At 40.0% G+C, this 108258-nt stretch overlaps 6 protein-coding genes and 1 long non-coding RNA gene across 8 annotated transcripts; 3 read left to right on the top strand and 4 right to left on the bottom strand.

Moving 5' to 3' along the window:
* Positions 1–30876: 30876 nt before the first annotated feature.
* On the bottom strand, positions 30877–37499 carry LOC121760677 (zinc finger MYM-type protein 1-like). Its single transcript, XM_042156313.1, has 6 exons — positions 37470–37499; positions 37377–37386; positions 36038–36135; positions 35947–35951; positions 31499–33353; positions 30877–31422 (listed from the first exon to the last, which is right to left on the bottom strand). The coding sequence occupies exons 1-6, from the start codon at positions 37497–37499 to the stop codon at positions 30877–30879; spliced, it is 2544 nt and encodes an 847-aa protein (XP_042012247.1).
* On the bottom strand, positions 37333–39596 carry LOC121763022 (chloroplast envelope quinone oxidoreductase homolog). The gene is made up of 4 exons (XM_042159069.1): positions 39376–39596; positions 38909–39050; positions 38275–38366; positions 37333–38186 (listed from the first exon to the last, which is right to left on the bottom strand). Exons 1-4 carry the CDS (start codon positions 39439–39441, stop codon positions 37500–37502), a joined length of 987 nt encoding a protein of 328 aa, XP_042015003.1. The 5' UTR covers positions 39442–39596; the 3' UTR covers positions 37333–37499.
* Positions 39597–53126: 13530 nt separating this feature from the next.
* LOC121763042 (60S ribosomal protein L32-1-like) lies at positions 53127–54711 on the top strand. The gene is made up of 4 exons (XM_042159100.1): positions 53127–53263; positions 53661–53755; positions 54123–54304; positions 54424–54711. The coding sequence occupies exons 2-4, from the start codon at positions 53666–53668 to the stop codon at positions 54551–54553; spliced, it is 402 nt and encodes a 133-aa protein (XP_042015034.1). The 5' UTR covers positions 53127–53263; positions 53661–53665; the 3' UTR covers positions 54554–54711.
* Positions 54712–55728: 1017 nt separating this feature from the next.
* Positions 55729–59462, top strand: LOC121763039 (adenylylsulfatase HINT3-like). Of its 2 annotated transcripts, XM_042159094.1 has the most exons (8): positions 55729–56425; positions 57451–57506; positions 57629–57686; positions 58230–58296; positions 58631–58686; positions 58809–58862; positions 58937–59068; positions 59219–59462. In XM_042159094.1, exons 1-7 carry the CDS (start codon positions 56237–56239, stop codon positions 59066–59068), a joined length of 612 nt encoding a protein of 203 aa, XP_042015028.1. In that variant the 5' UTR covers positions 55729–56236; the 3' UTR covers positions 59219–59462. The 2 variants fall into 2 exon arrangements, with proteins under 2 accessions (XP_042015028.1, XP_042015027.1); XM_042159093.1 differs by having other exon boundaries at positions 55763–56425; positions 58937–59462.
* Positions 59463–60866: 1404 nt separating this feature from the next.
* LOC121763030 (E3 ubiquitin-protein ligase CHIP-like) lies at positions 60867–63974 on the top strand. Its single transcript, XM_042159082.1, has 8 exons — positions 60867–61083; positions 61172–61239; positions 61323–61386; positions 62421–62492; positions 62732–62865; positions 63025–63178; positions 63256–63366; positions 63448–63974. Exons 1-8 carry the CDS (start codon positions 60979–60981, stop codon positions 63571–63573), a joined length of 834 nt encoding a protein of 277 aa, XP_042015016.1. The 5' UTR covers positions 60867–60978; the 3' UTR covers positions 63574–63974.
* A 2770-nt stretch (positions 63975–66744) lies between these two features.
* Positions 66745–68900, bottom strand: LOC121763010 (U-box domain-containing protein 9-like). Its single transcript, XM_042159052.1, has 2 exons — positions 68438–68900; positions 66745–68006 (listed from the first exon to the last, which is right to left on the bottom strand). The coding sequence occupies exons 1-2, from the start codon at positions 68714–68716 to the stop codon at positions 66915–66917; spliced, it is 1371 nt and encodes a 456-aa protein (XP_042014986.1). The 5' UTR covers positions 68717–68900; the 3' UTR covers positions 66745–66914.
* A 27289-nt stretch (positions 68901–96189) lies between these two features.
* LOC121761413 lies at positions 96190–98203 on the bottom strand. Its single transcript, XR_006041980.1, has 3 exons — positions 96832–98203; positions 96619–96751; positions 96190–96475 (listed from the first exon to the last, which is right to left on the bottom strand). It is a non-coding gene; the product is annotated as an uncharacterized LOC121761413 (long non-coding RNA).
* Positions 98204–108258: the final 10055 nt, after the last annotated feature.

Consider the following 108258-nt stretch of genomic DNA (forward strand, 5'->3'; position numbering starts at 1 on the left):
TTGGATTTGGGAAGGGATTTTACCTCGACAACACGGTATTGATTGTGAAATTGTAGGACCGAAAGGAGTTGCCCACTGGATTTTGCAGATTCAGCTTCTGTCACAAATATGCATAACGGTTGGTTTCCGGAAAAGGTACGAAATTATGCTATGAACGGAGGAATACGAATTACCTGTAATTCAGTTGAGTAAGCTCTCAATTTCTAGAGTAGAAGTTAAAAGAATGGGTTTTGTTTTTCTTGCTGCAGAGATACGGCTCGTTGCACAGATGTGAAAATAGGGGAATTCTGATTTAGGAAAAAAATATATATTAGGGAGAAGATTGGCTGATAGGTAGTTTTGGTTTGGGGAGAGATTTATGGGAGAGAGGGGATGAACGGTTTTTAGTAGTGGGAAAGGAGAGTAAATTTAGAATTCTGCTCTTTTTTTTATTTTTGATAAATTTGAATTTATTTGGTATTTATTTGCAGATCACGGAGGAGGAAAATCCCATCACAGAGGAGGAAATATCTCCGAAAAATCTTTAATTAAATTGAATTATCGACTTGATGACCAAGTCAACAGGAAGATGATTTGATTTGTTTAATTCACAGTCCTTTGTATTTTAATTAAATTATGCAGCCCACAATTTATTTATCACGGACTGGATTTTTATATTATTTGATTTATCGGATCCAACACGGAATCGATTCCAATAATTATCCCTCACGAAAAGGAATTATTTACATCAGCATTGTGATTACTTCACAATTTCTAGCTCTAGTAATAATTTATTAATTATTCACAAACATTTAATTTCACCCCACATCGATTATTCAAAGCAGCCACGTCACATATTCAACAAAGTTGACCCAGTCAAAAATTCCAACTTAAAATTAGGTCACGGAAAGTATCCAACAACAATTCCACTCGACAATTAAATCACGAACTTCGAAATATTAATAGCATTAAATACAAGTACTTTATGGTTCAAAAATTAGGTTCATAAAAACGGGGCGTTACATCCTACCACCCTTAACAGAAATTTCATCCCGAAATTTGTTACCCTCAAGTAAAGAGTTCTGGGTACAATTCCATCATCTTGTCCTCATTCTCCCACGTGGCTTCTTCATGTCTGTGATTTTCCCATAGCACTTTCACACAAGCAACAGATTTATTCCTCACATTTTGGATCTTCCGGTCCAAACTGGATCGGGGTCTCTCCTCATAGCTCAAGTCTGGATTCAACGCGACTTCCTCAAAACAGATCACGTGCTTTGGGTCGAATACGTATTTTCGTAACTGCGACACATGGAAAACGTTGTGAACATTTCCAAGGTTTGGTGGTAGCGCCAAACGATATGCGACAGGGCCCACTCCTTCAAAAATTTCGTAAGGCCAATAAATAGCGGCTTCTATTTGACCTTGACGCCAAAGCGTGTTATCCCTTTTGACGGAGAGACTTTCAGGAAAACTTTGTCGTGAGCTTGGAATTGTAAGTCAGTTCGTCAGACATCCGTGTATGATTTATGTCTGTCCTGAGCTTCTTTTATCCATTCACGAATTTCAACGATTACCACCATTTCTTCAACTGCAGCGTGTCCAAGTATTCTTCTCTTGCCAACTTCGTCCCAGTAGAGCGGCGATCTACACTTTCTTCCGTATAGTGCCTCATACGGCGCCATATTTATCTCTGCCTGAAAATTGTTGTTGTAGGCAAACTAAATCAGTGGTAGTACTGTCTCCCAACTTCCTCCTCAGTCGAGTACCACGACTCCCAACTTATCCTTGAGAGTTTGGATTGTTCTTTCGGATTGTCCATCGGTTTGCGGGTGAAACGCTGTACTGAAATTCAATTTGGTTCCAAGCTCCTTCTGTAGACTTACCCAAAATCTTGAGGTGAATTTCGGGTCACGGTCGGACGTGATAGTCACTGGGACTTCATGCAATCGAACTATCTCCCTATGTAGATTTGAGCCAGTTTGTTGGACCCATAGCTTATGAGAATCGGTATGAAATGCGCACTCTTGGTAAGTCGATCTATAATTACCCAAATGGCGGTGTTCCCTCCCAGAGTCCTTGGCAAACCTGTCACGAAATCCATGGCTATGTGCTCCCATTTCCACTCAGGAATTTCTAGTGGTTGTAACTTCCCATACGGTCACTGATGTAGAATCTTCACTTGCTGGCAGACTAAACATCTCTCGACGAATGACGCTATATCCCTCTTCATACCATTCCACCAAAAGGACTTCTTCAGATCTTGATACATTTTCGTACTTCCTGGGTGAGCGGTATAAGGAGTCTCATGGGCTTCACTCATAACCTCATTTTTTAGCCCCTCGTTATCCGGCATGCATAATCTTCCTTCGAAAGTAAGGGCATTGTCACCTTCTTCACTAAAATTCCCAGATTCGCCAGTTCGCACTTCTATACGAATTTCCTCCAATTTCACATTCATCCGTTGTGCTTCAATAATCCTCGACCTTAGATCAGGTTCAACAGCTAGAGTGGCGATTCGTGCATCCACTGTTTCAAGTGTCCTCACCACTTCCAAACGCATCTTGCTGAACCCGCGAATCAGGCTTTCCTCTTTGGTGAGAAAAGTGGCCAGTTGAGAATGGTCCTTCCGGCTCAATGCATCTGCCACTACATTTGCTTTGCCAGGGTGGTAGTTGATGCCACAATCATAGTCTTTCACCACTCGAGCCATCTTCGTTGCCGCATGTTCAAATCTTTCTGCTCGAAGAAATACTTCAGGCTTTTGTGATCCGTAAAGATATCACATCGAACTCCATAGAGGTGATGTCTCCAAATCTTTAAGGCGTGCACTACCGCTGCTAGCTCCAAGTCGTGGGTTGGGTAGTTCAACTCGTCTAGCCTCAATTGTCGTGACGCTTAAGCAATCACCTTGTTATTTTGCATCAATACGCATCGAAGTCCCACCTTCGATGCGTCAGTGTATACCACGCAGTTCACTCCAGGCTCTGGCACAGCTAGAATCGGTGCACTGGTTAGCTTCTCCTTCAACAATTGGAAACTTGCCTCACACTCTGGGGTCCATTTGACTTTTACCCCCTTCTTGAGTTGTTGGGTCATGTGTCTCGCTATCTTGGAGAATCCCTCTATAAACCTTCGGTAGTATCCGGCCAAGCCTAGGAAACTCCAAATCTCGTTTGGCGTTGAGGGTGCTTTCCATTGTTGTACCGCCTCAACCTTGGCGGGGTCCACTCGGATTCCCTCTGCTGACACAACGTGACCAAGAAAGTTCACTTCCTTAAGCCAAAACTCGCACTTGCTGAATTTGGCATACAGTTTCTCACTCCTCAACGTCTCCAACGAGATTCGCAGGTGTTCCTCATGTTCCTTCTCGTCCTTCGAGTAGACAAGTACATCATCTATGAACACCAAAACGAATTTATCCAAATATGGATGGAACACTCGATTCATCAAATCCATGAATACCGCAGGTGCATTTGTCAATCCAAACGGCATTACCACAAACTCATAGTGACCATATCTAGTTCGGAAAGCAGTCTTCGGTATGTCTTCTTTTCGGACTCTCAATTGGTGGTATTCGGACCTTAAGTCCATCTTTGAGAACACATCGGCTCCTCGAAGTCGATTGAATAGGTCATCTATCCTCGGCAGTAGATAATTGTTCTTGAGAGTCATCTTGTTCAACTCTCTATAATCGATGCACATTCTCATCAATCCAACCTTTTTCTTCACAAAAAGCACAGGCGTGCCCCACGGTGAAACACTGGGTCTAATGAAACCCAAGTCCATGAGCTCCTGTAGTTGTATCTAGAGTTCTTCTAACTCTTTAGGCGTCATTCGATATGGGGCCTTGGACACCGGTGCCGACCCTAGCTCTAGGTCGATTGTGAACTCCAATTGTCGATCTGGCGGTGGGCCAGGTATAGCTTCAGGAAAGACGTCTGGAAATTTTCGTACCACAGCGACATCCTCCACTTTCCTTTCCTCCTTCTCGTCTCCTTATAGATAGACCAGATAGGCAGGGCGCCCTTTTCTTAACATCGTAGTGGCTTGGAGTGCGGAGATGATAGACGTTTTTCTGTTCATCGTGATTCCATGATACACGATTGGTTCCTTTCCCGGGGCTTGTGATGATATTTGTTTCCCCTTACAACGATTAGTGGCAAAATACAAGGGTAATCAATTTATTCCCAAAATTATATCAATATCCCCTCTTAACTGCTAACGGGGTCCTTGATTGTTCTCCCTTAACTCCGTCCCCACATTTTTGCTTGGACACCCTCTAGAAAAGTGATTATATCTACTACAGTTAAAAAAAAACTTGATAGTATTATGAATTCCACACTTCCCAAAATGATAGTATGAGCAAACAATGCATTGAGGGGGTTTGGGTTGAAAATCACCCATCTGACTCGGTGTAGCCTGTACTCCCCTATACTTTGGTTGGTTTTGGGTGGGCTGGTATCCCTTGTTTTCATAGGGAGCCTTATTCTCATCCCACTTTCTCTTCTCTCGAGAAGAATGTGGTGGAGGCAGTGCCAGTGTAGTGTTTCACATCGCCCGCTCCTTGGGCATAGCTTCCTCCACGTCTAGTACGCAGGTCAACGATCCAGCGCATGTAAGTCTTCCACGACTGGCTAATGACATCTTTATCTCATGCCTTAGACCCTCACGGAACTTTTCGGCCAGTTTCTACTCAGTGTCAACTTGTTCAAGTGCATACTGGGTCATATCGCAGAGCGCGCGATCATATTCCGTCACCGACATGCGTCCTTGGGTTAAGTTGTAAAGCTCAGCCGCCTTTGCCTTTCAGTAACTTTTTAGGACATACTTGTTGAATATCTCCGCCTTAATGTCCTCCCATGTCAGTGTATCCACTTGCTTAGTGGTCATGGTCCTTTGCTTGTCCCACCAAAAGTCGGCCGAATCCGTGAGTTGGTAGGTTACACAAATCAAACACTCATCCTTAGTGCACTTGAAGAATTCGAAGATCCTCTACATTGCGCGTATCTAAGTCTCGGCCTTTACTGGCTCTCCTATCCCATCGAAGATAGGAGGATTTTGCTTTAGCAAAAACTATTCAATATGCCATTCTGGCTTAGGTGGAGGAGGTGATGGTGATGGTGCTTGCACGCGTTTCTCCTTTCGATTGTTTCACATTTTAGTTGATTCAATTTCGCCACTTGCTGGATGATTTCCTCTCGTCGACGACCTTCATTTGTATATCTTAATCTATCAGGGTGCTCGTACTTTCATTCCAATACTATCGTACAGTGATGCTCTTATGCGATGATCTTGAATACTCCGACTCACAACTTTCTGTTGTTATCCGTATATCCCTTGATCAACCACTTACATAAATTCTGAGCCCCAAAACGTGATAATTTGGTGTACACGACTTCTCTCAACTTTCTATTTCTCAAGACCTAATATCTAGGTATGGCATAATGTTTGATTCTTCGGCCACTTGCTACAACTAAGCATAGATGCAAAAATATTCAACTCCTCGTGTTGTTGGTGTATCATCTTTTTGTATGTGTCTCTTGAAACTTATTCCTCATATGTGTTTGTAGAGATCGAGCCATTGTCTTTCTTGAGAGTCTTGTATCAAGAATTTAGAAATCTATTTAACAGTCTTACTTGGATCAGAACGAGTTTCAACATGAGGAGCACTATTGAAATTGCCCTCGAGTAGAATGGCTCCGAAAATGACTCAAGAGGAATAAGAAAGAGTCACTACTTTCGTTAAAAGGAAACAGTGATGCATCACTTGCGAATTGCAGGTCAATCAAAAGTTTTAAATGCACGAAAAGAATACCATTGTTATGGAGCTTCATAGAAAGAAATTTCTGAGAATCCAAGTAAGTGCTGTCAATTAAATTCATCCATTCTAGCTACAAAGGTGGCACTCCGTCATTTCCCGAACATAATAGAAGCGTTCTCGAATACTCTAGATTCTAAGTCAAGATTCTTGGTGTCGTTACAGCAATTAACTGTCCTTGAAGGTCACATCTTCATACTGTTTTTGGCACGCCATAGCCGGTCATTCTCATTAGAACATGGTAATAACCCTCGTGGCCTTAACGTGTCATAAATGTTGTCTTATTTGTAACGCGTTGTCGCATTAACATGTTATGCACGATTGCATTCACTTTATCTGATGGCATGCACTATTTCTCGTCGTTGTAAGGATACATCACCTAACATTTCTTCTTGTCCTGATCTCGTTAGAAATTTCCTTTCGTTTTGTCCTTATCATCCAGGGAAAACAATAGGCAGCTATAAAAAAAAATACGTCTAATTCAAAGTATATGTTTTCGTTTGTCCCATCACTCAGGAAAGTGATATTGTAGTTATCAGTTTACAACTATGTTCGAGCACGTTCAGCCTAGCATACTTCTTAGGCACTCTATGTTTTCCAGACATAGTTCATAGTCTCATACTTCAACATATATTCTATCGTTGCTTAATTCAAGCTCCATATGGACTACGTTTGCAACAAAGTTCAAAATTCCATATTTCACCTTCATAATGATTCTATACGATACCTCGTACTTCATTAATCATGAATTATCATCACATAAAACGTCAATCATATATTGCGCAGTCAAACATGTTCATCCATATAAACCATTTGGCATTCCATAGCATTTCATCCAGCGTATATTAATATTTAAAATAGTAACTCAGTCAATCCATCGTCCATGGAATCACATTTCGTAAATCATACAGTTCATGGACATCTTTATCACAATCACAAAATTGCAACTTTGCACTCATCATGCTTTGCATTCACAGTTTCGTAATCATGCAATTTCGACCACATAGGCATAAAAAAATAATTTGTCGTTCAAGTAATCAACATGTATGTCCTTCAAGTTAAATTCGCAGTTCAAACATGTAATAACAAGTCTCCACCTCAAGCATGCGATTCATATTCACACTTCAATATCCATAACCTTCAACACCTTCAATCACATACTCTCATAGTGTCTCACGCCTCGTATGACCACAACATTTTCCAAGAGCCATAGCATTTACTTTAAATTTCCAATAGGCCCAAAATTGTCATTTTCCCAAGGAACCATTTTTTTCCATCGAATTTAAAAAAATTTAGTAATTCATTTTAAAAAAGTCACCAAAATATTCTTACCTCTTCTTTCGCGGTTGGGCGTGACGAGTTGTGGTGTTGAGCCTTCGACGTTTAACAGTTTAGTCTATCAATACAAGGGTAGACGATAACTCAAAAGACTCTTGGGTCCAGAGCGGAAAGAAACTGAGGCTCTGATACCAAACTATCACGACCGCCCTTAAGGGTTAATAAATACGGGCGATCGTGAGTAAAAGAACTTAGTAAACAGACGAAGGAAACTAGGGTTTCAATAAAGAGTTTGACCAAAAATTAATATTTAATAAAAAGGGGCCAAGAGGTTGACATTATCCAAATAATTAGGTTCAAAGCTAAAAGATTTATGAGTAAAAACAATGTCTCAGCGGAAGCGTTCAAGAGAAAGAGTGGTGTCATGTGTGGAGACACAACGACACTCGTAGTTCACAACTAACCAAACCATGCTTCAATTTTAAATTGCTCAACACCACCAATTGCTCGTCGCCGCTCAACCTGCACATAGGGAAAACACATGCAGGGCTGAGTACTTAACATACTCAGTGGGCTCATGCCGAAAATATTTTCAATAAAAATATTATTTATCTTGCCATACATAAGTAACCATCGGGGTTTAGCTTTAGAAATGCCCGAGGCACTCAAAATCATTTCCCATTGTAAAAGTCAACTGATCAGACATTTTCCCATAAACGTTAGCCATATCTGCCAATACATGACTTGGAATGTGGCCACAAACCAAGCCACTAGACCGGCCAGCCCGTACGCTAGCACACGATCTACCATAGGTGTACACTAGTCCAAGTAGGGTTTGCGGCCCTACGAGGACCCGAATTCGATTTATATAACAATGGCGCATAGCCACATCAGATAGGCACGTTAAAATCAAATAAGGCATGATAAACACGATTTCATTTTCATCGATAAAAACATTTAGGACATCGTCCTTATTTAAACGAAAGCCCACCTCGAGTGCTTAATCCGAAATTACGTTCTTTCCCTTGCGATCACGATTCCCTTGCGAGGTATCACCTTAGAATTAAAATAACACATAAATCAACACACTTTCAAATTAAATAAATAAGATGCATGCATCCTAAGCGAAGTTATTTATCTCGTTTTATCTCGGTTTTCGATTATTCAGCAGCCGCTTACGCCCCTAATTCCTCCGTTGGCTCCTCGTATTTTTCCTCAACGATATCGAAATAAAATCCCCAAAATTATAAAAGCGCATAACTGAATTATCGCAACTATTTCTCTTTGTTAAGAAAATTATGTATATATTCCGGGATTGAGATAAATTATCCATACTTCATAATTAATTCGGGATTTAATTAAATAATTTCATCACGATTAATTATCGGCCCAAAGATTTATTTAAAAGCCCCAAAGCTTAAATATTTCCCCCACCTTATATCTCCAATTAAAACTTAAAGCCCAAACAATTTATTTGGAGCCCACTTTAATAATTCAACCTATGTCAATTAAAATAAGCCCAATTCCATTTTAAAGAAAACAAAAGCCCATCCTCCCATCGTCTCCTTCGTCCCTCACTCCTTCTCTCTCAATCTCTTTAATTTCTCTCTCTACCGAATTTGCAGAAGCGCTCAATCCGTCGCCGCCGCCTCTCTTTTCAGTGTTGCTCGCCGCCGTCTACTGCTCACCGTCGGCTACTGCTCCGATTCACCGCCGTCTGTCATCACCGATAGAACGGAGGTGACCCAGCCGCCGCGATTCCCGCTGCTGCTGCCGCTGGTTGCCGTTGATGCGGTATCTCAGCCGCCAAACTCTCTGACCTCAGGTACGTGCTGACGGGAAGTCATCCAGGCGCGCCGGCTCTGTTTCTCCGTCATCACCGACTGCTCGCACAGGCCGATGTGTTCGACAACCACCGTTTCTCATCGCTTCAGCCCCAAACAACTCCGAACAGCCTCGGAACAACCCCGATTCAGCCGAAAGATAAGTTCTCTTTTTTTTCAATTATGCTCTTTCGTTTCAGTTTACAATTCGCAGCTAGAGGGTTTCAATTCGTGATGTTCGATTGGTTTTGATTGTGTCATTGTTCGAGTTATGTTTGATTGTTGATTTAATTCCGAGTTCAGCGTGGGAGTGGTGTATGATGATATGCTGTGAAGGGTATACTAAAAGTTCATGACTTGGATTTGGGAAGGGATTTTACCTCGACAACACGGTATTGATTGTGAAATTGTAGGACCGAAAGGAGTAGCCCACTGGATTTTGCAGATTCAGCTTCTGTCACAAATATGCATAACGGTTGGTTTCCGGAAAAGGTACGAAATTATGCTATGAACGGAGGAATGCGAATTACCTGTAATTCAATTGAGTAAGCTCTCAATTTCTATAGTAGAAGTTGAAAGAATGGGTTTTGTTTTTCTTGCTGCAGAGATACGGCTCGTTGCACAGATGTGAAAATAGGGGAGTTCTGATTTAGGAAGAAAATATATATTAGGGAGAAGATTGGCTGATGGGTAGTTTTGGTTTGGGGAGAGATTTATGGGAGAGGGGAGGAACGGTTTTTAGTAGTGGGAAAGGAGAGTAAATTTCGAATTCTGCTCTTTTTTTTATTTTGGATAAATTTGAATTTATTTGGTATTTATTTGCAGATCACGGAGGAGGAAAATCCCATCACAGAGGAGGAAATATCTCCGAAAAATCTTTAATTAAATTGAATTATCGACTTGATGACCAAGTCAACAGGAAGAGGATTTGATTTGTTTAATTCACAGTCCTTGTATTTTAATTAAATTATGCAGCCCACAATTTATTTATCACGAACTGGATTTTTATATTATTTGATTTATCGGATCCAACACGGAATCGATTCCAATAATTATCCCTCACGAAAAGGAATTATTTACATCAGCATTGTGATTACTTCACAATTTCTAGCTCTAGTAATAATTTATTAATTATTCACAAACATTTAATTTCACCCCACATCGATTATTCAAAGCAGCCACGTCACATATTCAACAAAGTTGACCCAGTAAAAAATTTCAACTTAAAATTAGGTCACGGAAAGTATCCAACAACAATTCCACTCGACAATTAAATCACGAACTTTGAAATATTAATAGCATTAAATACAAGTACTTTAGGGTTCAAAAATTAGGTTCATAAAAACGGGGCGTTACAAGAATACATGAGAGAAGATAGATACATTGGTTCCCAATGATTTTTCATGAAAAGTAGAAAAATATAAAAGATGAAAAAATTAATAAAGAGGAATTATAACCTTGGACACTATAATGATCAAACCATCTTATATATAAATATACATAAATTATAACTAGTACACACTACTTTTTTTATAATAATTGAAGAAAAATTTTAACTTTTCAAATTAAATATCTATAAATTTTATTAAACATTATATCTCTATTTCCAATTGATTTCAAAATCATGTACGGATCTTTTTATAAAAACTTCAGATGATTCGTTCCTACCTTTAATAAAATAATATAGTTAAAATAAAACTAATTTATATTAATTGTAAATATAATTCAATTTAAAGTTAAAGGGTATTATGAATGTACACAGGTCATTGCCTTGACCAAAGAGGCCATCTGTGTACTCAAATTGTAGATTTGAGTATCCATAGTACTCATCATTGATTGGATTGTACCAATTTCTCTTAGGCTCTATTTTGGGAACATGGAATTCTATTATGCTTAATTTGATTCCTGAAAATGAGTTGTCTACCTTTTTGATGATTTGAAATTAGAACTACACCGATATAATCCGTAGAATACATTCTTTTACAGTTAAAAAATCTAACTCAATTTAGAGTCATGCTATTAGGTCTTCTTTATCCCCAGAAATGAATTATGAGTATTTTGGGGGTAGGAGGTTAGGAACTTTGGACACCTAGAAGCCCATTGTTGGGAACTATTAGGTCTTCTTTATCCCCAAAAAAATCTAACTCAATTTAGGAACTTTGAACTTCTTGGGGTAGCAGCTGGACTGTTAATTGGTTTTCATGGGAACGACTTTATTTAGTTAATTTGTTTACAGTGACAGCCCATTGTTGGCATTAGAAAAACATTATAGATTAAATTTTAAATTAATTATATAAATATCAATTATAAAATTAATTTATTAATTAAGTTAATACTCCCTACGTCCACCATTTAGAGCACTCACAATAGCAATGCCCTAGCCAAAGCCCAACCACAATCTACCCTAAACTTCCTCCTGCCATATCATCACGCAATTCCAAAGTCTAGCTAATGCCCTAGCCTTCCCACAGTCAAGCCACATGCCTATCCCTCCCATTTAATTCATTTTATCAAATTAATAATAAATAAAAAATTAATTGGACAAAAAACTGAGAAAATTTGAACATACTTCAATAAAATAAAAATAAAAATAAAATAAAATAACTTCTATGGTGGGACCGCGGAAGATGAATAGCGTGGATCAAGTTATATGGAAGATAACTGAATCGTATGGACCAGTTAGCAAATGTTGTTGCCACTTGACCAAAGCATTCACGCTCTCGCTAGCCAACCAATGTAATTTATAACTCCTAATTTTGCACTACTTTAACAGTAAAGCGGCAAGTTCGGGGTTGATCCCACAGAAAAACCGGTGTATCAAGTGTATGAGTAGTGAACAGGGGTTGGCTGCTGCCACACTTTTAATTTTGGGAGTTTTTAACTACTGGTTTTACCTTAGGCAGAAAGTAAATTATCTACTGGATCAAGGTACTGCTAACTACTGGATCAAGTAAGTGACATGCTGGAATAAAACTGACTACCTAGGCATGCGGCGAAAACACAAACACTTTGCTATTCAACATGATTAAACACTGGATCAAAGTCTAAAGCGAAATTAAACTAGAACAGTGAGCAAGCGAATGAAAACAAAACAACTCCAAATTTATATCCAGAACTCAGAACAGTGTTGCAAGCATGCGGAATACATAAAGATTGATTCTTTAACTACAGAACAACTCGAAATCAAACTATACTAACAACTTCGGGAAATAAGAAAACAAGTAAAGCTGAGAAACTCTAGGAGGGAAATTCGAGACAACGCCGAACAGATATCGAGTACTCTGTTGCGATCCCTCTCTCTAGCTAACCATTTCTCTAACTTATCTGGAGAACTAAACTAAAATGTAAACTAAACTAAAAAGGAAAATTGCTTAAGGTGGAAGAAGATGATAAAAAGAAAATAAGCAAATCCCCTAATTGTGGTGGCACATCCTCCATTTGTAGGCACTTCACACAACCTCCAGCTGGATAACGGTCTTGGCAGAGGATATTAGCTCACGCTGTGAGCGAGCGACTCATCGATTGCTATGTGCCTTCCTTCTAGAATGACGTCGTTTTTCAATAACAGATTGATGACTCAGCTCCGTCCTTACGTCTCATGTACCAGCACGTGTTCCTCTTCTAGACCGTCATCCTTGCTAACAGAATGATGACCACCGTCCAGCTCATTAGCCTCACGTGTCCTCCTTCTAGAAAACAGTGGTCCCCGCCTAGCTGCTTGATCACCCCCCTTTGATCAGTTCACCCGATTTTTGGTCTTTTTCGCCTTTTGTACTAACTTGATCAACTTGGCCTTGTTGCCTTGGTCAAGCAACATTCCTGCACATTTAACAATTGTTTAGTGCGATAACTGACCAAGTATAGTACGTTTTACCTCCTAAACCGATGCATGAAATAGGCCTTATCAAACTGTTCACACTTAAAACATACTTGTCCCCAAGTATAAAGAAAAAGAAAAGAAAAAAGATAAGGCAAATTTCATGCATGATTTACTCATTTCAAGAAAGTAAAGGAAGACGAAAAGGAAAAACAGACTTAAAACAAAAACACTTATTCACATAGATGCATTTAGACCGAATAAACTTCCAACAATCATACCCGAGGTTGAGGTTAATCCATTTGCCAGCAGCTTATGTTTCTTCCCTTTCGCATATATTTGATCAAGGTGTCAGTTTGTCAAGATTTCTCAATTTAAAACAACTGTTGGATTCACTCAGTCACTCATTTCTCACCAGAGATGTTAGGACTGTTCAATCGGTATCGCCACAAGTTTAATACCTCAAATCAGACTGCACAAGATAGCTCCTTAAGGTCTTTGTTTCGGCTGTAATGGGGCTTAAGGGGAGTAATGTGTTAGGGTAGGGTCTTAGGGGTTCTAAGTTAAAAATATAAACTGTAAAAAAGAAAAACACACGAGTCAAGAGACCAAAGATTTGAACAAATTTTGATGAGTCAGACGAAATTTATTAATTCTGCCTCTAGATATTTCACTGGGTCAAGTCGCGACCTCTAGCCTTTAATTTTTTGCTTATTCCCTAACTTCCGACATACTGGGTCAGGTTACAACTTTTTTCCTGCCCTCTTTTTCTCAATTTTTTCTCAACTCTTTTTCCCGACATATATTTTCCAACACATTTTTTTTACTTGATGTCTGACTTGATCAACCTGATTGACTAACCTGCTCAACCCGACTACCTTTTTATTTCAACTTTCTACCGTCATCCCCCCTTTCTTGTGAAATGATTCATCTCTCGACCCCTTTACTCACGTGTTTGTAAAAAAAGTATAAGTCGTGGGTTTCAGTTTCAAAAGAACGGGTAAGAGTGTATGTGGCTCAACTTGTTTAACTAGGGGGTGCCTTGTTTGATGAGGCGGGTTTTTGGACCGAAAGAAAAAAAAGGTTCAAATGGTTAAGTCCTAATGCCTTTAGTCCTTACTACTTGTGCAATTTTCATCTTAATATTAAAAAGTAGCCTCTCGTAAGTTATTTTGTTTGTAAAAATAATAGAAAGTGTTCTACTTTGGCTTATAACTCACATATAGAGAGGCTTCACAGATGATTTTAAAATTGAGCATTTCCATCATACTTGTGTCGTTCAAACTGATCAAGTTTTAGTAATCAAGTTTCTACTTGTAAACATACTGATTCCTTTTTCTTACTCTTCCCAAAGCAATCAAGTCTTTCATTTATCAAATTTCATGCATGCTGCTTTAATTACTACTAACTGCTATTTTGTATTTTCACAACTTGACATGTATGACTTTACTGGAACTAACCCTCCCCCCTCCCACTGCATATGAACTCGTCCTCGAGGGACTGGATGCAGTGGAAAAAGGGTTAGGCACAAGCAAACAAACCAAGGAAAATTTCTCACACTTAGACCAGACAATGGGCTAAGTGGGAGATAGTGACAACAATCAAAACATGCCGATAAACACAGAAAACAATAACCAACACACAAAGGCAATCAGAAACGGGCAATTCAAGCATAACCTTCTCACACTTAGACCTAACAAAGGTCTAAGTGTAAGAGTAAACAAAAATATCAAATTTTTACACACCAAAGTAAAGCATAAAAAAACAAATGTTTGAAATTGAAATGAGTTCAGGGGGAAATACTAATGCTGCCTTGAGGGTTAACCGGGAGATGCCGAAGGATACCTGGAGGATGATGGGCGCCGAGTTGGAGGAGATCTTGTAGAGGGAGGTGGTGGTTGCCTGGCAGGGGTCTGATTGCGGATAGCCTCAAGAATCCTGGCCAGTGCGACCAGTTGCGCATGTGAGTTCTCCACCAGCTGCGTTAGCATCTGCTCCATGTGGAGCTTCCATTCGTGGTCAGCACGTGCAGCCTCCTCTGGCTTTGTCCTTGCAGTGGGCACCATCTCCAGCCTATGCCTCTGCTGCCTCTCGAGGCTCGCCGGCCGATCAGTCGTCATTCTCATCTCCTCCTGCCTTTCCTGCTGCTGCTCCTTCTGCCTCTCCTGCTGTTGCTTCTTCTGCCTCTCCTGCCGAGCTTTCGAGTAGAAGCGAAGTTTCCCGCCGCGCATCCATTCAAGTACCTGAATTCTTACAAAGAAATCAAGGACAAACAATTCAGGTTTGGGGCACCGGTTGGGAAGCTCTGCATCCTCCTGGAACACCAGGGTCCAATTGCGCCTCAAGTAGGCTCCAAGCAGATGGCAGACATTGAGGTGGCGGCGGGGTGAGTGGCAATCTTATTGATCGAGTAAGCGATCCAGAAACCAAGGTGCACATTCATTTGCTCCCTCATGCTCCACATAAAGTAGAGCTCGGCCAAGGTAATGAAAGCCATTGTGTTGGCTTGACCGAGGAGGTTGCACCCGAGGTAGACTTGGGCGAGGCGGAGGGCTGGATCAGCAATATGGGTTCCTCTGGACTCAGAGGCTTTAAAATCTGGGGCACGTCCATTGCACAAGGCCGGCCAGACGGCCTGCTGATCAAAATCCGGCTCCTCTGAGGAAGGCCAATGTTGCGCCCGAACCACTCTCCATTGGCGACCTGGGCCTCTATGTAGAGTCCCATCCTGATGGAGAACTCGTTCAGGCTCATCTCCTGGGCACGGCCGAACACCCTAAAGGAGACACTCCTGGCCTCCAAGTTCGTGCTCCTGGTAAACCGGAAGGTCATGAAAATTCCTTGCCCAGGGCCTCCGGAACGAAGGTCTCCTCAATCTCCAGTAGCCAGTCAAAACCAATGTCGGTAATATACTCGGCAAATTTCACCTCAACCCGGATAGTTTCTAGGGCAAGCTAGTGGAGTTTCTTCCCGGCTTTTAGCCGCTTCTCGGTTGTCACCCTCTGGTGGACCTCCTCCTGCCACTTGGGGTTATCAAATTCCAGCATCCGCTGGAGAAGGCCCGTGGTCAACACCACAGTAGGTTTGGAATAGTCGGCGGGATGTTCGGGTCCATCGGAGGTCTCCCCCCTCAGTTTCACTGCCCTCATCCCCCTCCTGTGGGGCGGCAGGTTGGTCTGCGTCAGCAATCACAACGCCCTGGGTGGTAGGGCGCATCCTCTTAGGAGGAGGAAGAACACTCTTCCCATTCCTCTTCTTCTCTTTCTCAGCCCTTACTTGGTTGTCCTCAACAGCTGCACTCTCCTCAACGGCCTCTCTGGCCCCTTGGTTCTCCGGTTCCTCCTCATCCACCAGCCGCCGCACTATGCGGGGCCTTCGCTCCGGTTTCTCCTCTGTCCTCATCAGATTGGCCCTCCTGGACTCTATCTCCTCTATCATGCGCTCCACGTTCATCCGGCGCGTCTGTCGGCGCAGCGGCTGCTCGTCCCTCTCCTCTGGCTCATTCTCCACTGCTTGGTGAAAACCCAGTCAGCCTCCCTCGGCTGCAGTAGGATGTCGCTGTGAAGCGGCTGAAAGTCCTCCGTGGAGTCGTCGTCGACGTTCACAACCTCTATCGGTTGCGGCGACCCTAGGAGGGGGGAGGTAGAGCTCCCATCACTCGGTGGTGACGGGGCGTTTGGAGCAGATGTGCCCTCTGCATGTGGTGGAGGCCCGGATTCTGCTTCGTCGGCCGGAGTGGCAACAGGCTGCGCCCCTCCCTCTTCTTCGTCAGAGTCCTCACTCTACTATACCAGTGGGAAGAATGGTGTAGGTTCAGGTGCATGAAGGGGGGCTTGTGTTTGGGGAGGAGATGGAGGGTTTTGGGGAGGATTTGGGGTGCGGAGATTGTAACGGGGTCCCTCGACCGGGAAATTCCAAGTCGGGATTTTAGGGTGGCGTAGACCGCCGCATTATCCATATCAGAGGGTATACTCCGGAGGATTCTATCCAGGCGCCGTAAAGCCTCTTCGTCCACTTCAGGAAGTGGAGCGGTGGCGCTGTTTTGTAGTCGAGGGACGGTGGTTGGTGTAGACGGGCCGGGAGTTTCTGTTTGGGTTTGGGGCGAGGTCCTCCGGTCACTACTGTCGGTGCCAGCCTCGGAGGATGATGATGAAGTGCTAATTTGAGTGATGTGCATTTTTACTGGTGATGGTGGTGAGTGATTTCGTGGGGAAGACGATAATTTGGGAGAAAGGTTTGAATCTTTGGAGAAATCGGATGAGAGCAAATGTAATGTACTGTAGACGGTTTAGATAAAAGTGATATACGGATCTGAAAGCTGCCTTTTATAGTGATATCCCGGCTGTTGTGATACCCGACGGTTGAGATCTCTGCGACTCTTCACATACAGGCGCGCTTTTTCAGAGTGTCAGCTGGCTTAGCTTCTCCGATACGCCTCTTCTCTCCAGTACTATTTTGTCCAATGCAGTAGTTAGCTCTTCCTAACACCTTTCCCATGACTGCACACGTTCTATCATCACCTGCCCTGATCAATGCAAACACTGTACCCACAAATTAAATTCAAATTCTATGATCAAGTGGTCAATTAATTCCATATGAAAACTCAAATATTACCACTTGATCAGTTTCTTCCTCCTTTTCAACTTTTATTTTCCTTAAAAACTAACTTACGAAAATTATTTACACTAATTACTAAGGACTTGGTCGGGTTCCCCTAGGATGTCACTTGATCAGTTTAATAGATTAAGAAATTGTCACTTGATCAAGCAGGCTACCTATGAGTACCCAGTCACTCCTTTTACCTGCTCACTGGCGAGAGTTAGACATGAGTAGTGGAATGTCGTCCGCCACAAACGCCTCCTTTCCATCCCTATACGGCTTTACCCTGTGACCATTCACCATAAAGGTGGGCGAGTCTGGATCGCTCCCCTGGAGTTCGACTGCTCCATTTGCTCTGATGGCGACAATGGTAAAAGGGCCTATCCACCTCGACCGCAGCTTCCCGGGCATCAATTTGAGTCTGGACTGGAAGAGAAGCACTCTCTTTTCCACCTTGAGTTCCTTCTTACGAAGGTTCTTATCATGCCACATCTTGGTTTTCTCTTTGTACCACATGGCAAAATCATAGGCATCAAGGCGGAGCTCTTCAAGCTCCTGCAGCTGCAACTTCCTCTCCTCTATGCCAGCTTTGGCATTCAAATTCATTTCTTTTACTGCCCAAAAAGCTTGGTGCTCCACTCCCACCGGCAGATGGCATATTTTCCCAAATACCAACCGGTATGGGGACATTCCGATAGGCGTTTTAAAGGCGGTCCTGTAAGCCCAGAGTGCGTCCTCCAGACGACCGCTCCAGTCTTTCCTCGTGGGATTGACCGTCTTTTCTAAATTTGCCTTGATTTCTCTGTTTGATACTTCGGCTTGGCCACTGGACTGTGGGTGGTAGGGTGTGGACAAGCTGTGGTGGACTCCATACTTTCGTATCAAGGCTTCGATGGTTCCATTGACGAAATGAGTTCCCTGGTCAGAGATTATAGCCCGTGGCACTCCATATCGGGTAAAGATGTTTGATTTTAAGAATTTCACCACTTCTCTGGACTCACACGTCCTCATCGCCTTTACCTCAATCCACTTGGACACATAGTCCACCGCCACTAGGATGTAGAGATTACCCTCAGAAGATGTGAAGGGTCCCATGAAATCTATCCCCCATACATCAAATATTTCACATACAATTATGGGGACCTGAGGCATCTCGTCTCTTGTAGAAATTCCCCCAGTAAGCTGGCATCGAGGGCACCTTTTGCAGAACTCGTAAGCGTCTCTGTGGATGGGGGGCCAGTAGAAGCCGCTGTCAAGTACTTTCCTTGTTGTTTTCTTTTGCCCGAAGTGACCGCCACAAGCTAGTGAGTGGCAGTGGACCAGTACGTCCTCTTGCTCCCATTCAGATATACAGCGTTGGATTACTTGATCCGCCCCCATCTTCCATAGGTAAGGGTCATCCCAATAGAAGTATCGGGAGTCCCTCTAGAGCTTCAGCTTCTGCGCTCTCGTAATCTCATAACTTCCGGGCAACTTGCGCGTTACCAGATAATTGGCCATATCAGCAAGCCATGGCTCCCTCTGCGTGTGTTGTCCCTTTCCTTGGTTGGTTTGATCAACCCTCTCTGCCCGGTTGATCCACTGAGGTTCAGAAGCTGACTTGATCAGATAGAGATGCTTCTCGGAGAAAGCATATTAGATAGCCTCTCCGTTATCTTCTTGCAAGATTTGGCTCAAATGATCTGCTACTCTGTTCTCGCTCCCCTTTTTATAGACCACCTCCCAGTCAAATTCTTATAAGAGGAGGACCCATCTAATAAGTTGCGGCTTTGATTCCTTCTTTGCCAGTAGGTATTTAATGGTCGCATGGTCAGTATACACAATCACCTTTGAGCCTAGCAGATAAGGCCTGGACTTTTCAAAGGCGTAGACCACCGACAATATCTCCTTTTCGGTCGTGTCGTAATTCTTATGTGCTTGATTTAGAGTTTTGGAAGCATAGAAGATTACGTAACTCTCTCTTTCAATCTTCTGACCTAACACTGCCCCCATAACATAGTCACTGGTGTCGCACATCACCTCAAAGGGGTGACTCCAGTCGGGGGCGCGTATAATTGGGGAGCTTATCAGTCTATCTTTCAGCAGTTGGAACGTGACCTTGCAGTTATCGTAGAATTCAAATTCCACCTCATTCTGGAGTAGCCTCGTCAGGGGCTGGGCTATCTTTGCGAAATCTTTGATAAATCTTCTATAAAACCCAGCGTGGCCTAAAAAGGCTCTGATCTCCTTCTGGTTGGTGGGGTATGGGAGTTTTGTAATGACCACTACCTTCGCCTGGTCGACCTATTCCCCTGCTCGACACTATATGGCCCAGGACAATTCCTTCAGTAACCATAAAATGGCATTTTTCGAAGTTTAGAACCAAGTCCTTCTGGCGGCATCTTTCCGATACTCTGTTCAGGCTATGTAGCCCTTGATCGAATAAGTCTCCATAGACAGTGAAGTCGTCCATGAAAATCTCTATGCAATCTTCCAATAGATCAGAGAAGATGCTCATCATGCATCTCTGGAAAGTGCCTGGGGCGTTACAGAGGCCAAATGGCATCCTCCTGTAAGCGTATGTGCCGAAAGGGCAGGTGAACGTCGTCTTCTCTTGGTCTTCCGGATTCACCGCGATCTGGAAGTAGCCACTATAACCATCCAGGAAGCTGAAGTACTGCTTCCCTGCCAACTTCTCTAACATCTGGTCAATAAAGGGCAGAGGGAAGTGATCCTTCTTCGTAGCTGTGTTCAGCTTCCTATAGTCAATGCACATTCTCCACCCCGTGACTGGCCTCGTCGCAATCAATTCATTTTTCTCATTCTTTACGACTTTCCTTTCTTCGACACCATGTGCACTGGGCTGGCCCAACTGCTGTCCAGAATGGAGTAGATAATTCCGATCGAGACCAGCTTGACAATTTCCATAAGCACCTCTTCCCTCATGTTGGGTTTGAGCTTTCGTTGTTGGTCGCGGTGTAGTTTGGCTCCTTCCTCCAGTTGGATATGATGCATGCACAAGTCTGGGCTGATGCCCACTAAGTCTGTCAGTTTCCAACCGATGGCCTTCTGATTCCTTCTCAACACTTCCAGCAATCTTTCTTCCTGCCCCTGGGTCAAGTGACTGTTGATGATGACAAGCTTTGTTTCTTCCTCCCCCAGGTAGGCGTACTTTAGATGTGCCGGAAGTGGCTTCAATTCCTTTGCTGGCTTTGGCTCTTCAGTGGACAAAGGGTTTTCTGCCGCTTCTCTTTCCAATGGCTTGCCTTGATCAAGCCGCTTCTCTAGGCTGGATACTTGAGCCTTCCCACTTGACCCAGCTGGTCGCGGGTGCTCACAAAAATCCATCATCGCTTTCGCGATGGATTGGTCGTCCATTTCTCCTACTTTCATGGTACCACTCTGCAACCTCCCTCTCGACTTCTTCATCAGCAGCGGAGTCAGTGAACTGCCTTTATAAGAATTCCTTCTCTAAGTACTTCTGCACTAAAGGCTCAGTCAAGTCTACTGAGTACACGTTCTCGCTGTCTGCTGGCTTTTTCATAGCTTCATCAATATTGAACGTGAACTGCTCTCCATTGAAGTCCAAGCTGATCGTCCCATTACGGACGTCTATTATGTTGCTGACAGTAGATAGGAACGGCCTTCCCAGTAGGACTCCACTCGACTCTCTTGCTGCCGGCTCTGTCATCTTGATTACAAAAAAATCGGCTGGGTACAGAAAGTTATTCACCTTCACGATCACGTCTTCCAAAAATCCTTCTGGGTGAATACACGATCTGTCGGCCAGCTGTATCATTATATCAGTATTAATTAGCTTGGCCTCCCCCAGCTTCTTGCAAATCGAGTATGGCAGAACATTAATCGACGCCCCGAGATCGCACATCGCGTGCTCCACTTGGATATCTCCGATTGAAATTGGGAGGGTAAACATTCCCGGATCGATCTTCTTTGAGGGGAGGTCGCTCCTCTGGATCACGGCAGAGACGTTCTCCTCTGCAATTAGTCTTCCCTCCCCGTTGATCTTCCCTGCCAGGTAGTCCTTGATGAATTTGCTAATCGGGGGGCATCATCAAGGCCGTCAAGAGCGGCACCTTAACCTTCACATCTTTGAACATACTTGCCACGTCAATCGTGACATCTTTCTTCCTGGTCACCATTCCTCGGTATGGATATGGCTTGACCTTCTCTTCTCCGGCTTCTTGGCTTTCTTCTGAGGATTCACCTCCCACTTTCGCCTTGCCCTTGTCTCTCCCTTTTGCTTGATCAGGGGAACTAGACTCTCGTTCCTCATTCTGGCTTTGTTCGGGTATACACATTAGGGGTACTGTAGGTGGGCTAGGGTTTTGGTAAACCTTCCCTGACCTCAGGGACACTTCACTGTTGTTTTCATGACCAAGTGGCTGCACAGTGGCAGGGATTTTTCCTTCTGAGCAACTTGAGACATTTGCTTCGTGAGCATATCCAACGCCGGCCTTTGCTCCTTCTGAGCCTCCTGAATTTCCCGCATCGCATCGTTGGGATGATGCGGGATTATCATATCTCCTTGACCTTCATTGGGGTGCCGATTATATCGTTGATTCGGCAGCCCCCTACCATGGTTGGGTTGTGGGTAGTCGGGTTGCCCAGAGTGATCTTGCTGGTATTGCGACTGGTTGTGCTGTTGGTTGCCTCTCTGGTGTGGCGGGACATAACTTACCATCTGGTTGTTCGGTTGCCTTCCCTGATTGCTTGTCTGGGGGCCTTGATTTCTCTACCCCCAGTTTACTTCATTCTGTCTGCTTGACCAGTTGGGCTGTCCTCCACTGGACCAGTTCGCTTGAGGTCCACTTGACCAACTTGCCTGTCCTCCCTGCATTCGGTTTCCTCCATTGTTGGATCTTTCTTGGTGAAGAGCGGCCCAGTTGGGCTGCCCTTCAGAGGATTGCATCTGCGTGCCTCTGCTGCGTACCCTGCACCTCTTCTGTACTGGCCCTGGGATGTCTCGTACGATCGCTTGGCTTCGATCAACCTCTCTAGTATACTCTTTACTTGGCTGAATGGGGTTTTAGAGAAATCCCCTTGAGCTGCTAGGTTGAGATCGTTCATGCTATCCACGGTGAGTCTGCCGTAAAAGGTGGAGTAGATCTCCCTCTCTCCCATCTTGTGGTTGGGGCATGCTTGGAGCAACCCTTGGAATCTATCCCAGTACTGGCCGAGGGGCTCATCGTACTCCTGTCTGGCCTCGGTAATCAACCGCCTAAGGCCACTCGTCTTCGACGCTGGGAAGAAGCGATCTAAAAATATCATCCGGAAGTCGGCCCAGGTTCTGATGGATCCTTCTGGCAACCTCGAAAGCCAGACTCTCGCATCGCCCTTCAAAACGAAGGGAATAGCCTTCAGCCTATAATCTTCAGAAGTACATCCAGCCGGCACAGGTTGGATGTCACAGTATCTGCAGAATTCTTCCAGAAAGGCGTAAGGACACTCCTTCGAGAGACCATAGAAATTGGACAAAATTGCCAGCACTCCTGATTTGATAGCGTTGGTCCGCATCCCAGGAGTAATAGCAATGGCATGGGTGGGCTCCTTCTCGTCATGAGCGTGCAGGGAGCCAATTCTTGAGTCGTTGTCAACGAGGGCCATCTTTGCTTCTGCTTATTCAAGTGGTGGTGGCTGGGGTGGTGCGTTCTGTTCTCCTTCTTCTTCGTTGGTCAATTGATCAGCGGCCGCTGCTGCTGCTAATGCAGCTCTGTATCACGTGGTAACAACACCGGCTTCCTGGATTCTCCAATGAGCGTTAGTGTCTTTTTATATATGATGATGATTCCAGTGTCCACCGCGTTGGTACCTTCTCATAAAAGGAAAGAAAAACGAATGAGAAAAGAAAGAAACAAAAACTATTTACACTTATGCACTACACACAAACATAGAATAACACCATGCTTCCCCGTCAATGGCACCATTTTGGAGGGACCACGGAAGATGAATTGCATGGATCAAGTTATATGGAAGATAACTGAACCGGATGGACCAGTTAGCAAATGTCGTTGCCACTTGATCAAAGCATTCACGCTCTCGCTAGCCAACCAATGTAATTTATAACTCCTAATTTTGCACTACTTTAACAGTAAAGCGGCAAGTTCGGGTCGATCCCACAGAGAAATCAGTGTATCAAGTGTATGAGTAGTGAACAGGGGTCGGCTGCTGCCACGCTTTTAATTTTGGGAGTTTTTAACTACTGGTTTTACCTTAGGCAGAAAGTAAACTATCTACTGGATCAAGGTACTGCTAACTACTGGATCAAGTAAGTGACATGCTGGAATAAAACTGACTACCTAGGCATGCGGCGAAAACACAAACACTTTGCTATTCAACATGATTAAACACTGGATCAAAGTCTAAAGCGAAATTAAACTAGAACAGTGAGCAAGCGAATGAAAACAAAACAACTCCAAATTTATATCCAGAACTCAGAACAGTGTTGCAAGCATGCAGAATACAGAAAGATTGATTCTTTAACTACATAACAACTCGAAATCAAACTATACTAACAACTTCGGGAAATAAGAAAACAAGTAAAGCTGAGAAACTCTCGGAGGGAAATTCGAGACAACGCCGAACAGATATCGAGTACTCTGTTGCGCTCCCTCTCTCTAGCTAACCATTTCTCTAACTTATCTGGAGAACTAAACTAAAAAGGAAAATTGCTGAAGGCGGAAGAAGATGGTAAAAAGAAAAGAAGCAGATCCCCTGATTGTGGTGGCACATCCTCTATTTATAGGCACTACACACAACCTCCAGCTGGATAACGGTCTTGGCAGAGGATATTCGCTCACGCTGTGAGCGAGCGACTCATCGATTGCTACATGCCTTTCTTCTAGAACGACGTCGCTTTTCAATAACAGATTGATGACTCAGCTCCATCCTTGCGTCTCATGTACCAGCACGTGTTCCTCTTCTAGAACGTCATCCATGCTAACAGAATGATGACCACCGTCCAGCTCATTAGCCTCACGTGTCCTCCTTCTAGAAACCAGTGGTCCCCGCCTAGCTGCTTGATCACCCCCCTTTGATCAGTTCACCCGATTTTTGGTCTTTTTCGCCTTTTGTACTAACTTGATCAACTTGGCCTTGTTGCATTGGTCAAGCAACATTCTTGCACATTTAACACTTGTTTCACGCAATAACTGACCAAGTATAGTACGTTTTACCCCCTAAACCGATGCATGAAATAAGTCTTATCATTCTACTACAATTCATAAAAGAAATCCTTCTTCAAGCTTCAACACGCGACCCGGCTCACTCGTCGGAGACCTCTCCACCATCTCCAGCGGCACCCCCATCCCCATTCTCATTGTCATCGCATGGCATCCCCATGTTGCGCTTCATCTGATTCATCGGGAGATACAACTCTCTCTTGTATATGGGGTTGGTAGCCTAGTTTCAGTCTCTGACGACATCGTACAGGTGCTTCGTCACTTGGATCTTGAGGCCATCGGTCAGCTCTGGAGTTTGAGCTCTCGAGACGCATACCCACTGGAAGTTCCCCTCGACATCCGCATCACCGTTTTCTGTCCCATCAGACGACGGTGGTGGGGAACTGGGGTAGGCACCTCATCGACATCGTCGTTTATGTCGAACAAACCGCCGCTGCTACTGTAGTCACCGGAGACAACGAGCATCTTCCACTTTGGGAAGCCTGCAACCATCCCTTACAGGAATTTGGATGAATCCTTCAGGACCACACAGGCATCCCAATACTTAAAACGCGTGAATTGCCTGAGCTCGGGGAACTGTTGGTACGACAACTCTTTTATGTCGTCCATGGTCTGCCCACTGGTCATCGAGCGAACGTTGTTGTCGTGGATGTCGTTGAATCTGAAGACGGAGGACTTTATCCGGTCCCATTGCTTCCGGAGTTCGTCATGCATGTGGAACTTCGCACCATCCGGCTTAAATTGTTGATAGCTTAGCTGGATACGATTCCAAAGCCCATCATTTGTCTGATTATTCGACCAAATGGGATAATCTATAAAGAGACCCACACTTTCGCAATAGAAGTGTACACCTCTGCACTGTAAACTGTCCTCTTGTCCTCTGCACCCTCCCTCGCTGCCTGCGACGACTCGCCGGCAATGTCCCCCCATTCCCCTCCCAGTCCCAGTGCCCCTCCACGCCGGCTAAGGAGTCTCTCCCATGTACGAAGGTAGACCTAACTCCTCCAGCGAGAAAGAATAGTTGTCGAAGAAAGGCTTATTGCTCCGCAGAGTGGGATAATCCGCTTAATCGGCCAACCCTCCAAGTTGGGCCGATAGACATTGTCCCCAAACGGCGATTGGGGGTACAAGTCTTCCGTCTTCAGCGTTGCCACCGCTAATGGAAGGGAACCCTCTGAAGATGCCAGGAACCCCTGCCCCCCCAGAAATTGGTTGTCGCCGCCTCCGCCGCTATCGTCGGTGTTTCCCACATCTGTCAGCATTAAATCATCTACCACTGCAGCCGGTGTTTCCCAATCCTCCGGTGTTTCCCCCATATTTCCCACTGGGAACTGCGTCCCGCACAAGGGATATTGTGATTTGTTGGTGTTGGGGAAGTCGCTATCGTGATTCATTATCTAGAGAGAATGAGCGGGGAATAAAATTTTACTCGGTAGAACGAGTAGTGTGAATAAAATGAAATGCGACAAACCGTATATATAGAGTTGAAATAATAAATAAATTAAAAAAAATTATGGCACGGCGGACGCTCCACATGAAGTAGTGCCGAGCGCTTCTCGGCCATGCCCGACCTCATGGGCGCCACTCTCTTCCCCTCTCAGCTCGCCGGACACAATAGCTCCCAGCCCGACCGCCGAGCCACACGGCAGTGGCTAGGCGGTGGGTTGGGCGCCTATTGCTAGTGCTCTTAAAGAGTCATTTTGTCATTTTGGATTGTCTATGTTTGAAAGAGTCATTTACTTTTCCTCCTTTTTGATATGCGGATCCATATTCCACTATTTTTTTTCACCCATAATCTATTATAAAACTAATATTAACTATAGATCTCACGTTCCATTTAGTTTATCTAGACACACTTTTTTCATATAGTCGCAGAATTTATTAAAACTTGAGTCATAGTGATTTTTAAAAGATGGATTGAGAGAATAAATTTAATGCACATGCTACATAGTGAAGTGTGTATAGTCCAAGAAATAAGCCACACAAGTTTTAATAAAAGTAGTTTATCACTTGATTGTACTAGGAGTAGAGAGTACATAGTGTGGTATTTAAAGAGTAGTGATTAGAGGTAATACGACTATATTGTTTAGAAATAAAAATTGACTACTTTGTACACCTAATTAGCAAAAATGAACGAAGAGAATGAATAAAAATACAGAATAGAATCTCATTAATCAAGACAACATAAGTAATCATTAATCACACAAAAAACCTAACAGAAATTAATTCTTATTCTAGTATGATTTCAGTTTTATCTCTTCAATTTTATTCTCAATTTTTCAACTTTTCAACAGCTTTTATTTCCGACTTTTGCTTAAAAATTACTCCATGTCTAAACAGTACAATTATTGTATACCTATTTTGGATATAAATAAATTATTGTTCCTGTTTTTATTAGTATAATTTTCCTCTTGTTTCAGATTTTGTTATTCAATTTGAATAAAAATATTTCCACAAAATTAAAATGCATTAAAAATATCCGGAATACTATTACAAATTACAAAAAAATTAAAAATTACATAATTAAAATCCTAAAAATTAAAAAGTACATAATTAAAATCCTAAAAATTAAAAATTACATAATTAAATTGATAAAATAAAAAAAACCCACTACTTGTGGCCAAATTTCGCCCAAATGTGTTTGATTAGGTCTTCTTGTAGCTCAATGTGGGCTCGGGTATCGCGCATTGTGTTCCTTGTTTCGATCCTCTCGTCCACCGTTGTATGCACCCCTCGGCGTGGGGGAGACCTCGCGGTTGAGCTTCTGGCTTCATCCTCGTCGTAAAAGCTAGCCGTCATCGGTCCTTCGTCAGCTATAATCATGTTGTGCAAGATAATACACATGTACATGATGTCGGTGATATTTTTCACGTATCACAGCCGAGACGGGGCCTTCACAATGTTGAATCGGGCTTGAAGGACCCCAAAAGCTCTTTCGACGTCTTTCCGAACGGACTCGATAGGCGGCACGGTATTGTTCATAGTATTCTTGTTCTTCGCGCTCCGCTTCCGTAATGAGATTGGTGAAATCCATTTGAGAGGGTTTGAGTGAGAGAGGAAGATGTAGATAAGTTGTATGAAAAAATATGAATGGGAGATGATTTGATGTGAAAAATAGATGATAAATGTGTGTATTTATAGATGATTTTTGGAATAAAAAAATAAATCAATCAATCAAAAAAATTTCAGAAAAACTGTAGAAAATGGCCATATTTTTTGGAATCTGGAAATATTTTTTTTTAATTTTTGGTATTATTTTTCAATTTAAAAAAAATAAATTTCCAACAGAAATGTCGTTGGCCAATCAGAACGCGCCACGTTAGCTGCTCGCTGGCACGGACGTGCTCGATGCATCGATCAGCGTCACGCCAGCGGCAAGAGCGCAGTGGCGAGCAGGCGGTGCCGCGCCGCTGGCACGGACGGATGTCAACTCACCACTGTGGATGCTCTAATAGAGTCAATGGCTACAATTAAATTCGCTAATGCTTTGGTAAATCAACCAAATTAATAACGCGAATCCTAAGAGTAGTGAGTAAAAGTGGGTCCGGGCCCACATCCGTGCTCGTTGGCAAGAGCACGGATGGGGATGCTCTTACCTAATTAAAGATATTGTGTTATGTAAACAAACCCAACTAAACATTAATACTATTTTTTTTATTAATAAATAAATATAAATTTAAAGATCACACTACGGAGAACTCGAAATGGAGATTTTTGTCTAATGCATTACCTTTCTAGCTTGACCAACTCACACACAACACAACTAAACACTAATAATAATATAGAACGCACAATCCAGTAACTATTTCAATAGTATTTTTTTATTTCTCTCTCTTATCTGTGTATTAAAATCCATGCTTGATATTTTTATGGAGGAGTATTCAATCTTTGTTGATACTAATATGCTAGTAGGGTTCAGTTATTTGGTTAGATTTGAGGACCTAGGATTTTATCAAGTTAGATTATTATATTTATCTTATTTTTTGAAGGACTATCAATTGTTGGAAGTTGGAACTTATACAAGTAAAGTAATTAAAGTTGTAAAAAAAATAAACTTGAGCATGAATGAGATAAAATACGAGTAACGGGACAACCTAATCAAATTTGAATTTTATTTTGTCTGATCGTAAGTTGGCCGGCAGCATGGTATATATTACGTCCATGTCATTATCTGACCTAAGAAAAGAGCTACATTCATTTTTAAATTTTACTATTACAATTATAACAGTATTACTAAAAAACCTAGTAGGAGTACAATTTTTTTTTCGTAATTACAAGTACATTGGAAGCTATTTTTATTTGAAATCGAATGAACATATTTCAATATTTCTCAAACGTGAAATCGAACCATAAACTTTTGTTCATCTACACAAAGGTTGAAAAATAGAACAGAAACAGAAAAAGACAAAATAAATGCCAGACTCTAATTTGTGTCAATATCAAGTAAATTGAAATAAATATATACGGAGTATATTTTAAACTTTATTACTTCATCCATCTGCTATTATTTGTTGCTAATTTTTTTTTATCCATACGCCAATACTTACACTTGATACTAATACTTATTAGTAATAAATTCTACATTCCATATTTTCACTAACTCATTTATACTCATATTTCAGAATTATTAATTTATAAAAATAAAATTTATATTCCATTAATTTTTTTCAATCAAATTCACATTACATTTTTAAAAATGTGCTAAATCAATATGTCACTATTAATATAGGACGAAAGAAGTATAATATTTGACCAAAATATATACTAATTATTTTACTTCCATCAAAGAGCATAGCTTTGATTGCGTGTCTATATAAATGTATCAAGTTGTAATTAATTGAAATATAACTCGATTTATAGTATTTGTTTTTGAAAAATAGCCTTAATTGAAATAAATAACTGAGCTTCAAAAGAACATAATTCAAATTATAAGGGTTTTAGCAGGGGAAGGATTCACAGCACTCCATGATGTGCGACAAAACGTATGCGTTTTCTAATGAGACGACACAAACATTTAATATTCAATTCATCCCACCATCCACACCATTTAAATGTTTGTGTCGTTTTATTAGAAAACGCATGCGTTTTGTGGCACAGCATGGGTCGTGTTGTGGTTTTAACCATAGCAGAGGATCCTTCCCCGTTTTAGCATCTACTTCCCCGTGTTGTGGCTGGGAAGGTGATGCATGCGGTTCAGTTCGAAAGCTATGGCGGTGGAGCAGCCGGTTTAAAGGTGAATTTCACTCCCTGCTAACTTTTTTAGTGTCGTGGTGCCTTGGATCAATGATTACTCAATTGGAATTCGAATTTTGAGGAAGGAGCTTTACCTCTATTAAACTGCCAATTTATACTCTTCTTTCTGTAATCATTTGTTCATTTGTGCGTGATTTCATGCTTTGAGAAATAAATTAGCTGTACATCATTGCTGCTTGGAATGCGATTGAAACAAATCCTTGTTAGATATAGAAATCAACATGAAGTAATTTTTTTTACTGAAATTGATGTTAGTGCTTTCAATTTTGGGGTCAAATTAATGAGTGTGATTTATAGGCTGATTCGTGGGAGAATTGATTAGATCATATGATAGCAAGGATTTTCGTAGCATTGGGTGAATTTTTATAAGTTTAATTGGCAAATTAATTTGATAGGATCTAATGACAACTGCCTATGATATTCAGCATGTAAGAAGTGAATGCTAAATGAAGATCTAGAGCTCAAGTCATTTTGAGCTCAAGGACAGCCGCAGGAAGAAGATTAGTATGATGGATGGTTTCTCAGCCATCCGATTAGTTTTTAGTTGATGAGTTGTTGTATAAATAGTTAGTTTTGAGCTACAGTTAGAGTTGTAACATCTTAGCTCATTTTCAGTGCGATTGAAATATACATTCTATTTCTCTCCCAAATTCTTCTTCATCTACTTCCAGTTCATATTGCAGTGCGGGTGTGTGTAATCGTTTCTTCAGCTCCGTTCTTCCAACACAGCAGAACTGATTTCTCTTCTTTCACAAGGATTCTTCATTCTAATTTGCTGAGTTAAGAATGTTTGTTTGTGCTGTAGGTTTTCTTGATACATATAGTTGCTTGTTCTCGAGCATGCCTGTTGATAGCTATTTGTGCACAACACACAATGTTGTTTGTTGAAGTGTAGTTTGAGGTTGGATTTTAGTTATTCATCTACTCATAGATATAGTTTACCTACTTGCAGCATATTGAAGTTCCGATTCCCACTCCGAGCAAGGGTGAAGTACTGCTAAAGTTTGAAGCTATAACCAGTGGCGGATCCAGGAATCAAAAATCGTGGAGTCGAACCGATCAAGATTATAAATATATTTTAATAAATATCTCTAAACAAAAATACGTAAAAATATAAATACCACAATCTTATGCTATGCGAGATAGTTGGCTTCTTCGAGTATCCATTTTCTGAAAACGACTCAAAATCCTTTCATTGGGAATAGTTGCAAACACCTCCTTCTCGCTATATACCGTCAAACTGTCGTTCAACCAGTCATCTCCCATCCTATTTCTCAGCTCTGACTTCACAAATTTCATTGCAGAAAACACTCTTTCAACGGATGCTGTAGCTACTGGTAAAAGTAAGACCAATTTTATCAATCGATAAACCAATTGAAAAATCTTATCTTTCATCGTTTCAACCATCTTCTTTGAAAGAGTTCCCAAATCTTCAACATCTGAAAAACGTGTATCTCTTCTTACATCACTCACGAAACTTTGAAGTTGTTTAGTTAACAAGTTAAGCTCCATGGATGAAAAGTCTTCCGGATAAAGGGTGGCAAGATGAACAAGTTTATCGACATTGAAATTGGAGAAATGATTTCTTGGATCAAGACATGCCATACACTCGAGTAGGTCTGTGCTGGACTCAGAAAAACGATTCCTCATTTCTTGGCTAATTAAATCAACAACCTGATTGTGAAAAAAAATTATGTTAGGAGTTAATATCAAAGTTTAAATAAATAAGAATATTAGTTATAAAAAATACCTGATAAAAAATTTCAACACGATAATAATGATAGTTTGTAATACTTTGTCCATCATTCTTCATACGAATTCTTCTTGGAACAATTTTATCCATGTTAGGAACATCAATTTCATTTGCCCGGCAAAATGCTTCCACTTCTTGCAAGAAATCATCCCATCCAGATTCTCGAAATGCTTGCAAGTCCTCTTTCACAGTCACTATCAAATTTATTGCATTCAAAATATTTTGATCTCTGTATTGCAACGCACAAGATAGTGGATCAATCATACCCAACAAATGTTTCATCAACATCATGAGAAACACAAAATCAAAGCTTTCCATCTTTTGAAGCAACCCTTTAGATTTGCCACTTGTTTCTTGATCAACCCCATCTTCGAATACAGTTTCAAGTACTATGACTATCGAGGGCCACATAGATGCAAGACGAGTTAAAGTAAGATAATGAGATCCCCATCGAGTGTCACCCGGTCTAAGCAAAGAAGTTTCTTGATTTAGACCTTTACCTGAAGTGATTTCCCCTTTCTCAATCCTTTCAACCATTCTTTCATATTCAATTTGTCGGAGTTTATCTGCCCTTTTGCAAGAAGATCCACATACTGTAACAATCGGGCTAACATATCCGAAAAAATCAGAAACATGTCGATTTGTCTTACATACCGCCACACATACCAATTGAAGCTGATGGGCAAAACAATGGACATACCATGCCGATGGATTTTCTTTTAAAATAAGTGCTTTAAGTCCATTAAATTCACCCCTCATATTTGAAGCCCCATCATATACCTGACCCCTCAATCTTGACAAAGATAATTCCATCTTAGAAAATACAAAATCAATTGTCATTTTCAAGCATCTTGATGAAGTCTCTTTAACATGAACTAAGGCTAAAAATCTTTCTATTATCTCTCCATTTTTATTCATGTATCTAATAACAATAGCCATTTGCTCCTTCACCGAGCAATCTCGAGACTCATCAACCATTATGGAAAATAATCCATCACCAAGTTCCTTCATTATTTCAAGTGTAGTTTCAAATGCACACGCATTAACGATATCTTTTTGAACTGATGGAGCAATCATTTGATTATTTCCGGGAGCATTCTTCAATACAACTTGACCAACTTCATCATTCCTTAAACTATACCAATATAATAACTCCAGAAAGTTGCCCCTATTTGAAGAAGTTGATGTCTCATCATGTCCTCTAAAAGCCAAACCTTGATTCAAAAGGAATCGAATAACATCAAGAGTTGCAGTCAAACGAATCCTATATTCCTTCTCTTGTTTTGAACCAACTCTACTAACGATATAAGGCACACTCTGCTTTTGATTTACAAAATTTTCATATTCAATTCTAGCTTTGTGGTGTGCACTACCCGTTGATCCAACATGAGCTCTAAATCTTTCATTAGCCTTCTTCCAATTAGAGAAACCACCACTAACAAATGCTTCATCTCCTGGAGCTAAATAACCACGCTTGAAAAGAAAACACCAAAAACAATACGCAGCATCTGTTGTCGTACTATATTCAAGCCAAATATAATCTTTATACCAAACATCCCTAAAACCTCTCTTATCTTTCCCATATGTTTTTTTTGGAAAGTCATGGCCTTTTGGTTGACAAGGACCTTTGGCAACATATTCTCTACGAATTCGATCACGAATATTCACATCAAAACTATCTATAGGGTCTCGTAATCCGACGGCTTTGATTTTCTCTTTATCAATTTCAATCTCGTCCGGATTATTTTCAACTACCACATGATTTTCCAATTGTTGTGGTTCTTGCTCAACATTAGCACTTGAAGAACCGATAGAAACTCGAGGTCTTTTCTTTTGAAATTTATCCATTAACCTAAAAACAATGTAACACAAATTTAAAATTTATATTTAATCAATTATCATATACTATGAAACTTTCTAATCTAATCTCGGACAAGGTAAACAAAATCAATGAATATTCAAAAGCAATTAAGCAAAGTTGCAAAAATAATTGCTATATCTACTTAAATTAGAGAATATAATAATTATTGATCAATTTTATAGCACTATAATGTGAATTGTAAAAACAGAAAAAAAAAAAAACAAAAACAAATAATAGTACCAACTTAAACTTGAATGATGATTTTAAATACCTCAATAAGTGATAAGATACAAGAAACTCTCACAAAATAATTGTTGATGCCAATTTTGGGTAGAGAATGAAAGGGTTTTCTTTTCCTGTTATAAATTCGCCCTAGTCTGTGTAAGTTAACAGCTTTTGCATTCTCTATATTTAAATAGGTTAAAATTATTGGAAGTTGGGCTTATTTAATTATGGTATCAATTAATACAAGTTAAGCCCATTTGTAAAGCCCTAAGTACTAAAATATTGGAAATTGTGTCTTCTTCTTCAGCCAGAGGCGGCGACGTTTGCTGCCATTGCTGCCTGGGCCAGAACTTCGGTGGCGTGGGGTCGGCGGCTGAGGGAGGGCATTATCCGGCGATTCTCCGGGGACAGCGGTGGGGTCGGCCGACCCCCCCGACCCCACCTAGATCCGCCGATGGCTATAACCTTAAATCCTGTTGATTGGAAAATTCAGAAAGGCATGGTTCGGCCTTTTCTTCCTCGGAAGTTCCCTCACATTCCTGGTAGGCCTTCCTAGTTGTGATTCTTGAAATCTTGTTTGGCTTATAGTATTTACTTTGAGGCATAGGACAGTAGATAGTGATTTTACGAAGCTGGAAACATATCATTAATTCATTTCAGCAGTGATCGTTTTCTTAACCTATTTCTGTTTTACTGAGCAGCCACTGATGTTGCTGGAGAGGTAACAGAGGTTGGACCTGGAGTGACAAACTTCAAACCGGGTGACAAATTGTCGCGTTGCTGAATCACCTCGTAAGTTTGTTGTATTATTTTGCATGCGAGTCTGTTGCTGATGTCGGACATAGTTTATTTGCTGCTATTGTCGGACATAGTTTATTTGTAGCTGTTGTCAGTGGTTGGTCTGAGGTCGATCGCGATTACTTCGGATTTGATCAAGTTATATAGAAGATAACCGATCGGATGGATCAGTTTGCAAGTGTCGTTGCCACTTAATCAAGGCGTTTTTGCTCTCACTCACAGCCAATGTAATTTGTAACTCCCAAACTTGCACAACTTTAATAGTAAAGCGGCAAGAACGAGGTCGATCCCACAGAGAAACCGGTGTATCGAGTGTGTGAGTAGTGAACGGGGTTCGACTGCTGCCACGCTTTAGTTTGGGAGTTTCTAAGCTACTGGAATTACGCTAGACAAAATGTAAACTATCTACTTGATCAAGCTACTCATCATGCTGACACAATTTAATGGATCAAGTAAGCGACAGGCGGAAATAAGGACATAACTACCTAGGCATGCTACGCAAAACACAAACACTTTGCCATTCAACATAATAAAGATTCGGACAATTAATCTTAAAAGCGAAACTGAACTGGAATAGTAAACAAGATGACGAAAACAAAACAACTTCGACTTTTATAGCTCAGAACAGTGCGCTGAACATGCGAAATACAAAAAGATCGATTCTTTAACTACGGAATTAAACTAAGCTATCGACTTCGGAAAATAAGAAAGCGAGTAAAGCCGAGGAGTTCTCGGTTGGAAACTTGGGACGGCGCCGAACAGATATTGAGTATTCTGTCGCGCTCCCTCGGTCCCTCTCTTTCTAACTGAACCTTTCTCTAACTAAGCTAACTAAAGTAGAAGGAAAAAGCTAAAAAGGTAGATACTAAAAACAACGATGTAAAGAGAAGAAGCTCCTTAATTATGGTGATACATCACCTATTTATAAGCTCGTTGTGACGACCTCCAGCTGGATAGCGATCTCGGAAGAGGATATTCGCTCACGCTGTGATCGAGCGTATCATCGATTGATATGTGCCTTCCTTCTAGAATGATGTCGCTCCTCAATAACAGAATGATGACCCAGCTCCGTCCTTGCGTCTTGCGTATCAGCATGTGTCCCCTTCTAGAACGTTGTCCTTGATAACAGAATGATGCTTGCCATCTAGCTCATTAGTCTTACGTATCCTCCTTCTAGAAACCAGTGGTCCCCGCCTAACTGCTTGATCACCCCATTTGATCAGTTCACCTGATTTTTGGTCTTTTTCGCCCTTTGTACCAGCTTGATCAACTTGGCCTTGTTACCTCGGTCAAACGGCATTCTTGCACATTTAACACTTGTTGTGCGCGATAAATTGATCAAGTAGCATACATTTTACCCCTAAACCGATGCATGAAATAGGCCTTATCAAACTACTCACACTTAAAACATACTTGTCCCCAAGTATAAAGAAAAAGAAAAGAAAAAAGATAAGACAAATTTCAGGCATGGTTTACTCATTTCAAGAAAGTAAAAGAAAATGAAAAGAAAACAAGACTCAAAACATACTTGTAACACCTCGATTGTTTGTTGTTCTAAAACCTTCTCTACAACAACAAAAACTAGTGTCCAATATATTGCCCATAACTGGATCTTTATGAGGAGCCATTTTGCGAGTTCCAAAACCTATTGCCTTAGCATATTTCATATAAGCATCATATGCTTCAACTTCTGTTTCGAACTCCATCCCTAGCTTCGGAATAATGTCATCAGATATGATTTCATCAATACCTACAAATATATGAGTAAAAAATAAATTAGATATTAAATCATACATGCTCATAATTTTTCCATCTACTTTCAAATCAAATAACAAATTGACAATAATAAAACTATCTCTGTACGTGATCATTTAATCTATTTCCAATACATAATCTCCTTATAATCTTCTTTTGAACATTTAAATTAAGTATATATATATGTATATATTATATGCATGGAACTTAATTTAAACAAATTCAAAGCACTCATTCCATTAAAATTTGGATAACAATTACTATAACAAATTGAAGCAAGTTCAAATTTACTTACCTAGTTGAATAAATGAAAACTTGGAGATCTTCTTTATTTGAACTTGGAGAATAAATGAAGACTTTTGTTCGGTGCTAAACTTTTACGTTTATGATTTTTAATGAGAATTGAATAAATGAAAGCTCTAGGGTTTAAATTTTAGGTTTTAGTTTTTCATTTCCTTTTTTTAAAGAATACCTACATGCCAGTAGTTAAACTACTGATGTATGAGAACGTGTATCATGATAATTAAACTTTAAGTCTTTTATTTTGTTAATTTAAAAATATATCCACATGTTATATTTTGTTAATTTAAAAATATATCCACATGTCATTATTTTATTAGTGTAGGATGAAATAGTGTAGCATTTGAATGAGGTATTTTATTAGTGTAGGATGAAATAGTGTAGCATTTGAATAAGGTCCGCTTAGAGATACCCAAGGTTTTCGGTTCCGGCGGTTAACCGCCGGTTCCGATTCCGAACCGGAACCGTGAGTTTTTTCTTGAACCGGAACCGCCATATTTTGAACCGCGGGCCGGTTCCGGTTCCAAATTTTACGAATCGAAACCGTGCCGGAACCGCCGATTCTAGACGGTTCCAAACCGAAACCGTGAAAAACCATCGGAAAACCGTGAAATCTAGCCGGAACCGCGAAAAACCGCCGGAAACTGGCGGTTCGGAACCGTGAAAAACCGTAAAAAAACCATCGGAAAACCGACGGTTCAGAACCGGAATCGGAACCGCCAGTTTTCGAACCAAAACCGGAACCGTGAAATAGCCTCACGGTTCGGTTCGGTTCTGGTTCCACATTTCTCGAAACCGGAAACTATGTCTAGGTCCTCTCTGAGATTTGTAGCTGCTATTATACTTAGATCAACTAAACGAAACACCGTAGTAAAATTTTGGGAACACATTATTTAAACTTAAAGAGTAATTTATTAGCAGTAGTAATACTAATACCTTTGTAGAACTGTACACAGCAAATCACTACAGCAATCCTTACACACACTGACACACACACATTCTTCAAGCAAGAGATCCTTTTCTTGTTACCTTTGTCACACCACTGAGGATCACCTCCATCTACTGCTCGACGGCGATCTTTCCAGTAGCGTGTCCGTCAATGCTCTTTGCCCACGCAGCTCCGACGTCGCTAAACGGGTGCTTGCAGTCGATCACCACCTTCAGCTTCCCCTGCTTCACCAACTCCGCGAGGTAGGCTAAGTTCTCCGCCTTGGGGGATGTGATGAACGGAACCAGCTGTTTCTTCGACAACGTGAGCTTCTTCATGGCGAAGGTCCACATGGTACTCAACCCAGGCGTGAGGTCGATCACCTTCCCATCCGGGCTCAGGTTTGGCTCGAACACCGACCACGGGATGGCCGACGCGCACTGGATCACCGCGTCGTACTTCTTGCCCGACGGGCTCTTGAGGGCCGCACCCTCTGGGGTCTTGTAGTCGAGCACCTCGTCCGCCCCGAGGCTCCTCACAAAGTCGAGGTTGCGGGCTCCACACGTAGCGGTGACGTGTGCGTTCCCCAGTTTTGCCAGCTGAACTGCCATGTGGCCGACGCCACCAGAGGCGGCAGTGATGAGGATGTTCTTCTGGGGACCGCTGCCGTCGAACTTGAGCCCGGCACAAATGAGGGCACCGTGAGCCGTCTGGCCAGCGATAGGAAGGCTTGCTCCTTCAGCAGCTGATACTTCAGCAGGCCTAGGAACTGTTACATCTATCTTAGCCACACAGTATTCTGCTAAACCACCTCCTATCTGTTTTATCAAGATTCACAACCACAATCAAAGGAAATCCATAGAAAAAGAAGCAAGACATTGTTAGAGAAACAACTCAAACACTTACACCGACATTCAAGCCAGCAATGACTTTATCACCAGGTTTGAAGTTTTCTACTCCGGGGCCGACCTCCACAACTTCTCCAGCTACGTCGGTACCTATTTCGAGGAAAAAAAAAGGAATCATATTATAAATTAAGATCACAGTACAAGTGAAGTGAAGGTCTAATCTGGCAAAATTGCAGGCAGTAATATAACAAACAGCATACGTAACAGAAGGTAGAGTGAATGGCCCAAAGCAAAGATTCTAACAGATTTTCCAGAGTCATGCCATGCCCCCTCAAATAAGATTAATTACAACAAGCTTGAACTAACGAATAATTTCAATAAACAAACAGGTGTAGTATATTCGACAAATCAACAAGTTAACTTTTAACAAATACGTGTGCACGAACTCGATATCTCCTTAACCAGGGTGTTAACTAATACTCTCCTGGATCCATATTAACCTTTGTCAGAACTACAATCCAGCACACACAGAGCAAATCTCCCTTTGATCAACTCATTATGCTTTCTAAAGAATTTGGAAAATCAAGCAATGGCAATGCAAACAATCAAGGGATCTTCCAGTCAAAAAGATAAGATTTGATGATGCAGAGCATATTGTAGTATACTTTGCCATTCTATTCCGAAAGTCTTACCAGGAATATAAGGAAACTTCTTAGGCATGAAGGGACGAAGCGCGCCTTTCTGAAGTTTCCAATCAATAGGATTTAAGGTTGTGGCTTCCACTTTCACCAGGACTTCACCCTTACTCGCCCTACCAACTGGAACTTCTACTTCCTGCAATACCACTATCAATCAACCTCAACTACAAAATTTACTTTCTCTTTCTATTTTCAGTCATCAACAAGCCTTGGGATCCCCCGCCAATTTTTTTTGAAAAAGGAATCTATATAATTAGGTCGTAATTTATAGTTTTCTCAATTCGTATATACTTCCACTGCTCATTTCTAAAATCCTAGATCTGTCACAAAGAAACTACTAACTCCTTAAAATTTGTAGCTAGATCAGTAAAGTAATTACGGCCAATAAAAAAAAGGACGAAAATTGAGCTTCTCCAACTCGGAATCAAATCAAATCAAATGATAGGCGCCAAGAAATTGACCTTCAAAGCAGCAGCTCCGCCGCCGTAGCTGTCGTACTGGACCGCGCGCATGAGTTTCCCCGCCATTCTGCCGAGATATGACCGACCGAATTTGCTGAAGTAATTTTCTTTCGAAACCTAGTCTCCACCTTTCTTTCCGTGAGATACTTATACGGAGTATATGAATACGTGTGTATATGGTGAGTTAATGAATGCGACGGCTTAGCTAGGAAGCTTCTGCCGCCTAGCCAAATGCAGACACCTAAGCTATATATTTTTTATTTCGTTATCGATGGTAACTTACGATAATGACGACCTCTATCATTAATGACGTGCTTCATTCACTTGATCATTAATTTATGGAATAGTATCTATTGCGTGTAATTTCACTTTACGTCATTTATAATCATTTTATGTTGTGTTTTTTATTAAGATTTCATTCTTGTTAAATCGTTGATTGCGACCAAGTAATAAGAATAAGAAAATCGTGTGCAAGTAGAATAAGAAAATCGTGTGCAAGTATCTTTTTGTTTAAATTTTTAATCGAAAAGCCCTACTTTTCTGATCTATAATTGATATTCTAACGAAATTTCTTAAACCCAAAACATGTTCGGAAATATTTATAGGAAAACTGAAATGGTCTCGGTTATTGTTGACATAGATCATTGACTCGATTTATGAAAATTTTACTTCAAATTTATATTGGTCGGTGATGAAGCGGCGAATTTTCGATGGTAATTAATGCACGTAAAAATAAATTACGACACAGAGGTTTTACGTGGTTCGATTTACTGAGGTAAATCTACGTCCACAGGGAGAAATGGGGGCAGGTTTGTATTGCTTGATCTGCGAAAATACAGCTTACAATACAGACTTGCTATATGCTATTTTATCTCTAGAGAGCTTTTTTAGAGTTTAAAAGAAGAAGCAGAAGACCTTATCTATCTGACCTAGGTTCTATTTATACAGTGAACTAAGATCGTGGCATGCAGCATTTATTAGGTAGTGGATGTCGTGGAGATCGTGGCGACCTTGCATGGGTCCACTATCCTGCATGAGTTAATGACTGCTTGACACCACTAAATAGATCGTCGGTGTAGTGGAGGTGGAAATCTTGTATGAGTCCACTATCTCCTAGTTCGGTCGAATACTGAGACCGAACTGCTGAATTATTGCCGAGCAGCTTTTGCCGATCTGAGAGTAGAGCTTGATGCCGACCTGAGAGCAGAGCTTGATGAGTTGGCTTTCACCGAGCTGTAGGCTGGGGCCGAACTCTTTGGATTAGGTAGTGGATGTCGTGGAGATCGTGGCGACCTTGCATGGGTCCACTATCCTGCATGAGTTAATGACTGCTTGACACCACTAAATAGATCGTCGGTGTAGTGGAGGTGGAAATCTTGTATGAGTCCACTATCTCCTAGTTCGGTCGAATACTGAGACCGAACTGCTGAATTATTGCCGAGCAGCTTTTGCCGATCTGAGAGTAGAGCTTGATGCCGACCTGAGAGCAGAGCTTGATGAGTTGGCTTTCACCGAGCTGTAGGCTGGGGCCGAACTCTTTGGTTGTACCGAACTGAACTCTTTAGTCACGCCGGACTGATACTCTTTAGTCATGCCGAACTGATACTCTGTCTTGGGCTTTACTGCTGTTGGGCTTGTTTAGTACGTACTCCATCACTACCCCCCCCCGAAAAGCGAAGTGAATCACTTCGGCATTCTGGAAAAAAGTATGGGGTAAGTTGATGTTTGTCCACAGTCTCATGAAGTGAACTCTTCTTTGACCGGACTTGGTTTGTGTCCTAATTTGGCGAGTTTTATCGCTCGGATCGGACTTTCCGTTGTCCTAATTTGGGGATCGGACTTTCCCTTGTCCTAATTTGGGGATCGGACTTTCCCTTGTCCTAATTCGGCGAGTTTTATCGCGTGGATCGGACTTTCCCTAGTCCTAATTCAGGCAAGTTTTATCGCGAGAATTGGACTTTTGTTGCAGTTCGTTTCAGACGAAGTGCTTGTTTAAGCTGAATTGTGGTCTTGTATCCTCTTTAGAAGCTTTGACGCACAATCGTGGGCTTGTTGCAGCTCGTTTCAGACGAACTGCTTGTTTAAGCTGAATTGTGGTCTTGTATCCTCTTTAGAAGCTTTGACTCACAATTGTTTAGCTTGTATATGTTCTAAGAAGGGGATCAGTCTTCGAAGAACAAGATACCTCAGTAACATTTGTAAGAGACGACACGCACAGAGACAGACAAAACACACAAACAAAACGCACAGAGACAAATAAAGACCAAGTAAACCAAATAAAGCACATTGAGCAAACAGGACTCAAGACTGACTGACCGGACTGTCTCTTACAAATGGAACTTTTTGAGGTTGGAAATGTGCCATGTTCGGGGTACCTGTTCTCCTGACATGTGAGCCAATTTGTAAGACCCTTTGCCGAGGACTTCTGATACCCGATACGGACCTTCCCATGTGGGTTCGAGTTTGCCCAGCTTTTCTGCTCGGCTTACTTCGTTGTTTCTCAGGACGAGATCTCCCACTTGAAATTGCAGCTTCTTCACCCTTTGGTTGTAATACCGGGCTACTTGCTCCTTGTACTTGGCTGCTTTTATGCATGCCAATTCTCTTCTTTCTTCGGCAAGATCTAGCTCGGCTCTCAGTCCGTCGTCATTCATTTCTGAGGAGAAATTTAGAGTTCGGGGACTGGGTACGCCGATCTCCACCGGAATTACGGCTTCAGTGCCGTACACCAGACTGTATGGAGTTTCACCATTGGAGGTTGTGGGTGTAGTTCGGTAGGACCATAGGACTTGAGGGAGATTTTCTACCCATTGTCCTTTGGCTTGTTCTAACCGAGCTTTTAACCCTTTCACCAGGATACGATTTGTTACCTCCGTTTGTCCGTTTGCTTGTGGATGAGAGACCGAAGTGAACCGCTGTTGAATATTCAGCTCTTGGCACCAATTCTTGAACGTCTTGTCGGTGAACTGAGTCCCGTTATCCGAGATGAGGATGTGGGGTATGCCAAATCGGCACACTATGTTCTTCCAGACGAAATCCAATGCCTTCGAGCTCGTTATCGTAGCTAATGGTTCAGCTTCTACCCACTTCGTAAAGTAATCCACGGCAACGACTAGGAACTTCATTTGCCGAGGAGCTTGAGGAAGTGGTCCCACTATGTCTATGCCCCATTGCATGAAAGGCCAAGGGCTTTGCATAGTGGATAGATCGGTCTGCGGCATTCTTGGGATATTTGCATGGATTTGGCACTTCGGGCATGTCTTGACGAGCTGCACTGCTTCTTGTACCAAGGTTGGCCAATAATATCCCCATCTTAGAACTTTTTTAGCTAAAGCTCTAGCTCCGATGTGGCTACCGCACGACCCTTCATGAACTTCTCTGAGGATGTAGTCCGTCTCTTCTGGTCCTACGCACCGCAATAACGGCTGGAGGTAAGACTTTCTAAAGAGGACTCCTTCATGAAGTTCGTACCGAAGTGCTCGGCACGTGATCTTCCGAGCTTCTCTCTTATCTTCGGGCAATTGTCCTTGATCCAGATATTGCAAGATCGGCGTCATCCAGTTCGGCGAGCTGGATATTGAATGTACCTCGGCTTCATCAATGCTTCGATGCATTAATTCTTCCGCCTTTGAGCTCGGATCTGAGGCCAACTTACTTAAGGTATCTGCTCGGCTATTTTCCGCTCTGGGAACGCGGATTATCCGAAAATAGGAGAAACTTCGGCTGATGCTTTGCGCTTTGTCCAAATACTTCTTCATTCTCTCGTCACGGGCTTCACTGGTACCCAACATGTGATTTACTATGACTTGTGAATCACAATGGACTTTGAGAGATTTGACGAGCAGACTTTGCGCTAACTGAAGTCCGGCCAGGAGGGCTTCGTACTCGGCTTCATTATTAGTAGTGGGGAATAGGAACCGAAGTGAGTAGGTTACCTCGTGTCCGTCGGGAGCGACGAGTAAAATACCAGCTCCACTTCCCATCTTGTTTGAAGCTCCATCTACGAATCCGCTCCAGCAGTCTGGCGGCTCTACTTCGGATTCCAAGGGCTGTGCAAGTTCGGCATTGGCAGACTTTTTCTGTTCGGCAATGACAGGGATTGCTTGATCGAACTTGGCCTCTGTAAGAAAATCTGCCAAGGCTTGTCCCTTGATGGCTTTCCGAGGTAGGTACTCGATCGAGTGTTCTCCCAGCTCTATGGCCCATTTGGCGATTCTGCCTGATGCTTCTGGCTTGGTCAAAACTTGCCGAAGAGGCAGATCGGTTAAGACACATACCTTGTGAGCATAGAAGTATGGCCGCAGTCTCCTTGCTGCATTTACTAACGCCAGAGCAATTTTTTCCAGAGGTTGATACCTTGTTTCTGGACCTCTTAATGCTCGGCTTGTAAAGTAGATGGGAAACTGCTTTAGGCCTTCTTCTCGTACAAGCACCGCGCTGATGGTTTGATCTGATGCCGCTAAGTATAAGAATATTACTTCGGCTTCGGTTGGAGCAGAGAGAATAGGAAGCTCGGCTAGATAACTTTTGAGCTCGTCAAAGGCCTTTTTCTGCTCGGCTCCCCACTCGAATTTTGGTGCTTTTTTCAACACTTTGAAGAACGGCAGTTGCTTTTCGGCTGCTTGGGAAAGGAATCGATTCAGTGCGGCTAGACATCCGGTTAGCCTTTGCACGTCATGTATGGACTTCGGCATTGCCATGTTTTGAATGACTTGGACTTTTGAAGGGTTTGCCTTGAGTCCGTCCTTTGAAACCCAACAACCCAGAAATTTTCCTGAATCTACCAAAAAGGTACATTTTTGGGGGTTGAGTTTGAGGTTGGCTTTCCGGAGCACGTCGAGAGTGGATTTGAGGTTGTCTTCGTACTCCGAAGTGCTTTTGCTTTTGACAACTATGTCGTCGACATACACTTCAACCTGTTTCCCGATTAGGTGCCGAAAAAGCTTGTCTACCATCCTTTGATAAGTGGCTCCGGCATTCTTTAAACCGAATGGCATCTTTTTATAAGCGAAAATGCCGAAATCGGTGATGAAAGCTGTTTTCGGAGCGTCACTCTCATCCATCAACACTTGGTGATATCCTTTGTATAAATCAAGAAACAGAAAATTTCGAAGCCGATCAAAGCTTCTACTTTTTTATCTATATTCGGAAGGGGATAGCAATCTTTTGGACAGTGCTTGTTTAGATCGGTAAAATCTATGCACATCCGCCATCCTCCTCCTTTTTTCTTGATCATCACAGGATTGGCCACCCAAGAAGGATATTTCACCTCGAATAGTACATCCGCTTTTAGTAATTGGCGGACTTCGTCATGGATGACTTGGCTTCTTTCTGCCGCAAAGAGTCTTTGCTTCTGTTTTACTGGCCGGATTGAAGGATCAATATTTAACCGATGAGTGATTACCTCGGGGGGCACTCCGGTCATGTCCAACGGAGACCATGCAAAGACATCTTTGTACTCCTTGAGGAGCTGAATGGTCTTTTCCCGGAGTGGAGGCGTTCCTGCGAAGCCGACGTTGACCGTTCTGGATGGATCATCTTCGTATAACTGAACGGTCATTGAGTTCGGCTCTGAAGTGACTTCGGTCATCTCGCTTGCCTCCGACTCCGGTTGCTGTGATTGCTATGCTTGATGGTGCCGAACTGATTGTTCGGCACTTTTTAGCGCAATCTGCAGACATTCTTTTGCTCTCTTTTGATCACCTCGGATGACCGCTATCCCATTTTTAGTGGGAATCTTGATGGTGAGGTGATAAGTAGAGCAAACGGCCCGAACTGTGTTGAGCCAGTCCCTCCCCAGGATGATGTTGTACGGAGACCGAGCTTTCACCACAAAGAACTCGATCATCGTATTGGAGCTTGTAGGCGCTTTTCCCACCGTGATCGGAAGGCTGATAATACCTTCAGGGCGGGTGTCCTCCTGGGCGAAACTTTTCAGAGGAAGTGGAGCCGGACTGAGCCGAGCTGGATCCACTTCCATTTTATCGAAACATTCTTTAAAAAGAATGCTGACTGACGCTCCTGTATCCACAAATACTCTGTGGACCAGTTTGTTTGCCACCCCGGCTTGGATGACAATAGCGTCTTGGTGAGGAGAGATGGCTGGGACGGGATCGGCATCTGAAAATGTAATCACTTCGTCTTTCTTCAGCCTTTTATGTGTTGGTTCCTCTTGATTGGAACCTCTGCGTTCTGCTTTTAGGGACGACTTAGTCTTCCCGGCTGGGAGAGCATCAATAGTCAGGATTACTCCATCGTATTGCGGCTCGTCGTCGTCTTCGGGATCCTCATGTCTTTTCGGATCCTGAGGATTGCAGTTCGCACTTCTCTGCCTTTTGTTCTTTTTCGGCTGCTTGCTTTGGTATTTTTTTAACGTTCCTGTTTTCACAAGAACGTCAATACCTGCAGCCAAATCTCGGCACTCCTCGGTATCGTGACCGTGGGTTTGATGGAAGGAGCAATATTGATCCTGAAGTCGCCGTGCGGCTGATTTCGTCATCCGCTTTGGTTTTTCGAACATATCGGAATGTAGTTCGAAAATTTCCGCTCTTGACTTGTTTAATGGTACGAACTGAGCGGGCGGCTTCTCAGGATTGAGACGTGGTCCCAATCTGCCTTGTACTGGTGCCCTTTGAATTCTTTCAAAAGGAGTTCGGCGAGGAAGCACCTGGTCGCTTTGATCGGGCTTCCTTTTGTCTCCTTGGGATGAGCTGTCTAACGACCGTTTTCGACGGTCTGCCTCATCCGCACGAGAAAACTGGTCCGCAATGTCCCACATTTCTTGAGCTGTTTGCGGACCGCACTCCACGAGCTTTCTGTAGAGAGCTCCGGGCAGGATTCCATTTTGGAATGCCGAGATGACAAGTAGATCATTGAGATTATCTACTTGTAGGCATTCCTTATGGAATCTCGTCAGGAAGTCGCTGATCTTTTCGTCGCGACCTTGACGTATAGAAAGCAGCTGAGCCGAAGTGATTCGGGCTTCCGCTTTCTGAAAGAACCTCCTGTGGAAAGCATCCATGAGATCTCGGTAGGATCTGATGCTGCCTTGAGGAAGGCTGTCGAACCACCTTCTGGCGTTCCCGATGAGCAACTCGGGGAACAGCTTGCACATGTGGACCTCATTGAGACCCTGGTTCGCCATATTATATTGATAGCGTCCCAAGAAGTCATGAGGATCCTCTAGCCCGTCATAAGTCATTGACGGTGTCCGGTAGTTCCGCGGCAAAGGAGTCCGGGTGATGTCGTCCGAGAATGGAGTCTTTAATGCTCCGTACATGGCGAACCCGACATCTCTTCGGTACGGAGGAGATGGAGTTCTCCTGTGGTTCCGGTACCGAGGAGGAACATGTCGGGGTTGAGGATTCTTTCTCCTGGAAGACACGTCACTACTGCGGTAGTGACTTTCATGTCTGGATGAGGAGGGAGAATCCGCCGTTGTCTTCTCCGACTGTTGGCTCTTCTGCAGGAAGGTTAAGAACTCCTCCTGCTTCTCGGCCAAGAACAGCTTGACAGCCTCGTTCAAATCGGGCTGCTGGGAAGACTCGGTGTGTGGACCTTTTGAGCGGCTTGCTCCTTCTCCGTGAGAACTGGAAGTAGATTTTTCACGAGGCTGCTTTCCAGGCCTATGGGCTGCTGGATTAGCTTCCTCATGGTTATCACGGACGGAGGCACGGGTGTTATGTGATCTGGTATGCATTTTTTTTTTTTTTTTTTTTTTTTTTTTGGTAGAAGAGGATCAAAAACTCGCTTTATCACAAATTTGGTTCTCTGTTTCCCACAGACGGCGCCAGTGATGAAGCGGCGAATTTTCGATGGTAATTAATGCACGTAAAAATAAATTACGACACAGAGGTTTTACGTGGTTCGATTTACTGAGGTAAATCTACGTCCACAGGGAGAAATGGGGGCAGGTTTGTATTGCTTGATCTGCGAAAATACAGCTTACAATACAGACTTGCTATATGCTATTTTATCTCTAGAGAGCTTTTTTAGAGTTTAAAAGAAGAAGCAGAAGACCTTATCTATCTGACCTAGGTTCTATTTATACAGTGAACTAAGATCGTGGCATGCAGCATTTATTAGGTAGTGGATGTCGTGGAGATCGTGGCGACCTTGCATGGGTCCACTATCCTGCATGAGTTAATGACTGCTTGACACCACTAAATAGATCGTCGGTGTAGTGGAGGTGGAAATCTTGTATGAGTCCACTATCTCCTAGTTCGGTCGAATACTGAGACCGAACTGCTGAATTATTGCCGAGCAGCTTTTGCCGATCTGAGAGTAGAGCTTGATGCCGACCTGAGAGCAGAGCTTGATGAGTTGGCTTTCACCGAGCTGTAGGCTGGGGCCGAACTCTTTGGTTGTACCGAACTGAACTCTTTAGTCACGCCGGACTGATACTCTTTAGTCATGCCGAACTGATACTCTGTCTTGGGCTTTACTGCTGTTGGGCTTGTTTAGTACGTACTCCATCAGTCGATATTTTCTAGATACATCTATTATTCAAATTGATAGTTCTTACATGAGGTTGACCAAGTGAAATTATAATACTAGCAAATTAAAACATAAGAGCATCCACATTCATGATCTTGCCAAAGAGCATGGATATGGACCTAAACCCACTTTTATTCATTTTTTACTCCATACTCTTTAGCAAGAGCACAACACTCACCTTCATGCTCTTCCACAAGGACATGCTCAAGGTCCCACCATTTTATTATTCAATTTAAATAAAAACATTTCCACAATATTAAAATACATTAAAAATACCCAACATATTAGTACTAATTACTAAAAAATTAAAAATTTCATAATTAAAATCCTAAAAATTAAAAATTACATAATTTAAATCCTAAAAATTAAAAATTACATAATTAAATTCATAAAATTAAAAAAATCACTACTCGTGGTCGAATTTCGCCTAAATGGATGATGAATGTGTGTATTTATAGATGATTTTGGGATTAAAAAAATTTTAAAAAAAATTCAAAAAAAAATAATAAAACGGCTATATTTTCGGGAATCCGAATTTTTTTTATTTTTGGTATTATTTTTGATTTTTTTAAAAAAAGAAAAGAAAATGCCAACGGCCAATAAAAATGCACCACATCGCCCTGCTCAGCGGCACGGGCATGCTCGATGCATCGAGCAGAGCCGTGCCATTGGCAAGAGCACAGCGGCGGACAGGGGCATGTCGTGCCGTCGGCACGGACGCCGTCCTTCCCCACAAGCACCGATGAGGATGCTCTAAGAGCATTAAGTGCACGAAATTCAATTCTAATAAAATTGTTACTATTAAAACTAAATATTATTTAATTTGCACATATGACGAGAAATCTTGAGAATCTCGAATTCTCGATACAGATTTTAACATGCCAAAATACCAACGGACTATAGATGATACTCTCATCCTACAATATAGTCCTATTTAGATTTGACACGAGTTTTAAGAAATATAAAGGAAAGTCATGAGTTGAATAAGTTAGTGGAATATAAATCTCATTCATATATATATGGTCGTGATCATATGATAACCCCTAAATATCGTAATAACCCTATAACCAAATCTGGACCACACATATTTCTAATCATGCGGTTGAGATTCAAACTTATATTTACTTTATTAAAAAAAGCGTGGGGGTAAAACTGTCATTTCTCTCATTTAATTTCTGAATTTTGCCAAATATCACGTAAAATGATAAAATGATAGGTTTATTGCATAGAATGATAGTTTTGTGATTCAAACTTAAATTTACTTCATAAAAAAAGCGCGGGGGTAAAACTGTCATTTCCCTCATTTAATTTCTGAATTTCGCCAAATATCACGTAAAATGATAAAATGATAGGTTTATTGCATAGAATGATAGTTTTGTCGGATAGAATGATACTCTGAGTTGATAAAATGATACTTTTAACTGACTGATAAAATGATAAAATGATAGGTTTATTGCATTTTCACACAAATTAGAAAGGATAGGAGTATGGATCCGTTGGTATGGATCACGAGATATCACCTACGAGACATGCTCATCTATTGGACCTCAATTGTGATTAGAGCATTCGCATCGGTGCTTGTGGGGAAGGAAGGCGTCCGTGCCGTCGGCGCGGCATGCCCCTGTCCGCCGCTGTGCTCTTGCGGACGGCACGGCTCTGCTCGATGCATCGAGCACGCCCGTGCCGCTAAGCAGGGCGACGTGACACGTTTCTATTCTTTTTTTTTCTTTTTTTAAAATAAAAAATAATACCAAAAATAAATAAAAAATATTTTCAGATTCCCAAAAATATAGCGGTTTTGTTACCGTTTTTTTGATTTTTTTTTAAAAATTTTAATCCCAAAATCATCTATAAATACACACATTCATCTCATACAACTCATCTACATCTTCCTCTCTCACTCAAACCCTCTCTAATCAAACACATTCGGGCGAAATTCAGCCACGAGGATTTTTTTAATTTAATGAATTTAATTATGTAATTTTTAATTTTTAGGATTTTAATTATGTAATTTTTAATTTTTTAGTAATTAGTAATAGTATTTTGGGTATTTTTAATGCATTTTAATATTGTGGAATTTTTTTATTTAAATTGAATAATAGAATGGTGGGACCTTTGAGCATGCCCTTGCGGAAGAGCATGAATGTGGGTGTTGTGCTCTTGCCAAAGAGCAGAGAGTAAAAAATGAATAAAAGTGGGTCCTGGCCCACATCCATGCTCTTGTCAAAGAGCATGGATGGGGATGCTCTTAGGAAAGTCAGGATGATTGGTTAGACCCTCTCTCGAGTGCATCTAACATGTAGGTTGGCCTCTAATGTCGAAGTCCCCTCCCTACAAGTCGAGGCCGACTCCCAAAATCTACAAGTCCCCTCCATACACGTTGAGGCAAATTCTTTGTATTGGCCCGTTCAACTCCGTTTAAGCTCGTTTTAGACTTATTTTTGCTTCAAGACTTCGACACACTCATTAGCTTTAACAATTACTCCCTTTGTTCCACACTAATAGAGGCATTTCATTTTGCGCACTCATTTTTAAAAAAATTATTATAAATAGTTAAAATGGAGAAAAAGTAAAGTATGAGAAAGAATATTGTAATCTACAATATTCTCTCTCTTACTTTATTCTCTCTCCACTCTAACTATTTAATATCGTTTTTTCAAAAAGAGTGAAAATGAAATGCCTCTATTACTGTGGAACGGAGGGAGTAACAAATAAGTGGGTGAAACCTAAACTTTATACCTCAAATTACTCAACAACTTGTGTTAGAGCATCGTTAACGCTGAGGGCCGGGCCGTAAGTCACGAGTCCCGGCCCGTCCCACGAGTTGGATGAGCTGCAGTTCCGGCCCAGGCCAGTCCCGGGGCCGCAGTTGCGGCCCGGTGACGCTCCCAGGGTCCGGCCTGGCCGGCGTTAATTGGGGACGGGACGCAGTAAGCGAGTCTCGGCCCGGCGTTACACGCTCTCCGGGCCGGGCCGCAAGTCCCCAGATTTTTTTTTTCGATTTCGTCTCTATAAATACGGAGCTATGGTGAACCATTTTTACGTACATTGTCTATTTCAATCCTCCTTTATTCTCTCTCTTTCGGCGTCAATGGAATGGTTTAATAGCGATGAACGTCAGATGGACGAGTTCGTCAACTCGAACAATTGGTGCATACCGGCATCACCACCTACGCAGCCTAGTCCTGGAGTCGGTAGCAACATTGACGTAACTTCGCCGGTCAACACCGATGAGTTCGAGGTGTGTGAGATGGAGTCCGCTAAAGGGCGGGGCAAGGGCAAGGCCGACGAGGATGACGGGCCGAAGAAGTACAGTCCGCAAGAGACAATGTGGCTTGCGAGGAACTACGTCGACGTCGCCGAGGATCCTATCATCGGCAACCACCAGTCCGACAAGGTGTTCTGGGAGCAGATTGCTGAGAAGTATAACGCTGGGCGTCCTAAAGGGTCGTTCGAACGTAGCTACGTGAAGCTGCGCAAGCATTGGGGTCGGGTCCAGGCGGATATGAGCAAATGGAATGGAAAGTGGGCCAACGTAGTCCGGATGTGGCCGAGTGGGCATAGCGAGGCGGACCTCGTCGAGAAGGTGAACGAGGCGTTCTTCGTTGACGGAAAGAAGCACTTCAAGTACTTCGATGTTTGGAAGCTCGTCGAGAAGAGCCTGAAGTTCACCAGTGGTGCCGAACCGACGGCATCCGGGGCGGCGAAGAGAACCAAAGTTTCCGCCTCCGGAAACTACTCTTCTAGCGAAGGAGGTCTGGCGATCGACCTCAACGTGACGGACGACGACATCTTCGTCTCATCTCATAGCGTTCAGAGCCGCCCGATGGGAACAAAGGCGACAAAGAGGAAAGCAAAGGGGAAGGCAACTGCGAGCAACTCCGCTATGGCGCCACCGCCGCCCAATCAGTCTCTGGATAAGATGGCCGACTCTTTGTCGGAGATGAGTATTACCTGGCGGATGAGCCAGCTGACGGAGTTGACACCGAGGGATACCTCGACCACGTCGGAGTTCGATCTCGAGTTGCACCGTGAGATGATCGCCTACCTTTGCGCACAAATGAAGAAGTAGTAGTTGTGGCCCGGGTTTCTATAACTTGTATTTTTTATTTGCTTTGTCTAGGAATTGTAATGTTAATTTCTAATAAACAATACATTTTCCCGGTTTCAATTGTTCAACGAGCTGTATTTATGAAGTTGTGAATAGTGTCATTTATTAGTTGCGGCCCGGGTTGTGGCCTGCAGGGTTAGAGCAGTTGGGGCCTGGGCCGCAACTGTAGAGGAATGATGACGTGGAGGGGACTTAGGGCCTGAAACCGGGCCAGGGTTATTAATGCTCTTAATAACCCACCTAAACATCCTAAACTATGAGTTTGTCAATATCAACTTTAAAATCTATTTGTAAACTATTGATTTGATATAATTTTGCAAAAAATCAAGATTGTAACGGTATCATAACACAACCAAAACAACATCGTACAACAATCAACATCATTCTATACTTAATTATATGATTATATAATTTGCAAAGAGCATCGTTTTATACTTAATTATATTGTTTCGTCCATTTTACTCCCTTTCATCTTGTTTCTTGTTTTTATTCCTTCTATAGTTCTATCCCATCTTTTTTTAACATAAATCTAAATTATAAAAATAAAATTAATTAATTCAATATAATACAATATCGTTTCTCATTTTCTAATGTGTCATTGTTTTCGTTGGTGTCCGATGACGCTACGTAATAAATCATCAAACCATGTCAATATTGAAATCTTATTTAATGGCAAAATCAAAACAAATAATTCATACTGGTTTTTAAATTGACATGCAAAATTATAATTGGACTAGAGTTTAAAAATTTACGTGAACTAGTCAAGTCTGTCCATCGCGCTGTATTATTCTAAATTCGTTATATTGTTACAGGACTACACGATTTTATATTTGGGCTTATATTGGCGGTATAACTCCGCCCAATTCAGAATCCATAAATACGAATATGAGTTACAATAATAATTTTAATATGATAATAATAATAATAATATTTTTGATGTATATCTCATTCCATTTTGTTAATTTCTTTGAAGTTAAAGGAATAATAAGAATAAACCTAACTTTTAATTATAACTTTTGATATATTGGAATAGATTTAATGTAAGAATGGAGATTTAAATAAATGTGACCACCCTAAATAAGGAATTATATTTATAAAGACTATACACCTGGAAATAAAGTCCAACCCAATTATGATTGGGCGAAATAGCATTTGGGCCCAATTCATTTTGCCCAATTACACCCTAGCTGTTTATACACTATAAATAGCTCTAAACCCTACTCTCTCAACGCACAGCGTCGACACCAGAGGGGGAAAACTCAGCCGCTGCGTAGCCATAAGGTTTGCCGCCGTCGGCCATCATCTGTAGATTCTTTGTCTGTTTGTTTATCCGTAATTCGTTTATGCTAATTGTTGATTGTTATCCCGTATTTATGTCCAACTTGAGCTCAAGCCCTAATTTGTCAAGGTGTAATCTGCCTCGTTTCGGTAAATGTGTGGATCGATTATTTTTCTCAGTTAGGTTTAATTCGAATAAAGGAATTCAGCAGCCGATCCATTCTGTAATTTTGTTAACTTGTTGATGGATATTTCTTTGATTTATATTCTTAGTTACTGCTGTGCATATTAACTAATAGGAGTACAAATGAAGTCTATGCTGAACATTTGGGGAAGTTGCAGTATTAGTTTTGTATTAGTTTTGATTGGCCTGCTTCTTATTTTTGTTATGTGTTTGCAGAAGCCATGGCTGTTCCTTTGTTGGACAAGAAGGTTGTGAAGAAGCGTGTCACCAAGTTTAAGAGGCACCACAGTGACAGATATGCTTGCCTCAAGGTATTCTACTATTCTTTATTTTTAGTAATGATAATATTGGCAAAGGTGGAGCCACATTATTCTGTTTTCTGTAAAATGCTCTCATGTTATTGAATTATCTGAGCTAAGGATTGTGGATACTACCTATTAGCTGAAATAACTACTAGCATGATGTTATTGATATGGTTTCACGTCTTACTCTGAGCTCACAGATTTATTATCTGTTTTGTGATTTTGTCTTTTCAGTCATGCTTAAGTGAGAGCAGTAGAGTTTTCTTGTGATTTCTGCTAGAATTAATTTAAGTGCTTTCGTGCTTGTGTAGTTTGATTTAGTCATATACAGACGGTCCATTGTCATGCTAATTGACTTAGTTTTTTCATGCAATAGACAAATTGGCGCAGGCCCAAGGGTATCGATTCGCGAGTGCGAAGAAAGTTTAAGGGCGTTACCCTTATGCCAAATATTGGCTATGGCTCAGACAAGAAGACCCGCCATTATCTTCCTAATGGATTCAAAAAGTTTCTTGTCCACAATGTCAAGGAGTTAGAAATTTTAATGATGCACAACAGGTTCATATGACTTCTATATCGCATTGCCTTTGAATGTTTTACCACTGCATCCATTCATAGTCTCAATTTCCAATGCAACTGCGAGTCCTAACATACTATTTTGATCCATATGTTGCCAGGAAATACTGCGCTGAGATAGCACACAATGTCTCCACCCGGAAAAGAAAGGAAATTGTTGAGCGTGCTGCTCAGTTGGATGTGGTGGTTACTAACAAATTGGCTAGGCTGCGCAGTCAGGAAGACGAGTAAGCTGTTGCGCGCATGTTTTTTCTAAATGTTTTACTTAGTAGAATTCAGGTTATCTAATGGAGAGTTGCTAAATTTTGTTTGGATTTACAAGTGATGCAACGAAGACATGTTCTGGATGAAACTTTATTTAAGCATATATTTCTTTTTTGGATTAAAAATAGTGTTTGTTTTTTAAGCACCACTACTCTTTCCATCTTCGAATGCAATCTGTTTCAAGGTTCTGTGAGATTATTTCGTATACTACTACATTTATTGTTTTTTTGTCGAAGTATATATGCTTGTACGTAGCATTTTCATCCAAAAATTTGGCCATCGTGAATTAGAAGAATAGTGAAATTTGGATTAGAAATATGTATTAGTAACAATTAACTTTTATTTGGTGTTAGAATAACTTTTAAATTTGAAATCTTTTGATATTGTGTATACGCTCTCAGTCTTAATTGTTACGACTTGTTTAGCGACTGGGTAACAGGCTTGTACAGTTGTGTCTCTATACAATAATTATGTAACTATTTAATTTAACATGTCATAGTTGTGATGTATTTTTAATTGTGCTCTTCTTGTATCAAAGAAATAGTCCTTTTATCATTCATGTAGTAATATCTTGTAAAGCGAGTATACTATGGTTAAGTTCCAATATGTTGTTTTTACCTTCCAATAAGAGTTTCAGATATTGTTTCCATCATATAGTTGAAATTTGATGAATGCAATGTATACATATAATTATTACTACATGAGGGTGTTCGGTTTGCAAGATTGTATTTGAGACTAAATTTGTAGTGTGTTTGGTTTATGAGATTCAACCTCACAATTCAATTCTAGATAAATAATTATGGGATAATTAGTCATAGCTAACATCACCTATAATTAAAATAATTTTACAATTTAATTTTAGATTGTATCTTGGTATTATTTTATTTTGAAAATCAAATATCACCTATAACTCCTCATATAAGTGCAGGTTCTATTTTATAATAATGTGATGTTTAAATTCTTGTAACTCAAGTACTCAATGAAGTGGAGTATACTATAGCCGCAAGATGGGCCTAACAGAAAAGGCCCAATTGTTTCGATAATCAAGTGAGAATGTGTGTATTCGATAATATTAATTGGTTGAATCAAAGATTAAAATCGTGATTTGGAGGGGTAGTTACAAAAGTTAACAAATATCATATAAAAAATTTAATTAGTGTTCAAAATACATTCAGTCTAATTTATTAACACTGTTAACTTTTCTTTCTCAACTTCACCCACCTTATCTCCACAGCCACTGCCACTGCCACTGCCACAGTCTGCCAAAGCCCTCCCCCCATCTCAAACAATTGAGAAGGATATTAATTTGGGGAAATCAATATTTCCCCTGAAAAAGGGCCACGAATCAAGCAAGTAATTTTGTGGATAACATATAGCCAACCACCAACTATTTCCCTCCGACAGCAACTCTAATAATCTATTGTAACCAAAGAAAAACATTTAATAACAAAATAAAAATACAAAAAAAGGATGAGAAAAAGCTGAGAAGCACCCAGTTATCAACAATATTATCTGAATCAACAAACAAACGCAAAAAAAGAGAAAAAATTCTCGAAATTTCTTTCATTGTTTTTTCCCGAAGCTTCTCAACGCAGAAATTCATGGCGCACACAGTCTCGTAGCCAATCCTCTTCACTGTTTGCTCTCACGATGGAGGCTCGTGCGCGACGTCGTTTGGCTCTGCTTTCCTCCCACGTGAATCCACTTGTAGAGACCTCGGGCACGGCCTCGTTTAGCTCGCTGATGGCCTCCGCTTGCAACGGAGGGAATGAGATGAAAAAAGGAGAAGATGATTGTGTATTTTGTAGGGTTATTCTCGGTGAAGCTCCTGCTTTAAAAGTAAACTTTCGTTTTTTTTTAATTCTCCCCCCTTTTTATTGGAAGTGTTTGGAATTTTGAATTTTCCGATTATTATGTTTGATTGTGTGTTTTATTCCTCGCCAAATGTTGGTGAACATTTTTAGGGAATTATATGCTTCCTTGGTTTGATTAATTGATTGTGTGTAGCATTTTAATTTATTTTCCATTATATCAGTTTGGGTAGAAACTAGAATTAGATGTTTAGGGTTATGTAAACGAATTTAATCAGAGGGGAATCCATTATAATTTTTGTTTTAGATGAAATTGCCACATTTTCAATGAAAATTGTGGGTAAAGAGTGTGAGAGTGGTGATGGACAAGGTATTAGCTATGGACATTCTTCTAGATGATGCTAATATCATCACAAATTGCACCTTTAGTTGGCAGGGTTTTCGAGTGCATTCTAGGATGGACAATGCGGAGGTACTATTGCATTGGCCAGCTATGATTTGTTCCGGCCAATCTGAAGTCTATTGAGGCGATTGAGCTGTTTTCTTGATCTGTTTTGGAAGTGAGTGAGTTGGAGATACCTATTGGCTTGTGTTTCGAGGTTAAGAGATCAACATGTATGATGTATTTGGAGGTTTTTTATGAACGTTAAACAATGAATGCATCGTTGCTGCTCACTAGAGTTGCTATTTCAGGAATATTTGTAGAGGAGCAGTGTGATCTATCTATCAGTTGGATCTAAGTTAGATGATTTTCGAGTTGTTTCATGAAGAATGGATAAAAATTGGGATTCTTGTGAAAAAGTTGCAATTTAACTGTTTATTCAGTTCCAAAATCTGTACTATAATTTTGGTTCTGAAATGCTGCCTTGTTTTCTAATGTCGATTTGTGTTTATAGTCTTTTTTATGGATTAATTTCTTAGAACTTGTAAGTTTTTAACCTTGAAGCTGCTGAATTTACTCAACTACGAAGGAAAAGAAGTGAAACTAGACCTTTTTGCTGTCTGCGTTCCAATTCTGATTATCTGTAACTGTAACATTGTGTTTGGCTGCAGTTATACGAAGATGATGAGTGCGTTTGCATTTTGGATACATATCCTCTATGTCATGGGTAAGGTATCATCTCCCAGAACTCCTCATATTTTTCTGGTCTCATTCTTTTATAGGCCAGGATCGGTATTTGTTCATCTGGAATTTCCCATTTAAGTGGAAGAATATTTACACTTTTTCTAGGCACTCTCTTATTATTCCAAAGGGTCATTATCCCTCGTTGGATACAACTCCTCCATCGGTAAGTTTTCATATGTTGTAGTACTAAATTTGCTCAATATCTAGGTCTAATTTCCACTTCCTAAATTTCAAGTGTCTGGAAAAATATAGATAACTTCATTAATTCAGACCTGCTCCAGCAAAAACCTATTCTGATTGTGGGCTTCGATTGATGCAAGAGATTTATGACTTCAATTTCAAGTGAATGTCGAGCCTTTTCTTGAATGCATTAATATCATTAGTTCATGAACTATAGCATGATTCCTCTTGCTGATTCTATTCTGTGTGAAGCTAATTCATCCTTCTTCTCTTCTCCAGTTTAAGTGAGCAGTTTTTCAACCATAAAGTTCTACCAACATATTTTCATCATTACTATGCTAGCAATCAGATTTGATCTCTAGTCTTGCCTAGTTGTGCCGTTCTGTTCTCTACTCGATAGATTATTGTATAAAAAAACTACTACAAGATTTTCGGAGCTCACTATGAATGCACTGCGAGTAAACATGTGTTCACACTGTCACGTGACAATGATGCTCTTAATTCTACTTATCAACTCACTTCACAGATTATAGGGGCCATGTGTTCGAAAGTGCCTTTGATTAGCAAGGCTGTCATGAAAGTTACCGGTTGTGGTACGTTTTCTACTCTCTTTTGCTTACTCCCCTCCCCCTGCATGCCATTGTTGCAGTGGTGATCATTCTCATGCCATCAGCGTCTCTGTTTTTTCTTACCAACTTCTGTTTATTTGTCTGCTGCTGTTAGTGTGTGTGTGTGTGTGTGTTTCGGCTTCTGCTACTCTATGCCAAACTTACTGTTGATTTTTGTAAATCTGACACATGGGGTAGTTTCTCCAATTCGACTCTTTCACGCTTTCATTTGGTACTCCAAACATAGATATCTTATCGAAATTCCTTTGCTGCTTATTTGTGTTTACGAAACTAGCTCAGAAGAATTTTAACCATACAGATTCATTCAACTTGCTGGTCAACAACGGTGCAGCTGCTGGCCAAGTTATATATCATGTAAGCTCTAATCCCTTTCTCGAGCACACACTCTCATCCGCTGTCGAAGAAGATCGACCCGTGATATTTAGATCAGGATTTACTGATGCTTGTAGTAATTTTCTGCTGCATGTCAAGTTCAGACCCACATCCACATAATACCTCGTAAAGCAAACGACTGCTTGTGGACTTCTGAGGTACCCTCTCCCTCTCTCTATATATCTCTCTGAGTTGAATAAGAATTGATGGTGAAGTGGAAACGCTCTTGCAGTCCCTACGGAGGCGCCCGATGAAGGTGGACCAAGAAGTTTCACAGCTTGCAGACCGCATTCGTGAAAGCTTGATGTTCGTGAGCAGGTACAAAGATAGCAAAGGTCAAGGATCGAGCCTTGTTGTGAATTAGGTGCTCGTCATCTCTCTGTACAATATGTGCGTTGTTTTGCTTTGTGCTCTTTGCCATCACGAGACGAGGTGTCTGATCGATCTCGTGAAACGAACTGCATCAATGGTTGTATTCTTATGTAGTGTCATTTGTTGCTATGGCTGATCACAGATCTCTTCTCCATGTTTTGTACCATACAAAAACACTGCTCAACTTCAGTCGGTTTGATTTCTCAGTTACATATTGTAGGAAAGAAATCAGGCGCATTATATGAGATTGATATGCAAGAATAATTACTAAAGATAGAATGCCATTAGTGTGAATTAGGTTTACCTTTTTGTAAGATTGTAGCCTATATAAGTTGTATAGCCTCTGTACATTTTGGATATCAATGAGAATGAATCTTTATACCCAATTCTACACATATTTCAAAATATTCATCAAGCTTACCTTTTTCTTTTGCAATTTCTTAAAAATTTGCATTTTCAAAAACAAGTAAGGTAAGTCTCAAGTCACACGTCCAATTTGATCGAAGTTACACTCCGTGAACACTAGCAATGTGATATATTATGAACTTTAACATTAGCACAATTGATTGAGCCTTATGAATTAAGTATAAATGAGAAAGATACTACTATTAACTTGACATAAAAAATGGAGTTATTATCAATTTTGGATTTGACATAGCTCTTATGAATTAAGTATAAATGAGAAAGATACTAATATTAACTTGACATAAAAAATGGAGTTATTATCAATTTTGGATTTGACATAGCTCACACTTTTTTATTTTAGGTAGTAAATTAGATAATTTGAGATTTATTTTTTAGTGTAACTCGAGATCATTTAATAAGGGAATACTTAATTAATTCTAATATTTTAGTTAAATATCTTAATTCTCACTTAAAATATAAATATTGTAGGAGTAAGTAATTTGGAACGAACTGAAATTATGTAATATGAGTAGCATAAAATAAAGGGAGTACAAGCTAACTAACAATTAGTAAGTTATATTGTGGAAATAAGCTGAGCATATTATATCTTTCTAAACTAAAGATGATATTTCTATTAATTAATAAAGATGTTTTGAATCTACTCGTACATAATTTCTAAATTAAAGAAGGTTCCGACTAATAAAAAAATAATGCTAGTAGAAGATGTATTTCCACGTCAACTTATAAAGTCCTGATATGGTCAACCCTGATATAAAAATGACCTTATCCAATACAGTGCAGCTCTCGTAGCAATAAACTATTAACAATTATTTTTTCAATCATCCATCAAATTTGAATAATGCCGCATCATATTCATATTTAAGGGTCCATAAAAATGTGAAGATGAATATTGACCAACCTGATAGAATAATTTAACTTAAGTAGAAAATTCTAGAGCTAATTTCGTTTTATTATTTCTATCCTATTTGGGGTCCAATTAATAGATTTGTCTAACTCTTTTAATTTCCAGTGTTAATATCATTCAAAAGATTCAAAATGCCTATTATACGAATAAAAACAATAAGTATTAAATAATTTAAAAATATTATGCTAGCTCAAGATAATCCAAAAAATATTTATGTGTTTCTCTCTTTCTTTTTTGGATTGTTGTGTGGAGGAAACTATGCTTCTAGTGTTTTCATCATTTTACATTTTATTTTAACGTAGTTTTAAACATAGGAGTCGTACAAAATACTTTTTGCTTTTCAAATTTCATAAATTAAATTACAATTAATAATAATTAGCCCATTTATCCCTAGTGAGTCTGGCAATAGCAAAAACCAGCAAATCTGTCGATCAATTCAAAAACGTCAAATCATAAACATTTTCTCTCACATCAAATTTCCCAATTCCACTCCGTATCTCTTTTTCAATTTTCCCCAATTCTCAAATAGCGCCAATCCACTTGAGAGAGAGAGAATAGCTAAAAAGAGGAAAATGTCGCCAACAATGGTGGCGAAACAAGCCGAGCAGCTCAGGCAAGACGGCAACACGTACTTCAAGAAGGATCGCTTAGGTGCCGCCATTGATGCTTATACTGAGGTAGGTTTTTGTAATTTCTAACTGATTTTATTTTTCATCTTTTCTTTTCTCACCGTTGCGTGTTGCTGAAAACTTCGATTATTCTAAGGCTATTGCGTTGTGCCCTAATGTTCCGGTGTATTGGACCAATCGCGCTCTCTGTCATCGCAAGCGGAAGTATGTGCGATCACTGAACTTGTTTCAGAGTTGTTCTTTCCCCTATTTTGGTTTTTATTCGTTTTATTTTTCATGATGTGCAGCGAATGGGCGCGTGTGGAGGAGGATTGCAGGAGAGCGATTCAGCTCGATCACCATTCTGTAAAGGTATGATAGGTAATCACTGTGGAAACATTCTTATAGGAGTTCTTTGATAGTACTTTACTGTTTCTGCTGAGGTTTATGTGAATCGCTGAAATTGAATTAGTAGGTGTAATTAAATGTGAAAGAGAGTGTGTGATACATACGGACTGTGCCATGGTAAACTCGAACTTGATACCTTGGCATCAGACTTGACCACTCAACAACTAAGCCAACGCATACAAACAGATGATCAGATGCTGTTGGCCTAGTAGCGTTGAATTCAATGGGAACAATTGTTTTTATGCCGTTGGCAAAGTAGTGTTGAATTCAATGGGATCATTTGTTTTTTTATCAATTATCATTAGTTCCTGATAAGGTGCTGCTGGAACTTTATCATTTCTTTTTCTTAAGGCAGAGTGAGGAAAATGTTGATATTTTCTGGTAGAAAAAGGGGACATCATCGTTTAACTCTGTAAACTAGTTGTGCATGGGGATGTAGTAGTTGGTGAAATTGTTGTTTAATTACTTAAGACAGAGTGAAGAGAATGTTCATATTTTCTTGTTGTAAAATGGGATATCGTGGTTCAATTTTGGACTTGTTGTACACACACATACAGGATTGGTCAAATTGTTGATTGATTCCTTTGTGTTTAAGTTGTTGGGGCTATAGATGCACATATTAGATGCTAAATTTTTCCGTGCGGATGCTCTTTTCTTATTATGTTATATCCAACAAACATATTTTCTTGCATCTGTCTTTGGAAGTTATGGAAACCTTTGGAAACTTGAAATATCATGAAAATATGTGTCTGGTTGCAAGCTGTAACCATTAACAATGCTCTGGTTGCAAGTTGGAACTATTCACAATGAGCTTGCAAGTGTTGCGTTTGAAAATATATGCTGTCGTTTAAGCATGAGAGTTTGTTCTGACGTTGGATTAATCCTTGAGATATTCTTGTGGCTTTAAATGTAGTAATATGAATATTCTTCTACATTTATCTTTCGGAAAAACTTACAAACTGTAATTGCAACTAAATATGTATGCCTTTGCATTTCAGGCTCACTATATGCTTGGTCTTGCTCTGCTGCAAAAGAAAGAATATGCAAAAGGGGTGAAAGAATTGGAGAAGGTATGAGGGATTTGCATAAATTAGTGAGAGCACTCTTTTTCTTAAGGTCCAAGTCTCCAAGATCTGTTTTCATATGATTGCATGTGATTCATGCTCACTAATTTGGCTGTAAATGTTTAGATATTACTTCATCAAGATATGTCAAGATGAATTGTGACTGGTATATTATGATTTTTTTTGGATTGTTGGGATTTTGTTGAAAATGATTTGTTGTTCGTGATGCATGATGTAATTCATAGGCATTGGACCTTGGCAGGGGTGCGAACCCCCAAGGATATATGGTAGAGGAAATATGGCAAGAGCTTGCAAAAGCAAAATACTTGGTATGGGAAGATGAGTCTACCAAGCGGTCTTGGGAACTTCGAAACTTAAAGTAAGTTCTATCATTGGTTTCTCTTCTTTGCCGTTCTTAAAGTTTCTTTACATTTTGCTTATGGTATGGCATGATACCTGCTTTTTCCTGATGAAATCAATTCAGTTACCACATGTTTTCTTTCTCTGTATTGCTTACTGTGCCTATATGCTTCAACAGAGAAGCTTGTGAAGCGGCCTTGATCGATAAATGTAACCGTGATGCTTCTGAGAAAGAAGGTTTTGTCGAGGATAGTCACCGGTGTACTGAAGATCAACTGAGCGCCTTGAACCTTGTATTCAAGAAAGCTGCAGAAGATGATACCCCAACAGAGGTGAGCATTGATGTCTTTGTATGTTCATATGGTTACCATCTTGTTGAATTTCCATGACACCAGTTATGGATTTTCAGGTGCCAGACTACCTGTGCTGTAACATCACTCTAGACATTTTCCGTGATCCTGTAATCACTCCAAGTGGGGTAACATATGAAAGAGCGGTGATCCTAGATCATCTCCAAAAGGTGACTATCACGTCTCATAACTCACAGGATCATAATTGTCATCATAATAATGAATATGACTTCAAAGTTTCCATTGATTAGGTGGGTAAATTCGACCCCGTTACCCGTGAAACACTACATCCATCTCAATTAGTGCCCAATTTGGCCATAAAAGAAGCTGTGAGAGCATACCTGGAGGTGCATGGCTGGGCCTATGAGATGGATTGAAGCTGTTCTGGGATCTTGGATTTGTTCATGTAAGTATATGTTGTGTCTCTCCAGCAGAATGAGGATAACATATCCATAATTATTGTTGAGCACGTCAGAACATCCTAAGGTCTATTGAACAGTGTGTCGTCCATTGCATAACATATATGCCCAATTTCATTAGTAGCAGATTAGAAGATCACATGGTTCATAATTTCATATGAATAGTCTCCAGAACCAAACTTGTACAGTGTCTGTCACAGACTTTTGCTGGGAGACGAAAATCTTGTTTTGTAGCCTACTCGTGCTATTCTTACTCTCAGACGGTCTTCTGTTTGTGGCTAATATGAGCTGGAAAGCTTGCATGTAATCTTGAATTTTACCATTTTGGTGTCTTTTCAATTTAGTTTGGCTGTTATTTATGGCTGCTCTCTAGCTAGCACGACTTTGAATTTAAGGCATTGGTTGGATACGAACTTGGAACTCTCGCCTGGAGCCACTCCTACATCCAGAAAGTGTTTCTGTTATCTGTCTCAAGTTTGATCAGAAATATTCCATCTAATCTCGAATTAGGCTATTACATGAAAAACATTGCATGTGTTATATTATATGAGCATACTTCTTCATTTCATGAAAATTTGCAAGAGACCGTCTCATAATTATAAAACATGGTAACATCTGGATCTAAGTCCATTTTTCTGTGGAAATTTTGTATGTTGTGGGTGATTGTGGTTACAAATGTCATTGAATATGAGTTTGGATCGGTAACTTGGCATGTCTCAGTGAGACAAATTCACATAAGCTAGAAATTTTCTCAGTTATTGGATCATTGTTGTATCAATCTCAAACCAATGTTTTAAAAACTGGATTGGTTTGTGGTTCACTTGGTTGGACAATTTTTTTAATATCTTGTCTATCTTTACTGGTTTCCTTGATGGTTGAGATTGCTCGTGCGTATAAAGTTTATTGCATATTTTTTTATGCGTCTATTTCACTTTGTTTATGGATATTGATTACTGTATGCTTTACATATTCGATGCTTAGTATAATTTCTTATCTCTTTGAATTGTAATTCCCTTTGGCATGTATAATACCCTTTTATGAAATCAAAGACCGAAATCACTTAATTTTAATGTGGAGAATATATTACCCTCTTGAGGTTTGTTGTTTCCTGGAATTACTACTACTTACAGATGCTATTAAAAGGAATTACTACTTGCAGTTATAGTCAACTGTAGGTGATTCCATAATGTCGATTTCAATGATGATTCATTTGTGTTGATGTCAATAGTGACACATTATGTCAATTTTGCTATTTTAGCAAGACAAATTAAGTGTAGCCATAGGTTGTCAATTTTGCTTTTTAGTGGATGGATAAAGATAGGATTCAATTATTTTATTGGAAAGAGGTTGTCACGGACATTATTGGCTGCACTTGATTCACATCTGTTAGAACCATTCATACGATTCCCAATTATAAAGTCACTACGATCAAGATACCAAATCTCTTATATATATATATATATAAGGTTTTGATCTATGCAAAACTAGATTTAAATACAGAAACGCAGAACAATATCATAATTAGGGCACTTTTAGGTCATAATTAGGTAATTTTTAGGTCATGCTAACAAAGCAAGACCTAAACGATCTTAGCATGACATTAAACCCAAATATTATAATATGACCTAAAATTGTTTAATTATGACCTTCCGTGTTTTTGGTTAATTATTGACCATTAGATCATCTAATCCTAGGGCCAAGATTTGGTCTGCATTTCTGGATTTAAACACATACTTATTTTGATCATCTCCCTATATATTATATATATAATATATATATATATATATATATATATATATATATATATATATATATCGTGCACGTGTGCGTTATATTGTTAACTCATCATTAAATTGTTAACTACAACTAAATAATAGGCAATAGGCATTGGATTAATAAATCAAGATACAAGATTATTAAGCCACGAGTATCAATATAATGTACAAAAATGTCAATGAACAAAAAGTTAAATATAACTTATAACTAACTTTTTAAAAATATCTTAAAATTTTAAATGATTATAACTATCTCAATGTAAATTATTTTTTATACAACATATATCTAATTAAAGATATTTAATAAAGATTCTAATGATATCTCACTTGCATACGTTCCAATGTCAAATTTTGAAAAAAAATCTTATATTTTTGTATTTTTCAAGTAACAGTTGAATGTCGACATAGTTATCATAATATGTCAATATAATGTATATTGACATAGAAAAGAAAAAAAAACATAGTTATCATAATATGTCAATATAATGTATATACAAACTCAATTTTAAATTATGTTGGCATATTTAAGAAATTGTATTGATATGTTTAGTACACTGCATGAACAATTTGATTCAAAACCCTAATTTTAGTAGTTTTTTTATCCTTTTAAATTTAAATAAATAATAAAATAAAATTATGCATGACAATTTATAGACCACTAGATCTCTAAAAATTTATAGACCACTAGATCTCTAAAAATTTTATGATCTTAAATTAGTTATAATTAATAATTAAAGATAGAGTTATCTATTGATCACACTCTTATCATGCATAGCATAGGAGTATAATTTTAAGACTAATGAAGCAGACATAAAAAAGAACACGAAGAAGAATTAATTATACATATCATGCATAGCATAGGAGTATAATTTTAAGACTAATGAAGCAGACATAAAAAAGAACACGAAGAAGAATTAATTATACATATCCCTTCTACCCTTAATATAAACAAAATCAGCATCAAGAAGTTCACCAGAAATTGTATTGCATGAAAATAACACAATTTATTTATTTGACGTAAAATATACTCCACTCGTTTAACATATAAAGCTATATTCTGATAGCTCAAATTGAGCTCTTTATGAGTGGAGTAAGGCACGTGAAATATTTCAACGCGATTTGATTTGATTCCTTAAATTATAAACAAAGCCAAAGCAACCCTTTTTTATTTGCTCCACATAAAATCCACGCAACTACTACATTCCCATGTGCTCAATTTCAGAATACACAATCGACATATTTAACTCGTCATTTCCATCATGATGATGATGATGATGATGATGATGATGACGACGACGCCGCCGCCGCCGCCCCCCCCAATCACGCTGAGTTTGAACAATTTGGGACAAGGATCTCAAAGCAAGATCATAAATATTATTTACTAAAACTAACTAGTTCTAACAATATGATCAAATTTATTCCTAAAAGCATAATATACACATGAACTCAATGTGTATATATATATATATATATATATATGAAAAGATATGTGGTGAAGAATTTTACAGATTATTTGCTCCAATATCACGAGGTGTAGTTGTTATTCGACCCTCGATTCATTCTCTCAAGAATGCAATTGGCTTTCCTCTTAGCTCTAGAACTCCCATCTTCAGCAAGCTTCGATATCGTGCGATATGTCGCCTCCTCCTCCTTCATCGCCTTCAATGTGGACCGGTCACTATAGCAGACGTTGTAGAGAATCGCAGCACAGTTCTCCTTGTTGCGCGCGCAAGACGTCTCCCTCATTATGCCGAGCAGGCAAGAGACGGCCTTGAGCTCGCCCATCTCCTCGATGGCCCTCTGGCTGGTCGAGAGCATAGCAAGGATCGATAGCAGCTCATCTACGTGGTTCCTGCTCTCGAGCTTCTTCAAGATCACAGGCACCGCCCCGTTCCTGACCGCCCTCACCTTGTTCTCGAGAAGGATGCACAGGTTGAAGATTGCCGAGGTGACATCCTTCATTGCAGATGGGTGGCCCTCGTCCAATAGGTCGATGAGGGGTGTCAGCGTGCCAGATTTCCCGATCAGAGCCTTGTTGGAGTCGAGGGAGGATAGCGTGAAGAGGGTCGCAGCTGCATTGCTCCTCGTCTCGATGGTTCCTGACCTCAACGCATCCATGAGGAGGGGTATGACCGTTGGCGTCTCTGCAACGAGCTTCTTATTGCTGTCGTGGATGGAGAGGTTCAAGAGAGTAGTGATTAGATCTTCCCGGAGGTCCGGGTGAGGCTCACCCCCGTCCTGCTTGGTCTGAGAGAGCGGAGACAACAGCTGAGGGATTGCATCAACGGATTCACCAAAGAAGGAGCGGAACGAAGGAGTTCTCTTCGTGAGGTGACGAAACTCCTTGGCCGCATCCCTCTGATCCAACCGCGATACAGAGGATATTTTCTTGAGCAACGAGACAAAACGAGCCTTATCGCCCTCTGTCATACCATCCTCGTTGGTGTACTCGAGGGATTCAGGCAGCTTGATGCCGTGTATTTCGCACCATTGCACAATCATGCCCCGAACCAAGTGGTTCGGGGTGAGGATCGTGTGGGAAAGCACCTGCTGAGTTCGAGGGCAGGTTCGGTTCCCTGATTTTAGCCATTTTTGGATGAATGGCCTATCAAATGTCTGCATTTTTGCAGGAGAAAATGTATAGTAAACACTATGAACCGAAATTTAGATCTAATTGCAATAGAATTCCAGTGCAGGAGTTTACAAACAGATGAATCAAAATGAAATAACTTTTTTTTATGCTACATCATTTTTTTCACAAAATTACATAACAATATCCCCAATAAACAAACACCATTAATATGCAGAAGAGAGAGAGAGCCTCAACAAGCAAGAAATCGAAACAGAAAACGGGGTAAATCATTTAAGATTCTCAATTCAATTCCTTCATCAATATAAGCATTTCAACGCTAAAATCCAAAAAAAATAGTTTGAACCAAAAAATTGTTAGAACCTAATGACTTGGAATTCCATCAATGATGTCAACGGCGGTTATACGAATTATAAAATAATAATAAAAAAAGAGCGAGAGAAAACGATAGATTTACCTGACCGGAGGCGATAATGACGGGATCTCTCATGAGTTGCAGAGACAGCGGGCATTTAAACTCCTCCGGCACCGCTGCCTCTCCGCCGCTTCTATTCAGCTTCAATTCACTCAAACAGCGCAGCGTTTTGTGCGCTCTGTCAATAGCGTCGAGATTCATAACCTCGTTGCCGTCATCATCCGCGAGCGATTTCACCAATTTCTGCAGTTCTCTTTTGAGCTCCATCGCTCTATCCGCCGCCGCCGTTTGTTCCCCTTCCGCCACGCCGCTCTTCGCCATCACCTTTCTATAATTCAATTTCTTCCCTATGCTTTCCACGAATGAAATCCACTTGCGTTTCTTTTCCTATGCTTTGATTCTTTGTTATCTGATTTCCCCCATTTTCTAGTCGAGTGGCTTTCGCTTTTAGTCCTAATTGAAGCACTCTCTCTCAACACAACACAACACAACACAACACAGAAAGAGAAGGAGAAGACACCTAATTTTCGTCATTTTTTCTTTTATAGCCCTTTTATCCTAATTTTCATTAATTCTAAAATTACACGTCATCATTCACTAACACCAATTTTGATGGTAAAAGTTGGAACGGAATTTTGACTCTTATTATTAATCCACATTTGTATTAATGGAATATTTATTCCAATGCCCATAATATCTAATAAAGAAAATGGAATTGATACGTCAACCAACGTTAATGAGAATGCTTTATGACTTATGAGTCGCGACACATAATCAAATACAATTAGCATATATTTGAGAATGATATAATAAAGATAATTCGGTTTTAGGAAATAAGATATTGTTGAAATTAATTAGGTATACTTGTTCAGGAAACAGAATCAGAGTCCACTTCATGGTCAAAATATATCTTCCAATTGTGACATGAATTTAGAGAAAATAACAGCTAAATTATGATAAATAAATGTAATATTACACGGATATGAAGTATAGCTTTTACCTATAATATCTATATTATATAGTGATAAATGTAAATAGATTCAACACACATAATTGGATATTTTAGATATTTTATACTCCATTTAAAGTTGTTCATGAATTTCATTTAATTTAAATCAAATTATTACTATTATATAGTCACACTTTTGCTATATTTAGGAAAAGGGTAATATTTTCAAATTAAATATATAAGATTTGGGAAAAGATTATAGAACTGAGTTTTCTTTTAGGATTCAAAATATAATTGACATGATTTAATCAGAAAAAAATATACTATGAAACCAATTTCAATAAAATTGGTATGGTCTAATTAACAATTTAGGGTTACTAGCTAGGTAGAATTTATGTACAATTATCGTTATTCATAATTTACCAAGATATTAAAAGGGATGGCTTCCACTCCTAAACCAAGCAAAATATTTGTTTTTGGCAAGTTTTTCCTAAAGAAATTTGTTAACTTTTCATCGTGAAACAAAAATTCGAATATAATTATAAGATCATGACTTGTCATAGATATGAAAAATTAAGGATTTTTTCACATATTTATGAAATCTTTATGTTAATAACAAAATCAAATATTATTAAAAAGTTAAAAAACATAATCCGGATTATCTAAAAGCATAACCACTTATACTAAATTTAAACCTATTTTAGCGTAAATGCCATATCAAATAGTATGATTTTATGTAATCATGCACAATACTATTAGAGAATCACACATATAATTAATTGTGATTTTGAGATTATATATATATATATATATAAAAGGATGTGATCATATGATAACCCATATTTATGGTGATAACCTAATAACCTATCATTCTACGGACGAAATATATTATTCCATAAAATAGAATATCATTTTATGGATTAAAAGTATCATTCTATGCATGCTGAAAAAATATCATTTTATAGTGTATAAATATCAAATTTAGTAAAAATGATATTTTTGACCCACAAAATGAGAGGTTATTAGGTTATCACCATAAATATGGTTATCATTTTAACGCACCCCATATATATATATATATATATATATATATATATATATATATATATATAGGTCCATGATCAATTGAGATTTTTTAGGCTAATTGAGAAATGAGATGCAACATCAGCCACTCATTTTTATAAAATGAGTGGTCCAGATTTTGCCACAAAAAAATATTTTTAGATTAATTTATTATGAAAGGGTATAATGGTAAATTTAGTTGAAAACAAATGAAAACTAACTTCTCCCCTCCCATTCTTCTTCCCTTACGCCTCCACCTTCTGCTCATCTCCTCCCCCACTCTTTTCCGACCCTTCTCGCTGATGCTCCGCCTCAAATCACGGCAGCGCTCCTCCTCACCCCGTCACCAGCTCCTTCCTCGCCGGAGACGCCGCCGGAGGTGGAATCCCTAGCTCGTCGTCCGACGCCTCGAGCAGATAGCCTAGATTCGGCCGCGATTCGCCGGAATCCGACACCAATTCGACGATTCCTTCCTCAGCCTCTCCGGATTCGCCGCAATCCGACCCCGATTCGACGATTCTTTCCTCAGCCGCTCCGGATCCGTGACTGGAAGTGGGAGATGTAGCGATTTCCTCCTCGAAACTCTTCATGAACGAGTCGAGGTCGTGGATGGAAGTGCAGAGATCGGAATCCTCATCGATTCCGTCCAACAGATCCTCCCTCAGCCGCTCCACCTCCGGCGAGTCAATCTCCTCCGACTCCGTCTCCGTTTCTGTTATGGAATTATCAATTAAGCTATTGCATAGTTGTATACAATGATGCTTAGAGAAGATTAAGTCAAATAGTTGTTATTTTTTAATTACAATAATTGTTTTTGAGTTGTTGACAATATATACAAGCTTTTGACAAGCTGTTGACATTTGATATATAAGCCGGTGACACTATGACAACTATGGTGCATATCGTGTCAACGGCACATACATGTCATGCCAACTACGGTACATATCGTGTCAACTACACATACAAGCCATGTCAACTGTGTTACAAGCTATGTCATTTACACGTACAACCATGTCAACTGCACATAGAAACCATGTCAACAACAATTATAAGTCATGTCAACTAGACATACAAGCCATGTCAACAATCCGACACATTAAAACACGAAATGACACTTATACCCCCGTGTTGACATAATGTGATAGCTGTTGACATTTAGTTAATCTTGTGGATTAGTGGCTGATATTGCATCTCATTTCTCAATTTAGCTAAATAATCTCAACCTAACATGACCCTATATATATATATATATAGGATTGTGATCAATACCGAACCACTCTTAAACCTTAAATGCCGAACAACATCATTACATGATAACATGGAATTCATTATAATGAACTAATAACAAACATATAATGAACTTCAGATTTCTAAATTATGCATGATGATGTCATTGTTTTTAAATCTCAGAATCCCTATAATGAACTACAAATAAAGTTGTAATGAACTCCGCATTATTATATAATGATGTGTTTGGCGTTTAGTGTTTAAAACTAGTTTGGCATATAATACAACCATATATATATATATATATATATATATATATATATATATATGGGAGCGTTATTCTCCTATTCATCCCTTAGATCCTTTATTCTTCTTAATATAGGCCGTTAGATCTCATTCATCAACGGTCCAGATGATCTGCATTATTACACTATAATGGTGCATTATTAGTCAGTGTGCATTATTCAACTGAAAATCTGCATTATTACACAATAATTGTGCATTATTAGTCGGTGTGCATTATTCAACTGAAAATCTGCATTATTAAATGACACGTGGCACCAATCTAACAGTCGGATGACAAAATCGTGGGGCTGAGATTAAAAAGAACAAAGAACAAAAGATACAAAAATGAAATGAATACATCCCTATATATATATATATATATATATATATATATATATGGATGTATTCATTTCCTTTTTACATATTTTGTTCTATTGTTCTTCCCAATCTTGGTCATTCAATTTCAAGATCAGATGGCCCAAATTAATGCCACATGTATTTAATTTAATTGATTAAAAAAACCGAAAAGGTCAAAATTGGGATTCACTAATAAGTTTGTTATGGTAACTTCCTTGATTATCTCAGCCAAAGATCTCAGCCGTTTTTCTCAATTATTTGCATGAGGTTGCGATTGATTGAGTTTTTTTTTGTTGTGATGTAGAAGAAGAAGGAGGATGTTTTAGGCGGTTCGATTCAGTTGCGATCAAGAGCGCACGATATCATTAGACGGATGTTGGCGAGCTTGGGAGACCCTTACTCGCGTTTTCTCCCTCACGCTGATGTGATCATTTTCTCATCTTTGCTTCCTTTTTTCAATGGAAAATATGCTTCGCGTTCTTCTTTAATTGAGTGTCTGCTTCTGTGTATTGATTTTTTAAACTTACACCAATACTGCTGTAACTTAAAACAATTTTCAGTTTTCTTATTCCGTGGCTTGTGTTGGTTCCATCATGACCAAAAGTTCGCCAAGATGGCAAAGTACACGAGTTTTCAGTTTTCTTATTCCGTGGCTTGTGTATGTACTAAGTCTTAAAATCGTCGTCAAAGTACACGAGTTTCAATCATTCATCTAGGGTTTAGAAATCATATCGGCTAGGTAGTAGTTTTTTACTAATACACATAATGTACATTTTATATTATATAATGGTTGTTTTAGGTTCTGTAATGAACGATTTGTGATCTGTAATGTACATTTTTACTGACCAGTTTAATTTAAGTTTGGTCGTGTTTGATTGTTCGGCGCACGTTTCTTGTTTTCCCAAATGGTTTAGCAATCCTTGGGGCTAGGGTGTAGTATGTACTAAGTATCAAAATCATTACCAAAGTTCACGCTTTTCAGTCATTCAACGAGGGTTTAGAAAGCATATCGGCTAGGTAGTAGTTTTTAACTGACACATATAATGTACATATTATATTATATAATGGTTGTTTTAGGTTCTATAATGCATGATTTGTGATCTGTAATGTACATTTTTACTGACCAGTTTAATTTAAATTTGGTCGTGTTTGATAGATCGGCGCACGTTTCGTCTTTTCCCCAAGGGTTTAGCAATCCTTGGGGGTAGGGTGTAGTATGTACTAAGTCTTAAAACCGTCATCAAAGTACACGAGTTTCAGTCATTCATCTAGGGTTTAGAAATCATATCGGCTAGATAGTAGTTTTTTACTGATACACATAATGTACATTTAATATTATATAATGGTTGTTTTAGGTTTTGTAATACACGATTTGTGATCTGTAATCTACATTTTTACTGACCGGTTTAATTTAAGTTTGGCCGTGTTTGCTTGTTCGCCGCACGTTTCTTGTTTTCCCCAAGGGTTTAACAATCCGGGGGCTACGGTGTAGTATGTAGTAAGTACTAATACCATCGTCAAAGTACACGAGTTTCAGTCATTCATCTAGGGTTTACAAATCATATCGGCTAGGTAGTAGTTTTTAACTGATACACATAATGTACATATAATATTCTGTAATGGTTATTTTAGCTTCTGTAATGCACGATTTGTGATCTGTAATGTAAATATTTACTGACCAATTTAATTTAAGTTTGCCGTGCTACTAGGCCTCTTAGACGGTGTAAGACGTGAAATGAGATTGGCCATCACGACTCTAGAAACGCTTAAAGAGATGGTGATGGAGAAAGAGACGCGGAAGGGCAAAAGGCCAGCTTGATGTATTTTGTTCCACACATCATTATTGGGGGTTTTTTCGGATTAGTCGGATTAGTCTTGTGCTTCACTTGGTTGTCTTAGTATTATTAGTATTCCCACTGTCAACATTTAATACATATTATTATTGCATTATTAATCTGTTTTCGTTCATTATCGTTAATGAAGTTGTACATTATTGGATATTAGCACTTCACTTATTCTATATAGTTGTTCCATTACAGTTCATTATTGGACACAGTATGTACATTATATGTTGCATTACGAAACTGATAATGTACATTGTTGACCTTGAAGTTTACCATTATTATCCAAACGCACTTAATTGAGTGTACATAATATTTTTGCATTAGTAATCTGGTCTCGTTCATTATCATTAATGAAGTTTTACATTATTGGATATTAGCACTACACTCTCTACATAGTTATTCCATTACAGGTACATTATACATTGCATTACGAAACTGATAATGTACATTGTTGGCCTTGAAGTTTTTCATTATTATGCACACGCACTTAATGGAATATACATTAATAATATACTACAGTTTAGAAACTCAGACGGGGTTCGACGACAATAGAGAAGGTCGACCTTTCTCCCCCTGGGTTTCTTTTGGTCACCTCTTCTGGAGCTGTGCTTGGCCTGGCCTCGGCCAATCTTTCCCTGATATTCTGCCCTAGTGCAACTGGAATTACATCATCAACTGCTTCGTCGATGTCTAGTCTTAGCTGCTTCTTTGCTGTGGAATCATCAACATACAACATCAGAAAATTATTCTAACGAACAGAATAATGCATAATATTTGATATATAATGTATACTACTGATTAAAGAATGCACAGATTCATTCAAATAATGCACAAAGGAAAATTATACAAGCATATTTGTAAGTTGTGCTTTTCACCATTTCACATATGTATACAAGCAGTCCTATAATGCCTAATACCTGGTAAATAATTTAAACTACTAGCTACATAATGTACAGATTCAATCAAATAATGCAAATAGGTATATTGCATTCACCATTTCACCCACATCAATCAGCAAGCAGTCAAATAATGGCAAAAACTTGACAAATAATGTATACTAAGATATATAATGCACAAGGGAATGAAAATAAAGCATTTTTTTAACGCCGCTTACTACCCTTTCAACCATGTACACATAAAATCTTATAATGAATAATACAAGTTAAATAATATATACTACTACAGACAAAATGGGTAGAGTCAGTCGAATATTGCATAATAAATGACAACTAATGTATAGTACCAAATAAATAATGTAAAGTACAAATAATGTACATGCAAACCTTTGAGTTACGGTAAGCAGCAATTCACCAATATATACAATAATTCTCATAATGCCTACTACATTGCAAATGATAACAACTACTTGATACATAATGCACAACCTCGGTCCAATAATGCACATATTTATATTCCATTCACCAATTTTCCCACAACAGCTAGGAAGCAGACACATAATGCATCCGAGAACATAGATAATGTAAATTTTTAATCAACTAATGCGCACATTGATACTTCACTGAGTTAATCTCCCATGTATAAGAGCACTTAAAAAGGTAAGCATCAATTCACCCATATACACAATAATTCTCATAATACATACTATACTGCAAATAATGACAACTACTTATCAAATAATGCACATATTTATAGTCCATTCACCAATTTTCCCACCCCAGCCAGTGACCAGGCACATAATGCAAAATACTTGACAAATAATGCAGCCCAAAACATAAATAATGTAATTTTTTGATCAACTAATAAACAATAATTCTTGTAATCCATAATATATTGCAAATAATGACAACTACTTGATACATAATGCACAACTTCAATCAAATAATGCATATATTTATATATCATTCACCATTTTTCACACACCAGCCAGTAACAAGGCACATAATGCAAAATACTTGACAAATAATGCATCCCAGTGCATAAATAATGTAAATTTTAGATCAACTAATGCACACAAACCAGTTATGCAATTACCCATCCAGCCATTTACTAGATCTGTAGATTAATGCACAATGCAAGTCTAATTGATGTTGAACTACTGACGTAACTAAACACTCAATCAAATTGTTTGGTTACCTGCAGCTTGTGTAGGTTGAGAGCGCGACAGACGACCTCTTTTTATCATTGTAAATCTGTCATAAAAACAACAAATCAGATCCCCGAATCCATCATTTTAAACCAACAAAATTGTCTGTTTTCGGAGTCAGCCAAAACCCTAACCAAAACGACTACCAATTTTTGATTTCGTAAGGTCGCAACCAAGTTGATGTTAAAATCATTGATTTTCGTGTCTAAAAATGATGAAATCGACTACTAATCGGCCTTCACCGTCATCTACTGGGTTCAATTCATAAACAAGAACAGTTTTTTTAGACCTACCTTGTCGACACGGTGAACAATGTAAACTCGCGCTTCTGGAGTGCGAGTAGGATGGTGAAATCGACTACTAGTCGGTGGTGGCAGCTAGGGTTTGACGTTTAGTGGAAGATGGGGAGACGGGAAGGCGGGAGAGTGGAGAGGAAGTTTTGAGTTTGGAATGAGAGAGAATGAATCGATGGAAGGGGGAATCAATTGCCCGTTTAAATCTTGCAACATCCGTTTTTGGTGTGGTTTTAATTTGGTATTTTTACTAGTTTACCCTCATAATGCACAGAATCCTACCTATAATGCAACACGGGATCATAAAAAAAGAGTCCATCCAGTCCCTTGATTTATCTAATCTATCGACCCAGATTTAGAAGAAACTTAAATCTAAGAGATGAATAGGAGATTAAGGCTCCCCTATATATATATATATATATATATATATATATATATATATATATATATATATATATATAGAGAGAGAGAGAGAGAGAGAGAGAGTTGTGATCATATGATAACCCCTAAATCACGTAATAACCATATAACCAAATCTGAACTACACATATTTTCTAATCTTGTGGTTGAGATTCAAACTTAGATTTACTTCATAAAAAAAAGCGCGAGGGTAAATATGTCATTTCCCTCATTTAATTTCTGAATTTCGCCAAATATCACGTAAAATGATAAAATGATATATGTTAGGTTTATTGCATAGAATGATAGTTTTGCCGGATAGAATGATACTCTGAGTTGATAAAATGATAATATGTCATTTCCCTCATTTAATTTCTAAATTTCGCCAAATATCACGTAAAATGATAAAATGATATATGTTAGGTTTATTGCATAGAATAATAGTTTTGCCGGATAGAATGATACTCTGAGTTGATAAAATGATAATATGTCATTTCCCTCATTTAATTTCTGAATTTCGCCAAATATCACGTAAAATGATAAAATGATATATGTTAGGTTTATTGCATAGAATGATAGTTTTGCCGGAAAGAATGATACTCTGAGTTGATAAAATGATACTTTTTGACTGACTGATAAAATGATATATGTTAGGTTTATTGCATAGAATGATAGTTTTTCCGGATAGAATGATACTCTGAGTTGATAAAATGATATTTTGACTGATTAATAAAATGATAAAATGATATATGTTAGGTTTATTGCATAGAATGATAGTTTTGCCGGATAGAATAATACTCTAAGTTGATAAAATGATACTTTTTGACTGACTGATAAAATGATATATGTTAGGTTTATTGAATAGAATGATAGTTTTTCCGGATAGAATGATACTCTGAGTTGATAAAATGATACTTTTGACTGACTGATAAAATGATATATGTTAGGTTTATTGCATAGAATGATAGTTTTACCGGATAGAATGATACTCTGAGTTGATAAAATGATACTTTTGACTGACTGATAAAATGATAAAATGAGATATGTTAGGTTTATTGCATAGAATGATCTGAGTTGATAAAATGATATAGTTTTTCCGGATAGAATGATACTCTGAGTTGATAAAATGATACTTTTGACTGACTGATAAAATGATAAAATGATAAAATGATATATGTTAGGTTTATTGCATAGAATGATAGTTTTGTCGGATAGAATGATACTCTGAGTTGATAAAATGATACTTTTGACTGACTGATAAAATGATATATGTTAGGTTTATTGCATAGAATGATAGTTTTGCCGGATAGAATGATACTCTGAGTTGATAAAATGATACTTTTGACTGACTGATAAAATGATATATGTTATGTTTATTGCATAGAATGATAGTTTTGCCGGATAGAATGATACTCTGAGTTGATAAAATGATACTTTTGACTGATAAAATGATATTTAAATAAGATTTTTTGTATTTAAATGAGCGAAATTTGTATATCATGGGAAATAAGATTTTATGTATTTAAATGAGCGAAATTTGGATACGTAAATTTTATCATGAGCGAAATTCAGAAATTAAATAAGTGAAATGACATATTTACCCTCTGCGCCTTTTTTATGAAGGAAAGTTAAGTTTGAATCTAGACCACGTGATTTTAAAAATGTGTGGTCCAGATTTAGTTATAGGGTTATTACGGAAATTGGGGTTATCATTATAATGCACCCCTATATATATATATAGGGTAGTGATCAAGGTATAACTAATCTTAAGTGTATAACTAGAGAACAAATCTCAGCCACTCATTATCTTAATCCAATGACCAAAATAAGTAAATATTTTTAGTTAATAAAAACTGTATAGGGGTATTTTAGGAAATCAACTTTATTAGAATGTAACATGCTTAATTCCTCTTTTCACTGACCAAAATAAAATTGCTTCTTCTTCACCGACTTCTCCTTACCACTCATCCGCCTCCGTGAAATCCCCTCCACCGTGGAAGCGGCGGGAATCAAAGCTAGACTTATAATAAGAATTCACGAGTTCCTCCGTCGAAGACGAAACAGCGGCGATGTTTGGAAAGCGAATTGGCTGCTGGAGAGCAAGATAGGTTAAAACGAGGAGAATTTAAGAAGCGGCTGGAGATTAGTAATGGCGAATAATCTCGAGGGTTCTTTTCAAATAAGGGGGAGGAATCTGATTAGAATTTGTTGCTTATTACTTATTAACAGAATCTGGCACTGGACCCTCTCTCCTCGTTATTCTTATCAAACTAAGTTTTTGAATTTATAAGCAGCAAAAAAATCTAAATATGCACTAACTTGGCAGAAAAACCACGATTTCAACCTACTCATTCTATAACAGATCCCATCTAAAATGATTTATCAAGTCAATTATTTTGAGACAATAAAAACTAAATGACCATTTTGTTATATTATTTGATACTTCCACCATCTCACAACAATAAGAGTCATATTTGATGTGAGCACGAGTTTTAACAAATGTAAAAAATAATGAGTTAGAAAAGTTAGTAGAATATGTGACTCATTGTGAATGATTTTACTTCACTCTTGTTTACGAAACGCATCACTCTTATTATGATTTTACTTCACTCTTGTTTACGAAACACATCACTCTTATTATGATTTTACTTCACTCTTGTTTACGAAACACATCACTCTTAACATAATTTTACTCCACTCTTGTTTACAAAACACATCACTATTAGCATGATTTTACTTCACTCTTGTTTACGAAACACATCACTCTTATTATGATTTTACTTCACTCTTGTTTACAAAACACATCACTCTTAGCATGATTTTACTTCACTCTTGTTTACAAAACACATCACTCTTATTATGATTTTACTTCACTCTTGTTTACAAAACACATCACTCTTGTTTACAAAACACATCGCTCTTAGCTTGATTTTACTTCACTCTTGTTTACAAAACACATCACTCTTAGCATGATTTTACTTCACTCTTGTTTACAAAACACATCAATCTTGTTATGATTTTACTTCACTCTTGTTTATAAAACACATCACTCTTGTTTACAAAACACATCAATTTTAGCATGATTTTACTTCACTCTTGTTTACAAAATACATCACTATTAGTTTGATTTTACTTTACTAACCAACTAATTTTTCACTGAAACGAAATAGATCATAATTTAATTAAAGTTCACTATTTTTCAAGTTTTTGCCTTATTGTTCATTCCATGGTAACAATTACTATAATTAATTGTGTGAATTTGTTTTGGTAGTCGTTTTTGTATGGTTGAAATTATCTGTTTTGGATTTTGTCGATTTCGGTGTAAGGTTATTTGTAGTTACTCTGTGTTTCATTATTTTCAGAATATTTGGGTAGTTTATGATATACATCTCCCCAATAGTCCAATCCAATATAACCACACTCCATTACCAAACTCTTCTCTCCTTCTTCACTGCAAAACAACATCACCATGGATCCAAACTCACACAAACCTCTCCACATCTACTTTCTTCCGATGATGGCCCCCGGCCACATGATCCCCGCCGTACACATCGCCCAGGGATTCACCCGCCGCGGTGCCAAATCCACCATCATCACCACGCCCTCAAACGCATCCAAATTCTCCGAGACCATCGAAGCCGACCGCAGAAACGGGTTTGACATCTCCGTCTCCCTCGTCAATTTCCCCTGCCGCGAAGCCGGTCTCCCCCGACGGCTGCGAGGATCTCTCCTCCACCACCACTCTCGAGATGTTCCACAACTTCATCCATGCCCTCGACCTCCTCCGCCGCCCGGTCGAGGACATCCTACAGCAAGGTGACCCCGACTGCATTCTTCTCAGACGCCGATCATGACAGCTGCGATCGGCATCTCAAGGATCATTCTGCTCCTATTTCCAAATTTTGTAAATGACTATTTTGCCCCCACCTTATTATAGTGAACCAATTCAGCCCTTAATTTTCTTGATCATATGTTGAATGTCAGCCCTTGATTTTCTTTGATCTAGTGGCTATGATTTGTTCTCTAGTTATTTGGTTAAAGGGTGTTTGCCATAGATCACTACCATATATATATATATATATATATATATATATATATGAAATGTAAATATAAAGGTCGTTTTTAAATTGATGTATTTATTTAGTTTTTTATATAACAAGAAAAGTATTAAGAATCATAAAAATGAAGAAAGTAGTGTAACCTTGTAGAATTTTTATTTCCGAGCTAAATGTATCTCTACAATGTTAATTAATTAAGAAAAAAATTATATGTTGCTTATTATGTTAAATAGCTAGTTTAAAATTGGGAGGTATGGTACTCGCTCCGTTTCAACTTTTAAGGTAGCTGATGCATTTATTTTGGACACGCAATTTAAGAAATTAATGTATTAAAGGTTAAATTTGAGAGATTAAAATAAGAGAGAGAATAAAATAAGAGTGCATAAGATAGTAAAGTACTATGAGAGAAGATAGGTATTTGCCCAAAAAAATAAATTACTCAGCCACTTTGGGACAATTCAAAAAGAAATAGGACTGAACTATCTAGAGATGCAGAGGAGTATTTAGTAAAATGTAGCATTATACTATTAAGGACAAATTAAAAAAAAATGATCAAATATTGGTCTAACCCATGACCTTAAAAATTAGTTAAAAAACTATAAATTCTCGATTTGTTCATGACTTAAATAACAGACGTCCACATACACATATGATTTTCTGGATGACATATCATATACAGTTTCACTGTAAATTTTTGTTTTAAAAAATTTCTACAAAATAAAATTTCAAAATTTTTTTGTTAATTCTAAAAATTACAAGATAAAACAAAATTTGACGAAGCTTAGGTATATTTAGAGTCACTTGACACCTGACCTTTGGAAAAATATACTTTCTCCGTCCCACAGTAGATGTCACACTTTCCTTTTTAGTTTATCCCACAAAAAATGTCACATTTCCTCTTTTGGAAAAAGTTTCTTCTCACATCAACTATAAAATTATATTTTCTCTCACCACTTAACACACAAAATAACATGTCCTAAAATCCCGTGTCATCTTCCAAGTATGACATCTACTATGAAACGGAGAGAGTAAAGAAGTCAATTGGTGTCTAGTGAGGTGTGATATTCTATAGTTTGCCACGTGGACCCTACGTCCTTAGGAGAAGTGACTTGGCATTTTATGGCGCTGTCGGTTTATCGTTTTCGTTGCAGACATGGCAAAGCCAAGTTGGATGGTGTCGGCATCTAACACGTAGCTGTTCCTCACTTGTGTTTTTGCTATTTGAGTTTTTCTTGTTCCTCCAAAACTCCAAATCTTGTTAGCATGTTCTTTTTCTTTTTATCTGAATTTCAATTTATGTAACTTTTCATAATCATATCAATTACTACAATATACTAGTACTAGATTAGATTGGATGAATAAGTTTAAGAGTGTGTATGAAACTACGTTCTTGATAATTTTTTATTGCCATCAACTTTAATTTTTGGGAAATATACTTCATCCGTGTTCTAAAAATAGAAACTTTGAAGATAATAATGCGAAATTAACAAGTAAAAGAAAGATAAAAAAAAAGTAATTGAAGTATTGTTAATAAAAGAAAAACCTATCCTATATAGAATTGTACTCCCTCCATCCCATAGTAGATATCACACTTAGGGATTGGCAAGGGATTTTAGGAGGCTTTGTTTTGTGTGTTAAGTGGAAAGAGAAAAAATAATATATTTATATTAATGTGTGAGAGATTTTTTTTCAAAAAAATAAATGTGACTTTTTTTGTAGGATAAACTAAAAAGGAAAGTGTGACATCTATTATGGGACGGATGGAGTACATACAGAATAAAACATATTAAAAATAGAACTGCATTAGTTTTATTGATGGACCAAAATAAAAAAAATGAATCTGTTTTTACTGTTATTATAAAATTGATTAATTTTTGCTTTCAATGCCAATTATGAAAGTTCAAAAAAGGGCAATGTAGAGTTTTAATAAAAAAAATCCACCGAATATAACTATAAGCAAATGTAACATTCTAACTACAAAATCTTTGCTTTTGACCATTGCTTTGGAAGTTTATGCATAGCCATGATTACCCTTGAATTTCAACTTACCGACATTGACGACAATATTGTGTAATATATTTATGTCCAGTTTAACTGATTGATTTCTTTTTTTGCCGTTGTTTTGTGAAAATGATAATAAATAGTTTAGAGTAGATAGAAAGTAAAGTAAGAGAAAGAATAATATAGAAAAGAGTCATATCTACATTATTCTCTACTTACTTTACTTTCTCTCGACTTTAACTACTCAATTTATTATCATTTTCCCCAAACACGTGCCGAAAAACAGTCAATCACTTGAGATGGGACGGATGTAGCACTTTTTAGTATGGATATATAGATAGCACTGGCAAGGTCTAATCTGACGTTCTTGGTTGATGATCGATCAAAGAAAGAATACAAGCTAACTTAGAACACAAGCGATTGGTTCGGTCTTTGCGATCTACATCCACGAAAAAAATGAGTTTATCTTCGTTCACTCTTACTATAAGATTTACACACTACACGCAATGCAAAAAATAAAAACGAAATAATCAGCTCAACAAACATGAGTTGGCTACTCGTTTCCTCTCATCTCTCTTTTAACATTATGATTTCATGTGTACAACAATGGATAATACAAAGGGCATGTTCGGCTTGAAAGATTACATCTCGTGATTGAATATGTACTATGTTTGTTTCATAAGATTGAATCTAACAATTTAATCCTAGAGGGATAATCATATCCACCTCTCTCCGGCTAAAATAATTGTGAGATATTATGGACTCCAATTGGTGGGCTTGTTATTAATCAGCTGGGCTGATTTAATTGTATGGCCCGTTCTATTATTGGTGACCCAAATTGGTTTGGCTCAATACTTAAGCTGGGATGCTCCGATGGCTGCCACGTGACCATCTCACTCGGATAGTTGGTGTGGTCCGTCTGATCTAGGGTGTGTTTGTTTGAGTGAGATAAACCACCCCTATCCTCTATCCGCCTCATTCGATTCCAGATACTCTCTCTCTCTCTCTCTCTCTCCGCTTTACTCTCTGGCTTCTCTCTAGAACTCTCCCCTCGCTCTCTAAGAAATATGCTCCGATCTTCTTCTCCAGTGACTCTCTTCTCTGTTTTAGTGAGAACTGAGTGTTCATCTCTCAACTCCTGTGTTGATTTGGAGATTTCCTTTTGGGTTCGAACGGTTGTGTTCGAATCAGTTCGTTTGGTTGAAGATCTTCGGTTGATTTCTCATATCCGTAAGACTCTGGTGTTCTTGAGGCCTTGTGGATGTGGTTGTGAGACATTTGGTTCTTTTGTGTTGAGGTGGCTTCTGTGTTGTAGTAATCGGAGTATCCCTAGGGTTTTGGGGTCCGATTGTTTCACTGTGCTCCCTTGAGACTTGTTGGTGAAGATTGAGGAGGTCCTTGGCCCTGTGCAGTCGTGTGTGCGACCTGAGCATTATCCTAAATCTTATGTCCCTTGTTCTTTTGTTCTTTTCTGATTTAGATCCGAAAGGATCTCTTTCTTGTGTTACTGATTTGTGTGCTTCAGTATGCAGGGGTTTCTACGGAGTGTAGCTTGCAATATCAGATCGGTTAAGGATCTGATATAGGCTAGGATTTCTCTGTAATCTTGTACTTAGTCACAAATTGTAATAGTTGCAACATCTCTTTGTAATTGGCTTATTCCTTACTGAGATTAGTCATCTCAGTATTGATCTAATACAAAGAGGTCCTGGTAATTAGTGTCCTAAGTCATCTGATCCCTACAATAATCTCACAACGTAATTTTAGATGAATAATCATATAATAATGAGTCATTGTAACCGAACGACACCAAAACTTATATAGTAATAGTAGTACCAGCTATGACTAACTCATTAATCGCCTCTAACTAATCCAGTTGCACAAGCTTGATTACAACGGCTATAACCGTTCTTGGCTTAGTACTTCGCATCACATGTAGTTGAAGATCAATGCGTGATAAGAGTACAACCAGCAACTTTCTTGAAGAATGTTATTTGCACTTATATAAATCCCAATAAATCTTCACCTTGTCCATGAAATGACATAGAACTCTTTAAACTTATCGGTTGCAAACATTATTTAAACTTGGAAAATGTTAATGACTTCGTGAGCATGTCTGTTGCATTCTGATCCGTGGATATCTTCACTATTTTCACTCTTCCTTCATCTCTGACGAATGCATCCTTATGTTTGCTTCAAACCTCGTACCCAAATGGCCTCCTTCACAACTTTTGTCAAAGCCATATACTCATCTTCTGTAATTGACAATATTTTGATAACAAATATGAACATAAATTAATAATTTAAGAAAAAATTCAAGCTTTATCACAAAAAAAAACCCATAACCTCTTCCAAATTTCTTGATTGGGCTTTTGATCCAAATTGTAGGGGTCAGCCAATTATCTCAAGCCCAATAACAATGTGTAATTTGGCAAAGAATTGAATCAATTTTTCGATCTTATAATCTTCTTTAGATGAAATGTTTCTAAATCGAGTAATCCATAAGATTTGTCGAATTTATCATTAAATAGTATGCTTATTAATCACTATATAAGCCGTAAGCCGTGACAGAGAAAAAGGAAAAAAAGTATGAATACAAAAATAAGTTTTTATATGGGGAGCTTATATATGTTCATCCTGCCACGTGCATATAGTTAATTAGGTGAAAATGAACTATTAATAGTTAATGAAATTCGAAAAATAAAATGCACACAGAATGATCTAAGAACATCCACAATAACAATAGGTCAGGCATAGACCAACCATAACCTAGCCACAAACTCCTCCTGCCACATCATCAGCACTAAAAACTCCTTCTGCTACGTCATCAGGACAAGCAATAGACTAGTTATAGGCTAACCACAATAAACAAAATTATAAAAATAACAATCACACAAAATACGGAATTCAGCTTACGACACAAATACGGGAAAATGCAATAATTTTATTTAAATTAAAAAAAGGTACATTAAAAAAAATTACATAATTAAAAAAAAACTAACGCCGTGCAGTCCTTCGCGCCCACAACTCTTCAATTAAATCCTTTTGGAGTCGAATATGAGCTTCCACTTGGCGCATGTCGGCATGTGCTTGGAGGCGGTCGGCTTCATCGTGAGGTACCCCACTTCGTACGTTGGGGGCGGCCACTCCGTGGCTTAGACCGGCTTCAATATCGTCGTTGGCCCAACTAGTCAGTTGTACACCTTCATCTTCGACAATCATGTTGTGCATGATAATACAGACATACATTATATCAGCAATGCAGTCGACGTGCCACAAACGCGTCGGACCCCTAATTGCCTCCCATCGAGACTGGAGCACACCAAATGCGCGCTCCACGTCCTTGCGCGCCGACTCCTGCCATTCCGCAAAGTAGGCCTTCCTCTCATCTGATGCGCATCTGATCGTCTTCACAAAGACGGGCCACCTAGGGTATCCATCCGCCAAGTAGTAGCTCATATCATGCTGGTTCCCGTTGGTGATAAAATTGATGGCCGGACCGACATCGTGGCACTGCTCGTTGAAAAGGGGCGACGAGTTGAGGACGTTGAGGGCGTTGTTCGACCCGGCTACCCCAAAATATGCATGCCAAATCCACAGTCGGTAATCAGCTACGCCCTCGAGGATCATCGTGGGATTCTTTCCCTTGTAGCCGGTCGTGTAGAGCCCTTTCCAGGCTGCGGGGCAGTTCTTCCACTCCCAATGCATACAATCTATGCTACCTAACATACCCGGGAACCCATGCTTCTCCCCGTGCATCTGCATCAGCTCCTGGCAGTCTTCGGGGGTAGGGCTTCGAAGGTACTGTTCACGGAATATTTCAACCACGCCCTGACAGAAATACTTTATACATTCAAGGGCAGTCGTCTCACCGATGTGGAGGTACTCGTCCCACATGTCTGCCGAGCCTCCGTAGGCCAACTGCCTGATTGCCGCAGTGCACTTTTGAATAGGTGTGTGGCCGGGTCTGCTAGCCGCATCGTGCCTGAAGCGGAAACACATATATCGACGCTCCAAACCATCAACAATACGCATAAACTGGGCCCTGCTCATCCTAAAACGTCACCTGAAAAGGTTGGCGTTAAACCGCGGCTCCGGTGCGAAGTAGTCTTCATATAGCCGTTGATGTACAGCTACGTGATCCCGCTCAATCACTGCTCAGCAGTGGACAACGGGTCGAGGTCGAGGTACCGCCGGCTGCAAGGCCCTTTGTATCAGCCGGTTTATCTCATGGGACGTATATAGACATCACCAAACCGAACCGGCCTGGCTGAACCGGCCCGGAACCGGAACCGTCGGCGGCGGTTCGAACCGTGACCGGAACCGACGGTTCCGACGGGCCGGTTCAGGTTCAAGAAATTTGCGAACCGTAACCGGCGGTTCCGAACCACCGGTTCCGACACCTTTTCAGAAACCGGGTCAGAAACCGCCGGTTTTCGTCAGAAAACCGTTGACGAAACCGGCGGTTTCTGACCAAAAATCGGCGGTTCAAGGAATAAACCGACGGTTCCGCCGGATTTTAAAATTTTGAAATTTGAAATTTGAAATTTTTTCTTTTTTTTCTTTTTTTTAATCACATTTTTCCCCTATAAATACCCCCTCCTCTTCATTTTCTACTTATCACATTCTTGTGTTGATAAGAATTTCTCTCTCAATCTCAATTTCTCTATTCTCCATCCTCATTCTCTCAAGTTGTTTACGTTATTTGAGCTCATAATTTACTCACGTTGTTCTTGTTCACGTTATCATATTCACATAAACACTACTCTCTATTCTCTACTTCCAATTTCCATAATATCATGTCTTCATCTCGTCGTGGTGGTGATCGGGGCAACGGTAAAATTGCAAATTACAACGGTAAAATTACAAATTACAACTTTAAAATTACAAATTACAACTTAAAATTTACAAATTACAACTTAAAATTACAAATTACAACTTCAAAATTACAAATTACAACTTATTACTTAACATTACAAATTACAACTTTAAAATTACAAATTACAACAATTACAAATCGAAAAATTTAAATACAAGTTACTTACAACAATTACAAGTTACAACAATTATAAATCGAAAATTTTTAATATAAGTTACAACAATTACAAATTTACAACTTACCAGTGTTGACAAAAAAGACTTAGAAGATCATTAAAAGATATTCCTCATTTGATAAGTATCTTATTGGTGAAAAAGTGGGTAATGGGTATCTTTGGGGCAGATGGTACTGGAACACAAATTTATATATGGAATCTGGATGAATGGGGATCAGATTATAGTTTAAAATGGGAAGCTGGGTTCACTGGCGGGAGTTCGTTTCATCAGGCCATCAGGGTGGTATATTCATCCGAGTCTGACGATGAAACGAACTCCCGCCAATGAACCCAGCTTCTCATTTTAAACTATAATCTGATCCTCATTCATCCAGATTTCATATATAAATTTGTGTTCCAGTTCCATCTGCCCCAAAGATCCATTACCCACTTTTTCACCAATAAGATACTTATCAAATGAGGAATATCTTTTAATGAACTTCTAAGTTTTTTTTGTCAACACTTGTAAGTTGTAAATTTGTAATTGTTGTAACTTGTAATTGTTGTAACTTATATTTAAATTTTTCGATTTGTAATTGTTGTAACTTGTATTTAAATTTTTCGATTTGTAATTGTTGTAATTTGTAATTTTAAAGTTGTAATTTGTAATGTTAAGTAATAAGTTGTAATTTGCAATTTTGAAGTTGTAATTTGTAATTTTAAGTTGTAATTTGTAAATTTTAAGTTGTAATTTGTAATTTTAAAGTTGTAATTTGCAATTTTACCGTTGTAATTTGTAATTTTGACGTTGTAATTTGTATCAATAAATTTGTATTTGTAATTTGTATCTCTAAAATTGCTTTATTCTAATTTTATTTATGCAAATATATTTACATTTTTTACTTGAATTACATATTTATAATGAAAAAAAAATCAAAACGAACCGCCAAACCGGCCGAACCGGCCCGGAACCGGCCAATCACAGGCGGTTCCACGGTTCACTTGAACCGGCGGTTCCACGGTTCACGAACCGGAACCGCCGCACCTTGACTGGGCCGGTTCAGGTTCATCAATTTATTGAACCGGAACCGGCGGTTCCGAACCGTGAACCACCGGTTCCGGAACCGTGGTGACGTCTAGACGTATAGGCCTCCAACTCTTCGTTCATTCGCCGTTCGTACTCCTCAGCATCCCTACCACTACCACCACTACTACCACCCGCGTTACTCATTTCGCGTTGTTGATCTTGTACAGAAATTAAGATAGAGAGAAAACTCGTTAAAACAAGTGGTGCGAATGAAAATGATGTGCAAATCGCGTATATATAGTTTTTCGAAAATTAAATAAAAAAAATCTGCTGGCCGATTGCTCGCCGATCGGGAGCCTGTAATGGCGGTCAGCCGATCGGCGAGCGCATCGGCCAGCGCCCGGGAATCGGCGTGCGCTCGCCGTTTTTCTCGCCGATTTGGCGCTCGCCTGCTGCAATGGTTCGGCGAGAGGACTGGCCAGCACCGGGAATCTGCTAGCCGGTCTGCTCGCCGCCATTGTGGATGCTCTAATCCCATCTCTGCATTTAAAAAAAATAATAGCTGAGGGCAAAAATAAAATAAAATAATATTCATACCTATTCAACGTGGTAAATGTTGATACATGAAGTACAATTTTATTTGACGTGAAAATGAGTAGATCCACGTTTTAGGGTATCAATTTGCAGCTGTTAATAAAAATGTAGAAATTGTAAATTTTCAGTCATGACATCGCCAGGCCATGCTTGGATTCAATTTAATTAGTTTTATAAGCACAACATTTACTAAACACAAGAATATTGAGATTTAGCAGCTGATGAAATCTAAGAGATACGATATTGTCATTTCAGATCGTTAAGATATTACTATAAAATAAAAACAAACACGTGGTCATATTTATTTTCAGTAATAAAATATAATTGTTCAGATCGGGATAATGATTCGTTTATTTATACGTCCCCTTCATGAGTTGGTTTGTATACCATAGTAGTAGTACTTACTACTCCCGCCTAGGCGTGCACAAACCGAACCGGTCTGGCACGGGCCCGCCGGTTCATGAACCGGAACCGGGACCGGGACCGGCGGTTTGACCGTCCGGCGGGTTGTCGGTTCCAACGGGCCAGTTCAGGGTCGAAGTAATGTTGAACCGTGAACCGGCGGTTCAACCGATTTTTTTAAAAAAATTATTTATAAAAATTGATTTTTATATTTAAAAACAATTTTTATAAATAAATGAATACAAGAAATTCATAATAGCCCATATATATTTGATGGGCTTGTGAATTTATGAAATCATTCTTGGTTGTTTCTCTTTTATAGAGACATCCTTGAATGTTTTATGTTTCACTTTCGATGTGTGACAAAATCATTCTTGGTTGTTCGATGTGTGACAAAATCATTCTTGGTTGTTTCTCTTTTATAGAGACATCCTTGAATGTTTTATGTTTCACTTTCGATGTGGGACAAAATCATTTTTAGTTGTTTCTCTTTTATAGAGACATCCATGAATGTTTTATGTTTCACTTTCGATGTGGGACAAAACCATTCTTGGTTGTTTCTCTTTTATAGAGACATCCTTGAATGCTTTATGTTTCACTTTCGATGTGAGACAAAATATGTTGAAGTATTTTCTTTTATAACTACATGTTTAGAGCATTCATTCATCTTTTTCTAATGTGGGATACAAAATTTTCTTTTGACTTCTACTTTTCTTCATGTTTTGTATGATACATATAAACAAAATTATTATTCAAATATATTCTTGATTGATAAAATTAAAGAATTATTGAGAAATATGATTTGTATATAGAAAATATTTATTTGTATAATAATTATTGTTAGGTTTATACAATTTGTATAAGAATTATTCTTTCAATGTTTATAATATTATTTATTAGTTAAATAGTTTATGTAATAATATTTGTTGTTAATTTATAATATTAATATTATTTATTAGTTACTTTTTCTTTCAATGTGGGATAAAAGTCATTATTTATAAGTATATGATAGATCGTCCATCATTCTTCGTCTATATTAATACTCTATCTTCTATTATTATAAATTAATAACAAATATTATTACATAAACTATTATTCATTAGTTATTTATCATTAATGATTTGCTTATGTTTATAAATTTATGTATATGTTAACTAATAAATAATATTATACACATTAAAAGAATAATTCTTATACAAATTGTACAAACCTAACAATAATTATTATACAAATAAATATTTTCTATATACAAATCATATTTCTCAATAATTCTTTATTTTTATCAATCAAGAATATATTTGAATAATAATTTTGTTTATATATATTATACAAAACATGAAGAAAAGTATAAGACAAAAGAAAGGTTTGTATCCCACATTGGAAAAAGATGAATGAATGCTCTAAACATGTAGTTATAAAAGAAAATACTTCAACATATTTTGTCCCACATCGCAAGTGAAACATAAAACATTCAAGGATGTCTCTATAAAAGAGAAACAACCAAGAATGATTTTGTCCCACATCGAAAGAGAAACATAAAACATTCAATGATGTCTCTATAAAAGAGAAACAACCAAGAATGATTTTGTCCCACATCGAAAGTGAAACATAAAACATTCAATGATGTTTCTATAAAAGAGAAACAACCAAGAATGGTTTCATAAATTCGCAAGCCCATCAAATATATATGGGCTATTATGAATTTCTTGTATTCATTTATTTGTAAAAATTGTTTTTAAATATAAAATTTAATTTTTATAAATAAATAATTTTTTTAAAAATTTCGGTTGAACCGCCGGTTCATGAACCGGAACCGGCGGTTCAGGCAAAAAATCGGCGGTTTTGAACCTTCTCGTGAACCGGCGGTTTTTTGAACTGGAACCGGAACCGCCGGGACCCTTGGCGGGCCGGTTCCGGTTCATGCATATGATGAACCGTGAACCGCCGGTTCATGAACCAGAACCGGCGGTTCGGAATCGTTGTGCATGCCTACTCCCGCCGTCCCATAGAAATAGACCATTTAGTATCGACACGAATTTTAATACATAATTGGTAAAATAAGAGAGGAAGAAAAATTAATTGAAATTGTGTAGTAGATAGTGGGGCCTATAAATAATAAGTAAAATGGAAGTCGAAAAAGGTTACCATAAATAGATATGGACTATTTGTATGAGACGGACGAAAAAAGAAATATGACATATTTCTATGGGACGGAGTGAGTATTAATTAATTTCTATCTGATACTGGTTATTAATTTATGAGTGTTGATTTAGAAAATTCATGGTTGAGTAAGAATTTTTAATTTTTAATTACATGTTCATTATATTTGTAAAATCTAATTTAAGCTAGCTTGTATACTACTCTCTCCGTTCCATGTTAATAGAGACATTTTTTTTCGACACGGAGTTTAAGAATAATGTGATAAGCGGATGATAAATAAAGTAAGAGAGATAAAATAGAATAAAGTATCATGGAGAATTATTTTTTACCAAAAATAAAAATGACTCAATTATATTGGAGCTTCTCAAAATAAGAAAATGACTCTATTAACATGGAACGGATGAGGTATAAAATCTTTTCACTTAGATCTTAATTCTTCACTAAGCTTCCCGCGATATAGTATAAGTTTTTAATATTAGTATCTATATATGAATTTGAACCAATTTAACATTTTACACACACACTCACTCACTCTCAAACTTAAGCTGTTAATTTATTTCGGTTAAAATGTACAGAACGAAAAAACTAGATTTGACGTAAACAAGTAGCCAAACTCAAATAGCAAAAATATAATTCTATTCACAATTTGACTATTTTCGTAATAATTTACCGACTATGTTCACATGCATATGAATTCATCAAAACTAACCTTTCAATAGTATACTGATAGGCTAGTTTTCGTCACTCGGATTTGATCACTTTTCATGCTATATTGTTGAAAATTTACATATAAAGATGCATGTTTTGGCAGGAAATGAATGGAGTGGTCCGACGAGCATGCAAAAGTAGAGGTAAATTGGATGCAAATTCAGTAGTTTGAGAAGAAAGGAATCCACAAGACACAAACTGCTCAGTTTGATGGATTGGCCAGTGTCCAAGCAATGTTGACAGCTCTTCAAAGTCGCATTTCAAAGCTAAGTTGAAGAGTCTTTGGGCTACCAACGCCCACAAGCGACACTTTTGAAGGAAAAAGAAGCCAACTACCATCATGGGGAGTGGAGAAGACTTCCACATCAAATTGGTTGGAAGATGTGTAACAAAAACAACAAAACTAATCTTTTGGCAAAACTTTTGAACCACCACTCTTTAGAGTGTCCACAATGGTGGCCCTTGAAGACCACCAAATGTGGCCCGGCCACCATTCGTGGCTCTCTTGTGGCCTTCAAAATGGTAAAGGCCACGAAATGTATAAAAACAATAGGGCCACGAAATGTGGCCCTCTCCAAAAAATAAAATTAATTTGTTTGCTTTTGTAATAATATTTTTTAATTTATGTCTAATAAATTTTATTAGTCTTTAAATTTATGATATTTATAAATTTAATTAAAATAAAATAATTTGGATTGTAAACAAAAAAAATTCACAACCTAAAAAAATGTAACAATAATTTCGTTATATTATATTAAAATAGGAAAATTATACAACGAAAGTGATCTAGTTTAAAAACACCGGGGGAAACCCAAATCACTCTACGGCGCTACTTCTACGGTTCCAGACCTCTTCAATCATATCAGCCTGCAGTGATGAATGCGATATTTGGCTCCGCATGTCGGTGTACCGCTGGATCAAGTATTCATTACTACGTGGTACACCCATCTGCAGGGGCTCCATGGCAGTACCCGAGCTCGAACTAGCACCATCTTCCGGTGTCCACCGCTCTGCAGCAAATCCTTCGTCATCTATTATCATATTGTGCAATATGATACATGCAGTCATGATGTCTGCGACATCATTTTCGTGCCATTGTCGAGCCGGACACCGTATAATTGCCCATCGCGCTTGGAGTACACCAAAAGCTTGCTCCACATCCTTCCTAGCACCCTCTTGTTTTTTCGCGAAGTAGGTTTGCTTCGGTCCAACGGGTGGTCGGATCGTCTTCACAAACACGGGCCAGCGAGGGTATATCCCATCGGCCAAATAGTACCCCCTGTTGTACTGAGTGCCGTTGGCCATGAAACTAACTTGCAGACCCTCACCCCGGCTCTCGTAATTGAACAGGTGGAACGATCGTAAAACGTTGATGTCGTTGTTCGATCCAGCGACCCCAAAATACGCGTGCCAGATTCGCAAGCGGTAATCAGCAATTGCTTCAAGAATCATCGTCGGATGTCGGCCTTTGAAACCAGAAGTGAATTGCCCCTTCCAAGCCACCGGGCAGTTCCTCCACTCCCAGTGCATGCAATCGATGCTCCCCAACATCCCTGGAAAATGATGTACAGTCCCGTGCATATCCATCAGACGTTGGCAATCATCAGCCGATGGCTTCCGTAGATACTCCCCTTTGAAGATATCCTTAATGCCCCTGCAAAACTGCCTCAACGTCTGTAGGGCAGTCATTTCGCCCATCTGTAGGTATTCGTCGAACATGTCAGCGGGCCCGGCATATGCAAGTTGTCTAGTTGCCATGGTACACTTCTGGTATGTCGACAAGCCGGGTCGGCCGGAGGCATCATATCGCAAGTTGAAGCACCTGAACCGCTGCGCCAAACACGTCGCTATATGGACGAAGAGACGTTGCGACATTCTGAATCGCAGACAGAAAATTTCTGCCGGATAACGGGCGTTCTCGTTGAAGTAGTCCTCCATCAACCGACGGTCAGCCCCGGTATGATCACGGTCGAAAAATCGCAGATGATAGAATGGCCGAGGGACTGCCACCGCCTCAGCCGCGGCCTACGCCGCATCTTCCGCCTCGTCGGCTTCAGGTTGCACCGCTACAACAAGGTTTTGGAACTCCAGATCTACCGCTTGTTGGAATTGTTCATCGTCGGAATCCATAGTTCCCAGGTTGTAGAAATTGGAAGGAAAGATTGGAGCAAAATGGAAGTAAAATGGAGTTGGAAAAATGGAAATGGGAGTGTATATTTATAAAGTAATTTTTGAAACTTAAAAAAAAAAAAAATCCCGCGGCCTAGCCGCGAAACGCGGCCCGCTGCAGTGGAGGGCAGTCGGAGAGAACAATTCAGACACTCGAGGACATGCTGAGAGCAGTAGTGCTTGATAGAGGAAGCAATTGGGAACAAGTACTGCCACTAATAGAGTTTGCCTACAATAATAGTTACCAGGCAACGATTGATATGGCTCCGTACGAAGCACTGTACGGGAGGAAGTGTAGATCACCCCTCTATTGGGACGAGGTCGGTGAGAGGAAAATTTTGGGTCCGGAAGTAATTGAGGAAATGATAGAAATTGTCAGAAAGATAAGAGAAAGAATCAAAGAAGCTCAGGACAGGCAAAAGTCCTATGCGGATGTCCGACGGACTGACTTGCAATTTTCAGTGGGAAATAAAGTCTTCTTGAAAGTATCGCCCTCGAAGGGGATAGCTAGATTTGGAGTCAAGGGAAAACTCCGACCTCGATACATAGGACCGTATGAAATCCTAGAAGCAGTTGGACCAGTGGCTTATCGATTGGCGTTACCACCCAGTTTTGGAAACGTTCACAACGTATTCCATGTATCCCAGCTTAGGAAATATGTGTTTGATCCGAAGCACGTGATTCATCAGGAAGAGATGATATTAAACCCGGATCTGAGCTATGAGGAAAAACCGAAGGCAATTCTGGACAGGTAGGTGCAGCAGTTAAGAAATAAATCCATTTCTTCAGTGAAAGTACTTTGGGAACACCACGGGCAGGAGGAGGCCACGTGGGAGTTGGAAGACAAGATGAGGAAGCGATATACCGAGTTGTTCGAGTGAAGCCGTACAAATTTCGGGACGAAATTTCATTTAAGGAGGGTGGAATGTGACGCCCCAGATTATATTCCTTTTAATTGGATTGAGTCGGATTTACTAGCTCGAGAAATTCTCGTTCAGAAAGCGTGTGAACGTAGGATTTTCTGTTGTAATTCCAAACGTTGGAATAAAGTGTATCGATTTTGAAGGAAACGAAATACAAGGAGAATTTATGCAAAGAGTAAAAGTGGAGGTTATATTTCGATTTAATAAGCAAGTTGAAGAGTACAAGATATACAAGAATGATGGAATTACAAGTAGTATATGAGTACATTGGGAAAAGGACTATACATATAAGAATTTCACCATGAGGCATTACAATTTTAGAATGCAATATCTTCACTTTGAAGATTCCATCACTACACTCTAGCAATTATACTATTTTGGCAAAGGGACAAGTAGTATACTAGTCAACTCCTACTTCCATCTTCTCCTCTTCCTCCCCTCGATTTTGGCACCCACAAGAGTCCAAACATGGGTAGCCATGGTACCTACAAATTATCACCAAAGAAGGTATCAAATTTTAGTACATAAAATAAAAGAAAAAGGAGAGGCAAGCTCGATTGGGAATGGAGAAAGAGCCAGCCGAATGGTACGGCCAAGAGGCTGCCACAATAGACTATAAAACAGCCACCTTATCACTTTTCCACCTTACACCAAAGTGCAAGTTAGAACAAATGAGCATGGTAAATGGAGCCAATGTTTATGCTCAAAATAAGCTGATCTAGAACCCTCTTTTCCCACCATCCGAGGCTGAGGTAGCAGTCCTGAGGAAGCAACCAAAACAATCACCAAAATAGCATAAAGAGCACAATCATCCATCTTAAAAGGGGGCTGAGCTTGATACCGAAAATAGGAGCTCAATGCCCCATAAGCTGCCACAAGAAGCCAAAGGAATGGCTTATAAATACCGCCCTCCCCTCCCCACTCCACACACATATTCTGCAAATTTCTCGCAAGGCAAGGGAGTGCAGCGGAGTGAGGAGCGGCGGCGCGGAGCAGCGGCAATACGAAGGAACAGCCGCACAAACCGAGGATTCACCAAGTGAGGTAATCCCCACAACACCTCACCATCGCATCATATAGACCAAGTAGATAGCCAAGAACATAGAAGCTCATTAGGATCCTCACAATAATGGCCCAAGTAAGTAGCACATAGGATGAGTATCAACATCGGCGGTAACAATCAACCAAGTATAACCTCATCATAATTTGCAAAATACCAATGTTATTGCTCAATCCAGTGAGCTATGCATACTAAGACTTCATCGTGGAAACTCAAAACATAGCTACTGCCAAGATGAGAAGATCTACACTAATAACCAAGGAAAAGTGAGAAATGCTAACTCCAGTAAAGAACACTAAGTAAAGTGGGTAGGGGAGAAGGACTTAGCTTTAGGTGGGCAGGGCTGTCCGGCGGCGGACGAGCAGCGACGAGCTCCGAGGGATCCGGCTAGGACGGAGGCGCTGCCGGAGCAGTAGCGCGATGGAGCATCCAGTGTCGACACCGTCGAAGGGAGGTCGAGAGCGAGCCGGAGACGCTGCCTCTCGGGGAACCCGACGGAGCGATTCGGAGGAACACGGGGGCGGCGATGGCTGGCGACGCAGCAGGCGGCAGCCCTGCTCGTCGAGCGGCCGAGGACTCCCCGAACTCATGTGAGGGAGAGAACACGATTGAGGAGGGAGCGCCCGACGGACTCTGAAAATCCGTCAAGGTAGGGGCAGCATACGCCGATGAGACTCCGGAAGCCGTCGGGAGTGATAATGTCGCAGAGGGAAGAAAAGGGAGGAACCGCCGTTTCTCCTCAATTTTTCTTTTAGGGATTTGATTTGGGAAAGTGATTTGGGAAGAGGGATGATGTCGATGGAGAAGGGAGTATATTTTTGGGCTTCCATATTTCTTTTGTTTGGGCCTCTTGAATAATTTGATAGTTGGGCCATTAACTTGAGGGCTTCGATTAATTGTCTTGGAAGAGATTTAGATATTGTTAGAGTGGAATTAATTTAAAGTTTGAGCTTGGAGCTTAATTAAATTAATTTCTGAATAAATTGAGTTTCGAGGAAAGAAAGTATTAATGTGGGAGACTCGGAAGTTGAGGATTTAATTTCCGGATAATTTATTCCGAGGAAGGGAGATATTAAAATATGGGAAGCGAGGGCCGACCGGCGTCGCCCCGCGACGCCATGGGCGGCCTTAAGAGGTCTTAAGAAGCCTTAAGAAAAATCCAAAGAAAAAGGGGTTTAAGGAGGGATTTTAAGAATCCATATTATTTGAGAAAATAGAATTTCTCCAAAAGAAGTAAAAGAGAATGATTAAGTGTTGCAGAGCAGTAAAGCCGAGTTAGGATTTAAGGAAAAATCCTATAAGCCGAGACTAAGAGATAGATGCTATCCTGTAGGATGCACGCATTCTTTTTCAGAAAAACAGTTCAAGTACTAATTAGCGTGTTACGCTATTTTCAAGGGAGAAAACAGTCAAGGGCAAGAGAGGCCTAACGAGGAATTTAAGTGAAGATAAGCACAAGAGGTGGGCTTTCTTTTAATATCCAGCACTATAGTGTGGATATAAAGCAAATGTTTTGAAGTATGAAATATCTTTTCTGAAAAATGAGAATGTGGTCATCTCTTTAAAGTTGTTGTCATGCCAGAAAATATTTGTTTTTGAGACCTGTCTGATAGGGCTATATGCCGAGACTTTTGGCGATGCCAAAAGGTTAGTAACGAATTCGGTTCCCAATAGGACCGCAAATCCTATTCGGAATTAAGTGCACAAGAGCTGTGAGCCATCCTAGAGAGAGGTTGGCCGGCGAGGGTGTTCGTTGAAGGTGGCCACCTTCACGACACACTAGTTTCTCAGACATGGTTGAATACAAAAGAACTTAGACTACAGTCGGACTTTTAAGATCACAAAAGAATTTAGTATGCTCGGGCCTTTTAAGAAAAACCCCCGGGTGATACTGTGGATGGGTGACAACTTATATTGTATGTTTTGTTTTCGGCACGTGTTCACTGAGTTCTCCTGTACTCAGCCCTGCATGTATTTATAAACGTTCAGGTTGAACGTCAGGATGGAGAAAAGATTGATCGGAGTCGATGCTATTAAATAAGCCTGTAGATATCTCAACGATTCGTGTCTTCATACACGAAGTCGTTCAGTTGGGACCTATTCCGCTGTGTTTTGTTGAAAGAGAATACTATTGTCTCATCATTGAACTCTGATTCAGTTGACATATCAAACATCCTATTTTGAGATTGTACCAAATACTCGACTGTTATTTTGGTAATATCACATTTGTCCTTCGACAAGTTCTTCAGATTTTACCCATTCTATCCCCGCTTTTTTAATCCCCCGTTAGTCGCGAATCACCCATTCTTGTTATCCTTAATGAGAATTGGGTCGTGACAGAGTGGTATCAGGGCAACAGTTTCTTTCTTACTCTGATATCCACACACTCCTTCAGTCGAGATCTAGACTTGTTCGCTATATCCTTCCAAGCAATCGACTCGATCAATACTCCAGGACGTTCAACCAAGTTGAAAGCCGAAAGAGAAAGAAAACTTTTGAAATAACTACACAAAGTGCGACGAGGATGCCCACCTCGTAGAGAAAATAGAAAGGACAGAAAAAGGACAAGTACTTTTCCTAAAAGATGTAGTTCAAACTGGAACTACAAGGGATGAACCATAAATCCTATTATTGCTTTCCCGAGCAATTTGTTTTTGAAATGAGGGTGAGACAGGGTTGAGTATGAAAGAGTGAGCCAAGGAAACACGAGTTTTCACCAGAAAAGCCAACGCCCAGTGCATAAGGGCACAAGAGAAGCAACTGTTGAGACAGAAAGACAAGGAACGTTGCTATAAGGGAATAGCACAAGATGGACCCTCATGGTGACCAAGTCACCCGTTTAAATCCAAAGAAATGGTGTTCTTCACCACAAAAGTCTTATGGAACAATAAGTTTGAGATGAGAACTTAGTCTGATGACTTTAGATCACGCAGTATAGTGGCCCTAGAGGATGACCCCCTTAGACTCGCATGCACCGCTTTACGTTGTGTTTTCGCGTTCTGTTCTCTTGCGTTGCCTTCTCTGACTCGAGACGTGTCCTTATGTAGATGGCTCGTCGTCGTTTTACCGCCCGAAAACGGGTGAGGAGAGGTGCTAGCCCCGAAGAATATGTGATGGCCTACCAGACCTACCAGAGGTGCTATGGTGACTCACTGGGCGAGTTTTTGGCGCACTACCAGCGTATATGGTGGGATGCGGCCTTCCATGGCAGCGTCACCGGATACGACGGCATAGTTCGTCTGCTGAGTTTGCTCCCCGATGGATGGAGAGAGTGGGCTACCATGGTGGCCGATAAGTACATAATCACTGCCTACCCTGCTTATGACTTGGTAGGGGATTTTCCTAGATTCCTGTTAGCAGTGTTCACTCGCTTTGTGTGCTACGGGTCGGTTTCACCCTTGATCAGCACCTGAGATACAGGACCCTCCGGTGCCAAGGGAGCCAGGACGCCCCAGCCAGTGGGAGTCCGAAGCAGGGCCATCTCGGCGACCAGTTGGGAGCAGGACTCCGAGGGCACCGCCGGCACACCCACCTTCTATACGGGACCCCACTTTCCCCATAGAGGCAGAGCATGAGGCGCATGAGGCTGCCCGAAAGGGGAAGGCCCCTGCGGCTGACTCAGAGGAGGATGAGGAGGAAGACCCGCCAGTGGTCGCACCAGTCGGGAGCTCCCGTCTGCAGGCTATCACAGTTCCGAGCAGTTACTCGCACATCCGCTCGGCAACTGAGGCGGACCACCCAGACATGGAGAGGTGTATGGTGCGTGTGGATGATATATGGCCGCACCTCAGGAAGGCCGAGAATGAGGCCGTGCCCCCATCCCTCATTGAGGAGAGCAGGGAGGACCCGCCCCTCCTCTGGGAATGGGCATGCGGAGAGAACGAGAACAACCCCATACTCGTCAACAGTGATGAGGAGCGCGGGCCAAAGAGAGAGCGCTCACCGGACAGTGATAGTGACAGCGACAGTGATGATATCCGGGACTGTGGCTACTACACCCCTTCTAGGAAGTGGGTTTGGTATTGAGGAGCGGTACGTGGGATGTACCATCAGAAACGTCCTAGTATGATGGCGTTCTGATGTAGTGTGTTCTTTTGGAGATTTCAGCAGATTACTTTTGTTTAGCACGTAAGGCCAGATCTGTTAGAAGGGCAGTGGCTAAGTACTTTTGGTGATGTTCCGTAGTACCGGGACTTCATGATGCGTACTTGGATGTGCGTTCTTTTGTAAAAGACCTCTCGAGGCAAACTTCTTGATGATGTACTCGATTTACGATATATATGAAATCTCGTTATCTTGAAAAGCATTGTTCATTTATATCTCGGAAAAATCCACGTTTTTCTGTTTAGCCATCGCGAATGTTGTGCATTTATTAAAGGAGTTTCATAAACCACTAGGATGCCACCACGAAGAGCTGGCAGGCCACGAGGCCGAGGACGTGGAAGGGGCCCAGGACAAGCCCAGAACAACCTTCCGGTTTATGAAGGGGAAGTACGAGAGGAATGGGATAAAGTAACGCCACCTCCATCGCCAATTCCACCCCCACCACCACCCCAACCACAGGATCGTCGGGTATGCATGTAGAGGAAATGACTTGGGAAGAATTTAAAACTGAGATCTATGAGAAGTATATTCCCAAGAGCTACAGGAAGAAAAAGGAGGTTGAATTCTATCATCTGAAGCAAGGACGAATGTCGGTGACAGACTATGCCGAATGTTCTGTGAGATGGCACGGTACGCCCCAGATCAGGTAGATGCCGATGCCAAGATGGCTGAGAAATTCTGTACTGGTTTGAGACATGAGATACGCATGACGCTGGCTAGCCACAGAGGACTGTCCTACACTGAGGCTCTGGGACGAGCACTGGACATAGAGGCAGCCATGCCAGGGGAAAAGACTGCCCCAGCTGTGAACCCTACTCAGTCCCAACCGTCGAGGGACAAGAGAAAGTGGGAAGGACCACAGGCTCAATCTGATTTAAAAAGAGGGGGATATGGACCAAGCAGGCCACAATATGGCGGATACCAGACTACCCCTGGACCTTACAAGGGGAACCCGTAAAAAACCAGTCCGTGTCCTAGATGCAACAAGTTGCATGGCGGCATCTGCAAGGCAGGGGCTGATACCTGTTTCAATTGCGGAGGAGCTGGACACTTTGCTAAGAACTGTCCAAGCAAGAACTCAGGGACAGGAGCAAGACCTAACCCGTCAGCTCAGCGCCCGCAACTGCGCGCAATGAATGTCCATGATAGATCAAATTCACAGCAGATACCAAGGAATCAACAGCAGAGGCCGAAACTCCCAACACAGGCTCGAGCTTATGCAATGAGGCAGAAGCAGCCCGAGCTGAACCAGGGAAATTTGGCAGGCATGGGTAAGCTTTTCAACACACCCGTTATGCTTCTGTTTGATACTGGTGCTTCGCATTCTTTTATATCTGCTCATTGCGTAACTACTCTAAAACTCGATACAAAAGAATCTGAACATAGGATGGAAGTAGTTTTCCCAGTAGGAGGACGGATAGAAATATCTCGTACTTACTCGAACTTAGAAATCTCTCTGGGTGAACTTAAGGTTGTAGCAAACAACCTCAGTGTTATGATTATGTGGGATGTAGACATAATCCTAGGAATGGACTGGTTGGCTAAAAACCATGCCACCATCTTATGCAAGGAAAGGCAAATTTCCTTTAGAAATCCCGAAGGAGAAACCACTCATTTTCACGGAATCTCCATGGGAACCCGAAAGTCTGTAGTATCAATGCTGCAAGCCAGCAAGTTGATAAAGAATGGATGTCCGGCATACCTTGTATACTTGAACAGAGAAGAGAAAGATGAGAGAAAATTGGATGAAGTCGAGATCGCTCGTGAATTCCCAGATGTATTCCCTGATACTCTGCCTGGTCTACCGCCAGACAGACAAGTGGAATTCACGATAGATCTAGAACCAGGGTCCGCCCCGGTGTCGAAAGCACCATATCGAATGGCTCCAAATGAACTGGATGAACTTTAGGTACAGTTGCAAGAACTCCTGGACCTGGGATTCATCAGACCCAGCGTCTCACCATGGGGAGCACCTGTGTTGTTCGTCAAGAAGAAAGACGGAACCATGAGAATGTGTGTAGATTACCGAGAGCTTAACAAGTTAACTCTCAAGAACAAGTACCTGTTACCCAGGATCGATGATCTGTTTGATCAGCTCAAGGGAGCCAGTGTGTTCTCCAAAATGGACCTGAAGTCAGGGTATCACCAACTGAAAATTAAGCCAGAGGATGTGCCCAAAACGGCCTTCCGAACTAGATACGGTCACTATGAATTTACTGTGGTGCCATTTGGACTAACGAATGCACCAGCAGTATTCATGGATCTGATGAACCGCGTTTTTCACCCATATCTCGACAAGTTTGTCCTAGTCTTCATCGACGATGTGTTGATATACTCTAAAAACAAAAAGGAACACGAGGAACACCTGCGGCTTGCCCTAGAAACACTACGGGCAGAAAAGTTGTACGCCAAATTCAGCAAGTGCGAATTTTGGCTCAAAGAGGTGAATTTTCTCGGACATATTGTGACAGCAGAAGGAATCCGAGTGGATCCTGCCAAGGTAGAGGCAGTACGGAATTGGAAGGCGCCGACAACGCCTAACGAGATCCGAAGTTTCCTCGGACTAGCTGGCTACTACAAAAGGTTTATTGAGGGATTTTCCAAAATCGCCAGGCCAATGACTCAGCAACTCAAGAAGGGAACCAAAGTCTCATGGTCTCCCGAGTGCGAGGAAAGCTTCCAACTACTAAAGGAGAAATTGACCAGTGCACCCGTACTAGCAGTCCCCGAATCAGGGACGGATTACGTTGTCTATACGGATGCTTCCAAGAGCGGACTTGGGTGTGTGTTGATGCAGAATGGAAAGGTGATTGCTTATGCATCACGGCAGCTCAGACCACACGAGCTCAACTACCCAACACACGACCTAGAACTAGCAGCAGTGGTTCACGCGTTGAAAATTTGGAGACACCATCTATATGGAGTTAGGTGTGAGATTTTCACGGACCACAAGAGCCTCAAATATTTCTTCGAACAGAAGGACTTGAACATGAGACAGAGAAGATGGCTCGAACTAGTAAAGGATTACGATTGTGGCATAAACTACCACCCGAGCAAGGCTAACGTCGTGGCAGATGCGTTGAGCCGTAAAAGTCAGCACCAATTAGCAGTCCTGTTCACCCAGGAAGAAGAACTGCTAAGAGAATTTGACAGGATGAGTCTGGAGATGGTGCAAGCGCCCGAAACGATGGAAAGTATAATTTCGACTCTAGTAGTTGTTCCCGATTTAAGGGCCAGGATTGTAGAAGCCCAGAGAAGGGACGAGACTCTAGAGAAGTGGCGTTTGAAATCGAGAACAGGCAAACAAGAGAATTTCCAGGAGGAGGCAGACAATGCGCTCCTGTTTGAAGGGAGACTGTGTGTGCCCAACCAAGAGGAGCTCAGAAATGAGATAATGAGCGAGGCACACGATACCCCATACACCGCCCACCCAGGGAGTACGAAAATGTATCAAGACTTAAAGAAGAAATTCTGGTGGGACGGCATGAAGAGAGATATAGCTTCATACGTCGAGAGGTGTCTTGCCTGTCAACAAGTTAAGGCACTACACCAGCGACCATATGGAAAGCTACAGCCGTTGGAAATTCCCGAATGGAAGTGGGAACACATAGCCATGAATTTTGTGACGGGACTGCCAAAGTCTCAGAGAGAAAATACTGCAATTTGGGTAATAGTCGATCGTCTCACTAAGAGCGCTCACTTTATACCAATCCCTATCACGTACGGATAAGAGAAGTTAGCCCAGATATACGTGAAGGAAATCATTCGCCTGCACGGTATACCGGCAACGATCACGTCGGATAGAGATGCCAAATTCACATCCCGATTTTGGAAGAGCTTACAGAAAGAGCTGGGGACACAATTGAATTTTAGCACGGCATTTCACCCACAGACCGACGGACAGTCGGAGAGAACAATTCAGACACTCGAGGACATGCTGAGAGCAGTAGTGCTTGATAGAGGAAGCAATTGGGAACAAGTACTGCCACTAATAGAGTTTGCCTACAATAATAGTTACCACGCAACGATTGATATGGCTCCGTACGAAGCACTGTACGGGAGGAAGTGTAGATCACCCCTCTATTGGGATGAGGTCGGTGAGAGGAAAATTTTTGGTCCAGAAGTAATTGAGGAAATGATAGAAATTGTCAGAAAGATCAGAGAAAGAATCAAAGAAGCTCAGGACAGGCAAAAGTCCTATGCGGATGTCCGACGGACTGACTTGCAATTTTCAGTGGGAAATAAAGTCTTCTTGAAAGTATCGCCCTCGAAGGGGATAGCTAGATTTGGAGTCAAGGGAAAACTCCGACCCCGATACATAGGACCGTATGAAATCCTAGAAGCAGTTGGACTAGTGGCTTATCGATTGGCGTTACCACCGAGTTTTGGAAACGTTCACAACGTATTCCATGTATCCCAGCTTAGGAAATATGTGTTTGATCCGAAGCACGTGATTCATCAGGAAGAGATGATATTAAACCCGGATCTGAGCTATGAGGAAAAACCGAAGGCAATTCTGGACAGGAAGGTGCAGCAGTTAAGAAATAAATCCACTTCATCAGTGAAAGTACTTTGGGAACACCACGGACAGGAGGAGGCCATGTGGGAGTTGGAAGACAAGATGAGGAAGCGATATACCGAGTTGTTCGAGTGAAGCCGTACAAATTTCGGGACGAAATTTCATTTAAGGAGGGTGGAATGTGACGCCCCAGATTTTATTCCTTTTAATTAGATTGAGTCGGATTTACTAGCTCGAGAAATTCTCGTTCAGAAAGCGTGTGAACGTAGGATTTTCTGTTGTAATTCCAAACGTTGGAATAAAGTGTATCGATTTTGAAGGAAACGAAATACAAGGAGAATTTATGCAAAGAGTAAAAGTGGAGGTTATACTTCGATTTAATAAGCAAGTTGAAGAGTACAAGATATACAAGAATGATGGAATTACAAGTAGTATATGAGTACATTGGGAAAAGGACTATACATATAAGAATTTCACCATAAGGCATAACAATTTTGGAATGCAATATCTTCACTTTGAAGATTCCATCACTACACTCTAGCAATTATACTATTTTGGCAAAGGGACAAGTAGTATACTAGTCAATTCCTACTTCCATCTTCTCCTCTTCCTCCCCTCGATTTTGGCACCCACAAGAGTCCAAACATGGGTAGCCATGGTACCTACAAATTATCACCAAAGAAGGTATCAAATTTTGGTACATAAAATAAAAGAAAAAGGAGAGGCAAGCTCGATTGGGAATGGAGAAGGAGCCAGCCGAATGGTACGGCCAAGAGGCTGCCACAATATACTGTAAAACAGCCACCTTATCACTTTTCCACCTTACACCAAAGTGCAAGTTAGAACAAATGAGCATGGTAAATGGAGCCAATGTTTATGCTCAAAATAAGCTGATCTAGAACCCTCTTTTCCCACCATCCGAGGCTGAGGTAGCAGCCCTGAGGAAGCAACCAAAACAATCACCAAAATAGCATAAAGAACACAATCATCCATCTTAAAAGGGGGCTGAGCTTGATACCGAAAATAGGAGCTCAATGCCCCATAAGCTGCCACAAGAAGCCAAAGGAATGGCTTATAAATACCGCCCTCCTCTCCCCACTCCACACACATATTCTACAAATTTCTCGCAAGGCAAGGGAGTGCAGCGGAGTGAGGAGCGGCGGCGCGGAGCAGCGGCAATACGAAGGAACAGCCGCACAAACCGAGGATTCACCAAGTGAGGTAATCCCCACAACACCACACCATCGCATCATATAGACCAAGTAGATAGCCAAGAACATAGAAGCTCATTAGGATCCTCACAATAATGGCCCAAGTAAGTAGCACATAGGATGAGTATCAACATCGGCGGTAACAATCAACCAAGTATAACCTCATCATAATTTACAAAATACCAAAGTTATTGCTCAATCCAGTGAGCTATGCATACTAAGACTTCATCGTGGAAACTCAAAACATAGCTACTGCCAAGATGAGTAGATCAACACTAATAACCAAGGAAAAGTGAGAAATGCTAACTCCAGTAAAGAACACTAAGTAAAGTGGGTAGGGGAGAAGGACTTAGCTTTAGGTGGGCAGGGCTGTCCAGCGGCGGACGAGCAGCGACGAGCTCCGAGGGATCCTGCTAGGACGGAGGCGCTGCCGGAGCAGTAGCGCGATGGAGCATCCAGTGTCGACACCGTCGAAGGGAGGTCGAGAGCGAGCCGGAGACGCTGCCTCTCGGGGAACCCGACGGAGCGATTCGGAGGAACACGGGGGCGGCGATGGCTGGCGACGCAGCAGGCGGCAGCCCTACTCGTCGAGCGGCCGAGGACTCCCCGAACTCGTGTGAGGGAGAGAACACGATTGAGGAGGGAGCGCCCGACGGACTCTGAAAATCCGTCAAGGTAGGGGCAGCATACGCCGATGAGACTCCGGAAGCCGTCGGGAGTGATAATGTCGCAGAGGGAAGAAGAAGGGAGGAACCGCCGTTTCTCCTCAATTTTTCTTTTAGGGATTTGATTTGGGAAAGTGATTTGGGAAGAGGGATGATGTCGATGGAGAAGGGAGTATATTTTTGGGCTTCCAGATTTCTTTTGTTTGGGCCTCTTGAATAATTTGATAGTTGGGCCATTAACTTGAGGGCTTCGATTAATTGTCTTGGAAGAGATTTAGATATTGTTAGAGTGGAATTAATTTAAAGTTTGAGCTTGGAGCTTAATTAAATTAATTTCCGAATAAATTGAGTTTCGAGGAAAGAAAGTATTAATGTGGGAGACTCGGAAGTTGAGGATTTAATTTCCGGATAATTTATTCCGAGGAAGGGAGATATTAAAATATGGGAAGCGAGGGCCGACCGGCGTCGCCCCGCGACGCCATGGGCGGCCTTAAGAGGTCTTAAGAAGCCTTAAGAAAAATCCAAAGAAAAAGGGGTTTAAGGAGAGATTTTAAGAATCCATATTATTTGAGAAAATAGAATTTCTTCAAAAGAAGTAAAAGAGAATGATTAAGTGCTGTAGAGCAGTAAAGCCGAGTTAGGATTTAAGGAAAAATCCTATAAGCTGAGACTAAGAGATAGATGTTATCCTGTAGGATGCACGCATTCT

The sequence above is a fragment of the Salvia splendens genome, chromosome 13 (assembly GCF_004379255.2).
Source record: "Salvia splendens isolate huo1 chromosome 13, SspV2, whole genome shotgun sequence".
In the NCBI taxonomy this organism is placed as follows: domain Eukaryota; kingdom Viridiplantae; phylum Streptophyta; class Magnoliopsida; order Lamiales; family Lamiaceae; genus Salvia; species Salvia splendens.

Excerpts from the sequence above, each read along its gene's own strand:
- LOC121763022 (XM_042159069.1), bottom strand. The coding sequence starts at position 39,441 with ATGGCGGGGAAACTCATGCGCGCGGTCCAGTACGACAGCTACGGCGGC. Across the intron at positions 39,051-39,375 it reads GCGGAGCTGCTGCTTTGAAG|GAAGTAGAAGTTCCAGTTGG; the intron begins GTCAATTTCTTG and ends GTGGTATTGCAG. Across the intron at positions 38,187-38,274 it reads TTGCTGGCTTGAATGTCGGT|ATAGGAGGTGGTTTAGCAGA; the intron begins GTAAGTGTTTGA and ends TTGATAAAACAG.
- LOC121763042 (XM_042159100.1), top strand. The coding sequence starts at position 53,666 with ATGGCTGTTCCTTTGTTGGACAAGAAGGTTGTGAAGAAGCGTGTCACC. Across the intron at positions 53,756-54,122 it reads ACAGATATGCTTGCCTCAAG|ACAAATTGGCGCAGGCCCAA; the intron begins GTATTCTACTAT and ends TTCATGCAATAG. Across the intron at positions 54,305-54,423 it reads ATTTTAATGATGCACAACAG|GAAATACTGCGCTGAGATAG; the intron begins GTTCATATGACT and ends ATATGTTGCCAG.
- LOC121763010 (XM_042159052.1), bottom strand. The coding sequence starts at position 68,716 with ATGGCGAAGAGCGGCGTGGCGGAAGGGGAACAAACGGCGGCGGCGGAT. Across the intron at positions 68,007-68,437 it reads TCATTATCGCCTCCGGTCAG|ACATTTGATAGGCCATTCAT; the intron begins GTAAATCTATCG and ends GCAAAAATGCAG.
- LOC121763039 (XM_042159094.1), top strand. The coding sequence starts at position 56,237 with ATGGAGGCTCGTGCGCGACGTCGTTTGGCTCTGCTTTCCTCCCACGTG. Across the intron at positions 57,687-58,229 it reads TGGATACAACTCCTCCATCG|ATTATAGGGGCCATGTGTTC; the intron begins GTAAGTTTTCAT and ends CTCACTTCACAG. Across the intron at positions 58,687-58,808 it reads CTGGCCAAGTTATATATCAT|ACCCACATCCACATAATACC; the intron begins GTAAGCTCTAAT and ends TGTCAAGTTCAG.
- LOC121760677 (XM_042156313.1), bottom strand. The coding sequence starts at position 37,499 with ATGGAGGTGATCCTCAGTGGTGTGACAAAG. Across the intron at positions 31,423-31,498 it reads GTGTTGAAATTTTTTATCAG|GTTGTTGATTTAATTAGCCA; the intron begins GTATTTTTTATA and ends TTTCACAATCAG.
- LOC121763030 (XM_042159082.1), top strand. The coding sequence starts at position 60,979 with ATGTCGCCAACAATGGTGGCGAAACAAGCCGAGCAGCTCAGGCAAGAC. Across the intron at positions 61,240-61,322 it reads CTCTGTCATCGCAAGCGGAA|CGAATGGGCGCGTGTGGAGG; the intron begins GTATGTGCGATC and ends CATGATGTGCAG. Across the intron at positions 62,493-62,731 it reads GGGTGAAAGAATTGGAGAAG|GCATTGGACCTTGGCAGGGG; the intron begins GTATGAGGGATT and ends TGTAATTCATAG.